At 38.9% G+C, this 127599-nt stretch overlaps 2 protein-coding genes across 2 annotated transcripts; one reads left to right on the forward strand and one right to left on the reverse strand.

The window, feature by feature from the left end:
• The first annotated feature begins 42672 nt into the window (after window positions 1-42672).
• Window positions 42673-119663, forward strand: MICU2 (mitochondrial calcium uptake 2). Its single transcript, XM_045566905.1, is given in 13 exon segments — window positions 42673-42882; window positions 79181-79322; window positions 89703-89734; window positions 89832-89907; window positions 92901-92948; window positions 93615-93697; window positions 99328-99393; window positions 105679-105776; window positions 110502-110673; window positions 116647-116755; window positions 117225-117350; window positions 117353-117382; window positions 118947-119663. Coding segments are annotated over 13 exon segments (1251 nt in total). The 3' UTR covers window positions 119006-119663.
• LOC123648970 (elongation factor 1-alpha 1-like) lies at window positions 68518-70008 on the reverse strand. The gene has a single exon (XM_045566904.1). It carries the CDS (start codon window positions 69945-69947, stop codon window positions 68559-68561), a length of 1389 nt encoding a protein of 462 aa, XP_045422860.1. The 5' UTR covers window positions 69948-70008; the 3' UTR covers window positions 68518-68558.
• Window positions 119664-127599: the final 7936 nt, after the last annotated feature.

Below are 127599 nucleotides of genomic sequence, written 5' to 3' on the forward strand. Positions count from 1 at the left end.
CCCAGAATTGTTGTGCCACCAACAGCGTGCAACACTTGCCTGATATAGCTACAGGTATTGGAATCCACCCTGGGAGAGCGACCATATGGGCTGTACCCAGCAAAGCCAAAGGGGCAGAGCTGCCAGCGGCCTTAGGAGCTCACCCACTGCCCCTGATTCTTTTATACAAGAAAGAATTGGGGGGTTGCCTTGGGGAAGGAAAGTTGTATAGCTGGAGAACTAGGGTTAGGAGGGAGAATTTTCACTATGTACACTTTACTGAATATCTTATCTATTTGCAAAAATAATAGTTTAATTTTTAAAAATAATTACATTTTTCTCTTTGAAAGGCTTGCAAGTATTGTGCCTGATGCAAAGATCTTGTGAGCAACTGCAGAAAATGTTATAATCTAGGGCCACTTTTCCCCACACTCCCCTAAGTGCATGAATTGATACATCTCCAAAAATGTGAAAAGTCAGACTCATCAGGCCTTTGGGAAGTTTGGCAAGATGCCACTACTTTCCATTCTCTTCCACTATAACTCTTATCCTTCCTTAGCATTGCCTAGCTTTTTTCCTGTTCATTTTACCTTCCTGTCTCTCCTCGTTTGTCCTATCATAAAATGTGCCTGACAAAGCCCTGGGATTTTCTTCACTTGTAACTGTCCCAATGTTACATCACACTGCTGGTTCCACATGCCCCATCTCCCACTCTGTGTCTAGCCTTAGGGCCAGTAACACTGCCCAACTTCCTCATGTGACCTCCTCTTCTTTATCCGCCTCTTTTTTTCCATTTCTTTTCACTATTCTTTTGGACACTCCAGCAAAACCCATTTTAACTTTTCTTTTCCTGCCTATTTCCCGACTTTTACAACATAGATGGGATAAAAATAATAACAATGTTTATCAAGCACACGCTATAGAACTTCACATACATTGTTTCATTTAACTTCATTACACGACCAGTTAGACATTATCTCTATTTGTTAAGGTTGGGGAAACTGAGACTTAGGGAGGTTAACACAATCGACACATCACATGGCTAGGAACTGATGGGCAGGGTTCTAACACAGACCTTCAACACCATAGCCTGGGTTCTCAGCTACTTTAATACACTGTGGAATTTCAGAATAAATTGAAATAGTTTTTTCTGTTAAACAGCTAGCTTAGAGATCCTTCCATTGAACATATGTGGCGGGGGGGGGGTGTCTTTTTCCTAAAGGCATCTTCGATATTTCCTTCTTCCTTGATATGTGTTGGAACGCTCCCAGTGTTCTCCAAGAGTGAGCAGGAACAAATAGCAAATTGCTTCTCATTGCTACTACCATAATCTCTTGAAATTAATGTCCAACTTTGTAAATCCAGGGTCAGTTATCAACCTACTCAATTGACCCCTCAGCAGAATTTGGCAGAATTAATCACTATCCTGGCTTTCATGCACTTTTTTTCGTCTGTCTTCCATGACCACAAACATTCTAGGTTTTCCTCCTACTTCACAAATCATTTTGCTCAGTTTCCTTGGCTACATACTCCTCTTCTCCCCAACATCCTGCATTGGAGCATCCAAAGGCTCAGTCCTTGGATCTATTCTTTTCCCAATTTACACTTACTTCCTAGAAGATTTCTTCAACTCCCAAAGCTTTAAATACCATCCATTCACTGAGGCTTCCCAAATTACATCTGTAGCCCTTCCCTCTCCCCTAAACTCCAGTCTTCTTTCAGCTGCTTCCCTGACACCTCCATCCCACAGTCTAGAAGACCTTCAAAACCCAACACTATATTAGCCGGGTGCGGTGGCGTGCACTGGTAGTCCCAGCTACTTGGGAGGCTGAGGCAGAAGGATCGCTTGAGCCCAGGAGTTTGAGGTTGCAATCAGCTATTGACACCACTGCACTCCAGCCCTGGTGACAGAATAAAACACTTTCTCAAAAATACAAAACAAAATGAAGCAAACAAACAAACAAAGAAAAAAACCCAACACTACCAAAATGGATCTCTTTTGTCTCTAGATGCCACTCCTCCCAGAAATCTGGGCTCCCAGGTGTTCCCAGTCTCAGTAAATGTCACTGCATTCACTCAGCTGCTCAAACCAAAAACAGAGAAGTCATTCCTCATCCAAACTGTAACAGTTATACTTTCAAAACAGATCCAAAATCCAACCACTTTTTACCATCTTCACTGATTCCACCGTGGCTCTAGCCACCAACATCTCCTCCCTGGATTACCGCAATGACTTCCTCACTGGGCTTCCTGCATAGGCATTGTACCCACAAGCCACACAATGTAAGTCAAGTTGTGTCACTCTCAGTTACCCTGACACCAAATTACCTACAGTAGCATTAACTCTCTGACCCCTGGCCACCACTCTGATTCCATCTCCTGCCACCATCCACGTGTTCACTCCACTCCTGCAAGGTAGGCCTCCTTATTGTCTCTCAAATATGCCTGTACACCCCCATCTGCTGGCCTTCTGCTTACATCACCTTTCCCTCAATTGTTCATGGCTTGTTCTCTCACTTCGGGAAGGTCTCCGTGGAATTGTCACTTCCTCAGAAGGGTTTGCTCTGACCACTCTATCTAAAATAGACTGTCACCCACGATCACTATTTTCCTTCACAATAATTATCATTGGCTGACATATTTACAATAGTAAGATAGACCAGGCCTTTGCTACTATGGAGCTTACATTCTTAGGAGAGAAACAGACAACAAGCAAGTAAACAAGATAATTCTAGTAAGTGTTAAAAAGGAAAACAAAGCAGAGTGTTGCAGAAGTGTCCGGAAGCTCTGCTTTCTGGGGCTTTCTAAGAAGATGACACTTAAGCTGAGACTTGAATGACAAAAAGGAGCTGGCCTTGATAAGATCTGAGTACAGTAGTCACCCTTATCTGCAGTTTTGCTTTCCTCAGTTTCAGTTACCCATGGTCAACCAAGGTCTGAAAATATAAATGGAAAATTCCATAAACAATTCACAAGTCTTAAATTGCTCACCACCATTCTGAATGGCACGATGAACTCTCGCTGTCCTGCTGTGTCTGCGCAGGACGTGAATCGTCACTTTGTCCAGTGGATTCACGCTGTCTACACCACCTGCCCATTGGTCACTCAGTAGCCATTGTGGTTATCAGACCAAAAAGACATAAAAAGAATATGTAGAGTCCAGTGCTACCCACAGTTTCAGGCATCCACTGGGGTCTCGAGACACAACCCACGTAGGTACGTAGAGCCACCTCGAGCCACCACTATCCTGACTTCTCAATATTATATAGAACTGGGAGGATGTGTTTGATCTTACTATCTCTCTAGATAGCTTTACCAAGCTGGTGTTTCAAAGAAGTGCAATGTGTGACATCCTTAAGTACCATCTTCTAGATAGCTTCTGTAATTCAACAAAGCCCCTTCTGTGGCAGAGTAGTTGCTATTCAGCTGAGTTGGTCTTTGGCATAGTGGTCAGCAACGCTTGTGTGCTGTCCTCTGAAGGAGATCAAAAAAATCCCTATGCTCAAAACTCCTCACCCAGCAACAATTAAAAAAAAAAAAACAGAGGGTAGAGAAGAAGAAATTTTATTCATGAACTAGCCAGACCCAGAAGACACACAGTTAATATCAAGTTGTATGTAAGCATTTACTCAAGTATAATTGATAGCATGAGTTCAAAGAAGAGTAAGAAAATATGGCCATACTCAGCATACTGCATCACTGTAGACAGCTAATGTTGACGTAGCATTCTTATTTGCAATATACAAGAGCTACTTTGGGGCAAAGGAAGTGAAATTGTGTTTAAAAATTTTAAAAATGCCAAGAGTGGTGATGCTTCCTTCTCCTCAATGCTGTAATTTGATCGAGTACATATTTTAATTTGGGATTGTTTGGTTTGGCATTGTTTGCTTCAACATGTTGAACACACAGTGAAAGAACAATAAAAATTTCTTAGCATTTCCAGGTATATCCAAATATGGAGAGAATTCTGTGTTTTGAATCACTTCTCACCTGGAAAACTAAGAGGAGAGCCACTGATAGTGCCCATTATCAATCATTGAACATTTCTTCAATGATAGCTGGAGTTTATTTATTCATCTATTCATTTATTTCACTTTGCATCCTTCCACTTGGGTTGGATGGCCATGTAGCACTTGTTCTGGCCACTTCAAGTCTGCATCTGATTATGTGCATTGCGAATAGTATGGTCAACAGTGACTAACCTCATGCCTAAAAAATCTATGGCCTTTCGCCTCAGTAGAAATTATTGGAATGTGAACTAAATTTGAAAATATGAGTAGAAGTAAAACATCAATAGTCACACATCCAAAAGAAAAAAGGCATGCTTCACTTTGCTGAGTTTAAGGAAAACACTATCCTACATGGTAAACTATGAAGCCAGATGTTGAGTCTTTGCACATATTCTTTTTCACAGGAAAAGATGAAAATGAATGCTTTCTCACAATTCATATATCCCTTCATCCACAAAAGAAAAGATAATGTAAAATAAACAAATGAGACAGTATACCAAGGTAGAAATTGCATAGTCTTCAGAAGTTCTTGCATCTGGCCAGTTGAACAAGTTCTTTAATAGTTCCAAGACCAATTTCCTCACTTGTACAAGGAGGATATAATACTTGTCACATATTTGTTTTGAGGATAAAAAGAGATAGACCATGTAAAATGCATAGTTCAGTGCCTGGTACTGGTGCCCAAAAAGAGCTCAATACAGATACATCTTGGTAATGGGCAGAAATTAACTTTACCTAAGCAGTAAGGCTGTTTTCAACAGGAAAAAAAGAGAGAGAAAAAATTTTTTGAAGACTATGTAATAACTAGGGAAAAAGCAGGAAAAAAATAATTTAAGTACAATATGATTACCATTGTATAAAAACAACACACGTATGAGATAGAGGAGCAAATATGAAACCTGAAGGAAATATACCAAAATGTTGGTGCTAGTTATGTTAGGATCATGAACTTAATGCTATTTTTGTCCTCTATTGTCCATATTTTCAGTAGTATGATCCATTACTTATATACATAAAAATATCTAAATATTGAATTTTGAAACCTAAATGATCCTTTTTTTGTAATAAATTATCTACTTCCTAGCAGAAACTTTCAAGATATTGTTTTATACATTCCAGAGCTGTTTGCAATGATTGCTAACAATGATTTCATTCAATTCATCACTTATTGAGAGCCATGTGCCAGGCTCCAGGAGGAAACAAAATAAATGAGATGGGGTCCCGCCCTCATTATGTCCCTTGATAACAACAGTGGTGGTAGTTCTCCGATTGTGAATCAGTCAGCATATTAAGAGTCACTGTATCAGTCAGGATGCTACCAGGGAAGCAGAGGAAAAGGGAAGGGAGGTGGGGAGAGACAGGGAGTGGGGTAGAGGAGAGAAGGAGCAGGGGAAGGAAGAAGGAGAGGGAGAGATTCCTTGTGAGAAGTGAATTGGCTTGTGGAGCTCTGTAGGGCAGCCTGCAGCTAACAGCTGCAGAGCAGGAGCTGACCCTGCAGTCCACGGGCAGAATTTTTCCTTCCTCAGGGAAACCTCAGTTCTGCTTTTAAGGCCTTGCAACTGCTTGGAGGAAGCTCACCCAGATCATCTAGGATCATCTCCCTCAGTTAAAGTCAGCTGAATGTAGATGTTAATCACAATTGGATTGACTAACTGGGGACTATAGCCTCGACACATCAAGCTCAATATTTCTCTTTATTTTCTAATTCCTAGTGTATTTAAAACCACTAATAGCTCAGCTGGTTGCAGACTCCCCCCCCCCTAGAAATGGTCCCTTGTTGAGTCCCTGACCTCCTTCCCGAGGCCAGGTGATGCAGTGCTAGGCTGATAATGAACTTGACACTCAGCCGGCCATTGTTCCCATACTCTCGCTGGAGATGCCTTGGCAAGTGGGGACGGTATCCCTCCTCTGCGTAGGCCGCTGCTTGTGTCCTGGTGAAAACCACAGTAGAGAGGATGGGAAAAGCCAACATAAAGCAAAATTAGCTACCCTTTGACAACAATGTCAAACGTAAGGAGGCATAAAGTAGAGGCCAGCTGCGATTCCCGTGCTGCACGCTCCAAATGCTTTGTGATTCTTGCCCTCCATTAAGTTTAATTCTTATCAGGCAATCTCTTATTTAAATTTATTTTAGGCCATGGTTCTTTACTAATTTACATAACTGGCCTTACTCATCCATGTGTATCCACACCAGTGGTTCTTAACCAGGCTGATTTTGCCCCCTGGGGAACGTCAGGCAATGTCTGGGAGACAGTTTGGGTTGTCACAACCGGGGGGACGTCAAGAGGGTAGAGGCCAGGGGTGATGCTGAACATCCTACAATGCACAGGATAGGCCCCCACAACAGAGAGTTAATTATCCAGCCCAAAATGTCAGTAGTGCCCTGGTGGAGACATCCTGGTCACGACCATGCCAGTGTCACTTCTGCCACAAACTTCATTCCTCAAAAACTAAGTCTGTGAAGGAAATAAGCTTGTTAAATTTTCTTAACCTTTAGTTTAGAGGCTTTGCTGAAATTGCCTTTTGTGTCAAAGTTTTGAGTGATTTTGGAAGGGTAAGATGAAGAAAACATGTTTCTTTTTAAAACAGCTGAAAATACTAATTTTCTGAATTAGTGAAAGTTATTGTTACTGATTGTAGTAAAACTTTAAATATAATCACATGTATAACATGTCTATCATACTGCTGTTAATCATGAAACGTAATTAACATTAAGTTTTTAAAGTTACGTATTTCAAGTGATTTATTCGATTTTCACTTACCATTCTTGAATTGAACTTACATTAAGCAACATTTGCTCATTTCCAAATCTGTTTTATCTCAAAAGTGGAATAAGAGGAAGTTTTCTAGACTATAACTGTAGCATCCTCATGCCTATTGTATCTAATTTACAGCTAATACAATACATATTTTTCTGCTAACAACCCAATACTTTTGTCACTGAGGAAAAAAGGCTGAAAATACACTGAAAATCATGTGTTTGTCGTCATCCATTGAACTCTTAGTCAGGGTTCTCCACAGAAATAGAGTCAATAGGAGATGTACAAAGACAGAGAGATAAAGAGATTGATTATAAGAAATTGGCTTGCATGATTATGGAGACTGGCAAGTCCAAAATTTGCAAAGCTGATGTCTCATTTCAAGCCAAAAGCCCAGAAGCTTCTAGGGAATGAGGAAGAGCCGGGTCCCACCCCAGAGGCCGTCCGGCAGGAGAATTCCCTCTCCCTCAGAGGAAGGCAGCCTTGTTCTACTCGGGCCTCCAGCCGATAGGACGCGGCCTGCCCACACCAGGGAGGGCCGTCTGCTGGACTCAGTCTACTGATCTAAATGTCCATTCCACCCAAGAACATTCTCACGGAAATACCAGAATAACGTTTGACCGAGAATCTGAGCGGGCCATAGCCCAGTCAAGCTGGCACATACAGTTAACAATCACATTTAATGAGGGGAAAAAAAGACAGCAAAAAGAGGGAAGGAAAACTGCAAATAAATATCTGATAGTAGGGAATCAGTTAAACAGACTAATTCAGCTGCACACATTGATATACAGTATTACAAACTATTATTTTTTCGTGCGGTAGAAGATTGTTTAGTGCCCTGAAAACATTTCTTAAACACCACTGACCACGGCTCTGCCATCAGACACATTTATCTCTATAGTACCTGGAGACACAACTCACCCCAGCCGAGAAATCTGAACCCAGTTAGAGTGCGCAGGTCCCCACTCACCAGGGCCCTAAGATAGAATCATCTGGGTGGGAGGAAACTGTGAGCATCTCACCCAAACCCCTGCTCACAGTGAAAGTAAGGCAGTGATTTAGGTCTACCTCAAATTCTTGATGGAACCTTGAATCCAGACGCTTTTAAAATAATAAGCATTTAAATACCACACTAGCATCTGGTGCTGATCACTACAATGAATGGAGAAAGTCCAAACTCGCATCGGTGACATGATGTGTCACTGTTGCTCTGTTTCCTGAAAGTCACGACTGCACAGGTGCACGACTGGCACTTGAGCAGTACTGTTACCACCCAAGGGAGCCCCGGGGCAGGCTCGGTCCTGGCTCCCCTCAGGGTCCTGCGTGGGCTGACGTGAGAGTACAGCTGCGTGGGACCCACCTCAGCTCACGGCTAGGAATCCCCCCTTCAGTTGTGAACGTTGATCTGGAATTTGACTTAAACTTTTGGCTTGCTTTATTTAGACATGCCAAAGCAAAAAGCAGGAAAGAAAAAAGAATACTGGACATGCAAATTATGATTTTTAACAAAAAACAGACCTATAATTTTAGAAGCAATGCTTTCACAACTACTTTTCTCCACCTCTGAAATACAGTTTTGGATCAGAGAAAGTCTTACTAAGGTCATTCCTGAAGTTAATCACCAAAAAGTAGAAATACAGAGTATTGATTTTAACTTGATCAATGTCTGGGAGCAGCCTTTCAGAATTCAGTTGTAAATTTACAGCACATCTATCTGTTAACAATACTTAAATGTTTAAATGCCACCCCATTAGAGTCTAAAGCTCTGATAGTAACAACAAAAACATTCTTGTACCACGTGGTGTGTGAACTACAACAAACTCCAAAGAAATACTAGTTCTTGTTTCCAGGATGTGACTTTTAATTATGAATCTGTTACCCTTGTACTGAAAAGTGAGGCCAGTACAAACGCCAACAGAACCATTACAAGAAGAATGCCTGTAAAATACATCAAGATCCTTGGATGAAAAGTACCACATAAACACAAACTCTGAAGCCACAGCATAATCAATATAATCTGAAACTTTTTCTTTAGTTTTGCAAAATCAGTTACTGAAATATGCTACCTCTGTTGGAAAGGTTGATGAATGCATTCTTCTTAATCCAAAGACGCTGTTACTGAACCACTGTCTGTGGACAAAGGGTTCTAGAACTTTACCTGGAAATCACCTGGGATCCTTGTTTAAAATGCACATTCTGAATGGTGATCAGGAAACACACACCTGTGGAAACTCTGCGATGTGGTGTAGCCTTTGACTTGCTTCACCTGTCATGATTTTTGCCAATTGATTTGCATTCTCTTACCTGGTTTTCTTCTTGACCCAGAGGTTCATAAACTTGGCTGAGTGTTGAAATCACCTCAGAGCCAGGTTCTACCCTCAAAGATTCTGAGAAAATTGGTCCAGAGCAAGCCTACCTCCATGTGTTTCTGTAAAGCTCCCAGGTGAGTCTTCTCTGAGGGTGTAGCCAGTGGTCTGCAAAACAGCCTTACCTGGATTGCCCAGCCAGCCTCGTCACCAAGTTGTGAGCACCCGAGCAAACCCCCTGTTGAGGTGCCCACAGCCAGGATGTCAACTCCAGGGAACAACAAGGTCATAGAGGTGAAGGACTTGGACTTTCACGCTAAACAGAAAGAGGTCCTTCTGCACCGAAGCCGCCCCATCCTGCACACAATCCCAAAAGGGCCCTTTTTGGGCCTCTCCTCACCAAAAGAAATCCAAGCTGTCAAATAACGGGGCTTTTGGTCATAGAAAATGGGAAGCTCCTTGCAGTATAGAGTATCCTGCTCCCTCATGAGAACTCTTCTGCTTTATAGGTCGCCAAAAAGAAATGGTTACTAAATTCACAAAGAATAAATATTTAGTAAATAAATATTTAACATATTTATTTACATATTTATTCTTGGTTACCAAAACACATCAGACAGGGACCCTCCTTTGGAGTAACATATATGTATATACGTAATATATAGGGTATTGTGAAAGTAATGCATGCTTGGTAATGCATTCAAACAATGGAGAAGTGTAGGGAGAAAAATAAACAACCCCATTCATCGTCTCAGAGGCACTCACTAGGACTTGGTGTGTATCTATCCTTCCAGTTTTCTTTTCTTTTTTTTTTTTTTGGAGACACAGTCTTGTTCTGTGATCTGGGCTAGAGTGCTATGGAGTGATTATAGCTCACTGCAACCTCAAACTCCTGGGCTCAAGGAATCCTCCTGCCTCAGCCTCCCAAGTAGCTGGGACTACAGGTGTGCACCACCACACCCAGTCAATTTTTCTATTTTCTTAGAGATGGGGTCTCACTCTTGCTCAGACTGATCTTGAGTGCCTGACCTCCAGCAATCCTCCCGCCTTGGCCTCCCAGAGTGCTAGGACTACAGGCGTGAGCCACCTTGCCCAGCCTCAGACATTTTTCCAAATACTGACATGTAGGCATAGGGCTGTTCCTTTATATGAGAATAAATTATGCATATTGACATGCAGCTTGCTTTTTAAAACCAACACTATACCCTGTTCCTCCTCAGTCAGAACAGGCGACTTGCCTCATTCTTTGTTAACGGCCACTTTGTTTTCCACAGTGTCCGTGTATCATAATTTAACAATTTTCCCCTATTGGTGGACGTCTGGATTGTCAACAGTTGAACATGATGAAGATCTGTTAAAACTGGGCACCATCCCCTCCTGAGGTCGGTAGCCCTCTTTGCACAACTGTAAGAAGTGGTGCTCCAAGAAGGCAAAGGCACGCCCTGGAGTAGAGCAGAAAGACCTGCACAAAGTGACAGCTCCTTTAGCACAGTCCTTGGTCTTGCAGCTCTTCCTGAGGAGGCTTCTTACCTGCTTATAACGTTCAGCTCAGACCAAGAATCCTGGGCTGAGCTCCAACTGAGCTCTCAGCCCTGCACCAGACACCAGGGAACCGACACTGCCTGGGATCCGGCCTCCACCCCTAAGAAGCTCACCATACGCTGTGTCATGTGATCTAGTGATGGGGACACAGTGCAAAGGGCGGGGGTAGAGTGGGCGTCTCACCAGGCCCTGTTCCGACCTGTGCTTAAACCTTTACTAATTATGCTCCGGGACTAACCCAGCTACTATCTCAGTGCCTGCCCAAATTTCAAGCGATGAAATCACTGTAAGAACATCTCAAACACTTCTCCTCTGGGAGATATGTTGACTGTACATCTTGAGAAAAAACTATAATTATAAATCACACATATATACATTATGTGTGTGTGCATACAACACACCTAGAAGTGATAAACCAGCCTCATGCAAGGATGTTACGTTACTTATCTCCTCAGATGGAAGAAAATTTTCCTCCCGTGTAATCCCACTCACCCACTACACATGAGACACAACATGCATGTGTCCCCTAGATGTGTGCATAGAACTATGTGTGCTCTACTATTTGCTGTTTCTTTCTCTAAAACAATGATTCAGTATTTTTATTTATGTAAATAAGTTTACAGCTATTTCAGGTTTAAAAGAGAGAATAAATAAAACTTGAAGATACTTCATGACTGTGATGGCTAACCTTATGTGTCAACCTGACTGGGCCACACAGTATCCAGATTTTCGGTCAAACATTATTTCTGGTTTGTCGATGCGGGTGTTCCTGGATGAGATTAACGTGTGAATGGGTGAGCTGAGTAGAGCAGATCGCCCTCCCCAACGTGGGTGGGTCTCATTCAATCCCTGGAGGTCTGAATAGACACAAAGGCTGAGTAAGGAAGAATCCTCTCTGCCTGACATCTGCCTTCCGGTTGGGACATTGGTCCTCTGCCTCAGGACTGGAACTCAGACACAGTCAGCTCTCCTGGGTCTCGAGCCTTCAGACTCAGACTGGAACTACACCTTGGTCTTTCTCCGGTCTCCATCTTGCCAGCTGAAGGTCCTGGGACTTCTCGTAGTCACATGAGCCAATGCGTTATAGAAAATCCCTTTGTGTATATTCCTGCTTCTCTGGAGAACCCAGACCTCTGCTGGTTTCAGGAAGACTGCAGGTACAGTATCTCATTGTTCTTCCTTCCACTGACATTGCATTCTGGTTCTTGTTGTCATTTTTCCACGCCTTCAACTTGAGATTTCTTCCCTAGCACTTGGCTCAGTTCATTCTGTACTATCCTCAAAGGAGATAATCGATCGACCACATAACAATTCTGTGTATTTTTAAATATGATCAGTAAGTCTCATTTCAGCCATGTCTTCCCAAGCTAAGTGATGCTGGTTTCCTTATTTGATTTTCATTTTCCTCACTTGCAGACTTACACTATATTTTAGATTTCCTCTGAGCTTCCTATTCGGTGAGCTATGCCCCCCAATATACACCCGAGTGTGAACTCTGCAAAGGCAGTGCCCTCTGCCCTGTTTACCAGCACATGCAAGTCTGAAGAACGAGGGCTGGTCCACATTAAGTGTCAATAAAGATTGTTGCCTGAACGAATGAATGTCCCTGTCTCACCCCTCTATGTTCCGGGTCTGATTATATCTGACAAGGTACTCATTAAGGTGATATGCTAAAAAATTAAATTCTCCTCTCCTGATACAATTGTGCTGGTTATCAGGATGTTTAATTACACCTTATAGCCCTCCTCGTGAATATAACAAGATATTTTTTTAAGTTCTATAAAATAATTTTTGTGCTACTTCCCAAATTTTTGTCATTTACTCAAGATATTTTATATTCATTAGCCTTGATACTACAGCATTAGCTTTGCCTTCAAGCATGTTTCACCTCTGGTTTCTAAAAAGCCATGTGGTGTTTTTGTGCCAAGTCCTAGCTGTGCAATTATTGATAAGTAAGCAAAGTATTTGGCATCACAGGTCAATGAATATCGAGACTTGGATCAGAAACCAATTTTTGAATAAAAGGCTAATAACATTTTTCTTTTCCTTGGTGAGTGCTAATCTTCTGTTCAACTTTTGTTATAGAGCACCGTGATTTCTATAAGAATGTCCTTGGCTTGGAAAAGCTGGGATGGATTGATGCTCAGATAAAATAAAAACTACTTTCTTCATTTTTTCTTTATTCTAGGTAGGTTTGTTGTTATTCCTTAGATTATGCAAAAAGAAGAGGAAAACCTAAAAAGAGGAATCTGAACAACTATGAAGGCTCCATTAGACCTTGGCAGAGGCCCAAAGAGACCACCAAGCTTGCTCATAAATGCACAGTGTCTAATAAAAACGTGATGATTATTATTATTATACATTTATTGAGCAGCAAAAATGCACTAAATTAAAAAATGTATGCACTCTGTTTTTCATATCTCCTGATGGGGGTGTAGAAACTGCCGGCTGTTTGTTTTCCCCGGTAACTGGCACGTTGTCCTGAAGGCCTGTGGCTGCCAGAGGTCACCACTCTGCTCACACGCTCGAGGTTTTCCGTGGACCAAGGACTGCACCTAACCCACCCCCTCACACTGGTGCCACTAAATCATGGATCAGTTCTGTACGGTGGTTTGGGTCAGTGTGGGACAAGAATCATGATCAAGTCCATTCGATTTTTTTTCTGTTTCTCTAAAGGAAAGGATTCAGTTGGGCTTTCAAAGGGAGGAATTTGCTTATCACAAAGATCACACACAAACATGACTGCATATCCTATATCCACTTCTGATTTAGAAATCGCCGCAGGTAATCACTGCCATCTTAAACAAACCCCCATTCTATTTGGAGAATAACAACAAAAAATTAATTCCCTGGGGAATTTTCGAACTCCCCTTATAACCATAACTTTACAAGCACTTTATCAACTTTTAGGCAAAGGGTCTTTAAAATACAGCAAATGTTTAAGGGATGGGAAACCACAACTTGTATTTGAAACCAGCAATAGGTGCCTTGTGAGCTGCTCGTATCTCTAAATTCTGCCATGAAAAGAGGAAAATGCGGTCAATAGAAAGCCATTCTTTTCCATAAGGCAAGGTCTGCTGTGTTTCTTTGCACCTCCTCCTCTGTAAGCTACAAGTCCTTGAAATGACTGGAGCCAAAGCGGAGACAACTCTCACAGGCCCCTGCGTGGGCACCCAGCGTGCGTAAGGCCAGGGGCGCAGCAGCTCCCTCCTTTTTGCACCTACAATTATTTTCATGCACAAATAATATAAGTTAAATTGGTCATTTGTGAGCTGAATTCCGCACTGGCTCCTCATTTTAACCGAATAAGGAATGATCTAGTGATACTATATTTTATGAGAAATTTTTGTCTCTGCATGCTATAGCTGAGGCAAATGTGTAACCCTAAAAATGACAATAAGAACTCTTTTTAAAACCTAGTACACTAAATGTATTTGTGATTTTTCTCCCATCCTGCATCTTCATTTTTCTAAGATGATAAATCAATATCTATCATACTTATACAAATTTTAAAAAGGTAAAAAAAAAAAGAAATCCAAAGTTCCTCGCTTTTCTTTTCCGAACAAAAATGACCCGACATGAATCAAGGAAAAAATTATTGTAGCAACAAAGGCTTAGTTTATCTTTAAATCTGCTCAGTTGTCTTAAATTTTATTTTCTTATACTAAAAGTATTTTGCAACCCATTGAACACCTATGTCTTTGCACACAGAAGGTACAGCCTGTGTCCATATTATGCCAAACTTGGCGATGTATTAAGTTCAGTAAAAATCAATCACTCACGTCATTTAGAGACAGAGTTCTCATGACTAAAAACTAAGTGATTCCTCTCAGGGCCAGGACAAGGGTGAGGCAAGCGAGACACCTATGATACAAAATGTAAGAGGCCCCGCCTGTCAGGAGCTGAGCCTGTGACCCAGCGGCCGTGCCGGGAGCCCTCCTTACATTCTGCACGTGGGGCCCCTCACTCTGGTCCCCCGCGCCCAAGTCCTCTGGGTCCAGCCAAGTCCTCTGGGTCCAGCCAATGCTGCCACGATTGGGCAAAGCCATATCCTCGTGGGCCACCAGGAGCCGTCCTGTGCCCTGAAAGCAGGGTTCTCACGGGCAGAACTGGCAGCCCCTGTGCTGTCACACTAGCGGTGCTGACGCCTGGGACGGGTGGCCGGTAGATTGTGCTAAATGGCACGGAAGGGCCCCACTCACCGCAGAGTGACTCCACCCGCTCGTGGATTTGCACCACAAGAACTCTCTTCTGCCCTTTGTCCCTCCATTTCTCATGCTCGAGTGTTGCAGTCTGTAACTGTGAAGCCAGAGCCTGGGGAAAGGCAAATGACTGCTTTTGACTGCCCCGCGCCCCGGGCTCGTTAATGCAACGGCTGAAAGCAGAAAGGGGCGAGCCTTGCAGCGGATGAGGTTTGAGAGAAGCATGCATCTTTTTTCATTTGCTATCCCAACCCGGTTTTGCAAATGGGCATAAGCTCCTGTTACATTATACGTATTTTGGCCTTCTCAGGAGCTTCTCGACCTCCAGGAAACGTGCAAACCACTCACGGCCAGCAACGCTGCAGCGCTAGTCACCGAGCGGACATGTCGCAGGCCTGTTGTTGCCCAATGAGATTAGTCTCTAACTGATGCACACGGGTCTTATTGAAAAGGCTGTCCTGTAATTGTTGCCATTAGCGAGGCTGCCATTAGGCAGTTGCCTAAAACTTCCTGGAGGGACTCGCTGGAGGCTCCAGCAGCCCAGTTCACTCATGTAGAACAGCAGGAGCTACACTAATTTCCACTCTCCCATCCATTAGGGGACAGACGCGCTCATTAGAGGCCCTTCCCTCTCAACTCCAATTACCCTGGGATAATGACAAAACGTGGAGCACATAGAAACTTTCAGAGCCCCACAGCCCTTCCCCTCATCGTGATCTCTGCTGATTACATCCGCAGAAATAAACTCCAGACCCCTGAATCCTCACACAGCCCGGCTGGTCGCCATAATCGGCCGTGTGAACGCTGGGTCACGCTAATTTAAAGGCTGCACGTTTTCATCCACAGACGAGACTTTTAGAGAAAAGACTGGACATGATAGAGCAGCCTAGAAAGTTGTTTTGTCTTTCCCAACACCTCTTCCTCTCACAAGGAAAGAAATTCTCACAACAAGGTGAAGCAAAATCATTAGTCTTAGAAGTTTTACTGTCTCTAACCTCCACAGAAAACTGTAGAGAACTTGAACCCTAACCTAGATACCGGATACCCCCTCTCCCGCAGTCCTATTAGCTCAGAGCAGAATAGTTGGAGGAGTGTGGGGTTGGGGGCTGGAGGAGGCTGGGAGGGAGAAAGGGGATTATTTCCCAGAAAGGCAGAAAATTGCAGAACTCTGCTCTAAAAATCGTGTCCTCACCCCCATGCACCGATGCATTACACCACCAGACATAACCGAGTCCTGGGCCACAGGGACTGGCTTTCGCATACTTTTCTCCAGTGCTGTTAAAATTTCACTTCTGCTTCCATGCTCATATCTGCTATGTTCATTATTTATGTTGCAATTTCACACTCAGTTCAAAAGCAGCCACTTTTTGATTTTCAGACTTCTCTCCCCCCACTGACCTATGTCTGCCGCATGCCTGGGCCCACCTCTGGGACAGACAGCCCCTTCCTTATTCCTGCGTGCAATCTGAAAAAATGTTGTGTTACTTGTCTGAACTTGTTAGCGGCAATAGTGCTGCAGTGAGAAAATGTATCATTCCATTGTTTCACTCCTTTAAATGAATCCACCAGTTGTTTTCAGTGTTATGTAAATATTCTTTCAAATATGCAGAAGCATATTTTGGAGACGACTGTTTTACTGACGGAGCTTGTTCATAGGCACTAATGAAGGAGATACTTTCACAGATAATCCAAATAGCATAGAGCTCATGTATTACAAGGATGCTGTTCAGAGAGCCCCATTCATTTCTGGTGTCCTACCCTCATCTCACAGTGCCAAAGGAAAAAACTATAGCTGTTTGGAATGTAATAGAACTGTCAAAATTACATCAAATCAGCTCTTCAAACAGCAAACATAAGTCACTCTTCTGTTTATTTTGTGCCAGTGTGAAAACATAAATTGTTGCTTCCAGATAGAAAATAAAAACAAAGAATATAGGCGCCCTCTTGTGGAGAGAGCCAACACTACCACTTCAAAATTGCTGGCTTTCTCCAAATCCATATCCCAAATCATATTTTTTTTTATTTTACTGTCTTTGTTTTACCTAAATTACATATTTATTTTTAAAGACACTCATCTTCCTAATTATTCGTCAAGTGAATATTTGTCCTTCTAGGCAAGGGCATCATAGTTTCATTTGCTCTGCAATCAGAGGCCCTACATCCCAAATTCTAGTTCCTGGGTTAGCTCAGCAGACCCATCTGTGGGTTAGCATAGTGCCTCCTCTGCTGGGATTTCAGACAAGACCTGGGGCCAGCCTGGCTCGTTGGCTCCTAGAGACTCCTGTGGGTGTCATTTAAGGACACGCTGAAGTCATTGCAGCCCTGTCACTACACGTCTAATGACCTGGTCCTTCCATTTATCAAGCATTGCACATTAACTGTATCTTCGTTATATGAAAAAGAAAACCTGCTATCAATAAATCTTGCTATCATTGTCTTCAGAGCAATCATAATGCTGTTCTTAGGTTTGGAGAACAAGCTAGGGCAAGTGCTCTTTCGGAGCGTTTATTATGATCTACTTGGATTGCTGGGCTGCAAGTCTGTCTCTCCTTAGCAAGCACTGCAAAGTCAGAGACCATCTCCTCTTTTGACTCTTGCACTCTCGGGGCCTTGCACAGTTTCTGGTACACAGTAGGCACTTAATAACTAGGTGCTGCACAAATAAATCCCATTTCAACATCCAAATTTGGCTTGCTGGGAGCAGCCGTTGCAACAGGCATGCAGGTGCCAACGTGCACGGGGGAGCAGCAGGTGCTAAGCAGAATTGTGGCTGAAATCGCCAGAAGCCCCCCCTTTGCCCTCCAGGGGACAGCAGAGGAGCAGGGGGGGCCGGTGCAGGGGAAGGCCAGGGGTGGCTGAACCTCTGAGGCTGAGGTATGACACACTCACCTAACACCACCGCATCCAAACTTCAGTGGGCCTCAGACTCCTTGGGAGGCTTTGTTAAATGCAGGGGGCTGGTCCCCACCCTCCAGCCTCTGATTCAGTAGGTCTGGCATGGAGCTCAACAGTGTGAGTCCCTACCAAGTCTCTAGGCGATACTGATGCTGTTGGCCTGCAGACCACACTTTGAGAACCACTGATGTAAAGCAATGCTTGGTTCTCACCCTGTCAGCACATAAGAACCACCTGTAGACCTCTGAGAATTTGAGTTGCCCAGACCACATCCAAGACAGCTGAAATCAGAATCTCTACAGCTGACACCCAGGCAGTAGCAATTTTTAAAGCTTCCCCGGGCAGAAGACTTTATAGACAGAAAGGCTTTGCTGAAGTCCGGGACCCTATGCCTACATTGGTTATTAATTTCAGCAACAGGAACATATAATAACAACGCATCTCCTTACTGCAAAGATTTCCCCTACATTATCTCATTTGAGCTTCAAACAGTACTGGGAGAAAAGGAAAGCAGAAAAATTAGCTCAGTTTTAGAGAAGATAAATCAGGTAATAATTGGCAGCCCTTGGACTTAAATCAGATAATTTCTTTTAAAATATCAACTTTAGAGTTAAATAAACTTGGAATAGAGGTCAGAGTCCGATAAGGAAACCTCTTGGAGAATTTAATGCAGCAACTGGGTTACAGAGGTGACGGAAGAGCTGAGTAGAGCAATTCAGGGATTAGCAAGAACAGGAAACTGCCACCAACCCCAAACTAAGATGGGAGGCAGTGCCACTGGGACCCGTGGTGGCGTGGGTGACAGAGCCATGGCAGATAGAGAAGGAGAGGGGGAGAGATTCACTGGCTTTCTCCTTCCTGCCGAGCTCCTACCAGAGCCTTCTTTTAGCCTAATGAATGCAGAAGCCACCTGACCTGGGAGCTTGGGAAGAGCAGCCTGGCAGGCTCCACAGAACAATGAGGATCTGAGTGGGAGCAGGCCCAGAACTGGCCACGGGGACTGGAATCCCAGCTCTGTCCATGTAAGCTGGACAACCTCGGGCAAGTTACCTGATCTCTGGGAAACGGAATTTTCCATGATATAACATGGAGGTTGTAAATCTAGACAGAATAATTGAATGGGATGATAGACACAGACCCCAGCACATCACCAGCACTGAGTAGGCACCTCATAAACATCAATTTCCCTCTCTTTGCCCTGGTCCTCTCCCACCAAAGCTGTTGGGGCCAAGCACAGTGGCTCACACCTGTAATTCTAGCACTCTGGGAGCCCGAGGTGGGAGGATTGTTTGAGCTCAGAAGTTCAAGATCAGCCTGAGCAATAGCGATACCTATTCTCTACTAAAAATAGAAAAATTACCTGGGCACAGTAGCTTGCACCCATAGTTCCAGCTACTCAGGAGGCTGAGGCAGGAGAATCACTTGAGCCCAGGAGTTTGAGGTTGCTGTGAGCTATGACGACGCCACTGCACTCTACCCAGGGCAACAGAGTGAGAGTCTGTCTCAAAAAAAAAAAAAAGCTGTTGGTCTTCCCACTACCCTACAACTAAGAAACCACTGGAAATAATGGGTCCACATGTTAGTGATGTCGGTGCTATGTCTGTGATCACAGCTGGGCCTTTTCCCATGGAGCATGGCTGATATTGCTGCCATTGTGGTAGGTGTCAAATCGCAGGGCTGCTGCTGCTGTCACAGGTAAGTTAGAACAGAACTAGGGAAAGGTAGATCCAACCAGGTGCTGAAGGTTATATACATTCATATTAATGTATATAATAGATAAACAGGTATTTCTCTCTTGTCTTTGGCACAAATATTAGAATAATAGCACCTTTGCCTCTATTCAGATAGCACCTCTTCTCCCAAAGAATTTGATGTATTTTTCACAAGTATTTTCTTTAAATATCTTAACTAGAGAATATAATACCTGTTAAACTACAATGTGTTTTGTAGGAAACAATAATTATGATGTAGTTTTACAACCTTAAACTTTATTGAGGGAAAAAATTATATACTTTGTCATCTTCAATATTATTTTTAAAAGCATCACATTTTAAGATAGACTTTACTATTAATTATTATTATTATTAGCAATAATAATACTAATTATAATCATTAGCTCTTGGCAGCTGCTCAGACAAAGAAACTAGAGACTCAATAAGCTTCTTTGAGTTTAGCATTTTCATGCAACATATAATTTTAAAATACTGAAAATAGATTTAAACACTAGTAATTCTGTATTTGTTTCCTTAACAGTGTTGTGACGTAATAGATTTCTTTCCTGCTTAAGTTGTTTCTTCCAGCTGCGTACATAGCAATTATTCAGACCTCTGTAACTCACATTAGACTTAGAGACAGAGATCCTAATAAACCTTACCAGAGTTTGGAGTAAAATGTATCAATTAACTTGACATGTTTTATCATGCTTCTTAATTCAGCTTATTTCAGAGCACAGAAGGAAATATATATAAACTTTTATAACATCATATTTTTTAAAAATCAATAAAAGAAGTAACAAGATGAATAATTTTAATAAGAATTAAAAATAAATAATTCTACTAACGTAACATATCCAAAACCCTCTAGAGTTAATAACTCACCTGAATACCATCATTCATCCTTATCAGAGAGGAATCTGAAAATCCTCAACTGCTTCAAAGGATTCATGATGAATGATAACGCATGTGCTTTATAAATTTTTCCAAAAATTATTTACTTTTCCCAATCTTGTTTGACCCATATTTTTTCAAATATCTTTCTTTATATTTATATGTGCTACTCAGTACTGTCTCCATCTGAACTCATATCCACCATATTCCATTTATTAAATTTAAAGAATACAAGTATCTGCTTTTGGATAAAGAAAATTAGATAGTATCTCCTTATTTCATACAACTCAGAAAAATCAGTCAATTGAGTTTTTTAAAAATCAAAGTAGGATTTGTGACATCTATTGGTTCTCAAATCTTAGTGCAACATAAGAATGACCTGTTATAGTAACCAAAAGAATGGCATTGGCACAAAAACAGAGACCTAGACCAATGGAACAGAACAGAGAACCCAGATATAAAACCATCTACCTACAACCAATGATCTTTGACATAGCAGACAACAGCATACACTGAGGGAAAGAATCCCTATTCAATAAACAGTGCTGGGAAAACTGGATAGCCACATGCAGAAGAATGAAACAGGACCCCTATCTTTTACCACTCACAAAAATTGATTCAAGATGGATAAAAGTCTTAAATGAAAGGCATGAACCATAAGAATTCTAAAAGAAAATGTAGGAAAAACTCTTCTAGATATCAGTCTAGGCAAAGAATTTATGACTGAGACTCCAATGGCAATTATAGCAACAACAAAAAGAAATACACGGGACTTGATTAAATTAAAAAGCTTCTGCACAGCTAAGGAAATAATCAACAGAACAAGTAGACAACCTATAGAATGGGAGAAAATATTCACAATCTATACATCCAATAAAGGGCTAATATCCAGAATCCACAAAGAACTCAAACAAATCAGCAAGTAAAAAACAAACAGCCCCATTAAAATGTGAGCAAAAGACATGAACAGAAGTTTTTCAAAAGAAGATAGACAAATAGCCAGGAAACATATGAAAAAATGCTCAACATCACTAATCATCAGGGAAATGCAAATTAAAACCACAATGAGATGTCATCTTACTGTTGTTAGAATGGCTTTTATTTAAAAGTCCAAAAACAATAGATGCTGGCATGGATGCAGAGAGAAAGGATCACTTTATCCACTGTTGGTGGGTCTGCAAATTAGTACAACCCTTATGAAAACAATGTGGAGATTTCTCAAAGAACTAAATGTAGACCTACCATTTGATCCAGCAATCCCACTACTGGTTATCTACCCAAAGGAAAAGAAGTCATTTTATCAAAAAGACACCTGCACTTGAATATTTATTGCAGCACAATTCACAATTGCAAAGATCTGAAATCAACCCAAGTGCCCATCAATCATGAGTGGATTAACAAAATGTGGTATGTGTATACCATGGAGTACTACTCAGCCATAAAAAAGGATAAATTAATGCCTTTTGCAGCAATTTGGAAGGAATAGGAGATCATTATCCCAAGTGAAGTATCTCAGGAAAAGGAAAACAAACACCACACATACTCTCTAATAAATTGGAACTAACTGTGCACAGAGAAAGTAAAAGTCTTTGGAAATCAAGCAGAGAGAAGAGGGGAGAAGGGGAGAGGCAAAAACTCACCTCACAGGTACAATGAACAGTATTTGGGTGATGGGCATATTTATAGCCCTGACTCAAGCCATGTAACAAAAACATTTGTACCCCCTTACTATTTTGAAATAAAAAACAAATAAATTAAAAAATTTTAATTTTAAAAAAAGAGTGATCTGCAAACTTCCAATCAGAGTGACAGGCTAGATAGTCTAAGAGGCCCTCTCACTGTGAAACAAATAAATTCAGCAGGAAATACAATTTTTGCTGCATTGCTGGGCTTATGGTAATTAAGATGCAACAGGCATTACAAGGACTCACCAATACCTGGTTCTCCTTTCTTTCTTGGGCACATGGAAGACTATACCTCCCAGGTCCCTTACAGCTGGGGAAGTCACATAACTAGTTCTGTCCAGTTAAATATGAATGGGATGACGTGCATCACTTTTAAGTTGATAGAGTGAAGGTTTCATGTATAATTCTCTATACTCTTTCTCCCATTTATGCCATGAAAGCAGAGCCCTCACAATGAGATAGAGGAGCCACAAGAACAAAGTAATCTAGACAGCTTGGTCACAGTAGGGAAGACAGATGCACTGTAGTTGCAGATACTCAGACCTGCTGCTGGCCTGTAGGAGTGTGAATTCAACTGTTGCTATTTTAAATCACTGAGATTTTCAGAATTGTTTATTAAAATAATGTAGCCTAGCCTATTTTAATTGATTCATAAAGAAAGCCTACAAGGAGAAAAAATAAGCAATTAGCTATAAGCACAGGTAAAGGGAGCATTGCCCTGGAGATAAATGTTAATATTAACCTAGCCATCACAAAAGGAAGGAAGTTGAATTAAGATGCAATAAGTTAGCCAGAGACTCTACAAGGGCTCAGTGAAACCCCTGGCAGAAATAAACAACTTCAATTTAGGTCCCCACATTTTCCATATACTAAAATCAACCAAATATGAGCTCCCAATCAAAAAATCACAAAACAAAAAAGAGAAGATAAATCACCATGAGTGGGAGTCAGCAAAAAATAACAATAACAGAATTGGATGCTCAGGAACTTCGTATTTTAAATTACCACGTATAGACTATAAAATACTTATGTATATCATGTTTAATGGAATCACAAAAGTTAGCAAACAATAGGAAATCATCAAAAATAAAATGTTTACAATTTATAAGTGAAAATAGCAATTATTGAAATAAAAAATTGGATTAAACAACAGAAAATATAGCTGAAGAGAAAATCAGTGAACTGGAAGGCTGCTCTGAAGAAATTACTGAGAATGAAGCATAGAGGGGCAATAAAGTAGAAATTTTGAATGAGGCATTAATAGATATAGGAGAATGAAAAGTAAAAGTCTAATAGAAGGAGAAAATAAAATAGAGAAGAGAGAGTAGTTGAAAATATAATGACTGAAAACTTTCCAGATATAAAGAAAGACATGAATTCACAGATATTGGAAACACCACATTGAAAAAGAAAATAAGAAGAAATCCACATACAGACACATTTTAGTAAACTACTGTTCACCACAGATAAAGTGAATATCTTAAGAGCAAAAAGATCACTAAGAATCAACAATTGGATTGCAAGTGGATATCTCAGCAGCAATCATGTAAGAAAAAGGCAGTCAAATATTTTCAAGATGCTGAGAATAAATAATTATCAATCTATAACTCTTTGTCCAGAAACATTCTCTTTTTACAAAAAGTTCAAAATAAAGAGATGTTCTGATAAAATAAAAACTGGGAATATTTACTACCCATAGAGGAACTTCTAAAAAATGTATTCAGAAAAAAGAAAAATGATCTCAGCAAGAGGGGCTGAAATGCAGGAAGAAATGGTGGGCAAATAACTTGTTTAAATTTTAGAAAAATCTAAGGAAACATTTGTTTTTCAAATCAATAGCAATGTCTGATTTGTAAAGATAAGAAAAATATAGAATAAAATACTGGATAAAAATACTGTGTAAACTGGGAGAAAGCAATCAGTGCTAAAGTGTTCAAAAGGGGCTAGAAATATTAACTTGAAATGTTGGCAAAGTAAGTACAGTCAGCCTTTCATATCCACAGGTTGTGGATGTGAGATGATAGAAACAAATTGAAATATATCTTTAGACACAATAAAAACGGACTAAATTGCCCAATAAAAAAAAAACAGGCAAAATCCAGCCATACTGTTCACAAAAATCAGACCTAAAGCATGTGGACCATGGAGAGTTTAAAAGTAAAGAAAGGCTGGGCATGGTGGCTCACACCTGTAATCCTAACACTCTGGGAGGCTGATGTGGGAAGATCACTTGATGTCAGGAGTTCCGATACCAGCGTGAGCAAGAGTGAGACTCCGTCTCTACCAAAAATAGAAAAAATCAGCCAGGTGTGCTATTAGTTTAAATAGAAAACAATAGCAATTAGATTTTATTTGGTAGTATAAAATTAAATTTAGCTTATTTAGAGAGAAACCTTTGTTTGGTGATGGTTGGCACCAATCTGGTGAAAAACATCCAAATTACGATGCTTCTAAAGTGAAATTTAATAAAAGTAAATTTTCATGTGTGCTAGCTTCACCGATGCAAAGCTATATGTGACTACAAACATCTTTTGATAATTACAATCGATTCTACATCTTCACAGGTTTTTTCCTCCCCAGAGAACATTTTCTTAGACATCTATGGGATTATCACACTTTTTATACGTTTTAGGAAGAAGAATGCATAACATGTTTTGAAGTTACAAATGCCTAGGGCATTCACCCAATAGGATTATCACCCTATTCCTAAGCTTCTCTCTTTTTTCCCTCCCCCACTCTCTTTCACAAGCATCTACCTCCACCAGTGTTGCAGAGATGCACAGCTATCACCTTTGGCATCCTCTGTCCTTTATAATGTATTTTGAGAAATTAAAATAGATTTTTTTGGCTAGACATTCTCCAGGAGAGATGGTTTTTATAGGAATTCTCTTCAACATGGGACCAGACCACCTCATACATTTAGGCATTTACGTGCACCGTTTGAAGTGTCTTCCTGCTCCAGAGCAACTCTTACCTCCCAACAGGTCTGTGCTCATCAGAATTGAATTCCTGGCCTTCCAGCACTTTGAATATCTTATATGTCCCTTCTACTCTTGATTTCTGTTGGGTGGAACACAGATGAGATGCTGTGTGCTAGTGCCACCTATTGTTGGGAAAGTAGAGGTGAATATGACACTAATGAGACTACAAATTGAACTAATATTCACTTTAAGACTATCAAGTGATAGAACCACAATCTTATTTTTAATCTATTACAAAAACACTACTGTAGTAGGAGAAGATACTAAGTAGTTTCTGCCATATTCAACTGAACTGGTTTTATGATAACAGTAAGCATAAGCACATGTTCCAAGCACAGAAAAGAGATTAAAATCCAAATGAAAAAACAGGTAAGTTAAATAATGAAGTGTATCATGCACATATAGACAAAATTGCCAGTGTTATAGTCGATTCAAAAATGTCAAGGAGTTTTGTATTGACACTGAGCCTTCAGCTATGATAACATAAGCATGCTTTGATAAATTTTTCATTTAAACTCCCAGAGTTGGCTTAAATAAGAATGTTTTTAATTTATAGAGAAAAGAGATTACTTTTAGTTCATGGTTCTGCGGGCTGGGAAGTTCAAGGGACACGGAGCCAGCACTTGCCTGCCTTCTGGCGCTGCGTCAGACCCGTGTGGAGGGGGAAATAAAATGTTAAAGATATAATTTTAAAATTAATCTTCACTTTGTGGCTGCCTTCAAACTTTAAACAAAGCAAAACACCCATTAAAACATGTTTCTATTCTTATTCTTCACACCTGGGAAGTGAAAATGTTAAAAGGTTAGAAAATAAGAATCGTGAGGAAAGAAGAAAGACACTGCGGTTATTACAATCTCCTGTGACCTTTCACCTTTGGGTTCTAAGAGAATCAACAGGACAGTAAGCAGCCTCTGGTAGGACCGAGCCTGGCAGTCCTGAACCCCTGATCCTGGAAGCGACATCAAGAGCTCACACAGTCAGGGTGTCATCGAGGCCGGCTTCCCACCCAAAGCGAGAATGCCTTCCGAAACACCCTCAACAAATGGGCAGGTTTTTCCTGAACATTCCCCAAGTGGAAAGTCTAAGGCCTCCCAGGGAAGCACATTCCATCACTGGGCATTTATGTCAGGAGAGACATATTCAAATTAAATAAAACTAGAAATGTCTTCTACTTGATTAGGACTTAAGGCCGGCAGGCAAAGTTACTGTCCAGTTCATTGGCCGCCTGCACAGCTCTCTAATCTGACTGTCCCATCCAAATATGAAGATTATAATACTTTTATGTAAATATATCCTACACCCTTTCAATGACCCAATATAAACTTTAAATCCCCCAATAATAAGACTTTTAAATTAGGCCCTGAAGGTGATATACACTTCTTTCCCTAGAATCCTTAAGTCTTCTTTATTTACCCTATTGTTTTTCTATGTGTATATGTTTTGCTCTTTAGACACAGGCATGTTTAGTTAAAGTGTTAATGCTTTTGTTTGTAAGCATCACTCTAATATGATAAATTTACTTTAGATGTGGGTAGTATAGTATTTCTATAGCACAGAAAGAGTTGGTCATCCCCTTTCTCTGTAAAATCCATTCTTTAGTTAATAGTCTTTGTCTCTGAGCTTAAGAACCTAGCCCTGACTGCTCTTCAAAATCTAGAACATGCATTTTCACTACCTGCTGGGCTTTCGTACATCAATGTTTCAAAAATACCTAGGACATCACGAGATCAAAAGAGAATTGTTACTCCTCTCTTTACCCCATCTCTTCTCGCTGTGCGAGTCTCTCCTCAGCTGTCCCTGCCTTCCTCGGGGCAATGCCGAGATTCTACTTGCTCATGTTTTCCCTCATCTTCAACATCCTATCAGCCACCAGGACCTTTTGATCCCACCTCTACCTTGTTCCTCAAAGTCCCCTGACCCCACATCCTCTGCTCCTGTCCTCGGTCAGGTCTTTATTTCCTGACCCCTGTACAATGTCAATAACTTTCTCACTGATCTAATCCAAGAAACTTGGATGATTCTCTACTAAATATAGAATAAAGTCCAAACACTTCAACCTAGAATTCAAAGCAAAACCCTTCACTCTTGAATCTTTAAACTTCTTTTCAGCCTTATTTTCCATGGCGCTTCCCTTGAACCACACCCTACAGCTGCTGGTGTTCCCCAGGGCGTGTGTCCTTTGTCATACCCCAGCTCCTTTGCTCAAGTAGCACCGATGGTAGCATCCTTCAAGAAACGTCTCCTCGCCGGAGAACTTGCCACTCTTGAATTCCCAGCACAAACTCTGTTACCTCTTCCAAGAGCACTCCCAGTCCCAATTAATCCCTCCCTTCTCAAATACTCCCCAGACACTTTGAACCTCTATTGCAGTATTTATTCCATTTTACCCTTCTCTGACTCTCTCTGAGTCTTTCTCGCAGTAAACTGCACACTTCTTGAAAGCGCGGGCTGTGTCTTATTTATTTCTGTATCATCCACATATTCTAGCAAAATCCTTTGTTGGAAATGGGCACTTTATATATATTTGTAATAGGAATAAACAAAAGTTCCATTGAAATCAGAGTAGATTAACCAATCCCACAAGCCAACTCTTTGGGAAATGTTAAGAGAAGATGGCCTTCCTATTTCTTCAACTTGTTTTTACATCTATGTAGTGACTAATAAGATGCTGTGCACTACTACCACGAGCATGGAAATAAATAAGACAGGACGGAGGATCTGAGAAAATTGGTTCAAGCAAAACTTGGTTGGCATCAAGTGTAAAGAATTTAACAAATCCTGCTTCACAATTTGTCCTGAGAATGCTGGATTTGGGTTGCTTTGTTTGTAAATGATGAAATTTCATAAGGTACTGATAACCTAATGGGAATATGCAAATGTCCTTTGGAAGGTCTTTGATCACATAATATATTTCTTCCTTGCTTTGGGGCTCAAAGGACAAGGATGACAGAGAGACTGAATGGGAAATGGAAGGGTGGGGGCAGAAGGAAGGGAAGCAAGTGGTAGGGAAGAGCGGTGGGAGAAAATACAAGGCGCACGGAGCAACTTAAAAGGACCAGAAGTGATTTATAACCCGTTTGGTGTCCAGTATGCTCATCACTCTGCCCTCCGGTCCGGGGCTGTCTTTGATCTTTCTCACGGCTCGGCCCATCTGCTGCCTGGAGGAGCTAGAAGGACCAAGGGTCAGAGTGATGTTATTTCTTCTCTTGTTAAACCTCATGCTCTCCCTGCAATCCTGCTGCCTCACTGCTTTTACTAGGGCTGAAACCAATGACCTGCATTTATACATACGTGTGTGTATATTTGAGGGGACTATTGTGGGTGGAATTGTGTCCTCCAAAAAGATTATGTTCAAGTCATAGTTCCAGGACCAGGGAATGGGACCTTCTTTGGAAATGGTCAGATGTGACCAAGTTTGCTAGTATCATCAAGTTGAGGTCATACTGGATTAAAGTAGACTCTAATCCAGTGACTGATATCTTTTTGACAAAGGAGAAGGAGATTTGGACACAGACACACACAGAGGAAAGACAGCCCTGTGACGAGGGGGGCAGAGATGGGAGTGAGGCAGCCGCACCCCCAGGCGCAGACAAGGACTGCCGCCGGCCACAGCCAGGAGGAAGAAGGAGGGATTCTTCCCCAGAGCGTGGCTCTGCCGATACTCTGATTTCAGACTCGTAGCCTCCAGGGCTGCGAGTGAACACATACCTGTTGTTTTAAGCCACCCAATTTGTGGTAATTTGTAAGGCAGCCCTAGGAAATTGATTCAGAGAGTTAAGGGTGTTGAGTAATCTGAGGAGATCTTAGACCAGAGAAGAAAACTATAAAAGTTCTCTCCTCCCGAGATAGAAGTTAATCCATTTGGCCCAGATCTCTAAACAATGCGGTTTGCTCTACTTAGAAAATATTTTGTAATATTAAGTTCTGGCTTTGCAATTTCATTTTATTAATGTATAAAATCTCAGCCAGAACAAAGAAGCTGTCACTGAAGACGAGAAGAAAGTGGAAGAGTCGGCAAATGTCTGGCATCTAGTAGGTGTTTAATAAAAATACTTGTTGAATGAATGAATGGAAACAGAATGATCGGAAAATGTCATAAGACATAAAAGCAGAACCTCTGATCCTGCTCCCTGAGCCCTAGACTGAGGAGACTTTGCAGTCGGAGCTGAGTAACCGAGAGCGCACGTCACCCACGAAACTCAAGGGTGGTGCCCCTGACATAAGACGTGTGTAAAGCAACACACTACAGCACTGCAGAAAGCACCACATGCTCACGTAAATAAAGTGTTCTCCTAAGTGGCTGGGTTCCAGGATGGGTCGGCGGGTAACGCAGTGTGTACCCACTGCTCTTAAAACAATGAATTGGTTAAAATGTGAACAACTCACGTTTCATCTGTCCGTGTTCCCCCCCACACACACACACACACACAATTTGCCCCTTCAGCACGTGCTGTGCCTTCCAATGGCGAGAGTGTTCCTCGTCAGAAGGCTCCGTGTGAGATGCTGGGCCGTTCATCATCCTTCCCGCAGGCCACGAGAATCCCTCCCTCCCGTGTACCCACAGACCCCTACTGCCCCGCCTGAACCTGCCCGTCCCATTACCTCTCCACTCCAGTTTAAAGGCTGTCGTCAGAGCGAGCGCTGTCTAGGTGAACATGCTTCAGTCATTCCCAGCCGCCACTCGGATCAAGCGTGCCTCCTTCCTGCCCCCTTGAGCAGCAGGGCTGTCCCAGGGACCTTTCTGCGGTGATGGAAATGTCCTATAACTGTGCGCCTCATGCAGGAGGCACCAGTCACATGCGGTTATTGGGCACTTAAGAGGTAGCTAGTGCAACCATAGAGCTTAACTTAAACTTTTAATTTAATTGTAATTAATTTAAATGTAAACAGCACACGTGGCTAGTGCCTGCTATACTGGACAGCATAGCTGTAGATTATTTCTGTGGAAACCTTAGTCTTTTTCATTGCCTCCGGCTGCTCAAAGGCAAAAACCATGCCTTTCCTAGGCTACACAGAATCTTCCATTCTCGGTCTAAACTCTCGCTGCTTAAAGAGGTCCTCAGATCAGCAGCCGCAGGAAGCTCCTTAGAAATGCAAGCTGCACTCATTCCTACAGAACCCTAACGTGCAAGACGCCCAGGTCATTTGTTTTCTTATTACAGTATTGAAAAGCACTGATCTAAACTATTCAATATTGTCCACACTCATTCCAGGAAATATGTGGGCTTCCTGGAAAGACAATAATAGGCTGGTCTTCAGCTGGTTTTATATTTTATGGGATGTTTAAATTATTTGTAAAAAGCTTATCAATTAGCTAATTCATTGTAACTTAAATTTGAGAGGTAGCATATTGTTGCAGAAAGGGAGCTAACTGAGACTAGAAAACCTGAATTTTCCATAACATTTTTGGCTCTGTCATTACCTATTGAAATAACTTTGGGCAAGCCATTAATTTTGTTTAGCTTCAGTTATTTTGTTTTTGATTTTTAACTACTATGCATTTAAATATATTAAAAAAGGGTTTTCTAGTTACTCCCAAACTGGGGCCCACCACTCTTTCGAAGTTCACAAAGGAGTAATAAGACCTCAAATAATTTTTTTTGTATTTAAAAAGCCTAAATTGGAATCATACATTTAACTATAATAAGATTACCCAGAATTTATTCCTTAGCTACCACATCTTCCTTGCTTCCCCAGATTAAAGTCAAGATTTAAACTGTCTCAGACACATGAGAAATTCTCTCATTTTTAAAGACTTCCGTAATTAATATGGAACCGATATTCAACAGTCTTGAATGTAGACGGGCCTAAATCCTTCAATCTTTAAGCTGTCGTGTGAGCCAGAATCCTCGCAGTCAGAGGAGATTAGGAAGAGCAAGTCCCCCTTCTCTGAAAAGAGCCTTTCATATAGACCCTACCAGAGATTAGTCATCAGCTCCGGCCAAGCCCCTCCAGGAATGGTACACAGGATCCTTGCAGGGGATGTAAGGGAAGGAGAAGTATAATACAACAAAAAGCAAAGGTGATCCACTCCATGGTATTGCCTGGGGCCAAAGGCCCTTCCAGCCAAAGACAAACAAAACAGATGGACACAGTATTTCCCTTGCTCACACTTTTGTTCAGCTTCTTTCTTTCTTGGGCTTTCCTAAGAATAGGAAGTCTTTTCTTTCTGTTTGACATCAGCAACGCCATATAGTCACTAGTTTGTAAAATCAAAAGCAGATTTGTCTCCATTAGAGATACCTGAAATTTTTCCAGTCCCTCAGTGTTGTGGGGACTTGGTAAAGGGTGTATTTAGACACCACCCAGCGTTTCAGAGAAAACGTCTTCCTTTAAGGGTTTGCTGCTGCCACATCCCCTGCCTACACCAAACACACTTTCCGGTTAATAAAAGCCAATGCAGCAAAACTGGCTGTAATTAAAAGAGAGGAAACATTTTACATAAGAAAATGTGTTATTCACTAGCTACATTAGCTCCTAACAAGAGAATTAACCTGTAAAAAAAAAAAAAAAAGAAAATGTGTTATTTGGTTAAAGCATAAATATGGAAAACCATGGAAGGTGATAAGATGTCATTTGTATTCCTGCTTTTTATTTACTGAACAAGCTGTTGGAAGAAAAATTGTTTTAACTATTAACTTACTATATTCTAATACATTTTTAATGTTTCACTTAGTGACTGCCGCGGAGCCTGTAAAAATAACTTTAAATTCCAATGTCAAGTGGAGCATGAAGATTTGGTTTCATTTTCAAAACTGCTCTGTTGAGAAATACTCCCTAAAAAGCAATTCTCATTTTACTTTCTTATAGCTCCAACAGCTGCAGGACGAATTATAAAACGTATTTAACCCAATCTGAAAGTTAGAATTTTGATCTCAGAAGAAAGTATTTTTGAAGAGTCTTACACATGCCAGAAAAAAGGATTTAGAACTTTGATAAGGCTTAAGAAAGTGAGAAGCACTGCGAAATTTTAACAAAGGGCTACCCTTTTTTTTCTTTTACCAAAAATGCTTCAGATCTATATTATACAATTTGATACTTTATATACTGCATCATATATGAATGAGTAGTATACTTTCCCTTATTCCTGAATTTTACATCCTTCTGGACACATCATAGACAAAAAGCTACTTTACACAAACAAATTCAAATAAACATTTATTCATTCACAAATAAGTAAATGTAACACACATACAGATACACAGTCACTGATATTTATGTTTTCTGACTATCCACCCATAAAGACCATGTTTTCAAACATAGTCTATCTTTCTGAAGCTACAGACAGCTTTTTGAGGAGTCACAGGTTAATAAGGACCCAGAGCCATGGTAATTTTTCAAAACCTGTCCCAGGGGAACACCCCAGATCTCTAGGGAAGTATGGGAATGGTGGACAGCGCCTTCTGTCTGGACTGGTGGCCTTTGGGAGGCAGAGGTGCAGTCCCATCTGGTGTTGGCAGGTTTCAGATAGGCTAACACCACAGCCTTATCTGCACTTTCCGTGCTGTGCTATTCATCATGGCCATCGTCTTTGAAAAAAATCACAGTACAGTATTTCCGTATCTGTTAGTCTCCAGCCACGATCATCTCGGTATTTGCACTAGGGAAAAATATACTTAGATAATTCTTACATTAATAAAAAATATCCCATGTACTATCTCACTGCTTTTCTCCTTTGACTTCACTAAAAGATTTTTAATGAAGTTTATAAACACCATGTTCTGCCTAAACAATGACTTAGGTTGTTATGCTTCTCAATGTCTACATTTGAGTGAGAAATAATATGTTTCTTACAAAAAGATTGCAACACACTCTGAGATCCTTTGAACTGAAATGTAGAAAAGCTTATATGTAACAAAAGATGTGTGCACCACATAAATACACTTATAAATTTGTTTCTGATCTCTAGTTGTTTAGTATCATAATGTCCCTTTCCCTAAGTTCTCAAGTTCCATTTGTTTCACCCAATTCCATTTTCAATTTAACACTTTCAATCAACACATATACTAATATCTTCATTAATCAACCAACCAAGACATATTTATTAAATGTTATGGGGAGAGCTGCCAAAAATCTAGTAGACATGTCACAAACTCCCAAGGAGTTTATATCCTAATTGCAAAATATGACAAATCAGAAAACAGTAAAAAAATCTACATATTTTTTAATTTATTGATATCAGTTTCTTTGCCAAAAATATTTGAGGCACTTAAACATTTTAAAAGGGATTTATTTTTATTTGTTAGTCAGACATTTTGGTGACACAGGAAAATAAGAGTAGGGAGTCAGAATACGTGAGCCAGAAAGCTGGCACTGGCGAAAACACGACCAGTTACCAGGTGCACAAGTGTCCGTGAGATAAGAGCAGCCCAGGTACACAGTTGAGGGAGCTTTTATTATTACTAGAACTAAGAGAAATTTCCCCTATGGATTCTTATCAGGGGACGTAATATGACTCATTGAGCTACAACCTCAACAAGAGTCTTCATACTACAATATTGAGTTTCATTTTGCTGTACAACATTCTTCAGTGCGACAGCAATGGGAGGCAGTAAGTAACTGAGAGCTACATCAGAGAATTTAGATAGGGAACATTAATAGACAACCAGCATATTACCGTAACTCATGCCCGCTGCCGTAACAACCAACCAGAGTCTCAATCTCTTAGCACGAGAAAAATCAGTGAAATGTAGCTTGTGCATTTCTCCTTGGCAGCTCTCCTCCAACCAGTGACTTCTGCGCCAGCCACCCATCTGGCATGTGTGGCCTCAGAGATCACGGCAGAGGCAGAGCATGGAGGAAGGTACCCTGGCTCTTAACTGCCTTGGCTCAGAATGGACACGAGTCAACTCTCCCCACGTGCCACCGGCCAGAACGTAAGGACGTGGCCATGCCGCACTGCAAGGGAAGCTGGGACATATAACTTCCCTGTGCCCTGGATTAAGAAAATAAAATGGGATTTAGTGGACTTATAACATTCTCTCTGCCACAACTGAGAATGCCAGGAGATTGGTTGTGATCCAGAATGTACCGGCCCTGTGGTTCCCAAAGGGGAGGGTACCTGCCATAGCAGGTGCACCAGATGATACAAGAACAAAATATTACTACTTCTATGTATTGTTATAATTCAATCCAACAACAATAAAATGTGTGTGTGTGTGTGTGTGTATAAAATACATACATATCTACTCCCTAGATAAGACGGCCTCGTGTCACGATATGCAAGGTGTCCTGACAAAGAAGCAACAGTTCTACAAGCTGAAAGAGTCACGAGGGGTGTCCTCACTTGATCTTGAGCATTCGGTACCTTGTCAGGTGTTTCAGTTTCAGTTAGGTGGATTTACTGGTCACATTATCTAGTGTTAATGAAAACAAGCCTGACAAGAATGGACAACTGGCTTTAAAAGAGTCCTGAAAAACACACCACAGACAGAAGATAATACTAAAATATTAAAATACCAATGAACAAGCAGGGCTCATGCTTCAACACCCTGGCTTTATTATGGGATAATAATAATAATCTAATCAGATGACATCAGTCAAAAAAATTATTACCAAGACAGTTATTTGAAAAAATGGATTTATATACACTGTTATTAATAATAATCCGAATCCTAAATGTACATTGAGCCGTGAGATATTAATCCAGTATTGATGAAATTTTATCAAACTTAAAGATAAGTATTCACAAGCTCCTTTAGAGATGTTACTTAATCACTAAGACAAAAGCCCAACAACACCCCATTGAGAAAACCCTGTTTTTCCTATCATAGAATGAAAAATGAACATTCATTCATTCATTCATTTAAGAAATAGTTACTGAATGCCTACCGTGAGTTGGACACCATTCTAGGCATCGAGGATTTAGGGGTGCAGAAAACAGGAAAAATGTTCTGCCCTCCTGGAGCTGACATTCTAGCACAGCGGTTCTCAACTGGGAGTGATTTTGCTCCCTGGGGGACATTTGGCAATAATTGGAGACACTTTTGCTTTTCCTAGCTGGGGCAGGGTGGGGTGGGGTAGGGGCGGGGATGCTGCTAAACACCCTGCCCAGCAGGGACAGCCCTCCACAAAAAAAGAATTATCTGGCGCAAAGTGTCAATAGTGCTGAGACCGAGAAACCACGAATGCTTCATTTTATAAAAATAAGATACTTAATGTATCACAGAATCTTTGCAATATAAGATGTAAGAGTAGAATGAGATAGAATGTGACTGTGAAACTCTGTTGGACCACACAGTGGTTTGATAGTCACCTCAGGCAAAGTAATTTGAAAACTGTCCCATGGAAAGGTGAGTTACACAACTTTCTTTTACAAAACGACAAGGCCCATATTTCTTGCCCATTTCTACAGCAAGCGGCTATTAGTAATATAGTTATTTTTAAAAATATTGACTCTATCTCTTCAGGGCAAAGGTGATGTTCTAACAATGGCTAAGAAAGTTACTGGTTTTTCACAGAAACTTGTGCTTGGAGTCTACATTCTGGCAACTAATATTTGGAGACATTTGCATCCCCGTGTGGTTTAGTTGCCAAAAAATGATGTAAGCTCATGACCTAGAAAAACTCTTATATTTACAAAACCTGAACACCAGATTTTCTAACTTGTTTGGGAAATCTTTGAAAGGAAGATTTCTGGTGAATTTTTAACCTAATTAGTCTGAAAGAACAAGTGAATGACATCGAAGAATCGGCAGTGAAACTCCAAAAAAACATCTGCTAGCTGGTGGATGGAACTCTAACAGAAATATCATGATGGTATTTTGGGCTTGTAGTCAGAGTGCCAGTCCTGCCAGCAGCACTGTCCTCACCGTGCCCGGTTCCTGCCCAGGTTCCTTGCCCGGTCCACGCGGGAGGGCTGTGTGCAGCAGCTCAGAGCCACCAACACTCCCGGGAACACACTGGGCCAGCAGCTCTGCAGCAGCCGCCATCCTCACCCCATCCAACAGTCACAGGGCTGCCTCTGCGGGCTCCCTGGCCAGGCCACACCTTCCAAAGGCAGGGTGGCCTTCCAATCTTCCCCGCCGGGTCCGCTTTCACGCTCTCAGGTTCCTGGTGCTTCCTCAATTCGCTTGCCCTCCTGGTTCAGGAACGTGGTCTCCCTGAAAGGGAGTAGCCCTGCCAGCCACCAACCAGCAAAAGGTCTCCTGCTTTCCCAGAGGCCAAGCGGACCTCCGCAGTGCAGCTGCAAATTGGCCTCTTGAGCCGCTGCCCAAGCTCAGAGGGCATAGGTGGAGACAGACAGACCCCCTTCCCCACCCGGGGGCTGTCTCCTTAAAGACTTCAGTGGTAGTTGCCCCTTCGCTCCCGCTGGACTAGCCGTTCTATACATGGAAACTCCAGGCTGAGGCCCCTGCAAAACGCTGCTCTGTGCTTGACTTCCCAGGCAGCATGGCCTGGCTCAACCTCTGGAAGTCCCCACTATGTGGCAGGAGCTGCTGGCTCTCAGGAGCGACAGAGTTCCTGTGCAGCTCCCCTTTGTTTCTGCCAACAGCATCCTAACCCGTAGGTCTTTATCTTCATCCAAAGCACCGCACCGCCCCCCAGCCTCTCAACACCCAGAGGTTGCCACTGAAAACCCCCCACACGGATGAGGCTACTGTGGTTGTGGCCAGAGGATGTGGTGAGCCTGAGTTGAAGCTACCTACTTCACCTACCTGCAGGCCAAGCAGGTGGTGGCAATCACTGACACCCCCAGCCATCAGTCTGCTCAAGTACCCGATGCAGACCTGCCCACCCTGTGAGTTGCTGGAGCGTCACCTGTCACACCTAGCCTCTACCCTCCTCACCAGATCTCCAACATCTCTGGCCACCTCATGAGCATCGTCTCTGTGACAGCCACTGAATGGCAACCATCTCAGTGTATTTTTCTGGGTCTCTGAAGCACAAAACAAACTCTGGACAGCCCAGTCAACTGGAGAAATTCCCAACTCATTTCTGAAGGGAACCGAGATTCTGCTGCCAGATGACCAGCCTCCTGCCCTGCTGGCCTCAGTCAGACAAATCACCTCTGGGTGGCGGCCCGGGCACCACATGTTCGCACAGTGTGGGAGCCTGGTCAGCTAACCAGTGGATCTGGTTTTGGGGGGAAGGAATGAATAATGAAATTGACATTCTTTATTTTGTTTTTAAAGAAACAATAAAAATACCAAAGCTTTTGTACTAACTTAGTGACTTGGTCTTTTGCACAGTTAAGGACAGGCTATGATATTCTGGATGTCTTGATATACATGAATACGTATCTTGGACTTGAAAATTTCTGCCACAATCTTGGGATCAAAGAACATGTCATTAGATTTATTTAGCTCCTGTCCTCTCCCTCCCCTTGCTCATCTGTCTTTCTTAACTCTTCTCTGGTCACCATCTTTGATGTGCTTGAGATGTACATTTTGTAGTTGAAAAGGAACAAAGGAAAGAGTCAATTTTCTTTCTTTGTGGGCTATACAGAACTTTGGAGATATTACAACTGACTAGAAAATACTGATCAAATTCTCCTGATGTATACAATCTGTTCCGAAAATGTATTTTCTGAAAACAATCTTTTTTGTAACCTCAAACGTTCTGCTATCACTCATTTTTGTAAGCGTCCTTTATTACAACACAGACCCCTGTCCCCAAGATGTGGAAGTGTCACACAACACTTGTACAATAAAGTTTTCAATCTTCTTCCCATTATCTTGGTGTTCCCCCCCCCAACACTTTCCTAGCATTTTATGCAATTTACACAACTTTTTCTTCAGTAAAGTTTTGTGTCCATTGAATTATAGGCATAATTAAGCAAAAGCAAGTAATTGGTATGTGGGTTTTCTTCTTATGAGTGCTCATCTTTTAAAAATACATAATGAAAATGTAGAATAAAATTATATGAGCCTGGGGGTTGCTTCAATATAATCTAGTTGAGGGAAAAGGAGAAGGTATACATAAAACAAGATCAGCCATGAGTTGGTAATTGGGGAAGCTGGGTTGGATGCACGTAGAGGCTTATCATTTTAGTCTCTCTAATTTTGTATATGTTTAAATTTTTTCATAATAAAAAGTTGCAAAAGACACAGGTGTCATGATTTCATTACTTTAGCTAATAATACAGTCTCTCCTTTCATTTGGATTAATATGTTTTTGCAAGGTACCTTTTTGAGCTATGACAGTCATTAAAAACTAATATCTAAACATAATACCAGGCCTTTGTATCTCAATCTCATAAAACTTAAATCGAGATTTTTCCAAGTTAATGAAGCTAGTTTAATCACATTGATTTCACTAAAACATCATTAACCTTTTTAGAGAGAACAAAACATTTATTACACTTTTAATAATAAAATTAAAATTTAATTTTGTAAATACTGTCTCACCATTTGAATTTTTACTGTGTGTATTTTAATGTTTAGTTGTAAATGTGTAGATTTAAGAAATGGATGAACACACATAAACGGGGGCTACATGCATTTAAAGGTTTTAAGCATGGGGACACGATCCAGTGTGTGAGACCACAGCCCACGATGGGCAACCCAGGGGCTCTGCCTTACTTGTCCTTGAATCTCCAGCCTGTGGCACCATGCCTGGCACATATTTCACACTCAATATAGTTTGTCAAATAAAAAAAAAGCCACTTTGGAGTGGCATAGAATAAGAATTTTAGAACTGGAAAAATAAACTGAAACCCATCTCCTCATTTTCCATCAAGGAGACAGAGGCTTAGGCAGGTTAAATCACAGAGCTAATGGATGTGTGGTGAAAGGAATGCTTTAGGAAGATTGATCTGACATAGATCTATGGGATGCTTCCGAGGAGAAAAAGACCGTAAGCAAAAGCACGCGTTAAGAGACGACTGCAATCATCACAGCAAGAGGTAATGAGAGCGCACCCTGGGAGGATGGGAAGGGATGAGAAGCAGAGAAGGATCTGAAAGACACAGAAAACACTCCTCTGGGCAGTGCTTTCTCACTGTCAGTAAGATTTCATTGTGACCTATTTCTACACATGCTGGTATCAATCATGATACCCAGATATTTTTACCCATGGCCCCGAAGTGCACAAAAAGACATAATTAGCAATTCTTTTGACTCATCTAGGGCCTCTGAGAGTGATTCATACCCTCCACTACACAATTATCCACCACAAATATAGTTCAACCTCTGTCTATTCCAAGCAATCGTTCTTTATAACGTCCGTCCGTATGCCTTTTACTTCATCACTATAGCACTGAGTCCAACCTCTTTAACTTATCTTAGAAGATCTCCCATGTTTTTTTCTCCTTCACCTAAGATAATCAATCTTAATGCACATTATTCTGTAATACAACAATAAACAATCTTTCAGAATCAGATAGCAATTTTTATCTTCCACACACATGCTAAGATCAAAGATGCATTTGAGTTAATAATTTCTTTTAAAATGAAAATGCAATAGAATAAATGACTTCAGTAAGAAAAGAAAACAGTTGACCTCTTTCATTCAAGGCCAGCAGTCCAGAGGGAATCAAAGTTTTGGTTGTCAGTAGGAAGGAAAATAATTTGGAGAAGCACTGGACAGTGGATAAGAAAGGCCAGGATAGAGTCTGGGCAGGCAGAAGACAGACACTGGGTGGAGTGTCTGCGATTCAGAAGAGGAGATCAGCCACAAGGTGGGTAGGGGCCCTGGAAAGGAGGCATAAATACCCCCTGACAAATGTGCAGAGAGGTGAGGGGCTGACCACTTGTCCATCGACTGTGGACATCATTGCCTGGCCCTGCCAGCCCACCACACCTTTGCCCCTCTACATAGTACAGTAGTTGAAAACCATCTTGCATTGTTTTGAAATTCGGGCCTAGTCTCCGCAACGAAAATAAAGCTCCTTGAGGGCAATTTTTCTGCATTTCACTTTTGTTCTTCCTTCAGAAAAAAAAAGAGCAAAGGGTTAGTGAATTAAGAATGAGTTAGTGAATTAAAAAAACTATCAGTGTTTCCATTCTATTTTTCTCCAGTTATCATTTAAAACAGCATAGCTCTTATAGCTTTAGAAGCAACTCCTTATTTGGGGATTGGTTTATAAACTGCATGATTGAAAATACATCATAGCCCAGGACTTTCTCTACAGCTGGTGATGAAGAAATGAACAAAGCTGGAGCCCAAAAAGACCAATATAGTCAATGTGCTTAGACAAATGTCAGCAGCTGCCAGGGAAGATTTCATACTTAGAATGGTTGGTCGGCTAGAGATTGGTTCTATTATAAGAATTTGTTTCCTCTGCAAAAGAAAAGTTTGAATACATTACATCTTAAGTGAAAGTTCTAGAGGCCTGGGCACATAATAATTTTTAAAAACCTAATTACAAAGCACTGTCTTCCAAGTGAGTTCAAAGATTTTCAGCAAAACAAAATTATTTAAAAAGAGACTTTTGTCTTTAAAAAAATTGCACCAAAGGAATAATATATTTCTGTATGTTTGATGCTCAAAGCATAGAAATAGGCATCCCATAGTCTCATCTGTGCCATTTATTTATTCACTTATTCATATATTCATTCATTGATTGTCAATACGTGCTGTGCATTGTGCTAGGTATTGGGGAAACAGAAAAATAAGACATCCTCACCCACCAGGATGTCAAACTGTGGGAGAAATACAATGTTTTTAAAAATGACAAATGCTTTAACAGGAATATACACCTATCTTGGGTTTAGGGCCATGACTGAGTAATAAATGGGTTTCATTAAATACATAGAGAAACTGTGTGAATTAGGCAGTCGGAAACAGACAAGTAAAGACTGTGGTTTCCGGAAATCAAGAATAAGCTACAAGGTTAAGACATTCGGGGTGTCCAAACATATCTTAGAAATCCTATAATCAACAGGTGACAGAAACAAGCTAGATGTCAATAATCCAGAAAAGCAGGACATATGCCAAGAACTAGTAGCATTAAAGACAGACCAGCAGTCTACAAGGTCAGGCTAGACATGAAAAAGCAGGAAAGTCTTGGGGTAAAGATGGGCTATTTATCTGGAATCACAGATGCTTGGTCAAGTTTATTTGTGATCACAGGGCAGGAGTAAGCCAGACCTTGAAGAAGGTAAACTCATATCTGTCATGAGCCTACCATGTGCCAGCCATTTGGCTAGTCACTTCAGATAAAACATCTCTCTTAATCCCCTACCCCAAACTGTAAGAGAGTGGTTTGCAGATGAGAAAATTGAGATTCAGAGAGATTAAATACCTTACCCCAAATCACAGTGATCATCTCCCAAACCGTAAGAAAGTTGTTTACAGACGAGAAAATTAAGATTCAGAAAGATTAAATAACTTGCCCCAAATCACAGTGATCATCCTAGTAGGGCCAGGATTCAAAACCTTGAGGTCTGGCTTACAAGCCTGTGCACAGTGAGTCTCTTCTACTTGCTTCCTGCCTGGAAAGGCACATTGAAAGTGATTTCAGCTGCTGCGGAAAAGTGCGGAAGCTTTGACTGCAGATTAATTTAGACAAGCTGACTAAGAGACAGGGAACAAAGATGAAGGGCAGATAATAACAAAATGATCCATGGAACTTCCGTTGAGTGATTCGAATTAGATTTAGCATGACAGTGGGTTTTTTGGTTTTTTATTTTGCACAACTTTAAGAGGACAGCGATTATACAATAAGGAGTCTTGGCACCTTTGACTTTGGCTGGGTTACTACATGTCCAAGTAAAGCTTCTAATAGCTAGGGACATTTCAGTGGCTGAACAAAGAATGTATTAAATAAATTTACTCAGGAAAATTAAAGACCAAAGAATATGGGATCAGAGGCTATGAAATAAAGCCAAGTCTTCTGCCTCAGCTAAACCATTTCTTATCACCAGTCGAACAACCTGGACTGAGGTATTGCTCCAAGCCTGCGCCGGGGGAAATACCTGGGTCGCTGTTGATGGGGACAGAGGGTGGTATGCTGCTGCTGCTTAGTTTTTGTTCCAGGTGGTATAAAAGCTACCATCAAACACTTTGTTGAAACAGAATTTAAACTCAACTTTCAGCAAACAGCGATCGCCTGAGATAAAGAGAGTGGCTTTGGCAGGGAGTTCTTAAGAAAATCTAAGTTAGAAGTCTGGGTTAGGATATGATTTAGCAGAAATGAAAGAACAGTCAAGACTGTGAGCATAGGAAGGGACGAACAAGACAGATGGGGAAGGGACTATTTTAAAACGTTTGCCGGTTTTGCAAGATTAAAAAAGTTGTGGAGATGGATGGTGATGATGGTTGTGGAAAATGCAGAACTTTTCAGTTCCACACCCCAACCACTTCAGGGGTGGATTCTACCCTTAAGATCAGGGCGATCGACAAGGCAAAGGACTCAATTTATCACAATTAACGCCCTTCATTGTCAGAAGCGCCTGCCTCGCACCAGAGGCACTTCTCTCTCCGGCGCCCATCGTGCCGCCAAACACGGTTCCTTCTGCGCGACCAATAGGATGCCACACTTCCCCTTATGGAAAGGGTGGGCCCGTCCTACACAGCAGAGCGCGCTATCTCGTCTTGCATTGGGAAGGCCTGTCCGAGTTGTTTCCACACTTCCCGGCTATCCCATCCCCACTGCCGCGGATGAAGGCCTCGAACGGAGCGTCGCCCCCCGAACCGAGCGCCGCCTCGGCCGCCGCACACCAGGCGCCCGCCTGGGAGACGAGGCCAACGCCTGCCGGATCTCGCGAGAGCCGCTGCCGCGCGGGAGTTCCCCGCGCGTAGGGGCGCGGCGCTTCCGCAAAGATGGCGGCGGCTGCGGGCGGCGGCGCTCGGCTGGCGGTCTGGGGCGGACGATTGCGGCTCGGGCTCGCAGCCGGCCGACGGGCTGCGCCGAGCTCTGGCCCCTGGGCGGCGGCAGTGGCCGGCGCGGCCCTGGCAGGAGCGGCGGCTGCCTGGCACCACAGCCGTGTGCATGTCGCGGCGCGCGAGGGCAGCCTCAGCGTCCTAGCTCAGGTATGGGACGGGCGCCTTCTGGGAGCCCCCGCCAGGCTCCTCCCTGCTCGGACGCGCCTCGGCGGGGAGGGGGCCGGAGCCGCGCGCTCTGCTTGCCTTCCGCGCCGGGGTGGGGCGCCGCGCGGGGGACCTCGACGCGGGGAACGTGCTCCGCTCTGGTCCGGCCCCGCCACGAGCCCTGAGGGCACCCCAGGCCGGTGACAGGAGATTCAGCCTCCCGCCGGAGAGTCCCACGGCAGCCGAACACCGGGGACAACAAACCGCCGCGCAAATTCGGTAGTGCTGAGTGTGGGCGTGTCTTAATTCAGAATTTCTCACTCCTACCTTTGTCAGCCTAACTAAAGGTTTCACGACCGCTTTGTGTAGCGTGGTGAAGTTACAAAGTGTCAACCATAAAAATTAACCTGTTGATAATTTCCAGATTTTATTATCAACTTTAAGAAACATCATTACGTGTTTATAAACCTTAACGCTTTAGTGGCCCGTAAGTACTAAGCAAAAACATTTCTTCTAAAACCTCAATCTTTTAAAGGTCAGGTTCCCTACTTCAAGATAAATAATGTTGCCATGTAAAACATTTGACAATTTGAAAGGGAGTACTACATTTAAAATACTTTATAGACATTTTAATTTTAATAAGTTTATATGTGAACTTTTTGAAAATTAAAAGTAGTCTTTTTCTTGGTTAGATTTGCATCATGCCTTTCTAAAGAAAAACTCAAGGAACATTCAGATACAACAAAAGAGCAAAGTAGGCTTTGTCAATTAAAATTAGGTATTGGCAAATGATATTTTTATTTTCATTAATTAGATAATACATAATATAAATAACATTAATATAATATAAATATGTGTAATGGAAAGATCTAGGTTCTAGTGTTTTGTAGCATTTTTTTTCTTTTTCTTTGCCCCAAATATTTTCACAGGAAGTTTTATAGCATTTTTGTTAGTCTTGTGTCAAGCAGTTCAATTTATTATTCACCTTCAGTTTCTTCCCCTTAATTCATCCTATTTAGGACCCTTAGGCTAATCTTCCCCAGAATATCACTTTAACCACACAGTATACCCTGCTTCAGAAACTATTAGTGCCTCATTCTGCCCAGAATCAAATCCACATCTTTAAACTTTGCCACTCAGAAGTCTCTATAGTCACACTCTGACCTATCACTACTCAGGTACCTTCCAACCAAAGTGATTCACTCACTGTCTCTAGAATGTGACTTAATTCCCACCTACCCCAGCAGCAATTTGTAGACTCTGATTTCACTTATCCATCTCATTGGTTTTTTTTCTGGCCCACTCTAGAGTATTCACGTTTTAAATTCCTGACTTGACTCTAAAATTTTCACACTAGCGTAGTATTTTGGATTCTCTCCCCAACTCTCAGTCCTTCCCACAACTTTGTAACTTTCAGCCTACCTAAAGTAATACAGAAACCATTTTATTATCAGTTGTTTTGTAAGGTCTGTAGAAACAGCACGTGTTTGGTCTACTGTTGAACCGAGACGGTGCTTCTCATCCTTTTACTATCACAGTTGACATTCCTTTCAGCTTCAGTGGCTGAATGCAGGAGGGATTGAGGGGGCCTATAGCTTGAAAACTCTTCACCTCCGTGATTTTGATTCATTTTTCTAAGAGGTGAGTCTGTTAATCCTCACCTCTACCACCACTACTTTGGGGGCATGTGTGTATAGTTGAGATAGATATATACCAGAATTTTGGCTTGTGATTAATCTTTCATCTTTTGATACAGTTTTATTTTATGTATTAGTATAGTTATTTTACTTAGTATCCCAAGATGGTGAGATCTTCCTGATGTAAATCTATAATAGTAATAATGTCCTTCATTTTTCAATCATTACACTAAGTGATTTTTCCAGTAAAATAGTGAATTTATGTTGATGGCGTCCAGCACTTTTCTGGTTCGCATTGTGACCAACAGCTTGCATTTGTGAGGGTCAGTCAGGAATTAAGGGTAGAAGTCCAAGTCGTGAAACAGTAAATAAATTGGAATCTCCTTTTTTCTTTCCTTTCTTCTTCCACAATTAGTGAAATAGTACTCTGTGCCAGGCAGTATACAAGAAGTGGGAATTAGAGGTTATGTGCTTACAGTTTAATGGGGAAGAGCAATTTTAATGCAGTGTGATAAATGCTGTGGTAGGTGTAAGTGCTGGGCGCTGAGGGAGCATACTGGAAGAGCATCCAATATGGTCTTGGTTTCCTGAAGGAATGATCTGTAGAATGACACTGAGGGATGATTGGGAGTTTGCTAGGCAAAGAGAAGGAAAAGAATGTCGTAGGCAAAGGGAATAGCTTTACAGAAATCTAGAAGTAAGAGTTTGACTCAACAGAAAGTGATCTGTAAAAGATGAGGTCCAAAACTGGGTGTGAGCAGTGGCTGGAAATCAGATGGTGAAGTGCCCCTTGTTCCAATGTGACAGGAATTTTTATATTGAGGACAGCAGGGAGCCACTGCAGGGATTCTTAACCCTCATGGACCCCCACAGATCTAGGCATAGAAATTAGGGGATCCATGAACTTAGAAAAAGATTACATTTTTGTTTCTATTGATCCATAATTTAATATTTTCTTCAATTATGAATGTAGGCAACAAGCTACAGTAGTATTACTGTAACTGACTTTGTCATCAACAGGTATCTCAGATATTTTCCTACTATATTATAGTTGTTATAGTTATCACAGAGTATCACTTCTTCAAAATTACTTATTAAAACTGCCACCATATCACGTTATTTAATGCAAGAAGAAGTACTTGTATTACTATATCACAAATTTGGTTTTGACCATTGAAAAGAGTATCGAGACTTTAGGAAAGAGAGTGAATTGAAAACTGGAGTTAGGAAGCTATTACAATAATTCCAGAGAGAAGTGATGGCTAAATTAGTGGATGAATTTGAAATACATTTAAAAGATAAATTTGTAAAGAATCTAAATTGCAAAAGTCTTATGTAAAATGTATTGTTAAAAAAATGTATAGTGATTACAACTGGGCGAGAAAAATAGCGCCTTCTAGAAAGAAATTCTTAGTGGAACTTGCTTTAGAGCATGTCAGCGTATCAGTTAATTCTGTGTAAACTGCTTCTTCTAAAACATGAAAGAAGATTTGAAAACTGTTCTAAGATTTTAGTATTAATCCTATTACAATATTGTATTTGATTCAGGCATAGTAAAATCAGATAAGAAATTACAGAAAGGCAGAGACAAAGAATATTATTCTGTAGTTCTAATCTCCTATAAAAGGATAGCTGTATTCTGAATAAGCCTTGATACATTAAAAATATTATAAAAATTATTTCGGGCAGGGGATTAAGAGCTAGAGAATTTTAGAGTTGCGAGAGCGAATTATTTCTTTCCTGCAGGAATTTCAATAATGAAAGTGTATGGCTTTTATTATATTTTGTTATTACAAGGAGTAAAAGAGGACTCAAAGGGGTCCAGATGTAGCAGGTGCCAAAAAGTAGCTGCTACCTCTAGGCCAAGGGAGGGAGAGTGGACAGTGAAGAAATTAAGAACTTGGGAGAGTTCGTCCCCTCCAGCCCCAGAGCTGAGATTCAGCCTCTTTGAAGAGGGCATGGCTACCACAGGAATATAAAGCCTGCTGCTGGTAGAAAAAAAAACCTTGCTAGATGGCACAGTCTGTAGAAGGAGCCTGCTGTTGTGGAAGGGGTGAGTGTGCTGGAACTGGTCTATAGAATTGACCTGCTGGGTGGATGGGAGAATGTGGCCTGAAGGCCTGATGGGAGCTACTGCTGCTGGAGCAGCTTATAAACCGCAGCCTGGTGGCTTATGTGTAGCCTGAGGACTCCAGGGAAGCTGCTCATTCGAGAGCTGTTTGGAAGCCACAGGTGGGAAGAGTATGTCCTGAGAACGCAGCCAGAGTCACTGTATCTGCCCACTGGAACTGATTGGAAGTGGTTATGTCTGATCTTTTAGGGCCTTTGGGCTCCAGCTCTGAATTAAAAAAGGCAAGCTGGGACCTGGAAGGAAAGTGTCTTCCTGCCTCTACTGTCTTGCAGTGTCACTCCAATGCCCTCTATTGACAGAGTTGTTCGAGCTGGACAAGGAGAAGAGTTTACAAAGTCCAGCTCCAGCATTATAAAGCGGAACAAAGAAGGGTAGATTAGAAGCTGGCAGACAATAAATTGATAGCTGGTACACAGTTCAAGAGAGCTTCACCCGGTTTTCAAAAGACAGGGAAGCTGCCCGTTGACTTGTAACAAAAGGTACAAGGCAAAGATTTTCATATTTGCATTATATGCAGTGCTGAGAATATGTGGATACTTGATATGGTCCAACTTGTCCCTTTTGTTTCTGCAGTTGTCATCAAAGAATTTTAAAACGCAATAAAATGAGCTTTTCTTTAGTATTGTCTCTCTAGCACTGAATGAGAGCCTGCCACTTAGAAGGTGCTCGCTAAATGTTTGTTGGGTAGACATTTCCGTTGTTTGAGTAGTCCCAGCCCCACTGGAGATTTTGCCTGGCTTACTTATTATTACTGTTTATGAAATTTCTAATAATTTGGTATAGGAATTGAGGTTTAGGGTATGGTTATAAGATACTGTTGAAATTATAATTTTTATACTTTTGACAGGGAAATCATTAATGATGGCAGGAAAGTCAATGAGGTCAGTGTGATGGTTAATTTTATGTATCAGCTTGGCTAGGCTGTGGTGCCCAGTTATATGGTCAATCACCAGTCTAGATGTAACTGTGAAGGTATTTTTTAGAAGTGATTAATATTTAAATCAGTAAACTTCGAGTTAAGCAGATGATCCCCCATAATATGTGTAGGTCTCATCCAGTCAGCAGAAGGCCTTAAGAGCAATGACTGAGGTTTCCTGAGAAAGAAGGAATTTGGCCTCTAGACTACAGTGCAGAAACTATACCTGAATTCCCAGCCTCCCTGGCCTGCCCTGCAGATTTTAGAGTCAAGACTGCAACATCAACTCTTCCCCAAATTCTAGTCTGTCAGTCTGCCCCATGGATTTTGGACTTGCCAACCCCCACAGTTGTATGAGCCAATTCCTTAAATATCTCTTTCTCCTTGTCCCCTACTCCCCACTTGAGGAGGAAAAATATATATATATATATATATTTATATACGTATAAATATATATATTCTGAGGGGGAGGAGGAGCGTAGAGGAAGATATATATTTACATAAACATAAATATATATATAATCTCTTATTGGTTCTGTTTCTCTGGAGAACCCTAATACAGATTTTGGTACTGGGAAGTGGTGTCCTGCTGCAACAGATACGTAAAATTTGGAAGTAACTTTGGGGTTGAGTAAAGGGGTAGAGGCTGAAAGAGTTTTGAGGCGCATAATTTAGAGAAAGCCTAGATTGTCTTGAATAAACTGCTACTAGAGATAAGAATTATTAAAGGTACTTCTGGTGAGGTCTCAGATGGAAATGAAGAACATTTTATTAGAAACTGGAAGAAAGATAATCCTTGTTATAAAGTGGCAGAGAACTTGGCTGAATTGTATTCTGTTGTTTTGTGGAAAGTAGTACTTGTCAATGATGAAATTGGATATTTAGCAGAGGTAATTAATTTCTAAGCAAAGTGTTGAAGGCATGGCCTTAGTTTTCCTTGCTACACATAGAAAAATGTGAGTGGAGAGAAATAAAGAAAGAATTGTTACACAAAAAGGAACCAGAACTTAAGATTTGGAAAATTCTTGGCCTGTCCATATTGCAAAAAATAAGACAGTGTGCTATGTAGAGAACACAAAGGGTGTGTTTAGAGGGCTGTTTGGAAAGAGATAAGTGTGTGACTCACAGATCGGTCAACCATCTCAGTAGAAATGCAGAAGGGGCCACAGAAGGGATGAAATGAAAGAAGGTTATCGGACTTCTGGGATTCCACAAGCCAATAGAGGTATCTGGCTGTTATCTTTGAAGGAAAGAGAAGAGTGACCTTGAGGGTGGCCACCCACCCAGTGGGCCCAGAGGATAAGCATCAAGCCACAGAGGATTACAGGACGGTCCGACTTAATGAGTTTTGACTTTGCCAGGGTGCAAAAATGATACACAGTCAGTAGAAACCATACTTTGAATTTTGAATTTTGATCTTTTCCCAGGCTAGCAATATGCTGTACAATACTCTTGAGATGCTGAGCAGCAGCGAGTGGCAGCTCCCAGTCAGATGTGCTATCATGAGGGTCAACAACTGACACTTGACAGTGTCCTGTATTGCCAGATGATTTTGCCTAACTGTAGGCTAATGTGTTTTGAGCATGTTTAAGATAAGCCAGGCTAAGCTATAATGGTTGGTATATTAGGTGTATTAAGTGCATTTCGACTTAGAATATTTTTAATTTGTGATGGGTTTATTAGGACTTAACCACATAATCAGTTGAGGAATATCTACATTCTTAAGCCTTAAAATCTAATGGAATTTGCCCTGCTGGGTTTCGGACTTGTTTGGAACCTGTGACCCCTTTTTTCCTTTCAGTTTCTTTCTTCCTTTTGAAATGGGAATGTCTATCCTATGCATGTTTCAACATTGGAAGCAGATAACTTGTCTGGTTTCATGGGCTTACAGAAGGAGTAGAATTTCACCCATAACTGATTTGGATGATTTAAATTATCAGATTTGGGACTTAGTTGATGATGTTTAAATAAGATTTTTGGACTTAGAGTCGATGCAGGAATGATGAAGACTTTTGGAGATGTTGGGACGGGACAAATATATTTTGCATGTGAGAAGGACATGAATGGGGGGGTGGGGCAGAGGGTGGACTGTTATGAGTTGTGTCCCCTCAAAATTCTTATGTCAAAGTCTTGACCCCCGTTACTTCAGAATGTGACCTTAGTTGGTGATAAGGTCATTGCAGATGTGTTAGTTAAGGTGAGGTCATACTGGAATAGGTGTCCTTATATAAAGGGCAAATTTAGACTTAGAGATGCACCATGTAAAGACTGAAATTATGCTGCCACAGCCAATGGCTACGAGAAGCTAGGAGCAAGGCCTAAAACAGATCTTTGCTTAGGGCCTTCAGAGAGAGCATGGCCCTGAGGACACCTTGATCTTGGACTTGTAGCCTCCAGAACTGTGAAACAGTACATTTCTGTTGTTTAAATCACTTAGGTTGTGGCACCAATATGAAAACTAGTCTTGTGATGACCAGAAATTGTGTTGCGCTTTGGAAAACAGATTTTAAAACCCTACTTAATGAAATGTACGCTTTCATACTTTTTGAAAATGTGGCTCAATGTGTGAGAATCCGTCATCTCAAGAGGAAAGTTACTATGTAAATTGAAGTAATGTGTTGCTTTCTGAGTACATAAAATTACTTTCTTGTGTAATTTTGATTTTAATTTAGTTGTCAAGTCTAATTTTAATGATTTCTCATCTAATCTTTATTGACATTTTATAAATATGTTTTCATCTCTCTTGATGTTTTAATTTTGCTTACTTTTATTCAAATAAGAAATTAGAGGAAAAAACACTTTTAAGGTGGAGTCATGTAAATATCTTGTATGCATGATAAAATGCCTTACATATGAACTTATCTTAGATATAATGTATGTGTATTGGTGTCATTTTGTATTTAGATCCCATATGGTGACCTTTCATGACCCATATTTTAAACTGATATTTTGCCACCTTGGATTATGATTGAACATTTTTAATGGGTTTAAGACAGACTACAACAATATTAGATGATCTGTTGGAGACTTGTATTACAAAACAGCATTAGCCCTTACAAACTTTCTAATGTTTTCATCTCACAACAGCCTAGTTTTTCATGCTGTTAATTTTAAAATTTAAACATCCATGCTATCATTTTCTGTATTATCAATTCGTGATAATCAGCCCTCTGTGAGGAGTGTCATTGCCTCCTTCTGACCATCTTAATTGTATCCATGGAGATGATCTCCATGAAGCCTACTTTAACATCGCCTTTCTGTAACTTTTCATAATGTTTTGGTTTATGCCATTAATTAGCATTTGCATTTTCTTATGAACACATCTAGTCTCTCTAACAATATTATTAGCTTTTAAGCTCAGAAACTATTTTTTTGCTTGTTTGTTTTTTTAATCTATCTCCTGTGCATTTGGAGTCAGAAACTTTTTTTTTTCAGGCAGAGTGTCGCTTTGTTGCCCTGGCTAGAGTGAGTGCCGTGGCGTCAGCCTAGCTCACAGCAACCTCAAACTCCTGGGCTCAAGCAATTCTCCTGCCTCAGCCTCCCGAGTGGCTGGGACTACAGGCATGCGCCACCATGCCCGGCTAATTTTTTCTATATATATTTTAGTTGGCCAGCTAATTTGTTTCTATTTTTAATAGAGACGGCGTCTTGCTCTTGCTCAGGCTGGTCTCGAACTCCTGACCTTGAGCGATCCACCCGCCTCGGCCTCCCAGAGTGCTAGGATTACAGGCGTGAGCCACCGCGCCTGGCCAGAAACTAATTTTTATATTCTGATTCATAGCATTTTGCTGAGTATTTAAATAAAATTTGTTAAAATTTCAAATAACTAAAAAAAATTCTTATTAAATTATATTTAATTAAGACAGAGTATCATAGCACCCCTGTACTTAAATCATATTTTATTCATTCTAGGTTACTTTTTTTTTTTTACCCACATTTTAGCACATCTGAAATCAGGACACATCTTATAGTAAGTCATTGGTGTTTTACAGTCCTTTTTGGCCAGGAGGCAGGCATGACCTAGTTGTCATTGCCTGAGAATATGAGAATTCAATCACATTTTCACCACTTCAGTTGACATGTGTGCATTTTTTAACAAAACCTTAATTGTTAGGAGAGGGCAAATCATGGACATAGAAGTAGCTCTCAAAGAAACAGGGCAGGAGAATGGTTTCCCTCAGGTCAGAAAGTGGTTTCCCCAGTGCTCTAGAGAAACAAAGGCAGAGCAGACTAAGAGTCGTCAAGAAAAGATGCAATTTTGTTACTGTGGTCAAATCATGGTAGATTCACTAACATAGTTTGAAGATTAACAAATAGTACTAGGGGTTTTTCTGAATAAATACCAAGACTGACTTAAAAGTCTTAAATCTTTTTATATTCTATAGCCTGCCTGGAATTTGAATTTGAAGCTTTTGTCAAGGAAAAAAAAAAATGGCAGAATATTGTATTCCAGTCACTGTCTCACATTATAAAGCCTAGTTGACATGTTTAGATTTATGTTTATATGATCATTTCTATAGTTAATTCTGTTATAGAAATTTATTGTAAATGCTAAATTTGATATTATTTACTTAATAAATTTGAATTAGATGTCTTCATGTTGGGAGAAAGCAAAATGCTTTTGACTGTGCAAGTTCTAAGTCTGACTTCTTTGAATCTATCAAAAAAGAAAATCAAGATTCAGGACTCACTGAAATTCCATCTACTTTAAGCCCATATTTAGTTACCTTACAACTACCATTCTAAAGTACCTGTACCTTACTATTTAGCTTTTATTCGTCATTTTACTAATACTTCTTAGTATGGTCCCTGGTTCAGAGTTGATACTCAATAACTAATTGTTAAATGAGTGGATAAGTGAATGAGTAGAGTGTGTCCAGCTAAAGCTGTACTTAAAATGGCTAAATTCAGTTCCAAATCAGTGTGCCTTTGCCTCCAAGTTTCAATCTGTCTGTATTGTTCCTATAGGTATTTGCAGTTTTAAAGCAGTTTCACCTATCACTGAGTAGTGGCTAGTTACTTTTGCTGAATGTTCCTTAATTTAGGTTTGATTGATGTTTCTTCATGATTTATGCATTTTGTCAGGAATACCACTAAAGTCCTATTGTGTTCTTTTCAGTGCATCATATTAGGAGGCACACAATGTAGATTTCTGCTGGTGGTATTTACTTTTACCACTCGGTAAGAAGGTATCTGCCAGATTTCTTCATTGAAAAATTAATAGGTACTTTATACTTATTAAGCATTTTGTGGGGAGATGTTTTGAGGCTTCATAGGGCTTTCTGTTCTGTACTGTTTATTTATTCATTCATTTATATCTGTTTGGACTCATGAATTCCTATTTAACTCAAAAGGTTTCAATCCATTACCATTGGAATTTATTTTGACGCTCAGTCTCCCCATATGTGACCAATCTCCTGAAAGGTGGACACGCCCTGGCATCTTCCCTTGGTCCCTGGCAAAGGGGGAGGAGAGAAGAGGAAGATGCAGCCAAGTCTTGATTAACTGATCTGAGAAAAGAGAGCTTTCAGCTTAGGTACACAAAATGACAAGATAATTTGCCTAGGATATGGTAAATTATATTCTCTAAAATGTCAGACAAATAATGGGAAAGAGGGGAGAAGATGCCTGGAAGAACAGCTTCTAGGAAGACAGAAGTAGGCATCGTCGCCCAACTTTAATGCTGTCATTTGTATTATACCATATTTAAATGTTTGTATATTTATGCTGACCTTGGTACTGGAAATATTTAAAATGGTTTAGAAAAATGCTACTTGAAGTAATAATTTTTAAATGAAGAAAAAAATGGGAAAATGAGAATGGTAAACATAAGCCATAAAGATTAAAATATATGCTGTAAGAGCCTGTGTTATCCTTGAAGTGAGTCATAAATTTGATTTTTAAACTTAGCCAGTTCAAAGAGGGGAACAGGCCAGTTACATGCTTCATAGTAGCCAGTTGCTCCAGAAGCATAACCAATTCTGTGAATAAAACAGTATTTAGTCCTGTTTCATAAAGAGGATACTGTGGCATTTTTATAGAAAGTATAGCAAGAAGTATGGCAGTTTCTTACCTCTCTTAAAGTAGGACGTTTGCATAATCAGAAAGCATTAGAGAAGCGGCATGATGATGACTTAACATTACCACATAGTCTTGAGAAAACGTTTCAAGATGGGGAGGTGCTCCCTTATGTCTGTTGCTACTAACAGGATGAGAACAGAAAATTGAGCTTTGGGTGTGGTGGTAGGGAAGGTGTTGGTGACCTTTGATGAGAAAAGTATTGAAATGTGTTGAGGAGAGATTGTGAAGTAAGGAAGCAAAGAAAGTGAGTCAAGATACTTCTTTCTAAAAGTGTTAATGTAAAGGGTATTTAAAAAGGCAGGAGTGGGCAGGAGATATGAGACCAAGGACAGGTTTTGTTTTTGTTTTAAGATGAGAGACAAGGCCGAGCGCGGTGGCTCACGCCTGTAATCCTAGCACTCTGGGAGGCCGAGGCGGGAGGATTGCTTGAGGTCAGGAGTTCGAGACCAGCCTGAGCAAGAGCGAGACCCTGTCTCTACTAAAAAAATAGAAAGAAATTATCTGGTGGACAACTAAAAATATATAGAAAAAATTAGCCAGGCATGGTGATGCATGCCTGTAGTCCCAGCTACTTGGGAGGCTGAGGCAGGAGGATTGCTTGAGCCCAGGAGTTTGAGGTTGCTGTAAGCTAGGCTGACGCCACGGCACTCTAGCCCGGGCAAAAGAGTGAGACTCTGTCTCAAAAATATATATATAAAAGAAAAAAAAAAAAAAAGATGAGAGACAGTAGAGTATGTTTGAATGCTGATTGAATGATGTAATAAAGAGGCAAAAATTGTTACAGATCTGAGAGACAATTATAGGTTACCTTCTTTGAGAAAGGAGGTCACAAGAAGAAAGGATGGATTTCCATAGTACCAATATTTCTTGCATTGTAACAGGAATGAAAGCAGAGAGTGTGGTTAATCCTCTAAGCTGGCTATGGACTAATTCCATACTTTCCTTCTATTTAAAAAACAAAAGGCAAAAGAACCTGATTGTGAACTGCTCTGAAAAATAATGAGGTAGAATTATGGAAATGTGGGCCAGGCCAGAGGGCTCTGTATTGACTGCTACTAGAGAGAGTAACCCAAAGAGTTAGGGGGAGAGGGATGACTTACAGAGTTCATGGACCTCGAGAGCTTAGATGCAACGATTATGATGAATTTAGGACCTGTTGCCATAAACTTCTACTGGCTTTCTTTTGGTGAGTCAGCTAATTGGGGTTTTTAAACGTTAAAGTATTATCTAACAAATTATTTTTCATAAGCCTTAGTGTCGTGGCCAAAGAATGACCGGACACACCAAAGTAAGGCAAGCACGAAAATGAGATTTGTTGAGGAGAGAAAGATAGGATTATATGGCAAGAGCAAGATATATATAGGTTTACAGAGCATACTACATACGCCACAGATGATGCGGACACATTGTCACAGTAAAGGGAGAGCAAAAGGAAGGGAGCAAAAGGGACTTGGTTATGGTCTGTATCTTGTTTATAGCACCCAGATTGGGACCTCCCTAGTGGCTCAGATGTCACCATGGAACCACTTTGATTGGACAGTTGGGTGTTTGTTGCATTACTATGCATGTGGGTTGTTCTAGGTCAATTTCCAGACTCTGTGGTACCTATGCTGCTTGTCCCATGGGCTATAGAGTCCTGAGTATTCTTTTGCAGCTGACACACTAAGTTCTGATTGGCAGATTTGTAAGGTATTCCCTCCTCCCCAGGTATAGCAGTAACTCAGGGCAGGATTAGGGTGGGGTGGGACCAAGATGAGGGCACCCACTTTCTTTCCTAGGAGACCAGGAATCCCTGTCTACCTTAGTATTTGAGTTTAATAGAAGTAATATATTGAAAACTAGGCATTAAATTTAAAATTATTAAAATTCTAAAATGGAGAATACCAAAATGTTTTTTCTTTGATATTATTTAAATTCGTATTTTGAACTTATATTTTGTATTTTGTGAGTACAACCTGACTAAAACAGATGGTCACAAATTTTTAATAAAAGCAAGGAATGTAGCCGTCATGTTTAAACAGCCAAACAGAAATATATTAATTTAGGAAGTGATTTTGCAAGTTATATTAGATGTAGAATCTCTTTTTCTATTGCATGTCAATGAATATTTTAAAAACTCAGTGTAATTAAGGCCGGGTGAGATGGCTCACACCTGTAATCCTAGCTCTCTGGGAGGCTGAGGTGGGAGGATTACTTGAGCTCAGGAGTTTGAGACCAGCCTGAGCAAGAGTGAGACCCTGTCTCTACTAAAAATAGAAAAATTAGCCAGACGTCATGGTTTGCCTGTAGTCCCAGCTACTCAGGAGGCTGAGGCAGGAGGATCACTTGAGCCCGGGAGTTTGAGGTTGCAATGAGCTACAGGGACACCACTGCACTCTACCCAGGGCAACAGAGTAAGACTATCTCAAAAAAAAAAAAAAAAAGTGTATTTAAGATGAAGCTATTTTAATTTCCTATAAGATCCCTAAATAATTCACAAAATTAAATCAGGATTGCCTTCTTTTATTTCAAGCTGTTTGACTTGTGGTGATTATTTTTGTGAAAAAGGGAAAAAAAGATGTTAATAAGACGTTAACAATGGGTAAAACTGGAACTTACTGGAGTGGGCTGCTAGTTTATTTGTGTGCAGTGCATCAGGTTTAATGATAGTACATTTAAAATTGGTATGCCAAGGGCAATAAACTTTACAGGAACATACAGAAGTTTAATAACCATGATACATTGTAATCTCAGTGAAGACTAAAGCTTTTTTGCAACAGTAAAGCAAGAATGCAAAGAAGTTTTTATACTTTATTGCCTCAGGTAAAAATGTCTGTAGAAACAGATTAGTGATGACAAAGCTTTGATGTTTATAAACCCAAATGGAAGTTAAAAATCAAAGTGTGTAAATGGCTAGATTATGAAAAGAAGATGACAAAGTTATACCCTGTAATTAGATGTAATTTGTGCTTTTGGCATAGCTATTTGTCCTGCATGAATGAGAGGTTGTCTTACTCCCCTTCCTTGTATAATAGAAGGACAGCACTTAATATATCCTACTGTAAATCTGTGGAGGTATTTTTCTGGGGGGGCCAGGAGGAAAGAAAAACAAATTGTAATATAAAAACAGAAGCGTATTTTAATTTTTCCTTTTACAATTATATTGTTTAGCTGAACCTGAGTAAAAAATTATTACTGTTTGCTCTTATTCTATAAACCATGTGTTCTAATAGATAATGTATACAGATTAATGGTTTTGTAACTGTGAATTTTGGAGTTGTATGAATTACAACAGTGCATAAACATACCCTAAGCCACTAACAGTAGCAGTATAACAAATTAAAAAGTTATAATTATAGTTTAAAAAGTGGTAAATGTTTGGTAAAGTAAACCAGTAATGAATATATTCTCTTAATAACCTACTCTCCATAAATAAGATGATTTTTAAATATTTCAGATTATAAATAATTTCAATATAGAAATCATATTTAATGAATCATAATTTTTTAAGTACATCCTTGTCTTAAAATTTTCATTGACATCTGTGAAAGTTCCATGGATGTGTGTAGAGTAAAAGTTGTGATTACTATTAATTAGGGAATAAGACCTTATAAAATCTTACATTTATCCACATGTGTTTTTTTTTTGTTTGTTTGTTTGTTTTTGTTTTTTTTGTTTGTTTGAGACAGAGTCTCGCTCTGTTGCCGGGGCTAGAGTGCCATGGCATCAGCCCAGCTCCCAGCAACCTCAAACTCCTGGGCTCAATCAATCCCTCTGCCTCAGCCTTCCGAGTAGCTGGGACTACAGGCATGCGCCACCATGCCTGGCTAATTTTTTCTGTTTATAGATTTTTAGCTTTCCAAATCATTTCTTTCTATTTTTAGTAGAGACGGGGTCTCGCTCTTGCTCAGTCTGGTCTCAAACTACTGACCTTGAGTGATCCTCCCGCCTTGGCCTCCCAGAGTGCTAGGATTACAGGCATGAGCCACCGCGCCCAGCCCACATGTGTATTATTTGCTTTATGTGTTACATACTAGAAATTTTATACTTTCAGATGCCAGGCTTCTTTGTCCTCAGTCCCTCATCGGTTAGCTGGCATGTACCCTGAAAATACAAACCTTTTTTTTTTTTTTTTGAGACAGAGTCTCACTCTGTTGCCCAGGCTAGAGTGCTGTGGCATCAGCCTAGCTCACAAACTTTTAGGCGTAAGCGATCCTCCCACTTCAACCTTCCGAGTACCTGGGAGAACAGGCACATACCACCACGCCTGGCTAATTTTTTCTATTTTTAGTAGAGACGGGTCTCACTCTTGCCCAGGCTGGTCTCAAACTCCTGACCTCAAGGGACTCTCCCACCTCAGCCTCCCAGAGGGCTAGGATTACAGATGTGAGCCACTGTGCCAGGCCCCATTTTTTAAATTAGGAAAATTGAACCTTAAATATGAAAACACAGTGTGTTTCCAGAAACTGGTCTAGATATTCCAAAGGAAAATATGAATGACTTAGCATATCTGCTGTTTGGGATTATCATGTCTTTTTTCTCATTCTCTATGTGTGCAGTGCAAATGTCAACAGATTAAATCATAATCGAGTATTTTGAAGACAAATCTTTTTCAGTTTAATTTGGTCATAATTACCCAATTAAAAAACCAACAGTGACTGGGCACAGTGGCTCATGCCCTTAATCCTAGCACTCTGGGCAGCCGAGGTGGGAGGATAGCTCGAGGTCAGGAGTTTGATACCAGCCTGAGCAAGAACGAGACCCCCGTTTCTACTAAAAATAGAAAGAAATTATCTGGACAACTAAAAATATATAGGAAAAATTAGCCAGGCATGGTGGCGCATGCCCGTAGTCCCAGCTACTGTGGGGGGCTGAGGCAGTAGAATTGCTTGAGCCCAGGAGTTTGAGGTTGCTGTGAGCTAGGCTGACGCCATGGCACTCTAGCCCGGGCAACAGAGCGAGACTCTGTCTCAAAAAAAAAAAAAAAGAAAAAGAAACCAGCAGAAATTAGAAGCAGATCGCTAATATGGCTTCTGCCTCTGTTCAAACCCACAGTCCTGGAGAGGTCTGGAATGCTTGGAATTGCTCCAGGATTGGAGTCCAGGTCAGGGACTGCTCCTTTGGTGGTTGTAGTATTGCTTTGAATGTTGCTTTAGTGAGTGCCCCATAGATGGAGCTGTGACTGCCTCACGGCAAGGGAAATACAGTAAACAGCTGAGCATCTCCTAAAGGCTGTTCTAATTAGCAAATGATAACTGATCCAGCATCCTACATATGTTGAATACTATAGGAAAGATTTATCTCTTCTAGTAGTTCTTACTCTCAGACATACCAAGTGTGAGATACTTTAATGGCAAATCAGAAAAGAATGATTATAAAGAAGCATTGGGGTTTAACCAGGTAACCATAGCGATAGAAAGAGGGCTATTTGTAGTATAATGTGTTCCAGAGACGCACTTTTTTTTTTTTCAAAAACTGCATATGAACTAATTATATGTCATCAATGATTGAAGCTCAACTTATTTAATACTGCAACTTTTTTGTTTTTAAATTAAGACTTTGTGTTTCGTTGGTAGATTGACCGTTAAGCAATGATTAAATCCATCTTAAATGATAGTCATGAAAAGATTACTTCTTGAAACACTAAAGAAATAATATTTTATTATGAGTACTGAAATTCCTTGAAATTGTTAGGAAGGGGGCTGGAGCTGTTATTTCTCAATTCTTTTTTTCAGCATTACTTTTGTTGACTTTTTTTCTTACTGAAATGTGTGTATATTGTAGAAAATTTAGGGTAAAAGTCAAAAAGAAACATTTAAAAACCATCTTCCTCCCATCATGACTTAAAAAGACTACTGTTAAAGTTTTGAGTGTTATGTCTTGAGTAGAAAGGTTTTTTTAAAAAACTTGTTTAAAACTTTGCAGGACAATAATATATTAACAAAGTATTATTCTTTCATATTATAGAAATCAAGCTATTAGCTCTGAAGCTAAGAAATGATTAAAGTGGTTCTGAATAGTGTCATTATAGTGACAGTGAGCTGTCCAAGTCCTTTTGGAGTCTATCCCTTGCTTGTGTCCTTACTCTTCAGTCTCTTCTCACCTGTATTTCTCTGTAGTTGTTTCTCTGCTAAAGACTGTAAGTATTTATCACACTTACTGTGATGGCTGCTTCCTTACATAAAGAAGTGGCTTTATTGCCACATCAGAGAAAAAGTATAGTGAAAACAAAAATGAGAATTATGCAGATATACATGTAAAATTTTGTTAAGACCAAGCTTTTACTTGAAATTTTTATGTAGCAATGATTTCCTTTAGCACTTTGCTTTATCCTGACTAGATAGCAATTATGTATATTCTTTAATTAATCTGCTGCTTTAGCTAGTGACATTTTTAGAGAACCCAGAATTAATAGATTTCATATTTCATACTTAGACATATTTGGAAACCTCTTTTCTTTTAAATTCTAAAAGGAACCTCTACTGCTGTATGTTGAAAAGGGGTTGAGTCAAATATTCTTCTCAGTTATTTATTAATATAATTTCATTAACTGTATACTGTTCTAATATATGCAGTACTTAAAATGGAGGCATTCTATTTTACTAATCATTGTATTTTACCATGTTATCAGTCATGTTTGCTGATTCATCTTTGTCATTTTTCTTAATCTTTGAATAGGTTGTGAATCTGTTTGAGAATGTGGTAAAAGTTATGTACCCTCTCTCCCAAAATATGTGCACACATGTTTCACACAGATTTCAGGGAGTTGTGAGCACCAGAAGTATGATCATGTCGTGTGAGGGTAACATGTCTGCTCCAAATTTTTAGGTTACATCCTTGTCCCTTCCTGGTTCTTAATCTTCATTCTTCTTCACATTATAAAATACTTCAAATATAGCTAAAATTATTTTCCACTACATTGCTTTGATCGTGTCACTGTATTACTCCTTTTACCTGCTATTACCTTTAGATCTGATAATTTATGATGTTTGTCTCTTATCCTTTACCAGTTCTTCTGTTCTGACCCTGCACATTCTCTGTTCTAGCCCAGTGTACGTCTTTTAGCCCTATTTTACTAGCTTATCCTGTTTACAGCTTTATAAATGGAACAGACACTGTTGTCTGTAACCAACCTTCATTGTCCAAGGGGGCATCTTCAGGTTTATTCTGTTTGCCCTCCAGCCTGTGAGTTGGGTTATTCAAGTTCTCACAGCCTAAGGAGTTTACCTGTGAACTCATGAGAATATTATTAATGCTGGTAATAATATATATTGCTTATATAAAATTTTATAAAAATGATAAATTAGGAGAATATCTAAGCAATAGCCCATAAATATTTGGAAACTAATGACAAAATCCATTCAGGCTTCCAGTTATTCAGTTACTCTTAGATATTCCACTAGCAATTCAAGTTTGGAGATTTGGGTTGCTTGAATCATTTCAGGCTCTGTCTATTCTAGGCTACAAATATCTGTTCTACTCTCTTCCCAAAATGTTGATTAGAATTATTCTCTTGATTACAAAGAGCACAGGAATAGATTCACCAAATAAATTTTAAAAGGGTGGGGGTTACCCAAATGCTAGCTCTGTCCATGCTTACCCTTAAAGTATATGTGTAACAACTTATAAACTATAAGTTTTCACTGTTGTTTTTTTTTTTTCCCTCACATAAGATTCTAAAATTCTAAAGGGTCAGGATAAGGATATCTCTTTGACATGTGCCTAAAGAACTTTATATTTGGCATAGACCTCACTGCTGCCTGGGCAAATGCTAACAATTCTACTAACTTAGTATATGATTCACTGACACAGTTTTATACTGCTTCTTTCTTCTACTTGAGGTTAAGATGTAGCACTCACATTTCTCCCTTTGATACCAACTGTTGTAAAAGACATAAAAGGGTGGAGGCAGTTGAAGGAGAAAGGGCATTCTGGGTACTAGTAGTGGTGACAACTGAAGTACTAAGTGGGAAATTCTTTTCTGCTTATTTAGTAGTAGTTTACTTTAGTTATGCTTCGTACTACCTTAAAGCAAAAAAAAAAAAAAAAAACACCAAAAAACTTGTGTGGTTTTTCCATCATTGTAGAGCAAGTTCTGTTGTGGAATTTTTAAAAATCTTCACTGTTAAAGTATCTTTAGAAATTACTAAATGAAAGTATGGATATCTTATATCTTATCATGAAATATGTCAAAATGAATAAGGTAAAAGTGGAAAGGGAGGTTTTGGCAAATTCTTCCCAGGTCTGAAATGACTTGTTCTACATTTGTACATAACAGATACAAAGCAGAGCTTTGCTCAAACAGTAAATTAATTTGCCAAAATATTATGTAATTACATCTGCATTACTTTACTTTTTGCATTGTGTATTTATTTATATTATGTAATTTATGTATTACTTTATTCCGTGGTGATTTAGCTTATGAACATCAAGAGAAATATGATTGGCATACGTCTTTGCTAGCATGACCTGGTTTGGTAAAATGTCTGGCTTACCCTCTGCTCAACTTTTACAAATATGTTTTAATAGCAGAATTTTGTCTTTGAAATATTGTTTTACAGTCTGCCAATGAACTCCAAGATAAAGCTAAAGAATTCCATTAAAACCTAAACCAACCATGGTATAAGGCCTGAAATCCATCAAGCCATTAATTCAGATTTACAGAAGGAAAGTGTGAAGCAGCTGGTGTAATCCAGTTTCAGAGCATTCTGTTTCTGAGATTCCATGGTTTCCATGCTAGGCAAAAAATAAGGCAATACGATTTGGTCCAATTAACAGTGCTACCACCTGTTAATGACTTTACCTCTTTCCTCTTGTTATGAAGGCATTTTTTTAATCTAAAGTAATTAGCAATATACAGTAATTTGTGGTTATAACAAAAGGAAACAAAGGGTCTTTATTTCTGTTTGTGTACATGCTTCTTTGTGAAATTGCACATGGCAGAGTATATACCTAGCCATCTAAACATATTTTAATAAATAAAGGTTTAAAATATATAAGCATAAAAACCAAACTTATGCATATTGGTTCAAAGACTGAAATCTATTTCAAAAAATTTTTTAATGTCACACTTTGAGTTTGGAATTGATTCCCATTCATAAAGACCTATTCATTCATGGCACACTTTTAGCATTTAACAATGTTAACCGCATACTAGGTGTTGAGAATACAGAGAAGAAAAGATACATTCTGTTCTTGAGGACTTCACTGGAGTGGAGAACAGACAATTCCAGTGCAGGGTTACTAGGGCTTTGATAAAAATTTACTCAGTGTTCAGTATGCCTACAAAGGGAGGACACCTAACCCAAAATAGGCACTCCCGGAAGGACTCTAAAGGAGGTAACTACCGGAATTAATTCTTAACAAATAAGTGAGCCAAATGAAAAAGGGGAGATTTAGTACATGCCTTGCTTTGTGAAGGGTTTTAATTATAATCAAAAGCAAGTAAGAGGTTATTTACTCTGTCTTCTGGAAAGGTTTACTGAAGTTGATCCAAGGCAGCCAAGTGAATACTGAAACTAAGGACACCCTAGCAAGTCAAACAGTCTTAGGACAATCTTGTTAGCAATGATCAAAACTAAAGTTGACATTTAAATAAGTACAATATTCATTTTGTACAAAGACCAATTCCAAAAAAGAATACTATCAATGGAAGTTTTTTTTTGGGGGGGGGTTTGAGAATCTTTTTATTTTAATAGATTTGGGGGGGTACAAGTGAAGGTTTGCTACACAGATAAGTTTGTACATGTTGCACAGTGGTAAAGTCTGGGCCTGTAGTGTACCCACCACCCGTACCCCACAGTTAATTTTTCACCTCTTTTGAGTCTCCAGTGTCCATTATACCACTGTGTATGTCCTTGCATATCAATAGTTCCCAAATATAAGTGAGAACATGCGGCATTTATTTTTCTGTTCCTGAGTTACTGCACTTAGGATAATGACCACCATTTCCACCCAAGTTGCTACAAAAGAAATTATTTCATTCTTTCTTATCGCTGAGGAGTACTCCATGGTATATATATACACACTACATTTCTGTAGCCACTCATTGGTTAATGGGCACTTAAGTTGATTCCATATCTTTATAATTGTGAATTGTGCTGTGATAAACATACGCGTGCAGGTGTCTTTTTGATACAATGGTTTATTTTCTCTTGGGTACCCAGTAGTGGGGTTGCAGGATTGAATGGTAGACCTACTTTTAGTTCTTTGAGAAATCTCCATACCGATTTCCATAAAGGTTGTGCTGTGTGCACTTCCAACAACAGTATCTCGTGTTCCCTTTTCACCGCATCCATTCCAGTATCTATTTTTTTTCTACTTTTTAATCATGGCCATTCTATTGAAGTAAGATAGTATCTTATTGTGGTTTTAATTTGCATTTCTCTGATTAGCAATGTTGAGCATTTTTTCATACTGTCTGTTGGCCATTTGTATATCTTCTAAAAAATTCCTGATCATGGCATTTGCCCACTTTTTAATGTTGTTTTTTTCTTGCTGAGTTGTTTGAGTTCTTTGTAGATTCTGGATGATAGTCCTTTGTAGGACACATAGTTTGTGAATATTTTCTCCCATCTGTAGGTTGTCTATTTACTCTCTTGATTATTTCTGTTGCTGTGCATAAGCTTTTTAGTTTAATTAAGTTCCATTTATTTTTGTTTTTGTTACATTTGCTTTTGGGGTCTTAGTCATAAATTCTTCACCTAGACCGTGTCCAGAAGAGTTTTTCCTAGAGTTTTCTTCTAGAATTTTTTTGGTTTTAGGTCTTACATTTAAATCTTTAATCCATTTTGAGTTAAGTTTTGTATCTGGTGAGAGAGAGGGATCCAGTTTCATTCTTCTGCATATGGCTATCCAAGTTTCCCAGCACTATTTATTGACTACAGTGTCCTTTCCCCAGCGTATGTTTTTGTCTGCTGTGTCAAAGATCAGTTGGTTGTGGGTACATGGCTTTAGTTCTGGGTTATCTATTCTGTTCCATTGCTTTGTGTGTCCACTTTTATACCAGTACCATGCTGTCTGGGTTACTAATGCCTTGTAGTATAATTTGAAATCAGGTTATGTAATGCCTCCAGTTTTGTTCTTTTTGCTTGGGATTGCTTTGGCTATTTGGACTCTGTTTTGGTCCCAAATATAAATTTTAGGATTGTTTTTTTCTAATTCTGTGAAAAACGGCATTGGTATTTTGATAGGAATTGCATTGAATCTGTCATTTTAACAATATTGATTCTTCCAACCCATAAGCAAGGGATGTTTTTCTGTTTGTTTGTGTCATCTACAATTTCTTTCATCAGTGTTTTGTAGTTTTCCTTATAGAGATCCTTCATGTCCTTGGTCAAATATATTCCTATTATTTTGTTAGAATTTTTTAAAGTTTTTGTTTTAACAAGAAATTATAAATCTGCCTCTACGTTCAAACCTCATTATCTTTACATTTACCTTAAAGTGTCATAAAATTCTGTTCTATTTTAAATAATTCCAATCTTTAACCAAATTTTTTGTAGGATTAGGGTGTAGAACTTGCCGTCAGTATTTAGCCACAAACTTTAAAAAGCCAACCTCACTATAAGTTTCCTATAAGCTGAGGAAGCAAATGGAGGTGACCGCCATTTGCTGGAGGTTGGGATATGGAAGTCTGAGTGAGTCACAGAGAATGTGGGAGCATAGGGGAAAGCAGGGCAAAATACTATATGAATGAATCACTTTCCTTCTGCAGTCCCCAACTGTAAAATACGTAACATCTGCAGGCTGCAGCTGTTCCCCAAGAAGGGATGGGAGGAAGGAGAGAGAGATCCTTTAATCCATTCCTTCTTTGCTTCATATTGTGTCATATATTGTAGGATACAATATCTTAGATGTTGTTATCCTTAGTGGTAGCCTCTGTTTATGACTTAGCCCTCTGACAGCAGCACTTATTTGAAGTTCTAAGGTTCCAGGAGACCTTTTTGCATCGGCTTGTAAGGTTCCTGAAATTAGATCAGAGCCTGTATCCCAAAAGTTCCTATTACTGCTCTGTATCTACTTCTCAGCTGCCCAAATAAGAGAGATCACAATCCAGATAAATTTACTGGTACCAGACCTGTTATTAGTTTTCTATTTAAATTTAATTATATAATCTTGAAAAATAATAGTCTGGCACATATGTGATGGTGAAAAGTAAGAAATCAAAATGCCATGGTAGATAAATAATGTAGGAAATATACTTAACAGAGTTTGAAATGTATTCTTGTGGAACATGCACATTTGGTAAGCGCTGGTTGTTCCTTTCATATTTCTTCTCTAACATCATCTTCTGTTATGCCTCCCCAACGAGGAAGTGAGTGCCTCTCCAGCTGTCATTTTATCTCTGTGCAATGCTTGGTCACAGGAGATGCGTGTTTCTGAAATAGGTTGATGTTGAATAGTTGTAGAAAGAGTTCACAAAGTAGTATTTTACCTTCCTCTGTATAGGGAAATAACCTAGCTCAGTCATTTCTTAAGAAAAATGTTACATAGTTATGGCTGCAGTTAATAATATTGATGATACTTTGGAGGGAGTATTCAGGTGTTGAAATTTTAAATTAAGGCTCTAGTCTTTTTTTTAACACTCAGAACCTAATTTAAACTTTTCATCTAGAGCATAAACAAAAATATATGTAGTTATGATGTACCTCCTGGAAGGTAATTATGGATGAAGGGAAAATGAGTGTTCTGTTCAGTAATTTAATCAGGAAAGAGAAAGCTGCTACTAGAAGAGAAGATGCTTATTTCTTTAGTCATCAGCATCTCCTGACAACGACCACTCTTCGCCAAATAGAAATCTATGGGGGTTTTTAAAAACAATATATATAAGTGTATACCGTTTCATTTCACCATGCTCGTCTATGAAAAGCCATGCTAGCTCTCTTCCAGCCTCTGGGAAGAAGTCTATACTAGACCATCACTAGATCAGGTGATATTCAGAAGCCAGAGAGAGTAGTTTGCAGAGCTTCCAGATTTCCCAGGAATGACTTTTGTTTCTTTGACTAATACCCTGTCATTTCGTAGAATTTATTATGAAGCATAGCTTATGCAGTGAATATCCTAATTTAGTCTGGCAGTATTTTGTTGCATGTACAATAAAATCTCCCTAATTCAGAACAAAGTGGAAAAGTTTTGTCTAATGACTGAAAATGTCCAATTGTAAAGATTTCCTTTAAGAAGAAAATGTATTTTTTCAGTTACACCACAGAAAATTCAAAGACAGCAAAGCAATTATATTTTATCCAGATTATTACAAATTCCAAAATAAAGGCCACATATGAATAGTTCTCACTATATTTTGTCTAATGCAATGTATATGTATTGGACATGTCAAAAGCTGTAAGGAAGGCTCTTGTCCCACTTTCTTCCTGAGAAATGTGGAAACCAAAGAATGTTCAATAAAGAACAGAGAACTAACTTTTTCTAATATGTCACTTCATGGATAAAAAGTAGAGACAGAATGGTGAAACACCTGTTGCTTTAAAGGCAATAAACTAGTGAAATGTTTTAACAGAAGTCATCAGCTTTCAAAGATCTCTTTTATCCACTACACATCACTCATTGCTCTTAATTCCTTTGTCACATTTTTTACTGCATTACAAGTAATCCTTGAAATCCATGGAGCATTTTATATATAACTAAAACCATGTGGATGGTTCTCACATATTCAGTATAGCCTCAAATCCTAGCATTTCTTCTCCTTTCCCATATATGTAGTATAGATTCAGGTTTGAGAAGCAAATCGTTGTGGTAATAGGAGGAATGCATCCCGCTCTGCCACCAGTTTACACCTATGAAGACAAGATGCTAAATTCAATCTCTGTAGGTATAGGATAACAGAGCCACCAGCAGGCCCTGAACAGCTCTTTGATCTTCCCCACTGCATTCCACACCCTTCCCCTCTCCCTGATGAGCTAGTTCCTCAGGCAGCTGCTTCTCATGCCAGGCCATTGGTTATTTATATGTAACTGTATACACTGCCCAACAGAGTAGATTTGTAGAAGTGTCTTATGAAATCTCATTCAGATAATGGAATAGTTCTGTTTAATAAACTGTTTACAATAGACAGGTTGGTGTGGGGAGGGATAAAAAATTCTCTCCAGTCTTCCAGGTTGAATAGCTTCAATGCTGTTAACCCCCACCCGCCACCACCCGCACTACTTTTATTTCCCCACATAATATATAAGGACAATATGTGCCTTTTAAGATTAATCTTAAATATGTCTGTTCCCCTATTGCGCCTTTTTTTGGTGTTAACTCCTTAGACAACGGTTTTTAAAAGGTTGAATCCAGCAATAAGGGCAACATGGTTCTAACCTTATTTACATTTTCTGAAAGAGACTAAAACTAATCAGTCTCCCCTGAAATCTTCTAGGATTATTCAAACCTAGAGTGCGTACACATAGGGCAGTGGCAAATAGAGTAGCAAATTCAGGTTTTTGTTTGAATAAAGTTTTCTTTCCCACTGTATTATTTAAATAGATATCTGATTTGCTTTGCTCTTTTTCTTCCTGAAACACAGCAGTTACTCATAGATTGAATCTTTGGTGTCTGTCATTCATGTAGATATTGTTTTTCCTAATTGCTTTTCTTTGTGCTATTCTTCTGCTTTCTATGTGACTTTATTTTTTTTTTTTCTCATTAAACTTTGTTTTAATGGGTCTCAAAATTCTGTGACAGATTTTTGGTCAAGTTGTTTCCATTAAAAAGTACTGATTTTAAAAACTAATAACTTAAAACTGCCACACAAAAAGAAACAAAAGTGGTCCACAAAACATTTTCTTTTCCTCCTGAAGGTTTTACGATGCATTGTTATTAACAACCAGAACCAGTCTTTTACTATTAAACTTAAATGGCCAATTGAAACAAACAGTTCTGAAACTGTTCTTCCACCACTGTTTAAAAGTGGGGTGGCAGGTATTAGGGATAATATTCATTTAGCCTTCTGAGCTTTCTGGGCAGATTTGGTGACCTTGCCAGCTCCAGCAGCCTTCTTGTCCACCGCTTTGATGACACCCACAGCAACTGTCTGTCTCATATCACGAACAGCAAAACAACCCAGAGGAGGATAGTCTGAGAAGCTCTCGACACACATGGGCTTGCCAGGAACCATATCGACGATGGCAGCATCACCAGATTTCAAGAATTTAGGACCATCCTCCAGCTTCTTTCCAGAGCGGCGGTCAATCTTTTCTTTCAGCTCAGCAAACTTGCAGGCAATATGAGCTGTGTGACAATCCAGTACAGGAGCATACCCAGCACTAATTTGGCCTGGATGGTTCAGGATAATCACCTGAGCAGTGAAGCCAGCAGCTTCCATTGGTGGGTCGTTTTTGCTGTCACCAGCAACGTTGCCACGACGAACATCTTTGACAGACACATTCTTGACGTTGAAGCCCACGTTGTCCCCTGGAAGAGCTTCGCTCAAAGCTTCATGGTGCATTTCCACAGACTTTACTTCAGTCATAACATTGACTGGAGCAAAGGTGACCACCATGCCAGGTTTGAGAACACCAGTCTCCACTCGGCCCACAGGCACAGTACCAATACCGCCAATTTTGTAGACATCCTGGAGAGGCAGACGCAAGGGCTTGTCAGTTGGACGAGTTGGTGGCAGGATGCAATCCAGAGCTTCAAGCAGTGTGGTTCCACTGGCATTGCCATCTTTACGGGTGACTTTCCATCCCTTGAACCAAGGCATGTTAGCACTTGGCTCCAACATGTTGTCACCATTCCAGCCAGAAATTGGCACAAATGCTACTATGTCAGGGTTGTAGCCAATTTTCTTAATGTAAGTGCTGACTTCTTTAACAATTTCTTCGTATCTTTTCTGGCTGTAGGGCGGCTCAGTGGAATCCATTTTGTTAACACCAACAATTAGTTGTTTCACACCTAGTGTGTAAGCCAAAAGGGCATGCTCACGGGTCTGCCCATTCTTTGAGATACCAGCTTCAAATTCACCAACACCAGCAGCAACAATCAGGACAGCACAATCAGCCTGAGATGTGCCTGTAATCATGTTTTTGATAAAGTCTCTGTGTCCCGGGGCATCAGTAATAGTCACATAATATTTGCTGGTCTCAAATTTCCACAGGGATATATCAATGGTGATACCACGCTCACGCTCAGCTTTCAGTTTATCCAAGACCCAGGCATACTTGAAGGAGCCCTTTCCCATTTCAGCGGCCTCCTTCTCAAATTTCTCGATGGTTCTTTTGTCGATCCCACCACATTTGTAGATCAGATGGCCAGTAGTGGTGGACTTGCCCGAATCTACGTGTCCGATGACGACGATGTTGATGTGAGTCTTTTCCTTTCCCATCTTGGCTTTTATGGGTGGTTTTCACGGCACCTGTGTTCTGGCGGCAAACCCGTTGCGAAAAAAATCTATGTGACTTTAAATTTTTTTTTTTTCCTTTTTTTTTTTGAGACAGAGTCTCACTCTGTTGCCCAGGCTAGAGTGCCATGGCGTCAGCCTAGCTCACAGCAACCTCAGACTCCTGGGTTCAGGCAATCCTCCTGCCTCAGCCTCCTGAGTAGCTGGGATCACAGGCATGCGCCACCATGCCTGGCTAATTGTTCTATATATATTTTTAGCTGTCCATGTAACTTCTTTCTATGTTTAGTAGAGACGGAGTCTCGCTCTTGCTCAGGCTGGTCTCGAACTCCTGAGCTCAAACGATCCGCCCGCCTCGGCCTCCCAGAGTGCTAGGATTACAGGTGTGAGCCACCACGCCTGGCCTATTGACTTGCATCTTTATTCTCTAATATTATAAAGTCCATCACCTCTTTAATTTTCTATAATTTTTTTCTGTTTTCTTTAGAACGTGATTTTCATTATTTGTTTCCTATTGCTCTTGCCTTTATTTTTCCCCCAAAATTTTGCATAGCCCCCACATTAGGTTTTAAACTGATGTTCTAGCCAAGTATGTTATTTGCCAAAAACAATGTGAATATATATCCTTTCCATCTTGATCTAAGTATTCTTTTTATCTTTCCATTAAAGTATCAGCTAATGAACAGAATGTTAATAGATAATATCAACTGTTCAGTCATTCAGCTGCCTGGGAGATTTGAGAAAGAGCTGAGCAATGGACTATTGCAGTTGGGAACATGTCTGTGTCCTAGATCTACAGTTGTCCCTCAGTATCCCCAGGGGATTGATTCCAGGACCAACCCCCTACCTCCCCACCCCCCATCACAGTTACCAACTCAAGTCCCTTATATAAAATGGCGTAGTATTTGTGCGTAACCTATATGTGTCCTCCTGTATACTTCAAATCATCTCTAGATTATTTATAATACCTGATATGATGTAAATGTGATACAAATAGTTGAGTTATACTGTATAGTTTTTATTTCTATTTTTTAAGTGTTTGTTGTACTGTCATTTTTTATTTTATTTTATTTTTCCGAATATTTTTTATCAGATGTGGATGGCTGACTATACTCTGAAAGTTCTGCCCATTCTGCAAAGTTGGAGTTTATCCCATCCAGTAGGAGCAGCCTTTTGATTTCACTTTGTTCCCCCATTTTGGGGTGCCTGCCAATTTAGGGAAACATCCTCACAGTTTGTAGGTTTCAGTTTAGTGTAGCCATGAATACAGTATTTTCCTCTGCCTAACAAAACCATAACTTGCTGCTGCTGGTCCCACCTTTAACAGGATACAGGAGGGAACAAAAGGCAAGTGTTGGGCCTTTAGTGAGTGCAGTGAGTATTAGGAGCTTCAATGGTATAGTCTGTACTTTCCTCTGGTTTGCAAAGTCCCTGCAAATTTGGAAATACTGGTGACAGTACTAACCCTAGCCCATATGGTACCTTTGTGCAAATTAGAAAGACATGCCTTCCTCAGTGCACCTTACTGCCATTTGCTAGACAACTGTATGCCGATTACAGTGTGAATGGTGCTGCATAGAAAGATGCAGTGCACACAGCTCTGCATGGCAGCCCTGACCAGTGGAGTAGTTCAGAATTTCATTTTCTGGTTCCATTATATCACACTGTGCTCCCAGGAAGAAACTGGTTTTCGGTCCTGGTGTTGTCTTACAGTTTGGTCCAATTTTCAGTATCCAGAAGATCCTCCTCTAAAACAAGTTTAAAGTGGGAGGTTAGGAACTTGCTTCAGCATGGCCATGTTTACTTCCTTTTGGTTCTGTTTTTTTGTCAGAGAGGGGGCGGACAGTTTTAGGAACTTTAATTTGCCACTTTCTCATCAGTTTGTAGTAATAAACTTTTGATTTTTATTAAGAGTTAACTCTCAGGAAGTTACTTCTGTGTACTTTTTTGAGAAAACTCACATAGAGAAAGGACCTTCACAGACTTTATTTCCAAGTGTATTCTTATATAAATTGTGAGTAAAAACCAAAATCCAAAGGAAAAAAAGAAACTTAAAACTTGGTTTATGCAGCAGATCCTGTAATACCTGGAGATTCCAACTTCCTGCATTGCTAATAGTCTCTCTGTAGCCTTGAAACAATCCTCAGCACTTACAAGGATTTTAGACATGAGCAGCAACATTTACACTGCAATTTATATCCTAAATAAATTGCTTAAAATTATAGTTTGCCTTATCATACTTTTTGTCTTTGCAAGGAATTGGTTTAGCCCTGGGAGATAATGTCACGTATCTCTTGATGTCCTAAAATCCCCAAACCTGTATGTCAGCATAATAGTGAATTGTTACTCGTATAGATGCTTTTCCTATAAGTGATACCTCATCATAACCAAGAATAAACTAGTGGTAAGCTCTCTTAAAAGTATATGTTAACATTATTGTAAAGAGGAAAGCATTTGCAAATTGTATTCTAATTTTATTTGACATGTAGCAGTATTTGACAACCCCAAACTATGTCTACTCTTATTTTTCTGAAAGACATTATGTTTTCACTTACAGCTGTAATCATTTTCATTTTATATAAACCTAGCCCTGGTATTTTCATATAACATACATTCTGCAAAGTACTTTAGATGTATAGTAAATCGGACAGGAATGCTGAATTTATACAGCGTCAGTGGAGTGTGAGGTGTGCCGTGTAAATGAATCTTCCAGATAACTAAAATTACCCTTATAAGCAAGAAAACACTTTTTCTTATGAAAGATTTACATTAAAAACAGCTAAACTATATTTCGGATTTTCCTACATTTTGAAGAGAATATTCCCTACATAATTAGTATCTCATTGACTGACAGTCATCACCATGAATAGACCTAGGGGCTATTAACTGGCAATACCATTGATTGGTCCAGACTATTGCAGCAATGTCTGTTTTGCATTATTTTTCTTTCCTGGCTTACTGTCAGGCTATTAGATCTCCTTTCTGCCATTAGTGTACTTGAATCTATTAATAGCATTTAGAATTTAATGTTTTTAATCTGGTGGGGTTTTGAAACTAAATAACCAAGTTTATCAGATATATAGCTTAAGAGTAAATGCTGATTCATGGTGTGAGATATCCTATTTCTATATTTCCATATAGGCTCCAGTGTCTTACATATATGGTAGCTATTGTATAAATTAACAAAAGAAAATGTCAAAATCCACGATGATCTTTGCAATACAGTGTGTCTGCTATTCTCTTTTTCTGTCCATTGTTGTCATGTACCTCAAAGACCTCTGCATCATGGATCTGGCTGCCCAGATCTCAGAACTGGCTTTAGTGTAGTTTGCTCTACTGTTGTTCCCTGTCTTGGCAAACTCCTACTCATCCTTTGAGATCCAGTTCAAATCTCTCCTGCTCTTACATCTACAAGGCAGTTAATTGGTTCTTTCTCTGCCTTCTCATAGAATTTTCTAATGTATTTCTACTAGAGCATTTGTTAAAATTATAATTATCATAATAGTAATGGCTAACCTTCTAGAGCACTTAATATGTGCTGCTGGGCATTATGCTAAGTGTTTTATGTGTATTATTTCTTTGAATGCTCATTTGGAAAAAACAAAAGCAAAAAACCTTTGAGGTAGGTACTATTATTCTCTCCATTTTACAGATCAGTTAACTGAAGGGTAGTGTAACTTGCCCAAGTGACAGAGCTGGGATTTACATGTAAGCTGTTTGATTCCAGTTTACTCATTTTTCATATGAGTCAGCTGAGGTGCAGAGAGATAATGGGTCCAAGATCACATAACTAGTAAGGGACAGAACTGGATTTTGAATCCCAAGCTGTTTGACTTTAGTGCTTTTAACTGTTTATTTGTTATCCACTCCCCTTTGTAAGCACCTTAAGGCTGAGATTCCATAGTATCCATCTATACATCCCCAGAACAGTGACACATAACAGGTTCTTAGATGTTTGAGACTGAATTAATCAACTTTTTCACTGCCTAAAATGTAAATAATACTAAGCTGGGCATTTCTGTTTGCATTGTTATTCTCAGATATAACTTTGATATTTTGGTGTTTGTTATACCTCATCATCCTCTCCATCCAAACTGATCTTCTAACTGTACTTATTTAAGTCTACAAGCCATTTTCTTTGCTATAGCTCCCTTTACCAAGCCCAGCCTACTGCAAGTATGCCACAGTGAAAAAGAGAAGGCAGAGATTAGAGAAAAGTAATTGAGTATCTGAAATAATATGGTTAGTTCAAGAAATTTGAAAATAGCAGCAACAACAAAAAAAAGCCACCTGAAACCTCTGAGGGGAGGAGGGAAAGAAACAAAACTGGAGCAAGGTCACACACACCTGTGATCAGCAAGACCATACAGATGCAAGGAAGGAGTGAAGGAAGAAATGAAGAAAGAAAGAAAAAGAACAGGATAGGAGATAATTTACATTTTCCACCAAAGACTTGTTGTAAACTATACCTTTAATTGTTGAAGACAATAAAGGATAATTTGGCATGCATTATCTTAGGCTGCAAATTAGCAGCATTTGGAAATTAGCTACTCGTTCCCAACATTTATTAGAAGTAGTTAACCACACTTGGTACGGGACTCAAAAGATCTGACTTTTGGTCCCTTGCACGGAGGTGTTGGACTAGATTATCTCTCGGTCCCTTTTAACTCTTAAAATTCTATGCCATGAATATGAGTTATTCCCACTATGTATAAGGCACCAGGCTAAATGCTTTGCACAGTGTCATGAAACAAAGATAAAATTTATGCTTCAAGGGTTTGCAGTTTAGTTGAAAAATTAGACAAAAAACAGACAACTTGGTTTTTATTACAGTGCATTCCTGGAAATGATATATAATAAAGCACCTGTTTCCTCTTAGGAACAATATTAGGGTTGATTATTGCATTCTTGACCATTAAATCCATCCGATAAGTCTAAGATTTGATCAAAATAGTTATAAAAATGAAGTAAAGCAAGATAAGCCTGACATAAATAAAAGATTAAAAATGGCTTTGGCAAATTTTCTAAATTCTATAAAATAAGCATAAATATATAACACATTGATTATATTAGTGATCCTTTAAAATATATTTTTAAAATCCTACTATTGTATGATAAATATGATGAATAAAATTATATTGGTTTATCAATTTGGCATAAGAAAGACTGGTAATTTCAGAACAATACATTTTCTCCTCTACATAGACTTTGCTGTAGCAAAGAAACATAATCAGTATATCCTACTTACTTTAACTTTGATTGATTTAGGAAATGGACAACACTTAGCCCAGGGCCTAAAGGATGGCTAATTCTAGTTATGTTCTTCGTTATTTATTCTCTAGAGCCTAGCTTAAAGCCTATTCTCTGTTTTTCTAATTTATGTAATTCTAACAGGAGCTAGTATTAGGATAGTGGTTGAGACTGTGGGGTTGATGTCGTACTGCTTATGCTATCACTTACCTGCTCTGTTAATCTAGGCATGCTGTTTACCCTTGACAAGCCTTACTTTTTTCCTTTGTAAAATGAGGTGATAAAAATGTTATGTACTATTAGGGGTATTGTGGGGATTAAATGGGAACATGTGTGTAAAGATGCTAGCACACTGCCTTGCATATACTACATACTTAATAAACATTAGGTATTGTTAGTATTTACTACTATACAATTGCCCCCTTCATTCTTACGTGTTCTGTTTCTTCCTGTCTTGCTAAAGTGTTCTCAAATTAGTAAATATTCAATTTAAGTGTTCACTTCAGAGGAGGTGGGGGTTAGGATGAAGGGACAGATTCTAGTAGTAAGAGATGGTGATGTGAAGATTCCACTGTATATTTCATAAGAGAAATGGTAGGGTTAGAATCTACAGTGGTGATAATTTCCAAGTGATAATTGTATCCTCAATAAGCAGAGTGGCCGGGTGTGGTGGCTCATGACTGTAATCCTAGCACTCTGGGAGGCCGAGGCGGGTGGATTGCTCGAGGTCAGGAGTTTGAGACCAGCCTGAGCAAGAGCGAGACCCTGTCTCTACTAAAAATAGAAAGAATTTAGCCAGACAACTAAAAATATGTAGAAAAAAAATTAGCTGGACATGGTGGCGCGTGCCTGTAGTCCCAGCTACTCGGGAGGCTGAGGCAGGAGGATTGCTTGAGCCCAGGAGTTTGAGGTTGCTGTGAGCTGGGCTGATGCCACGGCATTCACTCTAGCCTGGGCAACAGAGCGAGACTCTGTCTCAAAAAAATAAATAAGCAGAGTGTGAGAGGCAGTAGAGAGGATTAGGAAAAGGAGAGACTCTGTTAGTGCTGGCAGTGGGAGTTGAAATGTTTTGGGGTAGTAGAATAGGTTTATTTATACCATGGAGTAACAAGAAGGAAAGGCTACCATACCAAACTGAGTTTGGAGGATGCTGATGGAAGGGTTGTTGGAAGGTTTTATATACCACACTATATACTGGTGGAGTCGTGGTGGTGGGACAAATTTGGAGGTCATTTGTGTATAAGTGACCTTCTAAATTCATGATCTGCAATTCGACGATGGCTTTAGGCTCAGAAATCAACCTATGAAAGAAAGGGAGGTTTAGTTTTACCTCCTCTACTTTTTCTTGTTCACTAGAAAGGACATTTAACCAAAATTGAATGGAATGACAAACAACTGAATCAATCATCCAACTCAATAAAAAAATGGCACTTCCCTGAATAATTGACTTTTCTCAAGACTCTTCAGAAATATTATCCTATGTGAATTATAGATATATACAGGCATATAAAAAATGGTAACCATAGGATAGAAGATTTGGACGGTATAAACCTCCAAGAAGGAAAAAAAATAGGATTTCTTTGCAGATAATTTTCATATCTTGCTGTGAGAGAGTGGGAGGTTTGTGTTTTTACTTTTTGGTGAGGTTGAATATTAGTTAGGACCAGGGAAGAATAAGATCGCTCCAAGGTAGATGTTAACATGAAAACCAGAAGAAACATAGAGTTGATGGTCCATCTTGTTATGAGACCCATAGAGGAGGGAGGTGAGTGAGTAGTTGACCCCTTTTAGTTAGTTGAGGTTTGGAAAGAAGAATTAATTTATTTATACAAAAAGGATTAAGTTGTCAGTTAAAAAGTATTTTTTTAACCAGTCATGAACAACTTAGGTATTAGGAAGTATGAAAGAGCCAACATTCATTTAAGGATTTAAGAATATACTTTTTTTCTGTCTATTTAATTTTGTCAATCTCTTAATAGACTATATATATTAACATTAGTACAATAAATACAAAAATTCTCTAATGATGTATATGCCCATGTTCAGCTTCTTTCAGTTCTTCTAATATGTTGTATTCTCTCATATCTAGGACTTTGTAAATGCTGCAACATTCACTGAGAATACTCTTACCCACCTTCTCTTCCATATCTCAGCCATATATTTTGTGTAAATTCACTGCTAAAGCACTTAGTACTTTCTGATAGAAATTAATGTTTATCTTATTTAACACTGTTTTCCTATAGATGCTCAATAACAGTTTCTTAAATAAAATGATCTATATGTTGCTGTGTATAGCTATTGATATTTTTATATATGTGTGTATATATTGCCCCATGTATAAAATGTTCAGAAAGTATTAATAATAATGATAATTTAGTTTTCTGATTACTAGGATAAGTATGGACTTATGTAATTGAAGCATGCCCCTTGAGTTATTTTTATAATAGTAATTTAAGGGAAAAAAAGAGAAAGATGTAGAGAAGATAGGGGTACCGATCATTCCAGCATTATGGAGTATTCTGTACATGTCCAGTACTCTGGTAGGTACTGTACAGAACACAAAAGAGGTATAAAACCAGCTGCTCAAGGAAACCTATTGTCTACTTGAGGGAAGAGAATTAAAATTAGAGAACTGAGATCAGCCAAAAAGGAGCTGTTTCTGGCTTTGGATTTGGAGAGATTTAAGCAGCTAACGTTCATGTTTTGCCCATTTCAAGTCAGCAGTCACTGAACATTGCCTGTGTGTCAGGGTAAGTCGTAGGATCAGTACTAAGTATGAGAAGGAGGTGATGTGTCCAGGAAGGATACTGTGGGTCCAAGTTAGAGCAGTGCCCTAGGAAAGCAATCCAAGATGAAAGCCTGCTACTATTGGATTCCACAGAAAATACATTCTTGTGTCAAGATTCCTGCATTCACATAGGTGTCTGTGTAACTGCTGTGTCATTTTCCTCTAGTCTGCCTGGTCCACAACACCCAGTCACGTGTAGGAGATAGTGTGGTAGTTAAGATATTAAAACCGTTTGAGTCAGACAGACCTGGTTCTGTCATTTACTTTTCAGTTTTCATATCTACTGTAGTATCTATTGCTCAGAGTTATTGTGAGCACTAACTAAATAATCTGCGTAAGGTGCTTACCTAGAGCACCTAGAGAGTGCTCAGAGATTTCAGTATTGTCTCTACCAGCAATTAGTCGTGGTCTAGGTCCTACTGCCTGAGATATGAACTCTTCCACTAACAATATTTTACCCACTCTTTTAGCTCTTTCTACCCATGGTTCTCTCATTTATATTTCTGAAAGTAGAGCTTTGTCTGATAGTGGTATATTTTATCTTTATGAAAGCACAACTTTGTGTGCTCTGTTGCCTGTCTATCTCTCTGATCTTATCCTCTGTCACTCTCCTCTTTCCTCAGTCACTCTGGTAACACTGGCCTTCCTGCTGTTCCTTGAAAACACCAAGCAAATTCCCACCGCGTGGACTTTGTTCTTGCTTAGAACCCTCTTCCTCCAGAGAGCCCTGTGACTCATTAACTCTGCCTCATTTAGTCTCTTTAAATGTTCCCTCTTCAAAAAGACCTTCCCTGACTACCCTATCTAAAATACACCCCTTATCAGTGTCTTATTCTGCTTTATATTTCTTTGTGGTACTTCTCATCATCTTGCATTATTTTATACATTTACTCATTAATTGTCATTCTCCCTTTCTGGAATGATAACTTCCTCAGCTAAGTCTTATCCACTGCTGTATCTTCAGTACCTAAAACAGTGCAAAGTAGGTACTCAGTTAATATTTGTTAAATGAGTGATTTAAAAGTTCAGGGTTGTCAGATCTAAACATGAAAATTACTCTTTAAAGATTACTCTGTTAGAAGGTAATGGGATCTCCAGTAAATAAAAAATTATTCTAGAAGTGGCCGAGTTTAAAAATAATACTGAAAAACTCTTAAATTTTAATTTCTTTTTCTTCTAGAAAAATGCTGACCCTGGAATAATAGAAAAATTGTCTCTTCGTAAACAGCGTTTCATGCAGTTTTCTTCACTGGAACATGAGGGAGAGTATTATATGACACCACGAGACTTCCTCTTTTCAGTAATGTTCGAGCAAGTGAAACGTGAGTTATTTTTGTTTTTAAGTTAGAAAATCAGACTTTGGGGCTGAAAAGCCTGTTTTTCAGGATTGGTAACAGCTTTTCTTCATTTTTATTATCATCTTTTTTGTACCATACATTATTATTTAGACTTTTCATTCCTTGTGACACAGTGTAATTAAATTTTATATTTATCTATCATAGAAATAGTCATTTTGTATATAGGTTTTTCTAAAGAGACCGAGAATAGGTTAAGTTTTTAAATTCTAGTAATATGTTGTTAATAATTAATCTGTCCAGGACAGATTCATTTTGGGTGGTATTAATGTTTTAATTGAGAAAAAAAACAAACTAGACTATAGGTTATGAGAGCAACTTAATGCATTCATACCTTAGGTAGAAGATGTGGAAATATATAATAAGCAAAAATTCAAAGACTATAATTACATAATTTTTTTATAAACAGCCAACTCACATTTATTCCAAACTGTGTCAGAAATTCTTAGTTTTATATACCTAAACTAGTCCTTTTCACTTTGCATAAATAGAGTTTGCCCCATCCTCTTTGCCCATGTTGCAGAAGTAGTCTATGAAAACTTCTTGGCTTCCTCACACCTTCCAAGGCGTGCTGGAGTACTCCCTATACATAGCCCCATATGCAGCAGCCCAAGTGGGCAAGGGCAAGGTGAACAGTCAGAGAAGTGTAGATTGAGTTAGAAAAGACTGAGAGGACTTGGGAAGGCATTATGAGTATTGAGGGATGACTTGAACAAAAACAAAGTGATCAAGCTGTATTCTAGGGACAGTAAGTTCAGCAATCACTGAAACCAAAAGATTGCTTTGGGCAATAGTGAGAGAGAAAATTGAAAAACAAATAAGGGTCAGATTATTATAGAAGATTTCAGTGAGCCTGTTCAACCATCAGATGAATGTGTATTTGGGAGGAGTGGATGGACTTCATCCTGAATCAGCAGGGGAGCATTGAAAGTTTGTGAGCAGGAAAATGAGGTGGTAAAAATGTGTTTAGATTGTTTTAGTACAGCTTCTTTGGAAGGAAGTTTGGCAATTTGTATCAAAAACCTTAAATATACTTACATACATTGATGCAGTTAACTTCAGTAAGTAAATAATCAAAGATATGCAAAAAGATTTCTTTCAAAAGGTAGTTTAACCTCTCTGACATGTGAAGAACTTAGGCATCATCACTGCTGTCCTCACAGGAAAAAAAAAAAAAAAAGCTGACAAATTGGAAATCGACAACTCTTAGAGCCATCAGAGAATTGAGGTCACTGACCGGAAAACTGGAGGCAGGTAGATCCAGAGACTCAGAACACAACCACTGAGGACCCACTGCTGTAACCAGCATCAGATGGGAATGTTTAAAGGGCAATTGACTGATTGCTAGAATTGAGTGTGCACTGGTTTGAGAGAGAAAATCTCCTGCAGACCCAGCCGTGGAGAAGCCCATACACTTTTGTAAGTTTAACCTTGAGGAGCCCCGCCAGGTTCTCATAGTGAAGAAATAAGAAAAATCTCTTCCTTCTCTCAGGGGTAGGGGAAAAGTAGCCATTTTTAAATACCCCCAGAGCATTTGCTCCTTCACAGAGGCCTGCACAGAAAGGAAACTATTTAATATTTTACTGGAGCCCAGCCAACCTGGGGGAATGGAAATTCCCAACTCCAGCCCCCTCTAGCCTTCCTGTCTCACCTACTAAATTAAAAACAAAACAAAACAAAACAAAACCTGAGAAGCACTGTGTGAAGGGCACAGTCTGGGCTGATCATAGGATTGTATGATCCTTCCCCTCCCCCACACCTCACCACCACATCCACAGGGCCCCTCTCTAACAGGTTCAGGACTGAAAGATCTCACCTCTCAGATCTTTGAGTCTAACACCTTAAGCACTTGGCCATCATCACAGCTTTTAGATCTTATTTGAAGAGAAATCTCTAGCAAAACAAAAAGGCAACAGGGGAGAAAAAAACAAAGGCTCCAGAGGAAATTTTAGCCTCTGACACCTACAGGTACAGCAAACAATAAACACAACCTAATCCTAGCCAGATAAGCATAAAAAGGCCTATGTACCTTTATAACTTTTACCCAAAATATGATGCCTAACTTTCAACAGAAAAAGTCACAAGCCATGCTAAAAGAAAAGGCATAGTCTGAGAAGACAAGGCAAGCATCAGTACCAGATTTAAATATGGCAGACTTTTTAGAATTATCAGACCAGGAATTTAAAATAACCATCATTAATATGCTAAGGACTCTAATGGAAAAAGTATACAGTATTTAAGAACAGAGACGGAGAAATTCTTAGAACAAATCAAAAGAAAATGCTGGGAATCAGAAGCACTATAACAGAAATAAAGAACACATTTGATGGCTCGTCAGCATAATGGACCGGACCAAGGAAAGGATCAGTGAGTTTGAAGATATGTCAATAAAACTTCCCAAATTGAAAAGCAAAGAGAAAAAAAAAACCAAGAAAAACAGAATATTCGGGAACTGTGGGTCCATCACAAAAGGTGTAACATATAAGTAACGGGAATACCAGAAGGAAGAGAAAGAGAAAAAGGAACAGAAGAACTATTTGAAGAAATAATGGCTGAGAATTTTCCAAAATTAGCAAACATCAAGCTACAGATTCAAAAAGTTCACAGAACACTAAGCAAAATAAATACCAAAAAATACCTAGGCAGATCATATACAAACTGCAGAAAATCAAAGGAAAAGAGAAAATCTTAGAAGAAACCAAAGGGGAAAAAACAACTTCCCTTTAGAGGAACAATGGTAAGATTTACATCATACTTCTCTTCATAAATCATGTAAGCAAGAAGAGAGGATAAAATATTTAAAATTGTGAAAGAAAAATCCACCAACCTAGAATTCTATATTCAATGAAATTATCCTTCAAAAGAAGAGAAATACATTCTCAGACAAACAAAAATTGAAGGAATTTGTCACCAGTAGATCTGCTTTACAAGAAACGTAAAAGTTCTTTCCCTTCAAGAGAATTAAAAAATATGTCAGAAACTTGGATTTACGTGAAGAAAAGAAGAGAGTTAGAGAAAGAATACATGAATATAAAATTAAATCATTCATTTTTTTAGTCTTAACAAATCTAACAGATAACAGTTTAATCAAAATAATGGCAACAAAAATATTGGATGATCAAATCTTATGGATAAGTGAAATGTGGGACAGTAATGGTAAGGAACAGGAGGGAGGAATTGGGAATACTCTGTTATAAGGTGCTTATACTACCCATCAAGTGATACAGTGTTATTTGAAAGTGGACTTAGATTAATTGTAAATGGATATTGCAAACTTCAGGAGAACTACAAAAAAAGTTTTTTTAAGAAATACAATTGACATTCTAAGAGAGGAGAGAAAATCAAATTATATAAAATGCTCAGTTAAAACCAGAGAAGGCAGAAAAAGAGTGAAGAAGAAAAGGAAACAAAAAATAAGGGCAATGAATAGAAAACAGATATGGTAAATATATCAATCCAACTATATAAACAATCACTTTAGATATTGTCTACATACAGCAATTAAAAGATGTATTTTATGCATGTTGTCTACAAGAAACCCACTTTAAATATAAAGACATAGATTAAAAGCAAAGGGATAGAGAAAGATACCATCCTAACACTAATCAAAAGAAGTCTGGAGTAGCTGTTTGATTTCAGATAAACAAGATTTCAGAGTGAGGGAAATTATCAGGGATAAAAATAGGCATTGCATAATGATTTTAAATAAAAGCAGTCAGTTCTCCAAGAAGATACAATCTTTAATGTGTATACTCCTAACAACAAAGGACCGAAATACATGAGACAAAAACTGATAGAACTGCAAGGAGAAATAGACATATTCTTGGAGACTATTATACTAGGAGACTTCAAGAGCCTTCTGTCATTAATTGACAGATCCAGCAGGCAGAAAAACCAATACGGATATAGCTGAACAGAACAGCACAATCAATGAACTGGATCTAATTGACACTTATACAGTACTTCATCCAAAATAGCAGAATATACATTCTCAAGCTAACCAGAAACCATTCGCCAAGATAGACTAGACTTCGGGTCATAAAACACACCTAAAAAACTTTACAAGAATAGAAATCATACAAAGTATGCTCTCAGACCACAGTGGACTTAGACTAGAAATCAGTTACGAAAAGATAGCTGAAAAATCTCAAAATATTTGGAGATTAAGCAAGACACTTCTAAATAACACATGAGTCAATGAAGAGATCTCAAAAGGAATTTTAAAGTATTTTGATGCGAGGAGTGGTGGCTCACACCGGTAATCCCAGCACTTTGGGAGGCTAAGGTGGGAGTTCGAGACCAGCCTGGGCAAAATAGCAAAACACCATCTCTACAAAGAATTTGAAAATTAGCCAGGTGTGGTGGTGCATGTCTGTAGTCCTGGCTATTCAGGAGGCTGAGCCCGGAGGATCTCTTGAGCCCAGGAGTTGGAAGCTTCAGTAAGCTATGATCGCGTCACTGCACTCCAGCCTGGGTGACAGAGCAAGACCCTGTCTCTAAAAAATTTTTTTGAATAATATAAAAATATATATATTTTGAACTAATGAGAATGAAGATACAACTTACCAAAACTTGTGGGATGCATTGAAAGCAGAGCACATAGGGAAATTATTAACATTGAATGTTAAATGTGTATGTCTGAAGAGGGATCAAAAATCAATAATCTAAGATTATTAAAATTAACACCACTATACATGTAACAGAATTCAACTTGTACCCCCTAAATCTATTAAAATAAAAAAGGAAAAAAATTAAAGCAGAAATCAATAAAATTGAAAAAGGAAGTTAATAGAAAAAAATTAATGAAACCAAAAGCTGATTCTTTAGAAAGATCAATAAAATTGATAAACCTCTAGCCAAACAAAGGAGGGTTGGGGGAATATATATTGTATTTATGATTCCTATTCTGTAAGAAGCCTATGAAAGAAAAGAATAAATTATTTTAAAAGTTGACTATTTTCAAGTAAGTAACCTTAAGTTTTTCAAATTTCTTTTAGGAAAAATTGTTCTTTTATTTGGAGAAAATACCTTAAGGGATCCTATCTAGTTATGTAAAAAAATACACTTTGGGTATAGCCAAAAACGTAGAGAGTTAGACATAGATGAGTTAATGTTTTCCACATAATGAAGAAATAGGAATTTTGAAGCTGTCATCTGGCATCTTCAGAAGAGGATTAGGTTCCTAAAAGAGAACCCTAGGAAGGAATGGTCTAGAAAACCAAGTGGGGAGTGTGGCTGAAAGGAGGAAGTACCCTTCTTCTACCCCACCCCTCACTTTTGAGATGGAGGCTCTACCTTGGGCTCTGTGTCCAAGAATGCTGAGAATACTGGGGCTCTGAATGCTCTTGTCTCTGCACGTAAGACAGTGGTTTCACACTGAGAGAGGCAAGTCCAGAAGACCTGAGATTACCGTCACCCACCTTCTAGAGTGGAGGTGTCTCTCAGCACTCAGAGAGAGATATGCCATCGTCCCATTCCCAGTTCCAGAGCCCTGGCCCAGAGAGTTCTACAGGGGCCTGGGGGTGACTGAAGCAGGTAAAACAAATAAATAGCTCCTTCTTCTCTTCCCAAAGAAACTGACTTTGTTTTCAACAGAAAATGGAGAAGTTCAGGCCTAAGGGACACTGTCAGAAACAGGTGGGTCAGTTGTGGTGAGGAAGGTAATTGGGAGGACATGACAGATTCAGTGAAGATAACAGCGTAAACTGTAGGCTGGCTACTTTGTGGAAGAGAACTGGGGAAATAGCTGTGAAGAGCCCTTCAGGAGTCATACAAATATTAAACATTGATCGTGGGAATTATTCCTTCAGAGGAGCCCAAATTTGATTGGATCATCTCTAGAGCAATTTATGTCTCAGGGCATTCTTGAGAATCAGTAGCGCAATCAGCTGGTGTTTGGTGGAGCTTTAACATTTGGGATAGTCAAGGAGAAAGACCTAGGGAGCTGCCAAAATTGTCATCCCAGGGTGACTGTGTTCATACCCAAAGCTGTGCCTCCCTCAGGAGCAACTTCAGGCTTAGCGCTGGGGATGTGGGGATGAGGGACAGTCTTCACTAGACTACTGCAGCCAGGCACTGAACAAACAAGCGAATAACAGTAGCGAGCCAGGGGAGAGGGGCAGTTGGGACTTAGAGTTGCTGCAATATATTATCTGAAATGTCCAGTTTCCAACAAAAAATTATGAGACATGTGAAGAAATAGGAAAGTATGACCCCACTGGACAAAGCAGGCCACAGAAACTGCTTGTAATTGCAACCAGATATCCCATTTAGCAGAAAAATACTTCAGAATAGCCATTATATGTTTAAAGAACTAAAGTAAACTATGATTAAGGATTATAACGTTTTCACTTTTATTATTCATTGGAATGCAATTAAACTATCAGAAGGCATTTAGCTAAATCAAGAATTCAGTAATTTTGCAGGCCAAATAATACACCCTTTATACATATGATGTACTTCACCTTCATTTTTCATCATGGATAAGAAGAATAATAATCTTGGTTGCATTCCTACAGATCATGATGAACAGCAAAACAAGGAAAAGCAGGGCCAAGCCACTGACCCATAATCTCCATGTATAAACAGAAAGATACAAAACAATATAAGATTTATTAGATCCGAAACTCATTTTTCCCTGGTATTTACCTTTTCGAATTCTTTGCAAACAATACATTTTATGAATAGTGGTTGATGAGGCTTGTGTAAACCATCTCCTCATGCCTCTTTAAAGTGGACATTCATTCTCCCTTGTGCGGTGGTAGGCTTGGGGGAGGTGAGTGTCGTCCTCGTGTGTACTCTAAAACCATGAAACATGTTCCTTTGAGACTTAGGTGATCTAGCCAAAACACCATTTTCCCTTCTTTAAGTTCTTTTCTACTAAATTCCATTAGCCTTACAGTTTTTATTCTCAATTCAGTGACCTACATTCTTACCATTCACTTCCTATGTCCATTACCTGGAATTGCTCCAGGTTTTAAATCTCAAATTTCAGTATCCCACTCTCTGGCAACAACTTATTAATTATCCTTCCACATTACCTACTTTCTAATACCCAATACACCTATTCACTGACCTCAAAAAAGCTTCTAGTCTCAACTATTTCATTATCTCCAGGCTTTTCCCTCCTCTGGATCTTCTTCCTACCCTGCAGCTACAGGGTTTGTCATTGTGTCACTCTTCAATAACCACTCACAGATATCTTTCCCTTTTGTTCTTCTTGTTGAACTCAGCCTGCTACGAACTGTTGGAGAAAATCAAAGGATTGTGTAGATTGGAGCTACTAATTTTTTTTTTTTTTTGTCTTTTTTACTCAAGACTTGAACATTGGATATTTTTGTTTTTTTTAAACAGAGTCTCAAAGGTAACTTCAGATAGAGTGCAGTGATGTCATCATAGCTCACCGCAACTTCAAACTCCCAGGCTCAAGTGATTCTTCCGCCTCAGCCACCCAAGTAGCTGGGACTACAGGCATGCACCACCACACCCAGCTTATTTTTCAATAGAGATGGGGGTCTCACTCTTGCTCAGACTGGTCTCAAACTCCTGGCCTCAAGTGATCCTCCCACCTTGACCTCCCAGAGTGCTAAGATTACAGGCGTGAGCCACCGTGCCCGGCCAGGAGCCACTGAATTCATAGTCTTCAACTTCACCTAAATTCTCAAAATCATCTTACACATTAATTAGCTTTCTCCCAGTTCCTTAATCAGCTCTTCTGAACTTTTGCTTCTTTTTTCAAACTTTTTGTTTTTTCATCTCCTTCCTTCACTTTTATGATACGTTTTCCGTATTTTTAACTGAGCCAATTAAGGCCATAAACCAAGGAGTGCTTCAGATCCCTTTCTCACTGCCTGAGAACCTGTCTACGCCCTTCCTGACCTTTCTAATTGGAGTAGTCCTCCTCACCCTGCTGAGGCTTAGTGTGGTTAGAATTTATAGTTCTTATCTTTGTCACTTTATACTGTAGCTGTCTGATTTGGGGCTAGTTTCCTAATCACTATGAGATTGTTTCCTGCTCAGTAAAATTGAGTATCAGTTATTAAATGTGAGAACACAGAATTTCCCAAACTTGCTTGGTAGGAAATTCATGGCTGGGGTGAGGCGGGAGGATCGCTTGAGCCCAGAAGTTCCCAGGCTGCAGTGAGCTGTGATCATGCCACTGTACTCCAGCCTGGGAAACAGAATGAGACCCTGTCTCTTTTTTAAAAAAAAAAAAGGAAATTCACTTGGAACACTTGTTAAAAAATCTCAGGTCCTTCCCTGTTGGTCTAGTGGTTAGGAAAAAATTAATTCTCAAGTCTTATCTTCCCCCTACTCCCACGCTGGGAGATTTTGATTCAGTAGGTCTGAGATAGGGCCATAGAATCAATCTATTACACCCCCTCCCTCTATCTACCTGTATCTCTTATATTCCTATATTTTTAACAAGCACCCTCCAGGTGATTGTTTTGATCAAACAAGTTTGAGAAATATTTGAACATATGTGAAGGTGCCTTGGGATGCTGGGTGTCATTGTAATTGAGGTGAAGGTGTATTACAGTCAACAGGACCTGGGGGCAAGCCTGTCTCTACCACTTCCCTAGCCCCATTGTAACCTTAGATAAGCTACCTGACCTGTTTCCAGGTCTGTAAAATAATAATATCTACATCATAGTGTTGTTAGGATGATTACATTAGAGAACATGAGAAAACCTGCAACTGCTATAGGTTAAAATTAATATTCCCAATTAAAAGACTAAAATTTTTTGTTTTTAAGCACAAAGATATTTAAAAGACCAAAATGGAATCTAGCTTTCAAGTCGGTAAGACCCCTTAGAAATCTTATTTCTAAGAAACTCCTAGAAACCATCCACATTGCCATCTCAAATTCTTGTTTTTCTCCTACCTTCAAAATGTCAATAATGGCTTCCTAGGGTACTTTCTGAGTTGAGTGTAAAGATTAATCTCTTTTTTAAAAACTGAGGAGACTAGCCTTTATTGTCTAAAAATAAAAGTGCACGTGATAATTTATGACATAATTTTAAGAAAAGCATTATAAGACATATGAATCACAGTCAGTTTATTTTAAACTAAATATGTAAAGACAAGTAAAATACATGTATTACACAGTTTTCTGGAGTTCATCAGCATTATATTACTACCTCTTTTCATATACACATTCACACAGGCACTTAGATTTGTAAATTAAATGGTAACTTTTATCTATTTAAGGATCTCATGATAAAATAGCATCTAACATTAGAATCTAGAGTTCTTTGACATTGGCTGTCATATAATAGTTTCTCAATGAATAAAAATTATTGCAGAATAGTAATACGTAAGCTTACAAGCATGATCATAGATGTTCTAAAAAGTGTAATGTCGTATTCACAACTAATATTTTGATTAATAATGTAAAAATAAAATCTTGACAGTTTATTACTACCAAATAGTACGGCTTGTCCTCAGTGGATTTGTAGTTCAAGTTAAGCAGGCCAAACTACAGAAAGGCACATCTGAAAGCACTCATTTTTTCTTAATGTATCACCTGAATTTTCACAGACATGTAATTATACTAAAGGAACTTCACAGATAAGATAATTTTGAGAGCAAGAAGTGAAAGTTTGTGACGCACATGGCTTATTAAGAGGTAAAATATGGGGCCGGGCTCGGTGGCTCACGCCTGTGATCCTAGCACTCTCGGAGGCCGAGGCAGGAGGATAGCTTGAGCTCAGGACTTCGAGACCAGCCTGAACAAGAGTGAGACCCTGTCACTACTAAACATAGAAAAATTATCTGGGCATCATGGCATGCGCCTGTAGTCCCAGCGACTTGGGAGGCTGAGGCAGGAGAATTGCTCGAGCCCAGGAGTTTGAGGCTGTAGTAAGCTATGATGATGCCACTATACCCTACCAGGGACAACCCAGAGAGACTCTGTCTCAAAAGAGAAAAAAAAGAAAAAGAGAAATTCCCAGGGTTCAAAAGAGGGTAGCTTTCTAAATCATGAATATGTTTTTTTAATCAGTGAAAGTAAAAAGAGCCTTATTTTAATAATCAGGTGAAAAAAGAAATCATGTTTGGCAAGAATTAATTTATGCTGTAGGCAACTAGGATAAGTCAAAGATGGTTATAAGATTTCATATGTATGAAATAGGGTAAGTGAAATTGAAAATAGATCTTGCAAAAAACTATAGCCCCTTTCATCTTATCTCTGACTCATAATTTTGGTTTAAGGATACTGGCTAAAATTGTAAGGCTTTATTTTTTATAAATATTTAGTTGTTTGTTTTGTCTTTTTAAATGACTATCAGTGCAAATTGAGTTTTATCAAGGAATGTGGGTACTAAATAATGTTCTTCTTTACTATAGGTAAAACTTTAGTCAAGAAGCTAACAAAAAAGGTAAGCAATGTGTAGGGTGTTTTTTGTTTGTTTTTGGTAAGATAGAAAATGAATTTTTATAAGTTAAATTGAAAGATTTTAACGTATGTATTCAAAGGATATCGAAGATGCACTGGCAGGAATCCAAACAGCTGGTTGTGGATCAACTTTTTTTAGAGACCTTGGTGATAAAGGTAATTCTGATTTGTTAAGTTTCTATATGTTTTTTATTTAACTGAAGTATTATTAAGGAATTAAGGTATGAGATTTGTACCATGTTATTTAATAGGTGTTTTTAAAACATCACAAAATATTCATTGAGCCAGCGGTAACTTTCCAACTCTTTGAGCAATTACAGATAAATTATTAAAACATCCGTGTTGATTGAAGTAAAAGTACTGAACACAAATATGATTTTTTAAAAATTGTACTACTTTACTATTGATTACAAGAGTGTATATCTAAAATCATGTATTCTATACTTATACTCATAAAGATAATTATTGGCCATATACAGTGGCTCATGCCTGAAATCCCAGCACTTTGGGAGGCTGAGGCAGGAGAATGACTAGAGCCCAGGAGTTCAGGGGTACAGTGAGCTAGTCACCACTGCACTGCAGCCTGGGCAACAACGTAAGAACACAATCAAGAGTGAAAAGGCAAGTCTCAGAATGGGAAAAAATATTTTCAAATCATATATATGATAAGGGACTAATGTCCAGAATATATAAAAAAATACACTCCAACTTTGTTCCCTTTCCCACCTGAATTATTAGTATCATGGGCTGTTTCGTCCACTTAATCTCAGACAGTGGTTGACAACGTTGGTTGCTGCATTCCTTGAACAGAAAGCAGAATGAGGTTACGGGGCTGGGGGCCGGATTCAGGAATTGGTGTTTAACGTGTACAGTGTTTCAGTTTAGGATGATGAAAAAGTTCTAATGACAGTTGTATGACAGTGTCAATGTACTTAATGCCACTGAACTGTACATTCAAAAATAGTTAAAATAGTAAATTTTATGTTGTTTATTTTACCACAGTAAGATGACTTAAGAGACCTGTCCACTAAGTACGGTGCAGAGACCTCCTTAGTCTCCTCATTTGAGCATACTTGAAAAAAAATTTCTGAAACAGGGAAGTTAGTAATGCTGATTGAAACTTAAAGATGTTAAGGAATTGTTGATAATTTCTTAGGTGTGGTAACTGTATTTGGCGTAAAGGGTAACAGTTCTTTTTTTTAGGGTACAGCCATTTTTTTACTATGAATGATATATGGGATTTGTTTCAAAATAATCCAGTGGGAAGTCGGGAGTAAGAAGGGGTAGAGATAAAACAAGACCACTCGGTTGATAATTATTAGAACTGAGTTTCATCATGTTATTATTTAAGATAATTAATATATATTCATGATATTATTCTTTCTACTTTCGTATGTGATTGAAGTTTTTCATGATAAAAAAGCATTTAATTGTTAATTGTGCTCTTTGCTGTATACCAATCTTACGATTCAGAAGGAAAAAAATTTTAGCTTAAGAAGCCATGATTCTTTAAGATACTTTCTATATTTAATGTAATTTTTTTCATTGTAGGCAACATAAAACCTGACACAATATACTTAAACAGGAAAGGAAGTTTCTTTAGTGACTAGACATAGAGTTAACTTCAAACCCAACTTAATCTGGGGCTCAAAAATCACCAGTATTCATTTTTTAGGCCTGCCAATTAAAGATTGGTTATACTCTCAGGCTCCAAATACTGGCCTTCTGGCAATTCTAGGCACTGTAGCCTCACATTCCTAAGAATAACATTCTCACATCATCAAAGCCAAGCACACACATTCAAAAAAAGTCAGTCAACAGTCCAGCGTTCACAACAGAAATCCTAGGGTGCTACTCTGAGTGGCCCAGCTTAGGTCATGGCCCGTCCCTGAACTAGTCCCTGGAACCAGACTAGTGCAGCCTGCCCAGTAGCTTGGGCCTGAGTCACTTGCCCGTCCCCTCATCAGTTCCACAGAAGTACAGTGATTGGCTTAGGCCAGTGATCATCTACCTCCAGGGATGAAGATAGGGTCATCCTACCCAAACTGCATGTTTGAGAATGGGAAAGAATGATTTCCCAAAGGAAAATCAAGTTACTGCTACGACAATTTGATTATTACATTTTAAATAATATCATTTGACTCTTGGTTTATCCAAATCTCTGTTACTCTACTGAATTAATACATTTGCTTTACTTGATGTTATGAACAGTAAAATTTAAGTAGGAATTACATAAAGTGCCATGCAAATATTAATACAACTTATAGTGGATACTTGTTATTTGCTAGCCAGCATCCCCTCCTCCTCTCTTTTAGTCACTGTTCTCCAGAGAAATAGAACCCACAGGAGATAAAGAGAGAGATTAATTATGAGGAATTGGCTCATGTTATTATGGAGGCTCCAAAGTCCCATGATCTGCCATCGTGCAAGCTGGAGATCCAGGGGAGCTGGTGGTATAAAGCCCAGTCTGAGAGCAGGAGAAGAAGAGATCAGATATCCCAGCTCTAGCAGTGAGACAGGAAAAAAGGAGGGGTGAATTTTTCCCTCTCTGCTTTTTGTTCAACAGATTGAATAATGCCCACCTATATTGTGTAGGGCATCCTACTTTACAGAGTCTACCAATTCAAATACTAATCTCAGCTGGAAGTACCATCACGGATACACCCAGAAATAGTGCTTAATCTGGGCACTGAAAATGTTTAATCTATGACCCAGTCAGATTGACACTTAAAATTAACCATCATACCCTCCTTACTAGTAATATAGTAACCTAATGAAACATAGTGTCTTTAAGTTTTAGGACTGTATTGCAACTCTCTACTATAAAAATTTTCCACTGTACCAAAGAGAGGTAATTTAAAGTAAAAATGTGTTTTTTGAGCCAGGCGTGGTGGCTCACGCTTGTAATCCCAGATGCTGGGCAGGGTGAAGTGGGAGGATTGCTTGAGCCCAGGAATTAGAGGCTGCAGCGAGCTATGATAGCACCTCTTTACTCCAGCCTGGGGGAGACCCTGTCTCTAAAAAAGTAAGATAAAGTAAAAATGTGTTTTTTTTAATTAGGTGAAGTTCCAATATTAATACCTCTATGTGGTTACTTATAAAGCATCTAACACTTATTTTCTGGTATGTTTTTATTTTATCTCTTTCAGGGCTAATTTCATACACCGAGTATCTTTTCTTGCTTACAATCCTCACTAGTAAGTATCCCACATTTTTTCTCAGTGATTATATGGAATTGTCTGTTCTTACCAAACAGGATTTTGGAAGTTTGGTATTTATGTCTTTATCATTAAAAATATTATTGGTACCTTAGTTTCTGTATCTATAAAATGATAATATTGGTTAGATTATCCCTTTAGGTCTCTTCTACCTCCTGTGCACTGTGGCACCCTGTAACTTTGTCTCCTCAATAGAAGTCTTATTGAACAGGATAATCATAGAGTTAGCCTTTCCTAAGGAATATTAAAAATCCTTGTAAGTCTAAAATGATAGCAAAATAAAAAGATTTTTTAAAAACCCTACTCTGAGAAAAGGAAATAAAAAGTAATCATCACTATGAAAATAGCCAGGGTATTCAAATTAATTTAAGTTCTCAAGTTAATTTTGCATTGAAAGACAGAACACCTAGTAGCGGGACAGCAACATTCTTGGAAAAGATGTTGGAAAAGGCAGGGGTCAAAGCCTTAATACCAAATATGAACCTTTGGAAATTGTTATAAGAAGAAATCATTATTGTTCTTTGTTTTGGCACTTTTACACATATAGTTTCTGTTCCTTTATTTCAAATTTGAAGATTTATCTATCTGCAAATAATTTTCTTTTCACTAACATTTAAATAATTATTCATTTTCACTTTATTACAGAGCCCCATTCTGGGTTTCATGTTGCTTTTAAAATGCTGGATGCAGATGGTAATGAGATGATTGAAAAAAAGGAATTTTTTAAGGTAAGTAGATTATTTTAGGTTTATCATTAAACACCTGGATGTTTGTGTGATAATTTTGCATGTCATAAAAATAAAAATTGTATTCACTGTTTACATATGAACTGTGAAGAAATTTGTACATTCAAAAATATTAAATTTTCTGTAATATATCATTGAGGAAACCAGTAAGTATACAGAACATAACATTCTAAAAGGAAATAAGCTTAAGCATTTTTCAGGGTTTTATTATGATTTTAGCAAATAATATTACAGGAAAAAGGGCTTCATAGGATAGGTATGGTTTAAAGAATATGTGTTAAAGATATGTTAAAAATTGTTCTTATACCATGAAAGGAATAGACATAATAGAAACTTAAGCCTTCATAAAGAATAGGAAAAAACCCCACAATTGGTATAAATTGGTGCAAATTTTCCAGGAGTTTGCAAAGGCTGATATTTGAAAAGCTGAAAATATGTTTAAATGGTATTTCCTGAAACATAACTCTAGGATATCCAACAAGTAAATTTCACTTTGTTCCCAAAAAGTTGGTGGTAATACCATGCAGGCAGTGTTGCAACCATGATCGGATTCCAAGTCCCTCCAATTCTAGAGCCCTTCTTTTTTCTCAGTGTGAGCCTTCCTCCTTTGAAGGAGAATTCATAGGATGCTTGAGAAAGATCTTGACTCTGAGCTTCAAAATGTTGGGTTTGATCAATGGATAGGACATCCCTATAGAGACAGACAAGTATAGTAGGCAACTATCGAGAAGCTAAGAATGTAGCCAGGAATAGGGAACATCCTCATAGAGGTGATAATTAAGTCCTGACAATGTATGACCTCAAAGGGGGAGAATGCAGAGTGAAAAGGGATAGGACCAGAGTCTTGGAGAGCAGTTTCATATTGAGGTCAAGCTAAAGTTGAAAAGTCAAAGAATGAAACTGAGAAGGAACAGAGCAGTAAGCAGAGTGCTAGAGAATTAAGAAAGCCCAGAGAGGTGCAGTATAATGAAGTAAAATAATGGAACAAAAGAATAATGGTGAGGGAGGGTTTAATACCAAACTCTTTTAAAGGTGGACAAGTAGGATAAGGACTGAGTAGAGAGGAGAGCCCCTGAAATGTAGGTCAGTAGGAACTGTTACGGAGTGGTGTAGGGACTGACACCACAGAGCAAAGGCTGAAGAGGAGTCAGTAGGAAGTTCAAAACTGGTAGCAGTAGACAAAAAATAATTCTTTTGAGATATTTGATAATTAAGGAAGGAAATTAAATTTAGCTTAAGGAAGAAAACTGTGCTAAGAGGGAAGTTTATAGCATTAAATGCCTACATCAAAAAAGTAGAAAGATCACAAATTAATAACCTAACATCACGCCTCAAGGAAACAGAAAAATAAGAACAAACCAAACCCAAAGTTAGCAGAATAAAAGAAATAACAAAGATCAGAGGAGACCTAAATAAAATAGAGACCAATAAACAATCAATGAAAGGACAATGAAAGGAAAAGTTGGTTCTTTGAGAAGATAAACAAAATGGATAAACTACTAGCCAGACTAACCAAGAAGAAAAAAGATCCAAGTAAATACAATCAGAAATGGAAAAGGAGGCCGGGCGCAGTGGCTCACGCCTGTAATCCTAGCCCTCTGGGAGGCCGAGGCGGGTGGATCGCTCGAGGTCAGGAGTTCGAGACCAGCCTGAGCGAGACCCCATCTCTACTAAAAATAGAAATAAAAATTATCTGGACAACTAAAAAAATATATAAATACAAAAAAACAAATTAGCCGGGCATGGTGGCGCATGCCTGTAGTCCCAGCTACTCGGGAGGCTGAGGCAGTGGGATCGCTTAAGCCCAGGAGTTTGAGGTTTCTGTGAGCTAGGCTGACGCCACAGCACTCTAGCCTGGGCAACAAAGTGAGACTCTGTCTCAAAAAAAAAAAAAAAAAATGGAAAAGGAGATGTTACAACTGAAATTTAGGAATCGGGCACACAGCCGGTACTGGTCCACAGCTTATTAGGAACCAGGCCCAGAGTCCTCTCTCCACCAACCCAGATCCGGCTCTCCTCCCCATCTGTGGAAAAATTGTCTTCCATGAAACCAGTCCCTGCTGCCAAAAAGGTTGGGGACCACTGATATAAAATAATACATGCAAGTGAGATTTATCAAAGGAATAGAAAATGAGTTTAATGTTTGAGAAATTAATTAGTGCAATATTAACAGAATAAAAGAGAAACCAGGCCAGGCACCATGGCTCATGCTTGTAATCCCAGCACTTTGGGAGGCTGAAGCAGGAGGATCACTTGAGGTCAGGAGTTGAAGATCAGCCTGGGCAACATAGCGAAACTCCATCTCTACAAAAAATTTTTAAAACTTAGCCAGGCCTGGTGGCACATACCTATAGTCCTACCTACTTGGAAGGCTGAGGCAGGAGAATCACTTGAGCCCAGGAGTTGGAGGTTGCTGTGAGCTATGATGACGCCACTGCAGTCCAGCTGGGGGAACAGAGCAAGACCCTGTCTCTCAAAAAATAAATAAATAAAAGAGAAACCAATAAGATCATATAAGTATATGCGAAGCATTTAACAAAACCTTTTCATGATAAAATTCAGCAAAGTAAGAATACAAGAGAACTTCTTCAATCTGATAAAAAGCATTTACAAAAAATTTAAAGATAACGTCATGCTACAAGGTGAAATACTGAATGCTTTCCTCTCAAGATCAGGAACAAGGCAAGGATGTCTGTTCTCACTTCTTCTGTTCAACATTTTACTGGAGGTTCTAGTGATAACAGCAATACAAGGGGAAAACAAATAGATTAACAGATTGGAAAGGAGGAAGTCAAATTTGACTTTATTCACAAATAACATGATTTTAGGTAGAGAAGCCTAAGGAACTAACAACAAAAGTAAAGACCACTAGAACTGTAAGTGAATTCAGAAAGATCTCAGGATTAAAGATCAGTATGGAAAAATCAACTGTATTTGTATATACTGGTAGCTAACAGTTGGAAGATGAAATTAAGATCAGTTCTACTTAGGGTAGTATCAAATAGTATAAAATGAGTAGAAACAAATTTAACAGGAAATATGCACCAAAAACTTCAAATGTTGTTGGTAGAAACCCAAAGAGGCCTAAATAAATGGAGAAATATAGCATGTTAATGGGTTAGAAGATTCAGTCATGTAAGCATGTCATTTCTTCCAAAATTGGTCTAAAGATTAAACTCTCCCAAGGGAAATCCCAGCAGGCTTTAAAAAAAAAATTTTCTTTTGAAATTTTTAAATAATTGTTAATCACAAAACAAAGACTTACTACACAGCTACAGTAGTGATGGCATTGTGATATTGACCTACAAATAGACAATTATTAAATACATAAGTGGAAGAGAATGAAGAATCCACACTTACATGGTCGCTTAATTTTCAATAAAGGCACCAAATCAGTTAGCAGAGAAAGAAAAATGTTTTCAACAATGACACTAGAACAACTGGATATACATGGGAAGACAACTTAGCCATAACCCCTACTTCACACCATATCTAAAAATGTGTTTGAGGTGGATTATAGATCTAAACATAAAACCTAAACCCATTAATCTTCTTTGAAAAAAAAAAATATCTTCAGGATCTAGAGTGAACAGAGTTTCTTAGGACACTGAACAGAATAACCATAAAAGAAAAAAAATAATAAATTAGTCTTCCAAAATTAAAAATCTCTGTTATTCAAAGATGCTGTTAAGAAAATGAATAGGCAAGCTATAGATTGGGGAGAAAGATTTTCCAGATATCTGACAAAGGGATTGTATTCAGAACATATAAAGAACTCACATAACTTAATAATCCTTTTAAAAAATTTTTTTAATGGGCAAAAGACTTGTAAGCGACACTTCACAAGAGAAATTACACAAACAGGTGATACACACTTGAAGAAAGTGCTCCACATAAGTCACTGGGGGAATGCAGCCATTATACTCCCCGCAGAATGGCTCAAGTTCAAAGTCTGATCACACTAAATGTTGATGAGGATATACAGGACCAGAATTCACTTTGGAAAAAAGTTTGGCAGTTTCTTATAAAGTAAAACAGACCTACCTGTTATGCTCCTAGATATTTATCCGAGAGAAATTAAAACCTCTGTCCACAAAAATGGGATAAGAATGTTTGTCATCTTGATTCACAATAGCCAAAAACTGAAGACATGCAAACATCTATCAGCAGGTGAATGGATAAATAGTGGTATGTTCATAGAGTGGAATAAAACTCAACTATAAATAAATAGGAACAAACTGCTGATATGCAAACATGGGTGAATCATGCTGAGTGAAAGAAGGACAACGCAAAAGAATACATAGTATTTAATTCCATTTATTTAAATTTCTAAACTAGGTGAAACTAATTTAAGTGGGGGGAAAATCAGAACTGCTTCTGTGGGGATGTGGGGAGAAAGGATTAACTAGGAAGAGACACAGAGAAACTTTGTCAGAATTGTACGGCTAAGATTTTTGCATTTCAATTTATGTACTTTTTTCCTAAAGAGCTGCAAATAATAACTGGGAGGGGAACTGGAAGTGGGTAGAAGCATAGACAAGCCAAGAATGGCAGAATACTGATAATCATTGAAGATGAATAATGTTTATATGGTAGTTTATTATAGAATTCTGTTCACTTATGTTTGAAATTTTCTATAATAAAAATTTTAAAAGTAGGGGAAGAATAAGCAAAGGGAGATATGTTTGGATATTGAACTTGGTGTTATACCATTTGATTGTCAACTTAAAAAATAAAAAGTAAAACAAATATAAAGTTTATCAACTTTTTTCCCTAATTGGGGAGCAGGGGACAGCATTGAAAACTGGCTGAGAAATTTAGAAAACTAGAGCTAAACCATTTGCCTAAAATAAACATAATAGAAGTAGCTAAATTTGAATGATTAATTTAGAATTTATAATTGCAGCAATTTTCAAACTAGTAAAGAAATAGCCTAGAAAAAAACTGGGTGGAGATTTGTCTCCTGATTGATTTGAATCCATAGTTTGAGATTTTGTCTACATCTGATTCTTTTAAAATCCTTGTTTTTTTTAAAATTTGCTTTCCATATGAGGATTGATACAAATGGCTTTGAAAGGTAGGTAGGTTTTTTTAATGTACTCAATTTCAAGGTACTATTTACAATGTTCTAATTAGTAGAAATGTAAGTATTTAAATTATTTTAATGCTTTGTAAATGCATAAAGGAAAAAGAAGAACGTGTATGTGATATAAATAGCTTTTTAAGAGCTATATACTTTAAAATGTGGCCATAAATTATGAGTAATATAAAAAACTTAATTACAAATAAAAATTGTCTTGAAAGAAGGACAGACTAATCATGTTTCTATAGAGTGCTGCCTTTGGAACATGTATCTATTAAGTAAGCCAGCTTTCTTAGTAGAAAAGTATAATGATAATAATGTTAATACTTCATTTTCTGTTTTCTCCTTTGATTTTTACATGGTCTAAGAAAAATGATAATATTAGGAGTTATGATGCAGAAAGAATTTAAGTTAATGTCTGACAAATAACTGACATATATTTTATAATAACAATTTAGCATCTGTTTTTTAGGTTGTTTTGAAAACTCCAGTAGGCACAAAGGTAAACTCATGTTTGCAATCTTTTTAGCTGCAGAAAATCATAAGTAAACAAGATGACTTGCTGACAGTGAAAACCAGTGAAACAGAATGTCAGGTATGTACAAATAAACTAAACATTTCCAAACAAATGATATTTATAATAGCTGCTCTATTCTGTTTGTTCAAATATTCCCAGATGGTTACCAATAGATTTATCAGTAACTTAATTTTTTTAATACACTCATGTGCCTCATAACAATTTTTCTGTCAACAACAGACTGCATATATAACAGTCAGAGCAATAGGCCATACTTTATAGCCTAGGTGTGTAGTAAGCTGTCCCATCTAGGTTTGTGTAAGTATACTCTGTTATGTTCACACAGTGATGAAATTGCCCCACGATGCATTTCTCAGAACATATCCCCATCGTTATGTGATGCATGACTGTTTTAAACAGATGTGCCATATTCATATGTTCCTAACTTCAAAAAGTGCACAGGAAAATGTAGGTAGAGCAGAACTTTTCCTCCCAGTCACCCTGTTCTCTTCCCTGGGAAATGGGTGCTAACAGCTTCCTGTGTATTCTTCCAGGATATTGTACGCATATATAAGCATATATGTAAATAAGTAGATACATCTATGTATTCTTTTTTCTGGTTTTATACAAGAAGTAGCCTGCTATATATTGGTCCGTACTTTATATACCTGAATATCTCATTCTTTTTTAATGACTTCATGGTACTTTGTTTTACGGTTGTAGCAGTTTATGTAGCCATTCACCTTGTGAAAAACATTTAACATATATTCATCTTTTGATATGATACATTTTGAAAATGTATTATATTCAAAAATATATATTTTGAAATAATGCTGCATTGAATAATCCTATAATTATATCATTTTATATATATGGCAATATATCTGAGGGATAGCTTCCCAGAAATTCAATTGCTGGGTCAAAAGGTACAAATATTTTAAGGTCAGTGACAAACTTTGATAAAGATTGGCAAATACCTTCTATTGAATATGAATCAATTTTCATTTCCACCAATAGTGTATATTAGTAAATTATCCACTGACAATCTTTTAATCAATTGTTTTTCCACATCATGCTTTTCATGAGATTTTCTTAAATTTCCTAATCATTTCACCTTTTAGAGCATGTTTGCTTCAAAATTTACAAATTGTTAAAATCACAGTTCTTTTTTATATTTCAATGTCTTTGAGCAGTTCTATACTGAACTTCTTTGTCTCACATCGAAGTCCCTGAATGGTATTCCCTTTTCCTAGATGTACATATCCTGTGTGTTCCCACTGTACCCTGTATGCCCCTAATCATAACAGCTTGTCATACATTAATATAATTGTTTAATTATTTGTGTCCTCCTCTACAATGAAAGTGTCATGCCTATCTTTAAAGTTGTGTGAAGTTAGGGAGCAGCACACAAGACCATCCTCACTTCTGACATCAACTACAAAGTTCAGTGGGACCCCTAAGACCACTCTGAGACTTGACAATTCACTGGAAGGACTCACATAACGCACTGAAAGTTATGATGTTCGTGGTTCCAATTTATTACAGTGAAAGGATAAAGATTAAAATCAGCAAAGGGGAAGACGCATAGGGGCAGAGTTCCAGAAAGTCCCACAAGCAGAGGTTCCAATTGTCCTCTCCTAGTGGCATCATGGGCAGTGCTAACTTTCCCAGCAACAGTGTGTGATAATATGCATGGAGTAGTGCTAAGCAGTGAAGTCCCCCTAAGCCTTGATATCCAGAGGTTATATTGGGGTTAGTCATGTAAACCTGTTTGGCTGCCCACTTGGCTGACCCTAGTCCCCAGCTCTTCCGGAGGTAAAGCTGATTCCTTTGGCCCAAAATCCCCACCCTAAATCTCAGTGTTAGACTATCTGGTGTGGCCCAAGGCTTCCAGGTAAACAAAGATACTCTTTCTTAGAGATCACCTCCCAGCACCCCAGGGCAAAAGCCAGACCTCTATTTGGGTAAGGTTAATTCTTTATTATATAAGTTGTATTCATTGGCTTGGTAAAGCACCAGGCATACACTACATGCTCAGTTAATAATTTTTAATGAAAAAACAAATATCAGATAGACCTAACATATTTAACCATTGACCTGTTAATTGCTGATTAAGATTATTTCCAAATATTTGCTGTTAGAAGTTGACCAGGTGTGGTGGCCCACGCCTGTAATCCTAGCACTCTGGGAGGCCGAGGCGGGAGGATTGTTTGAGCTCAGGAGTTCGAGACCAGCCTGAGCAAGAGCGAGACCCCATCTCTACTAAAAATAGAAATTAGCCAAACAACTAAAAATAGAAAAAATTAGCCAGGCATGGTAGTGCATGCCTGTAGTCCCAGGTACTTGGGAGGTTGAGGCAGGAGGATCACTTGAGCCCAGGAGTTTGAGGTTGCTGTGAGCTAACCTGACACCATGGCACTCTAGCCCGGGCAACAGAGTGAGACTCTGTCTCAAAAAAAAAAAAAAAATAACCTAGAAAAAGGTGAGCAAAACAAACCCAAAGCAAATGGAAGTAGGAAAATAATAATGATAAGATCAGAAGTCAGTGAAATTGAAAACAGAGAAGCAGTGGGGAAAATCAGTGAAACAGCTTGTTCTTTGAAGAGATCAATATTGACAAACCTCTGACAAGACTGACAAAGAAAAAAAGAATACACATACTGCCAATGTCAGGAATATAACTGGAGCTATCACTACAGACCCTGTAGCCATCAAAAGGGACAATAAGGAAATACTACAAACAATTCTACACATACTATTTTGACAACTTTGATAAATAGACCAATTTCTTAAAAAACACAAACCACCACACTCACCCAATAAAGTAGATCATTTGAATAACTATTTAAAAAATTGAATTCATAACTTTAAAACTCCCTGAAAGCAAATCTTCAGACCCTAGGTAGCTTTACTAGAGAATTCTACTAAATGTTTAAAGAATTACTAATTCTATACAGTCTCTTCTAAGAAGAAGAGAAGGAAGAAGAGGAGAGAACACTTCCCAATTTATTATATCCTGATACCAAAACCAGACTAAGACAATACATAAAAAGATGACAAACCCATGTCTCTCAAGAATGTGGACATAAAAATTCTTAATACAATTTTAGCAGATAAAATTTTAGAAAAAAATTATATCATGACCAAGTAGGGTTTATTCTAAGGATGGTTCAATATTCCAAAAGCAATCAGTATAATCCAGCATATTAACAGATTGTAGAAGAAAAATCACATAATCATATCAATGTAGAAAAAGAGTTTGACAAAATCATTTGACCAAAAAAAATATTTTTTAAAAAAAGCACTCATTAAAATAGAAATGGGGCTGGGAGGGAGGCATTCAACTTGGTAAAGAACATCCACAAAAACCTACAATTTACATATTTAATGAAGAAAGACTGAATACTGTTTCCCTAAGATCAGAAGTAAGGCTTTACTCTCACTACTCTTATTCAACATAGTGCTGGAAGTTCTAGCCTCTGCAGTAAGGCAAGACAAGAAAATCAAAGACCTAATGATTGGAAAGTAAGAAAGGAAACAGTCCCTACTGTAGATGGCATTGTCTCTGTCAAAACTCACAAGGAATCAGGAGGAAAAAAAAAAAAACTTTGTAAAACTAATAATTGACTTTAGGAAGGTCACAGGATATAGGATAAATGTACAAAAATCGATCACATGTGTATATACTAGCAGTGAATACCCAGATGCCAAAATTTAAAATACAGTAAAATTCACAATTTTGAAAAGTAATGAAGTCTTCTTAGCAAATGTTGCTGGTACAACTGGATATCTGTATGCAAAACAATGAAGTTGGACTCCCTTCTTACACTGTATGTAAAAATTAAATGGATCAAAGACTTAAATGTTAGAGATAAAACTGTAGAACTCTTAGAAGAAAATATAAGGGAAAAGTTTCATGACATTGGATATGGCAGTGATTTCTTAGATATGACAATAAAAGCAACAGAAGAAAAAACAGATACATTGGAGCTCATCAAAATTAAAAACTTGCGTTCATCAGAGGACACTTTCAAGAGGGGGAAAAGACAACCAACAGAGTGAGAGAAGATACTTGCAAGTCGTGTCTCTGATAGGGTCTTCTAGCAGAATATATAAAGAACTCTTACAACTCAACAACAAAAAAATGAAGAACTGAATTAAAACCGGGCAAAGGACTTTACTGTTTCCCCAAAGAAGATATACAAACAACCAACACACACATGAAAACATGCTGAACACCATTAGTCATTAGGTTAGTACAAATTAAAATCATAGGGACATATCACAACACATCTATCCAAATGACTAAAATTAAAAAACATTGACAACACCAAATGGTTTCAGGAATGCAGAGAAAGTGGATCACTCATTTATTGCTAATGGAAATGTAAAACCGCCACTCTGGAAAACAGTAATTGCACTCCAGAGCATCTACCTCAGAGAAACCTGTGTTTACACAAAAACCTGGACACAAATATTTTTAGCAGCTTAATTTGTAATAGCCAAAACTGGAAACAACTTAGATGTCCTTCAACAGGTAAGTGGCTAAACTGTGGTAATCCATACCATGAAATACAACTCGGCAATAAAAAGAAACAGACAATTGAAACAGCAACAGTTACAACAACCTGGATGAATCTCCAGAGAATTTTGCTGAGCAAAAAAAGGCTAATACCTAAAGAGGCTACATACTGTATGATTCCATTTATATAACATTTTTGAAATGACAAAATTATAGAAATGGAGAATTGATTAGTAGTTGCCAGAGGATAAAGAGAGGGTGGGAGCAGGAGGAAGTTGGTATGGCTATAAAAGAGCAACATGAGGGATCCTTGTGGTGAAGGAAGTGTTGTGTGTATCGACTGTGTCAAGTTACGATAGTATACTGTGGTTTTGCAAGTTGTTACCATTACAGAATAATGAGTAAAGGGAATAGGGGATCTTTTTGTTTTGTTTCTTACAATTGCATGCAAATCGTAATTATCTCAAAATTAAAAGGTTTCATTTTATTTTTTTTAAAAGGACTCATGGGGAGTGTGCATTTGTATGCATTTGTTCCTTGAGTTATGTGTTCTTCTAGACTGGGTTTTGTGCCATTTGTTCTTTTGCTATTTCTTGCTACAGTACCTTTGTGTAGTTGTCATGCCATATCTTTTCCTTATACTCATGCTTTGTCCAGACTTTCTCTTTGCTTTGGTAGAGCATAAATGAGATTCTCCTTAACACTCTTCCCACCTTACCTCAAACTAATTTATCTTTTTTCCCCTGAGCTGCAGGTACTACATATTGATCCACTATTCTGTAGACTGAAGGAGTAGTGACAAGAGAGAGAAGGAAGTTCCCTGGGCTAAATGCAGCCCTTGCTGGAGGTTGTCCTAGGTTCTGTTCTCTCTCTGATCCTATTAAATGTTCTAGAGTCTAGACCACAGCCCATTCCTCCTCTCCAAGTTATATCCACCCTATGGGCTTCCAGTTGTTCCCTCAAATTAACATAGTGCCCTGGAAGATGAGTCCTTAAAGCCCTTCCTCACTCTGCTCAAGTCCCACCAAGCTCCAGGTAGGAGCTTCTACAAGGGGGTTTTCCATAACTTGTCTCAGGGTTATCTCACCCCCATTAATGTACTTATCACTGCGTTGAAGGTTTTAATGAACTCCTAATGCAATAATCTTGCATCCCCCTTCTGCTTCCTAGAAGCAGGGTTAGGGGTAGGATTAGGAGACCTGATGGACCATCCCACACCTGAATCTACTGTTTCTTTCTCTGACTACCTTTTTACAAAATATTTGGCTTAAATTTATACCCACTTTTGCTGTTTGACTGGTGCTGCTATTTTTTTTTAGCAGTTTTGTTATTCTTTTTGCTGTTTATTTGATTAAAGAATTGAAGAAAGAAGAATCTGTGAATCTCTCACTCATTACCTTTAATAGAATTCTCACCTATTAATTTTATAATTAGGAAAAACAAGTGTTTTGCATGTATTTCTAACATTCTGCAAAAACTCAAACACTTTCGCTGCTTTGATTTCTCTCAGTGTTGCTTCATTAGAAAATGTAAAATAACATTTGTTTCACTATCTTAAGCTCCCTTTTTGACCTAATCTAAGATTTTATTTACTGCTAAAATCTAACTTGAGTATTTTAGCCCTTACTATTTTTTTCCTGCTTAAACAAAGATGATTATAGAATCGTGTTATACAAAGTAACAGGCAGAAAGAATGGCTATATCCCTCTTTTCTACCATTTTTTCCTCTTTTTTTTCCCTGCAAGAATCATTTCTGGATACTGTCCTAAGAGTTCTACTTTATAGGTTCCATTTTTATTCTTATTTATAATTATTTAAAATTGCATGATTTTTTTTTATAGGAACCAACAGCGAAAGAACCTGAAATTAAGACAACCCTTCAGATACATTTCTTTGGAAAAAGAGGAGAAAGAAAACTTCATTATAAAGAATTTCGAAGGTAAATGCAAATACTTACATTCATTTGGGGAAATTTTATGAGTAAGAAATGAAGAAACTAAACATTTTTATTTCCAAGAACTACATACCATAAAACTAAGGACTGTTTGTTGGCTCTATATCATATTTATCTCTGAGAACTAAACCTATAAAACATAAAGTTACTATGCTCAAAATATTCTAACCTATTATGAAAAAGTAGTATCTGTTTTATAGAATATAATAATCCTTTTTGATAACTTAATGTTTTCATCTAAGAAACATGCCACTAGTATCTGTTTGTTCTTAATGCAAAGCAAACAAGCCCAACTTAACTTAAAACAACAGCCATTTATTATTTACAAGAGTCCTTGGGTCAGTTGGGCAGTTCTGATGGGGCCAGAATCAACTGATGTTGACCAGATGGGCTGGCTGGCAGCTCTCTTTTCCACGATGGCATCAGCTGGGACAACTCAGCTCTGTTCCACTTCATCTGATTCTCTAAAACAAAGGTTGCAAACTTTTTCTGCAAAGGGACAAATAGTAAGTATGGTCTCTACCACAACTACACAACTCTATGGTTGTAGTGTGAAGACAGCCATAAACAGTACATTAACAAAGGAACATGCCCATGTTCCAATAAAGCTTTACATTAACATTAATTTTAAGCAGCTTATTTAACCTCCTTGAGTTCATTTCTTTATCTATAAAATGGGAATAATAATACTTACATTATATGATTATTATAAACATTAAAATTCAATGTCTTGTTTTTATTCATAATACCTTCTGCCCAAGGAGAATAACTCCACGCAAAATGAAACAGTGTGCCTCCCTGTGCTGCTTACTAACCAAAGTCTTAGCACAAATATCAGAAAGCAGTAGAGAATGGTAGGAAAAAATGCTGATTGGGGAGGCAGAAGACCTGCACCTTGTTGAGCTCAGTTTAAGATAGATCTATTGGAATGCATACTATGTCCTATTATTTATCAAGTTGTATCTCAGACACTAACTATAGTCCCTTCTGGAGACTATCTAATAAACACATAGAAAAACATTTACATGCATTGCAGTCTGTGCTTTCCTAGAGTAACAGGGTACTTTGGTCACACAGAAGATCATTAGTGTACCCTGTATTGAAGGTTGGGAGTAGGTGATCGGGGGAAGCTTTCTTGAAGAAGTAGCACCTAAGCTGAGTCCTGACAGATGAACAGGATTTAACAGGCAGAAGTGTTTGGGCAGGGAGGCATTTGAGGGCAGGAGAGCAGCAGGAGCACAGATGTAGAGGCATGAAAATGTATGGTTTGTGAAGGGAATTACAAGCAGCTGGGACTAGATAGAGTAGTGAGCATCAGGTGGTGAGAATGGAGGCTGGGGAAGTATGTACTTACCTGTGGAAGGTTTTATATGCCGTGAGACAGAACTTGTTCATTTAACTCAGCAACGGGAGGCCCTGAAGAATGATACATGTAGGATACTTGTCAGATGTGCCCAGCACTCTGCCAGCAGAGTGAAGGATAGATCTTCCGAGAGAGAAAACCATCCAAATAGCCTAGAAAAGAAATGATAAGAGCCTTGAGATAATATAATGGCAATGAGGATTTTGAGGTGGGGGAGATTTCCAGATACAATTAGGAAATAAAATTGTAGGGCTTAGGATTGATTAGATTTGAGGAATGAGTAAGAATCCATGAAGATACAAATTTCTGAATTATATACTAATCTCCCTTGCTGTTAGCTGGCAGCAAAACTTGGTCAAGTCATTCAACCTCTCTAGAACAATTTTTCTCAACAAAATTTTAAGCCATACCTCTTTTTATATACTCAAAATATGACTCTCTCAGTGTTTCTTGAAGTTTCCTAATAAAGTATCATGATTTAAAACAAGGCAAAGTCATTATCATATTAATGGTACTTTTTCAAACTATATTCCCACAGATACTAATACATCACCTCACTTTATTTTAAGATTCCCTAACTAGTTAATTTTTAAAGTTGCTCCTAACTTTAATTTTCTTTAATGGGAATGATTTTATTTAGAAGTCTTACTTTAAACCTTTTTAAATTAATTTTACTATAAATAATGGGCCCTGTGAAATTTGTCATACCATCATGTAATTTTTTTTAAAAGATCTAATTAACAAAAAAAATACTTTAAATGCAGTTTTTCAGGAGCTTAATCTCTTGGATAAAGCAAAGTATCCCTAAAGTTAAAATTATAATTAGGCCAGGCATGGTAGCTCACTCCTGTATTCCAAGTACTTTAGGAGGTCAAGACCAGGAGAAGTACTTCAGGCCACAAGAGTTCAAGACCAGCCTTGGCAACATAGTAAGACCCCATCTCTACAAAAAAAAAAAAAAAAGGGTTTTTTTTTAATTGTCCCGGTGACTGAGCACAGGTATTGGAGGTTACAGTAAGCTATGATCTGGCCACTGTACTCCAGCCTGGGTTACAGAGCAAGACCTTGTCCCTAAAATATAAATAAATAAATAAAGTTAAAATTATATTGGACTGGGCACAGTGGCTCATACCTGTAATCCCAGCCCTCTGGGAAGCCAAGGTGAGAGGATTGCTTGAGGCTAGGAGTTCGAGACCAGCCTGAGCAAGAGCAAGGGTAAGACTCTGTCTCTACTAAAAATAGAAAAATTAGCCAGGCGTGGTGGCATGCACCTATAGTCCCAGCTACTTGGGAAGCTGAGGCAGAAGGATCACTTGAGCCCAGGAGTTAGAGGTTGCAGTGAGCTATGATGACTCCATTGTACTCTAGCCTGGGGCAACAGAGTGAGACTCTGCCTCAAAGAAAGGAACTTGAACCCCCCTTCTCACCACCCCCTTCATATTAAAAAATAAAATAAAATTTTATAAAATAAAAAAAAACATACAAACTGTTTGTTTAGAATGTGTCTGGTGGCTTGTCTACTATAAATCTTCAATTCACATATGTACAGATCATGTTCCAGATTTTCATGTCATAATAAGATATGCAATTTTACACTTAAAGGATTATCATAAAATGTACTTACATTCTTCAAAAGTAGTATAATTAGTTAAGACACAAGTAGCTCGGCCGGGCACGGTGGCTCACGCCTGTAATCCTGGCACTCTGGGAAGCCGAGGCAGGTGGATCGTTTGAGCTCAGGAGTTCGAGACCAGCCTGAGCACAAGAGCAAGACCCTGTCTCTACTAAAAATAGAAAGAAATTATATGGACAACTAAAAATATGTACAGAAAAAATTAGCAGGGTATGGTGGTGCATGCCTGTAGTCCAGCTACTCGGGAGGCTGAGGCAGGAGGATTGCTTGAGCCCAGGAGTTTGAGGTTGCTGTGAGCTAGGCTGACACCATGGCACTCTAGCCCGGGCAACAGAGTGAGACTCTGTCTCAAAAAAAAAAAATAGCTTAAACCAGACAGTGTATAGTTTAACAGCAATGAAGTTTATAATATTTCAGCCTCTGGTAGATGCTAAGATAGAGCCTGAAGAAAAAGAAAAAGGAAAGGAACAAGTTAGTAATATTTTTAGATCATATGTTCTGCTGCCCTAATTCACTGTACACTCATCTGAAAGTAAAGTGTGCTTTAACAGTCCTAATAAGAACCAATTGAATGTCATCACAGTGTAATAAAACTCAGTAAAACAAAAGGCAAAGTATGTCAGTAAAATACTTTGTTGATGTGTCAGTCCAAGCTTAAAATGCTTTAACTTTCAGATGAAGTTCTGCTTTGACCAGTACGAAGCATGGCATTGATACATCTGTGTCTGCAAAACATTCAGACAGTGCAGGTAGCAGACTCTTGTCTACCACATACGTAGAAGCCTAAGTTCAAACTCATCCTTCCTGCTTTTAAGGTTTAAGGGATAAATGTAGAACCTCAAGCAAGTAATTTTTTAACAGTGGCAATTTTTCTCACGTTGAACTAGAATGTACCTCTTTTTTCACCCCATGTATATTTTCATTTAAATTGTGACACGACAGATAGTACAGATCTTTAACATGTGGAAAAGTGACTAAAGGGATCTGCAACATATTAAAACTTGTGGGGATCATAGTACTTTTCACATGATTTAGGTTATAAATAAATCAAGTGTGATATTTCTAGGTTCTTGTTCAAAGAAAATATATTTTAACCTGATATCCTTTCAACTTGCACCTTTCTCAGGAAGCTATTGCTGACAGTTAGATCAAAGTACCATGTTGTTTTTATAAGAAAGGAATGTTGAGTCATATAGACATAGGTTATCACCCAAAAGATTATAAATATTTTTAGGTAGGTCTAAGCTTTTGATGCAAAGCCATTGATTACATCAATCAATGTTGGTATCTAGAAAAATATTAGGAACTATTCATTATGTTAACATCCTATATTTTAAATTTCTCTGATTCCTGATAATTTTCCTTTATTGAAAAAATTGTTTACCATGGAATTTTATTTTCTATGAATGTATCAAAGCAACAATTTACACAATTTTTAAGTCTTTAAGTTTATCAAAATATAGGTTGCCAGGTATAGTTTGTGCAAACTGAGTATAGAGCATCACAGAGCAAAGCAAGCATTGGACTTTATCAGCTTCTCTGCACCCTCCCTTTCCCTGCCCCGCTCCGCATGGCACTCATGCTTCGCCCTACTCACCACATCGAGAGCCCAACCACTCAGGAGGTAACAGTGAAGTCACTTTGCAGTCCCCTTTACAGTATTAAGGTTGAATGCCACTAGTTACTTATACCAATTTTGTATTTTAAAATTTAGATTTATGGAAAATTTACAAACAGAGATTCAAGAAATGGAATTCCTCCAGTTTTCTAAAGGTTTGAGTTTCATGAGAAAAGAAGACTTTGCAGAGTGGCTACTTTTTTTCACTAACACTGATAATAAAGACATTTATTGGAAAAATGTGAGAGAGAAGCTATCAGCAGGAGAGGTTAGTATACCCTTTTTTTGTGTATGTGATAAGATGAAATAAGTTGGACATGTTTTTATAATTAAATAAAATAACTTCTAAATTAACCAAGACTATGCTAATCTCTATTATTTAAACATAACATCAATTTGAAGAACGTTCTCTACATACTATTTTCCTGTGAATGAACTACTGCCTAGGACAGAATCAGTCTAGCAACTGTGAGTGTTGCATTTCCAGTAAAGTTAGGAATAAGACAAGAATTCACTATCACTACTGATGTTTAATATTATTCTGGAAATCTTAGCCAGTGCAAATTAACAAGATTTTTTTAAAAGAGTATAAAAATTTGAAAAGAAGTAGCAGTTGTCTTTGTTTGCATATGATGTGATTAGATGCCTATAGTACCCCAGAGAATCCACTTGAAAAACCATTAGAAACCATAAGAATTCAATAAAGTGTCTGTTACAATGCTAATGTATTAGAAGCAGCAGCTGTCTTAGGTACAAATCACAGGTGAGAAAATATAATGGCATGTATATGTGTGTGTATATGTATGAGATACATGAAAAGATGATCGCAAAGCTATTATGATTACTGTACAGTGGTGAGAAACCAAGTGATTTTTACTTTCTTTATACCTTTATGTATTGTTTCAAAAACTTTTGGGGAATGGGCATGTATTTTTATATAACTTTGTAAAAAGCTACTTATACTGTGAGAAAAAAATAAAATATAATAATCCCATTTATAATTGCAAGAGAAATGTATGATTAGGTCATTAAATATGAAAAATCCTATTTCAAATCAAAAGTATAGTTTATTATATCTCAAACAAGAAGCAGTACAGTTAATCCAAGTATGCACCTAAACTGCCAACACAGTTTTGCCATCTTAACAGTAGCTTGCTTATGCCAACAGCAAAGAAGCCTGGAGACTGAGTGGCCATGAAATCACATTTTCCAGAGCTTGTTGAGATTTGAATATTTTTCCTTGCAAGAAGTGGTACTCAGTGGGTGCAAGGTCTGGTGAATATGGTGGATGACAGAGAGTTTCCAAGGCCAGCCTCTGTAGTTTGAGCAGTGTTGTTTGTGCAACTTGTGGTCAAGCGTTGTCTTGCAAAAGGATTGGGCTGTCTCTGTTGACCAATCTCAGCTGCTTAATCACAAGCATCCTCATCATTTCGTCCAGTTGGTTGCAGTAGACATCTGCTGCAATCAATTGAGCAGGTTTCATGAAGCTGCAGTGGATAATACCAGTGCTCGACCACCAAACGAACACCATTAGCTTTTTTTGATGAATATTTGGTTTTGGACTGTGTTTCAGTACTTCATCTTTATCCAGCCATTGTGCCGAATGCTTGCGATCATCAAAAAGAATCCGTTTTTTTCATGGCCGGGCGCAGTGGCTCATGCCTGTAATCCTAGCACTCTGGGAGGCTGAGGCGGGTGGATTGCTCGAGGTCAGGAGTTCGAGACCAGCCTGAGCAAGAGCGAGACCCCATCTCTACTAAAAATAGAAAGAAATTATATGGCCAACTAAAAATGTATATAGAAAAAATTAGCCGGGCATAGTGGCGCATGCCTGTAGTCCCAGCTACTCGGGAGGCTGAGGCAGTAGGATCGCTTAAGCCGAGGAGTCTGAGGTTGCTGTGAGCTAGGCTGATGCCACAGCACTCATTCTAGCCTGGGCAACAAAGCGAGACTCTGTCTCAAAAAAAAAAAAAAAAGAATCCATTTTTCACACATAACAATACAGTGTAGAAATTGTTTGCCTTTATCTCGTGACAGCAAAGAAAGGCAAGCTTTGAGACAGTCTCTCTTCTGACACCCATTTAGTTCATGTGGTACCCATCTATCCAGCTTCTTTACCTTGCCTATTTGTTTCAAATGGTCCAATATCACCCTCACCCTCACCTTCACCTTCAGGTTGTTCACGTGGCTCATTTTCAGAATTAAAATCACCAGAACTTCTCAAACCATTGATGTACTGTGCATTCATTAGCCACATCCTTCCCAAACACTTCACTGATATTTAGAGCTGTCTGCGCTGCATTGGTTCCACAATGGAACTCATATTCGAAAATAACATAAATTTTTGACCTATTTATGGTTTCACAAAAATTGCCCTAAAAAAAATATTTGAAAGATAATCACAAGCGAAACCATGAGTTTGCAAGACTGTTGATGCACCTTCACAATAAAAATAAGAAGTATCAGAGTGAAATGTCAGAGATATCAACTGTCAAGCTTACTTAAGGAAATCAGACATTTCATACTTAAAAACCTAATAACAATTAGAAATTTAACAAAAAAAATGACTAAAACTTTACAGCCTTGATGGATATAAAAGAAAACTTACCTAGTTATAGAGATATCCTCTATTATTCAGTAGGAAGTCTTAGAATTATATTATAAACAGAGCAGTTCTGTCTTCAATTAGTCTTTAAGTTATATTATTAGTTATATTAGTCAGAACAGCCCAAGTTTGCTGCAGTTACAAAGTAACCCTGAAATCCCCCTGGCTAACACAACAAAGGTTTCTTTCTCACACATGCCATATTTTCACTGTGGACTGGTAGGAGGCTCTGTCCCCACTGTTGCCCGGGGATCCAAACTCCACAATCTCTGCCATCTGAGACCTGTCATCTGGGGAAGCACCATGCTCAGAGGCCATGGCAGGAGAAGAAAGGACGGAGTCACATTCCAGCAATTAATGTTTTGGCCTGGACATATCACATGACACTTGGCTACTGGCCAGACTAATGACCCCACCTGAATGCAAGAAGGCAAAGAAATGCAGTCTTTCGTATGAGCAAGGATCAGAAAAGAACCAAATATTAGTGAACACTAATGGCTTTCAATAAAAATATCATTGGATTCTTGGGAGGGAGCTAGATAAGCCACAAAAGTTTATGTGAAAAGAATGCCAACATATTAAAATATATTATCCAACCTTGGTAACTAAAACAGTTTGTTACTGACAATGAATTTTACAGAGTCCAGAAATAGACTCAAATACTCTAGTATATGTAAGGTAGTATTTCAAATTGGGTAAGAGAAGAATTATTGATAAATGGCATTGGGATAATTCATTGGCCATCTGAGGGAGAAAATGAGCATAAATCCCTACTCATTACTCTAAAATTCCAGGTGGATCAGAAAATTAAATGTTGGCGAGAAAAATCAAACCAAATAAGTATAGAAGAAAACTTAGAAACAATGTATCATTTTAGAGTGGGGTATATGTGTAATATATCTTTCTAAGCAAAACCCAGAACTTTTCAAGGAAAATTGATAAAATTACTACCTAAGAATTAAAATTTTCTTGCCTCCCTTCATCCTCCCCCAAAATTATAATCAAAGCCAAAAGAAAAAAAATTAACAAAATGAAGAATATTGACAAGTAGATCAATTTTCTTAATTTATAATGGAATCTTTAAAAATCAGTAGGTATGAAGAACTTAAAAGAGTCTGAGTTTTTTCCCTATTTAATATATAATAAGAACTTGAAAATCAACACGTTAATAATGATAAAGTGTCTGAGATTTTATCCATTTGCAAGTTAGCCTACACAGTTTCATGGATGCTTGCAGAAGATACAAGACTATTGGGTCAGAGACAAAGAACTTTATTATTCGTAACATATCAACAGCATGAGCAACGTATGTGTGTTAGTTCCCCTTGCCTCCCATGCCCATGGGGGTGACCCAGGTGGATGCTGCGCAAACAGTAGATTCACTTCACACCTGAAGAACTTCATCTTAGCAAATCCAAATCTTTTATAATGGGAAGTAAGCAAGCCTTCTTGACCTTTGCTTCAGAGGGAGGCACTTTATATTCATTATATTGGATGGCAAACAATATATTCATTATATTGTGATAGCAAGACACAATCTATATTCAAGGCTGTGTACTGTACAAACATCCTTGGAAAGGTAGTCTGGAACAAAAAGGCACTTGGACCCTCTGTTTCAAAGTTGTACAGAAACATGAGACTCTTGGGAAGTTGTCTCCTGCAATAGGACCCATTAGAAATCTGGGCAGGCCGGGCATGGTGGCTCACGCCTGTAATCCTAGCACTCTGGGAGGCTGAGGCAGGAGGATCGCTCGAGGTCAGGAGTTCGAGACCAACCTGAGCAAGAGTGAGACCCCATCTTTACTAAAAATAGAAAGAAATTATCTGGACAGCTAAAAATATACATAGAAAAAAATTAGCCGGACATGGTGGCACATGCCTGTAGTCTCAGCTACTTGGGAGGCTGAGGCAGTAGGATCACTTAAGCCCAGGAGTTTGAGGTTGCTGTGAGCTAAGCTGACACCACGGCACTCTAGCCCGGGCAACAGAGCGAGACTCTGTCTCAAAAAAAAAAAAAAAGAAAGAAATCTGGGCAAAGAACATGAGAAGAAAAATACACAAATAACTAATAAACATGTCAAAAATGTTTAACTCTATTCACAATTAAAGACATACAAATTCAGACATTACTGAAGTACTATTTTTCACCTATCAGAAAAGCAAACATCAAAAAGGTTGCACCCAGTGCTTGCTTTGAGATCGTCATATAGAGAAGCAGCCACTGTTTCATTAATATTTGTGCTGATAAATGTACTTGGTTTTTTTCCCCTCTTTACTTATCATCTTATAGATATACTATTAAGAAAATAAAGCAAGGTATCGAAATGTGTGAAGGTGTTCCCACTGTGTAAAACAAGTTGTGTGTGCATGCTTTTATGAGATTAGAATATTTCTGGAAGGATACAGAAGGAATTGCTAACAGTGCTTTACCTCTGCGGAAGGGAACTAGGGATCGGAAGAGGAAGGAAAACTTTTCATTTATCCTTTGTATGGTTTGAATTTTTTGCCATGTGCATATATTCCTTTTTCAAAAACAATTAAAATTTTAAAAATGAAAATTTCATAAATTCACAAAAGCTGAAAGCAGTGAAACTTGAGTAAGACCACACATATACAAAAGGCATGATCCTAAAGGTCCCTACAAAGAGAAACTTTTTTCAGGCAGGGAAGAATTTACTTTCAAATTAAGAATTTTTCTACTTTGTTTACTTTTTAATGGAAAAACTAGTTTTTTTAAACTTATTTTTTGTTTGTTTTGTTTTTAAGTTCATAGGTTTTAAAGTCAGATGGATCAAGGTTCAAATCCTAATTGTCCCGTTTGGTAGACTCTGAAGGGTTACTTACCTAACATTTAGAGAGGCTAAGATCATTCACATAGTAAATGGCAGAATTTCAACATAGGTCCATCTAACTCCAAAACCTAGTGCTCTTAGTGCTAATCCATTCATAACATGTAGCAGCAGTGGCCCATTTAACAGACTGTATTAGTCTCCTGGGCTTCCATAACAAAATACCACAGACTGGGCAGCTTAAACAACAGAAATTTATTTCTCATAGTTTCCCCGCAGACTGGAAGTCCAAGATCATGGTGCCAGCAGGGCCAGTTGGTGAGGCCTCTCTCCTCTGCTTGCACACAGCGCCTTCTCACTGCACCCCTCACGTGGCTATTTCTTTGTGCACGTGCTTGGAGGGGGTGGGGAGAGAGCTCTGTTGTCTCTTCCTCTTCTACAAGGACACCAGTCTTACCAAATTAGGACCTCATTTAACCTTCATTATCTCTTTATAAGCTCTATCTCCAATTACAGTCACACTGAGGGTGAGGGCTGCAACATGTGAATTTGGAGGGGACACAATTCATTCCATAACATGGGGCCATCCTGAAGTTTGCACTGCACCACTCCCAGAGGCCCATTCACACGTGGACGGTCTACATAGCTGTGCATTAGTGGCCCTGCCGGTTACTCTTGTGATTCCACCTAACCTCTAAACCTTTAATTCTGTTGTTACTCTGTGTCTGGGACTATTTAATGAACTTGCTTAGAGAAATCTAAGTTCATAAGCTTTATGATAGACTCACGGTTATAAGATTATATGATGTATTTACAAAATTGTAATAAAAGCTCTTTATGTTATTAGAGCATTAGTTTGGATGAGTTCAAGTCATTTTGCCATTTTACAACCCACTTGGAAGACTTTGCTATTGCCATGCAAATGTTTAGTTTAGCTCATCGCCCTGTCAGACTAGGTAAGTTATATGAATCATTTAATTTTTATTATCTATAAGCAATTTGACTGTATTCTTCAAGTGGATGATACCAAAGAGCCTATTATCGGTAAAATAATTGGCCTTTTAATTCAACGTAGTTATTCTAGATTTATAACACCAATACTCCCATATAACAGTTATTTTATTGGCTTTTATTTTCTCATTTTCCTAAAGAGAAGGAAATATTTAAATATGTGTGTTTAAATCATTGATTAAATTAAAATAGTGTGCCTATCTTGTGGCTACTCTCATGACATTTCTCAACCAAATTTATGATTTGAATAGGTTCTTGAGGAGTATTTTTGGTTTTGTTTTACTTCGCAAATAATAACAATTTTGGCATGTTTTTACTTCTCAAATAATGAAAATTGAAGTTAATTCCACTTAGACTATTTCATGTGGTTGATGAATTTTATGTGTATTCTTTGTTTTTTGGTTTTTTTTTTAGCGGAGTTTAAGAGAGCTGTGAAAGTAGCAACAGGGCAGGAGCTCTCAAACAATATTTTGGACACTGTCTTCAAGATCTTTGATTTGGATGGTGATGAGTGTCTCAGTCATGAAGAGTTTCTTGGGGTGTTAAAAAACAGGATGCATCGAGGTTTATGGGTAACAGATTTTGAGTTTTTAAATACATGTTTACATGTAATTAACTTCATGGTATTAAACTTAGAATTTGGGCAAAAGAGCAGAGTTGTTAAATGTATTTTTTATCATTTGTAGATCATAAGCTATGCTTAACACTAAAATATCTTTTACAGATAACAGTCAACATTTTTCTTTGCTTTTTTAAAAAAAATCTGAATCTGCTCAGAAGTCACTATTCAGAAATCGTAGTCTAGAGTTTGACTTTGGGTTTTGTAGTTAGATACACCTAGATCCAGATCTCAGCTCTACCATGTATTAACTGCTGAATCTTGCAAAGCCACTTAATTTTTCAGAGTCTCACACTCCTCATCTATATAATGGGGAAACTAATAGAATCCACCAGAAAGAATTAGTGTGAGAATTAAGTATAAAATACTTAGTGTGGTGGCTGAGACACATGAAGTCAGTGTTAGCTGTTGTTTTTCACTTAAATCCACATATTAGTCTATAACTATGGAACAGGTCAATTTTGTGTAGATTATAATCTTCTAGAAGTGCTCTCACGAAAGAAGGCTGCAAGGGAAAAACTAGGGTCCAAAGAGAACCTACATGATAGGTGGGTAGTTAGGCTGGAAGAAAGGAAGGTGGGGGTCAGAGAGAGGGAGAGAATACGGTGCTGCTCATGAGGATAAAGCTGTTTGTTTACAACTTAGAAAAGCAATTCAGTTTCCTGGAACAAATGTAATTTGTTAATAAATATAATTTTCATTGGCAAACATGTTTTATGAGCTTTGTAGCCATCCAACATATTCCTGAAAATTAAACCAATTAAACCAATCTTTGCAGTTAACAATGTAATGTACCTGGGAGCCTCTTTGCCGTTTCTTGGAAAATGTTAAAAAGAAGAGCTGTATGTCAGTGACAGGAAAAGGAACATATATAATCAAAAGTAGACTTTTGCTTCCACTGGGCTAATTTCCAGCAGTGCTGTGCTCCAGTGATCACCAGGACCCAAGTATTTTCTAACCTTTACTTTTTTGTTTTGTTGAGAGGAGTAATAACCACATGGAATTTTTAATTCACAAAACACTTACATGAATTAGATTATTTCTTCTTAAAGTTTCTCATCAAATAAATTGTGACCTATCATTTCTTTTTTTAAATTTGGCCAAGGTTAAAATCAAAGTTTTAGGCTTATAATTTTTATTCAACATAAATAAAGTACACCAGAAAAAGGGAAACATTATAAAATATTATAAAAGGAAAATATTATAAAACAATTAAATTTTAAAACCAGTATATGCAAGAAGATGACCCAAAGTCTTCTTTGTCTTCTTACAGAAGAAACTCCACTAATGTATACTTAATCTGCTTCCATTCCTTCGTACCCTAAGAATAGTCTCACGTCACACATTTTGCCGTTTACCCTTATTTAACAGTTCTGTTGCAGTCATCTTTTACAACATAATCCACCCTCAGCTACTTTTTGGAGGAATGTGGGAAGGAAATAAAGAATCAAAGTACACGTGAAATCATGTTTAACTTTGAAGAGAATGACCTCTTAATTTTTACTTTTGGTTAACAGGTACCACAGCATCCAACTATACAAGACTACTGGAAATGTGTGAAGAAAGAAAGCATTAAAGGAGTAAAAGAAGTCTGGAAACAAGCTGGAAAAGGTCTTCTTTGATAAAAGATAATATGGCAATTATATTGCTCCAAATATCAGAATTTGTGATTTTTTTAAAAAATTATCAGCTGTTTGTCTTCTTAAGTCTTTATTGATATCCTTTGTAATGTAAACATACTTTGTACTTGCTTGCCTTTTTTTTTCTCCTGTGGTCTTGTCTGAAGACTTCTACTTGCTTTCTGATTCAATGACTTCATTAAAGAACTTAGCAAAAAGAAAAGAAGGTATTCTTTTACCCAAACAGATACTAAATTCTGCCAGAAGGCCTAGATTTGAAGTAATGTTTTATACTTCGGTAAGATGGAAAGCCTAGTTATTCACTGATTTCTTAGACATGATAGCATGATATGCTTTCTGAAAGGATAAACAAGTACTTATGGTAAAAAAGTGCTTGATACACAAGGCCAGTATCAATTCCAGAAGTCTTGCTGATCCTAATAGGGTAAATGAAGTTAAAAACTTATTTCAGATTTTTCTCATCTGTGTGTTATATCTCATAAATTTCTTGTATATTTTGTGTCAGTAGCTTAGATATTTATTAGTTGTCTTAAAAATAACATGTAAACTTCAATATCCTATCTGGAAGCAAAATAAAGTATTTACATAGATACAGAAAATATGAAGGTGCTCTTTATTTTACAAGTGTTTTTTAAAACTATATTTAAAAAAATTATAAATACTCTCATCCCTTGTCAACATTAGTTTATGTTCTTGAAAACTAGTTTATTGGGAAAATTTATCACAAAATTAGAGTCTCATGGGATATATTGGGTTGTAGGAAATGTTCAAAATAAGAATCCATGAGCTTACACTGAGAATCAACTAATGATTGATCAATGGAGCAGAAGAAACCTCTCCCTTATAGTTGTTAAAGAATAAGGCCTTGACATATGTTAATCTGCTAAGTTGGAAAACTCTACCTTACAATTTAATGTTTGAGATTGACAAGTGACAAAAGCTTTTGTCCAATTATTTTATTACAAAAAAATTTATTTTGCTGCTAATTAAAAAACATAAATTTTGGCTGGGCATGGTGGCTCACACCTGTAATCCTAGCACTCTGGGAAGCTGAGGTGGGAGGATTGTTCAAGGTCAGGAATTCAAGACCAGCTCGAGCAAGAGTGAAACCCCATCTCTACTAAAAATAGAAAGAAATTAGCTGGACAACTAAAAATATATAGAAAAGATTAGCTGGGCATGGTGGAGCATTCCTGTAGTCCCAGCTACTCGGGAGGCTGAGGCAGAAGGATTTCTTGAGCCCAGGAGTTTAAGGTTGCTGTGAGCTAGCCTGATGCCATAGCACTCTAGCACAGGCAACAGAGCAAGACTCTATCTAAAAAAAAAAAAAAAAAAACATAAATTTGCTCTAACTCATTGTTTTAGAAATAATTATTTATAAAATAACTAATTTTTTATCTCCCTTGTAAAACCAAGCCAAAAGAAAAGATACGCAATGCAAAAGTATAGGTGTGAATCCTCCACTATTTCCTCTGTTAGCCACAAAAACTGACTCTACTCCCGTCTGCCCAGATGCCCTTATGGGTGAATATTAGGGGTATGAAAATCCAAAACCTAGGATGATTTCTTGTGTCTTCACTGTCTCAACTTCTCCAGCCTCTTCACCTGGGACTGACTCTTCCTGCCCCACAGCATTTGCGAATACTAAACTCCAACGACAGAAAGAAAATAAGGCCTCTGAAATTATCCAGTCTGAGGATAAGAAAAAAAAAAGTGAAGAAAAAATGAACAGAGCATGAAGGACCCATGGAACATCATCAAGTGTACCAAATACACATTATAGGAATCCCAGAGAGAGAAGAGATAGAGAAATAGGCAGCAAAAATATTTGAAGATATAATGGCCAAAAACTTCCCAAGTCTGATTAAAAAACCCAAGAAACTTAACAAACTCCAAGGGAGAAAAGCTCAAAGGGGTCCACGCTGAGACATATAGTCAAATTGTCAAACTTCATAGAATTTTGAAAGCAGCAAGATAGAAGTAACTCATCATGTATGGGAGATCTTCAATAAGAATGATAGCTGATCTCTTACCAGAAACTACGGAGGCCAAAAGGCACGGGGATGACATTCAAAGTCTTGAAGGAAAAAAAACAACCTATCAACCAAGAATTCTATATCCAGCAAAATTATTCTTCAAGAATGAAGGAGAGGCCGGGCGCGGTGGCTCACGCCTGTAATCCTAACACTCTGGGAGGCCGAGGCAGGTGGATCGCTCAAGGTCAGGAGTTCGAGACCAGCCTGAGCAAGAGCGAGACCCCGTCTCTACTAAAGATAGAAAGAAATTATCTGGCCAACTAAAAATATATATAAAAAAAAATTAGCTGGGCATGGTGGTGCATGCCTGTAGTCCCAGCTACTTGGGAGGCTGAGGCAGGAGGATTGCTTAAGCCCAGGAGTTTGAGGTTGCTGTGAGCTAGGCTAAACGCCACGGCACTCACTCTAGCCTGGGCAACAGAGTGAGACTCTGTCTCAAAAAAAAAAATACAAACCTTTACCATGGTCTCAGGCTCTTCCTGCCCCTGCCCCAACTCTGCCAGCCTCCTGTCTCTCCCTCTCCTTCTTGCCCAGCCACCAAAGCCATCTCATTTTCCCTGGAACCCCTCAAACTTTCTCCTGCCTCAGGGTCTTTGCCCTTGTTACTCACTTGGCCTATAATGTTCTGACTGTGGGTCTTTCATAGGACTCACTCTTCCACACCCCTGAGGTCTCTGCCCGAAGTTATCCGTTTCAAAGAGACCATCACAGACCAATCCCCATTACTCTCCATCCTCTTACCCTATTTTGTTTTTCTTACCAGAACTTGATCATCACCTAAAAGTATATATTTTTGGTTTTTTAATTTGGGTATTATCTGTGTATGCTATTAGAATGTAAGTTCCATGACAGCAGGGAATTTTTCTTTATTCACCCCTGTGTTCTTGAAACTTGAAACAACACCTGCCACATACTAGATGCCCAATAAATATTTTGAATAAATGAATAAATAAGTCAGAAAGCTTTGGGCCAGTCATGAGAGCATAGAAAATAAGCCACTGAAACAAGCAATGCAATGCTCATCAAAAAGCTTTCCAGATAAAGGGAGCTCTAGCAATGAAGCATTCTCCTTTCATGAGAGATCTATCCCTGTTAAAAGATGGGCACATGAACTTACCAGAGCAACCTCTAATCACATTATTATGTATTATGGTATTCCAACCTCTCCTGGCCATGCTGTCACCTTTATGTGGACTTCTCCATTTGTGATCATTAAGACTCTTGGGCACATGCAATAGGAAACCATCTTGAAATAGGTTAGACAAAAGAGTTGACTGGAAGGCTCCAGTGGTATGTCACATGGTCAACCTTGGGGAGGTCAGGGGAGCAGCTGGGAGGTAGGAAAACTCCAACCAGGGACTTGAAACCACCAAAACTGTCCCCATGCTTTTCTCTGCTTCTGTCTGTGTAGCAATTTCATTCTCTTTCTCTGCGCATGGACTAGGGAAGTTCTAACTTTATTCTCCCTGAAATTCAAAAATCCCTGGGAAAGGTGCTGATCAGCTGGCCCATCTGGACCAGGTTCCATCCCAGACCAATCCACTGTGGCCAGGAGTGTGGGGTCTATAAGAACATGGCAGCTTCCAAGACTCCACTCCATGGGAGGGTGGCAGGGGGGAGCATTTTCTAAAAGATGAAGGGAAGGGCGCTGGGCAGACACACAGCAGATTGTTACTCTGAAATGTGAAATTCTATAGGCTAAAACTAGTTCAGGGGTCTCCAGGGGCATGCAGAGCAAGTTATACTCAACCCTAAAGGACCAGGGTGAAAGTCACATATAAGAAGCCACATGTGGTGGCACTTGTCTGTAGGCCTAGGTGCTTGGGAGGCTGAGGTGGGAGGATCGCCTGAAGCCAGGAGTTCAAGGCCAGCTTGGGAAACGTTTCAGGGGAACTTTCAAGATGTTGGCTGCTTGGCCAAAAGACACCAATGAGCATATTGCTCAAACAAATCTACATACTTAAGCCTTTTTCACCAATACATTTGACAGTATGCAATAAATTAAGAGCTATGTAAAAGCTTTTAACTTGATTCATATATTTCATTTTTTTCTCCTCCTAGGGCATGTTTTACTTTTATTGTGGGCCTAGAGGTGAGACAGCGATTTCAGTAAGCAGAGAGGCGCCATCTAAGGCCCTCAGCTGTCAGCCCTTTGAGTCCTGGGTTTTCCTTTTCTGAGCTCCTAAGTGCCCCATATTCCTGCCACCCTCACCTCTGCCTGAGTGATGCACAGAGGGCAAGAAGAAAGGAGAAATAGCAGTGCTCACCCTGCAGTGCTAGTGCCTTGAACAGCTCTCCAGATTCCAACCTCCCTGCCAACATCATGACTAAGAAATAAAGATCCAACATCAAGTGCATGTGTTGAGCAGCTGAACTGAATTCAGAGCCAGTCAGGGAGCAAAGTTTCAGGCATTCCTGACTTCTGAAGACAACTCATCGCCTGTTATTTGCTTAACCTCACCTATGCTTCTTAAGTGGCAGATATTGAACTCTAAACTGTAACAGTTAAGTGGATTTTTAAAGAAATTTCCCTGATATTCCCTGGGGAAGTACAAGGCAAACTGCAAAGTCAGAGTTTGATGCAAACAAAGGCAACATAGGACAGGTGAGTTACTAAATTCTATGCTGGGGTGCAAACTGACGCTAATACCACCTCAGTGCCGTAGAATAAATGAGACAAAAGAATGAAATGCAGGTAAGAAAACCATATTGAGAGAAATTAAAAGAATCCTACAAATCACTTGTAGTAGTACTACAGTTGATTTAAAATAAAAGAATTAAATACAAACATTCCACAAGATGGCACCCTTGCTTTTCCAAAATCTTTTTACCTTCCTTGCACACCAAGCATGATCTTTAACAGAAAAACCAAGCGCATGATAAGGAAGATATACAGAAAATTACAGAATATCTCAAAAACGACTTGCTTACTGAAGGAGCAGCACCATGGGAGACTTTGGACTGACAAACCTCAGGTAAATATTGACGGACTAGTACAGCAAGGACCACAAAGTCGCCTGCGTGTGTTTAGTTACACTCGGTGAAGAAGGAAATTAATCTTAGGAATCTCTAGGCAACACCTTATTGCTGGCCAGCTTATTTCTTCAGCATCATCAGTACCAAATCTCTACTGGTATTTACCATTTCATGCACTCTGCTAGGTACTAGTCTTCTTTCTAGGAAAGTTCTCTTTCCAGGAAGATGAAATGGGAGAAAACGGTTTGCTTGTAATACTTATAACATCTTTACATACTTAGAAGAGAGAGGCTAAAAGAAAAAAAATACTTATAACACCTGGGTTTATATGGCATTTAAACATTCAGTACTGGGAGGAAAATATTAATAACTCCTTTATGCTTTGCAAAATGTCGTACAAGCTCTTCCCAAGTACAAAATTTTATGACCCAAAGAGAATTAAAGGAATGTTCATTGCAGCATCTTTTCAAAAACTAAAAATTTGGAAACCACATGAATGTCCCTCAGCTTGACAATGGATAAATTGTGCTACAATTGTACAATAGAATTCTAGGCATCCGTTAAAATTGCGAAGGAATAAATGAACCTACATGACTCTGCTGTTTACTAAGCTATTGTCTCTCGGTTCCAGCCCCTCCCTCCCACAGACTTGGCTTTGGGATGCTGGGGCGGTCCGGCCCCTGCAAATCGGGTTCCCCCAGCCTGCGGCTGGCGTGCTAGGCTCGGCCGACAGGGGGCAGTCGAGAGCGCCCGCAAGCTCCGAGGACTTGTTCCTCTGTGTCCCGTGTTATTTGTGTCCCCGCGGCCCAGCTTTCATCCTGGCAGCCGTTGGTACCAGTCTCTGGCCTTTTTTTCTTTTTTCTTTTCTTCTTTTTTTTTTTTTTTTTTACACTCCCTAAACCAGCCTCATTGTGTCCTCTCGCCGCCCCTGCCCTGCGCCAGGCACCAACACCAGCCGCCAGGCGTCCCTCCCTGAGCTCGGCGGGCCTCTCCTTCCAGCTTCCAGATTCTAGGAGCCCAGCCTCTTCGCTTTGTGCCAGGCCCTGGCACTGCTAACTGCTTCTGCTTCCAGCATTTATTAATCTTTCTCCATGTTACCACAATGCCCTGTGCTTCTTCAGTTCTCTAATACCTGTTTAACCGATTCCTTCTATTAAATTTTCTCTGTTGAAATACTTAATGTGGTCCCTGACTGATACAATGACCATGTGCCAGAAACTATAGATACATGACACAGAGAGATACGCATTAGAATATCTACATATACGTATATGTATATAAAGGTGCACATATATACACATGTAAGTACATACATACATTTTTGCATATACAATATTTGCACCTATATATATAAAATTTCATCAAATCCTCACAACAAACGATATGAGAATGATACTATTATCCCTATTATACAGAAGGAGAAACAGTTTCAGGGAGGTTAGTTAAATTCTACAATAGTACATAGCTAATACATACTGTATTTTATAGTTGTTTAGACCTCAAAGTCAATTTATACTTAACTGTGTTCTACATTATTGTTCAATTCCTAGGCTAATCCACAAATGTCTTTTTACCTTATAATTCGAGTAAAATATAACACTACTCTAATAATTACTAGAGAATATAACACTGTATGGAAAGCATGGACATTTCAAATTCCAAGTACTTGTCATTCATTCACTCAATTAGTATGATTTGGTGCCTTTTATGTGCCTGGCAATGTGCTGGGCTCAGAATGGTAAGCAAAACAGAACTAGTCCCTCCTTAAAAAGCTTACAGTCTAAGGAAAATGACAGTGTTTAATCAAATAATCACACATAGAAGTACCGAAGTGCATCATAAAGGGATTAAACATAGATGTGCTACCTGACTACAAAGGCTTTTCCAAAATCAGCCCACTCCCCAACAAACACACTCACTCAAGTGCTTGACATCTGCTCTTCTCACTTTCTAGGATGGCATGTCCACTCTGCCTTTATTTACCAGGAACTTGTCAGTTCTCAATCCGAAGTGATCTTAGAGCGATATCACAGCAATAGAGATAGCGCAGCTGCACAATGTTCCCTAAAAACCTGCTCTTCTCCGGTCATTGAACACCTTGCCTCCCATGTAACCTGTGATGTCAGTCAGTGTTCCCAGTGGCAGCAGCTGAGCCCAGACTTTCCCTGTAGCCTAAATGCAAATCGATAACACATGGGCGCACTGATCGATGAACAAGTAGCCAGGGAGCTTTCTGGACAACAGACTTCCAGAAGAGCAGAAGAAAGAAATCTAACCAAACCAGAAACTCATTTAGTAATCCGAGTCGGGAATCTATGTATCACCCTACTATGCCAGCTAAATCTCTCAAATTTCTTTTATGATAGCGGCATTTCATTAGTCAGGAAACAGATCATTAGACAACCACACAGTGAAGAAAAAGAAAAAGACTTTGCTGCAGTCAAGATCTTGTTTAAGCGAAATCTCTCGAGGGTAGTCTGCAGAGGAGAGGTTGGCCGGGTGCGAGGGTTGGACCTGCTGGCTCCGCAGGTCGCCGGGCCCGAGGGCGGGCGGGACTGCAGCAGCGCGCGTGGGACAGCGAGATCGGAGCAGGAGCAGAGGCCGGAGGGAAGGGCTGCGGGAGCGGGCGCGGGCTGGAAAGGCGGCAGCGCTGCGGGGCCTCTGACGCCGCGTAACACATGAGTCACACCGTTCAAGCGTGTTGAGCGGATTCAGTTTGCTGAAGATGCACCCAGCCGCGGTGTGCAGGCAAACAGAAAAGAAGAACGAGGGAAGCCGCGCCAGCGCAAAACTGTCGCCTCTGTTCCTGGCGCCTGGAGCGGCGGCAGGCGCGAAGCGGGGTCAGAACCGTCTGCGGCGGGAAGGATGAAGGACGCGGGCCGCGTGGGACAGGCTGGGCGGGCGGGGCACGCGACGAAGGCCGAGTCCGTCCGGGAGTGGCGGGCAGCACGGCCGCGGAGAAGGGCGACACGGCGCGGACCTGGGTCTCCGGCAGCAGGGATGCCTCTGCTTCCCGAGCCCGCTCCCCCCTCTCTCCTCCTCCTCGCCCCCGCCGGCTGCTCCTCTGTCCTCCCCAGCACCTCGCTAAAGAACGTGAACTTGCAGCTTCCCGCAACTCAACTCGCGGCCCTCCCGAAGTTCCCCAAGAACATTTTGGTTGGTGGTAGTGGAGGGGAGAAAAGATATCTCACCCTTGCAGATTTCATGGCTGAGACAAGAGAAAAGCTTACACATTTACTGACGTTTTAGGTGACACAGGAGCCTTCAGAAATGAAGACCCAAAGAAACAGGGGAAACTTGAATTTTGTATCAGTCATGCAGAAGAAGTATGATTGGAAGGCAAAAGGATTTAACAGCACAGCAAGGCCTGTTTGTTCGGACTCTTCTTGGTGTCTCTGGATATCTTCGAGAATATTCTTCCAGCTCTAGGGAGGTCACCTCTCAAATGCGGGTCTATAGCCTACCTCAGACAAGGTCAGGATTCTTTCATGGCCTGATTCAGGGTTGAAGACCGTCTT

Source organism: Lemur catta, chromosome 13, assembly GCF_020740605.2.
Source record: "Lemur catta isolate mLemCat1 chromosome 13, mLemCat1.pri, whole genome shotgun sequence".
In the NCBI taxonomy this organism is placed as follows: domain Eukaryota; kingdom Metazoa; phylum Chordata; class Mammalia; order Primates; family Lemuridae; genus Lemur; species Lemur catta.

What these genes read in the sequence shown, in the direction of transcription:
- LOC123648970 (XM_045566904.1), bottom strand. Translation starts at nt 69,947, where the DNA reads ATGGGAAAGGAAAAGACTCACATCAACATCGTCGTCATCGGACACGTA.